This window comes from Salvelinus alpinus, chromosome 4, assembly GCF_045679555.1.
Source record: "Salvelinus alpinus chromosome 4, SLU_Salpinus.1, whole genome shotgun sequence".
NCBI classification, from domain to species: Eukaryota; Metazoa; Chordata; class Actinopteri; order Salmoniformes; family Salmonidae; genus Salvelinus; species Salvelinus alpinus.
This window is the reverse complement of record NC_092089.1, coordinates 16,821,624-16,965,802: the sequence shown is the minus strand read 5'-3', so window position 1 is coordinate 16,965,802 and position 144,179 is coordinate 16,821,624. Positions and strand designations below refer to the sequence as shown.

The 144,179-nt window shown below is 47.0% G+C and overlaps 2 protein-coding genes across 11 annotated transcripts in view; both read left to right on the top strand.

The window, feature by feature from the left end:
* LOC139572900 (protein MTSS 1-like) overlaps positions 1-42,608 on the top strand; it is a 146,032-nt gene extending 103,424 nt beyond the window's left edge. For 3 of the 10 annotated variants that reach the window (XM_071395746.1, XM_071395748.1, XM_071395755.1), the window contains 9 exons: positions 17,739-17,896; positions 18,886-18,993; positions 21,768-21,865; positions 23,386-23,611; positions 31,998-32,099; positions 34,528-34,812; positions 35,870-36,172; positions 36,373-36,538; positions 40,141-42,608. In XM_071395746.1, coding sequence (XP_071251847.1) covers positions 17,739-17,896; positions 18,886-18,993; positions 21,768-21,865; positions 23,386-23,611; positions 31,998-32,099; positions 34,528-34,812; positions 35,870-36,172; positions 36,373-36,538; positions 40,141-40,778 — 2,084 coding nt within the window. In that variant the 3' untranslated portion in view covers positions 40,779-42,608. Of the gene's footprint in view, positions 1-17,575; positions 17,587-17,738; positions 17,897-18,885; positions 18,994-21,767; positions 21,866-23,385; positions 23,612-31,997; positions 32,100-34,527; positions 34,813-35,869; positions 36,173-36,372; positions 36,539-40,140 lie in introns of all 10 variants that reach the window. The other 7 variants (XM_071395749.1, XM_071395756.1, XM_071395752.1 and 4 more) reach the window with 4 other exon arrangements.
* A 12,842-nt stretch (positions 42,609-55,450) lies between these two features.
* LOC139572899 (transmembrane protein 65-like) lies at positions 55,451-142,770 on the top strand. Its single transcript, XM_071395745.1, has 8 exons — positions 55,451-55,719; positions 55,947-56,264; positions 93,698-93,742; positions 94,655-94,722; positions 96,510-96,564; positions 127,051-127,093; positions 141,410-141,515; positions 142,342-142,770. The coding sequence occupies exons 2-8, from the start codon at positions 55,982-55,984 to the stop codon at positions 142,486-142,488; spliced, it is 747 nt and encodes a 248-aa protein (XP_071251846.1). The 5' UTR covers positions 55,451-55,719; positions 55,947-55,981; the 3' UTR covers positions 142,489-142,770.
* The last annotated feature ends 1,409 nt before the right edge of the window (positions 142,771-144,179 follow it).

Here is a 144,179-nt window from a genome sequence, read left to right as displayed (position 1 = left end):
TCCACTCCTCTGTCCCCTGCTCTGCTTCCTACTGTCCTGTCCACTCCTCTGTCCCCTGCTCTGCTTCCTACTGTCCTGTCCACTCCTCTGTCCCCTGCTCTGCTTCCTACTGTCCTGTCTCGTCCTCTGTCCCCTGCTCTGCTTCCTACTGTCCTGTCCACTCCTCTGTCCCCTGCTCTGCTTCCTACTGTCCTGTCTCCTCCTCTGTCCCCTGCTCTGCTTCCTACTGTCCTGTCCACTCCTCTGTCCCCTGCTCTGCTTCCTACTGTCCTGTCTCATCCTCTGTCCCCTGCTCTGCTTCCTACTGTCCTGTCCACTCCTCTGTCCCCTGCTCTGCTTCCTACTGTCCTGTCCACTCCTCTGTCCCCTGCTCTGCTTCCTACTGTCCTGTCCACTCCTCTGTCCCCTGCTCTGCTTCCTACTGTCCTGTCTCCTCCTCTGTCCCCTGCTCTGCTTCCTACTGTCCTGTCCACTCCTCTGTCCCCTGCTCTGCTTCCTACTGTCCTGTCCACTCCTCTGTCCCCTGCTCTGCTTCCTACTGTCCTGTCTCATCCTCTCTCTCCTCTCTCCTCTCTCTTCTCTCTCCTCCCTCTTCTCTCTCCTCCCTCTCTCTCTGTGTGGTTTAATTCTCCTGCCTTCACTGCTTCGTGGTTTGTTTTGGTTTCAATCATCTTTGTTAATCAGCTCAGCGCCACTGAAGCTCACACACACACTAATCATTATCTGTGGAGGTGGAGAACACTCACACACACACACTAATCATTATCTGTGAAGGTGGAGAAGACTCACACACTAATCATTATCTGTGGAGGTGGAGAACACTCACACCAGTCATTAAGACAGGAGCACAAAGTGCTGATTTTCCACTCTACCACTCTCACCCCCAGCCTTCCCTAATGATTGTCAGAGGTCACACACAGCCCTTCACAGCATCAGGACAGGGGTCTGCTCAGCATTTAGATGAAGCTGGGCTGTTTCCCCAGTCAGGACAAGGTGTTGTTTGTTAATATGTAAGAGGCCAGTGGAAACAGACGTGTACACAACCGTTCATCAGTTTGGGGGCACTTAGAAATGTTCTTGTTTTTGAAAGAAAAACCATTGACCATTAAAATAACATAAAATATATCAGAAATACAGTGTAGACATTGTTAATGTTGTAAATGACTATTGTAGCTAGAAACAGCTGATTTTTTTTATGGAATATCTACATAGGCGTACAGAGGCCCATTATCAGCAACCATCACTCCTGTGTTCCAATGGCACGTTGTGTTAGCTAATCCAAGTTTATCATTTTAAAAGGCTAATTGATCATTAGAAAACCCTTTTGCAATTATGTTAGCACAGCTGAAAACTGTTGTTCTGATTAAAGAAGCAATAAAACTGTCCTTCTTTAGACTACTGTAGTTGAGTATCTGGAGCACCAGCATTTGTGGGTTCGATTACAGGCTCAAAATGGCCAGAAACAAATGACTTACTTCTGAAACTCATCAGTCTATTCTTGTTCTGAGAAATTAAGGAAATTGCCAAGAAACTGAAGATCTTGTACAATGCTGTGTACTACTACCTTCACAGAACAGCGCAAACTGGCCCTAACCAGAATAGAACGAGTGGGAGGCCCCGGCGCACAACTGAGCAAGAGGACAAGTACATTAGAGTGTCTAGTTTGAGAAACAGATGGCTCACAAGTCCTCAACTGACAGCTTCATTAAATAGTACCCGCAAAACACCAGTCTCAACGTCAACAGCTGTAACGGTTGTTCTCCTCCTCTTCGTCTGAAGAACTGGTGGTACCGGGCTGGGGACACGCACCTGAAGGCTAGTGCGGGGAGAAGGAACAGGGCATACTGGACCCTGGAGACGCACATTAGGCCTAGTGCGTGGTGCCGGAACTGGTGGTACCGGGCTGGGGACACGCATCTCAGGGCTAGTGCGGGGAGCAGCAACAGGAAGCACAGGACTCTGGGGACACACAGGAGGCTTGGTGCGTGGTGTAGGCACTGGTGGTAATGGGCTGGAGACACGCACCATAGGGCTAGTGCGTGGAGGAGGAACAGGGCTCTGGAGACGCACAGGAAGCTTGGTGCGTGGTGTAGGCACTGGTGGTACTGGGTTGGGGCGGGAAGGTGGCGCCGGAAATACCGGACCGTGCAGGCGTACTGGCTCCCTTTACATTTACATTTACATTTAAGTCATTTAGCAGACGCTCTTATCCAGAGCGACTTACAAATTGGTGCATTCACCTTATGATATCCAGTGGAACAACCACTTTACAATAGTGCATCTAACTCTTTTAAGGGGGGGGGGTTAGAAGGATTACTTTATCCTATCCTAGGTATTCCTTAAAGAGGTGGGGTTTCAGGTGTCTCCGGAAGGTGGTGATTGACTCCGCTGACCTGGCGTCGTGAGGGAGTTTGTTCCACCATTGGAGTGCCAGAGCAGCGAACAGTTTTGACTGGGCTGAGCGGGAACTGTACTTCCTCAGAGGTAGGGAGGCGAGCAGGCCAGAGGTGGATGAACGCAGTGCCCTTGTTTGGGTGTAGGGCCTGATCAGAGCCTGAAGGTACGGAGGTGCCGTTCCCCTCACAGCTCCGTAGGCAAGCACCATGGTCTTGTAGCGGATGCGAGCTTCAACTGGAAGCCAGTGGAGAGAGCGGAGGAGCGGGGTGACGTGAGAGAACTTGGGAAAGTTGAACACCAGACGGGCTGCGGCGTTCTGGATGAGTTGTAGGGGTTTAATGGCACAGGCAGGGAGCCCAGCCAACAGCGAGTTGCAGTAATCCAGACGGGAGATGACAAGTGCCTGGATTAGGACCTGCGCCGCTTCCTGCGTGAGGCAGGGTCGTACTCTGCGAATGTTGTAGAGCATGAACCTTCAGGAACGGGTCACCGCCTTGATGTTAGTTGAGAACGACAGGGTGTTGTCCAGGATCACGCCAAGGTTCTTAGCACTCTGGGAGGAGGACACAATGGAGTTGTCAACCGTGATGGCGAGATCATGGAACGGGCAGTCCTTCCCCGGGAGGAAGAGCAGCTCCGTCTTGCCGAGGTTCAGCTTGAGGTGGTGATCCGTCATCCACACTGATATGTCTGCCAGACATGCAGAGATGCGATTCACCACCTGGTTATCAGAGGGGGGAAAGGAGAAGATTAATTGTGTGTCGTCTGCATAGCAATGATAGGAGAGACCATGTGAGGATATGACAGAGCCAAGTGACTTGGTGTATAGCGAGAATAGGAGAGGGCCTAGAACAGAGCCCTGGGGGACACCAGTGGTGAGAGCACGTGGTGCGGAGACAGATTCTCGCCACGCCACCTGGTAGGAGCGACCTGTCAGGTAGGACGCAATCCAAGCGTGGGCCGCGCCGGAGATGCCCAGCTCAGAGAGGGTGGAGAGGAGGATCTGATGGTTCACAGTATCAAAGGCAGCCGATAGGTCTAGAAGGATGAGAGCAGAGGAGAGAGAGTTAGCTTTAGCAGTGCGGAGCGCCTCCGTGACACAGAGAAGAGCAGTCTCAGTTGAATGACTAGTCTTGAAACCTGACTGATTTGGATCAAGAAGGTCATTCTGAGAGAGATAGCAGGAGAGCTGGCCAAGGACGGCACGTTCAAGAGTTTTGGAGAGAAAAGAAAGAAGGGATACTGGTCTGTAGTTGTTGACATCGGAGGGATCGAGTGTAGGTTTTTTCAGAAGGGGTGCAACTCTCGCTCTCTTGAAGACGGAAGGGACGTAGCCAGCGGTCAAGGATGAGTTGATGAGCGAGGTGAGGTAAGGGAGAAGGTCTCCGGAAATGGTCTGGAGAAGAGAGGAGGGGATAGGGTCAAGCGGGCAGGTTGTTGGGCGGCCGGCCGTCACAAGACGCGAGATTTCATCTGGAGAGAGAGGGGAGAAAGAGGTCAAAGCACAGGGTAGGGCAGTGTGAGCAGAACCAGCGGTGTCGTTTGACTTAGCAAACGAGGATCGGATGTCGTCGACCTTCTTTTCAAAATGGTTGACGAAGTCATCAGCAGAGAGGGAGGAGGGGGGAGGAGGGGGAGGAGGATTCAGGAGGGAGGAGAAGGTGGCAAAGAGCTTCCTAGGGTTAGAGGCAGATGCTTGGAATTTAGAGTGGTAGAAATTGGCTTTAGCAGCAGAGACAGAAGAGGAGAATGTAGAGAGGAGGGAGTGAAAGGATGCCAGGTCCGCAGGGAGGCGAGTTTTCCTCCATTTCCGCTCGGCTGCCCGGAGCCCTGTTCTGTGAGCTCGCAATGAGTCGTCGAGCCACGGAGCAGGAGGGGAGGGCCGAGCCGGCCTGGAGGATAGGGGACATAGAGAGTCAAAGGATGCAGAAAGGGAGGAGAGGAGGGTTGAGGAGGCAGAATCAGGAGATAGGTTGGAGAAGGTTTGAGCAGAGGGAAGAGATGATAGGATGGAAGAGGAGAGAGTAGCGGGGGAGAGAGAGCGAAGGTTTCCGAGTAGGGGCAGTGTGGGAAGTGTTGGATGAGAGCGAGAGGGAAAAGGATACAAGGTAGTGGTCGGAGACTTGGAGGGGAGTTGCAATGAGATTAGTGGAAGAACAGCATCTAGTAAAGATGAGGTCAAGCGTATTGCCTGCCTTGTGAGTAGGGGGGGAAGGTGAGAGGGTGAGGTCAAAAGAGGAGAGGAGTGGAAAGAAGGAGGCAGAGAGGAATGAGTCAAAGGTAGACGTGGGGAGGTTAAAGTCACCCAGAACTGTGAGAGGTGAGCCATCCTCAGGAAAGGAACTTATCAGGGCGTCAAGCTCATTGATGAACTCTCCAAGGGAACCTGGAGGGCGATAAATGATAAGGATGTTAAGCTTGAAAGGGCTGGTAACTGTGACAGCATGGAATTCAAAGGAGGCGATAGACAGATGGGTCAGGGGAGAAAGAGAGAATGTCCACTTGGGAGAGATGAGGATCCCAGTGCCACCACCCCGCTGACCAGAAGCTCTCGGGGTGTGCGAGAACACGTGGGCAGACGAGGAGAGAGCAGTAGGAGTAGCAGTGTTATCAGTGGTAATCCATGTTTCCGTCAGTGCCAAGAAGTCGAGGGACTGGAGGGAAGCATAGGCTGAGATGAACTCTGCCTTGTTGGCCGCAGATCGGCAGTTCCAGAGGCTGCCTGAGACCTGGAACTCCACGTGGGTCGTGCGCGCTGGGACCACCAGGTTAGAGTAGCAGCGGCCACGCGGTGTGAAGCGTTTGTATGGTCTGTGCAGAGAGGAGAGAACAGGGATAGACAGACACATAGTTGACAGGCTACAGAAGAGGCTACGCTAATGCAAAGGAGATTGGAATGACAAGTGGACTACACGTCTCGAATGTTCAGAAAGTTAAGCTTACGTTGCAAAAAATCTTATTGACTAAAATGATATAGTACTGCTGGCTGGTGAAATAGGCTAGCTAGCAGTGGCTGCGTTGTTGACTTTGTTTGAAAGTGTAGCTGGCTAGGTAACCTCTAACTGGCTAGGTAACCTCTACAATTACTCTAGACTACACAATTATCTTGGATACAAAGACGGCTATGTAGCCAGCTAAGATCAAACAAATCAAACTGTTGTACTGTAATGAAATGAAATGTAATACTACCTGTAATACTACCTGTGGAGCAAAGCGGAATGCAACTACTCGCTCCAAACCAAACCGGAAGTGCGTATCGTAAAGGGAGAGGCAATAGAAGTGTTGTTTCTTGTATTATTGTCTTTTGTGTCTTTAGAGGACTGCTTCACCTTAATGTCCCCTTTCCCTTTTTTTCTATCCTTATTTTGTCCCACTTTGTCCCTTCTTTGTCCCTTCTTCTCTTCTGCCAACTAGACACTCCTTGTTAGCTAGCTAGCTTCTTTCAGGAATGTCCCTAGCAACTGCCTAGCAACAGGTAAACAACTTAGCTGGCTAAGAAAACGGTATAATTTTATGAAAAATTGTTACTTTTTCAAAAGCCTTTCTTCTTTGTTTGCTGCTTGTTTGGTCTCCTATTCAGTTTGCAGTTTTCTTTTGATTTTTTTTCGATGTACTTTACTCTAAAAAAACATTTAAATTTCAATATTTGTAGGAGCTCATCTTTTCAGCTGCTGCTGCTTAATTTGGAACTTGAAATGGAATGGAATGGAATGGAATCCCTTGAGCACTGAGCCTGCCCAACCTTACCTGGTTGTATGCTCCCCGTAGCCCGACCAGTGCGGGGAGGTGGAATACCCGCACCGGGCTATGTAGGCGAACCGGGGACACCATGCGTAAGGCTGGTGCCATGTAAGCCGGCCCGAGGAGACGTACTGGAGGCCATATATGTAGAGCCGGCTTCATGGCACTTGGCTCAATGCTCAATCTAGCCCGGCAGATACGAGGAGCTGGTATGTACCGCACCGGGCTATGCACACGTACAGGAGACACCGTGCGCTCTACTGCGTAACAAGGTGTCTGCCCGTACTCTCGCTCTCCACGGTAAGTACAGGGAGTTGGCGCAGGTCTCCTACCTGACTTCGCCACATTCCCTTTTAGCCCCCCCCCAAGAAATTTTTGGGCTTGACTCACAGACTTCCAGCCTCGCTTACATGCTGCCTCCTCATACCACCGCTCATGGGCTTTAGCTGCCTCCTTCTCCTCACGAGAGCGGCGATATTTTCCAGTTTGCGCCCAGGGTCCCTTTCCGTCCAGTATTTCCTCCCATGTCCAGAAATCCTCCTTATTCCTGTAATCCTGCGTTTGTTGTTGCTGCTTTCTCCCTCGTTGCTTGATCCTTGGTTGGTGGGTGATTCTGTAACGGTTGTTCTCCTCCTCTTCGTCTGAAGAGGAGAAGCATGGGTCGGACCAATACGCATCGAGGTATGCAGTCATAATGAATTTATTTAAACGAAAAGACGAACACGAAAAACACTTGAGAATATACAAAACAACAAAACGACGTAGACAGACCTGTACTGGAAAACATACATAAACACGCAGAACAGGAATAGACTACACAAACCGAAACAGTCCCGTGTGGCGCGACAAACACAGACACGGAAGACAATCACCCACAAACAAACAGTGAGAACATCCTACCTTAATATGGTTCTCAATCAGAGGAGACGTAAAACACCTGCCTCTAATTGAGAACCATATCAGGCAACCCATTAACCAACATAGAAACACGTAACATAGAATGCCCATCCCAACTCACGCCCTGACCAACTAAACACATACAAAAATAAGAGAAAACAGGTCAGGAACGTGACAACAGCGAAGAGGCGACTCCGGGATGCTGGCCTTCTATGGCAGAGTTGCAAAGAAAAAGCCATATCTCAGAATGGCCAATAAAAAGAAAAGATTAAGATGAGCAAAAGAACACAGACACTGGACAGAGGAACAAGGACATTTATAAGTGACCCCAAACTTTTGAACGGTAGTGTGTGTGTTTTAGTTGTCTTCCTTGGAGAGAGGGATGCTCTACTCACCTGGAACCTATGTTGTTTGGTATGATGTTTTCAACAGGCCTCAGACGTAGAGGGACAACTGGGATTCTGGGACATTTATCAGTCATATGAAGATAAGGGACTGAGGATCATCTCAGACTTGGAGGGAGGGAGGGAGGGAGGGAGGTAATGTACAGAGCTATCAGTAAGGGAGGGATGCTCTACTCACCTGGAACCTATGTGGTTTGGTATGATGTTTTCAACAGGCCTCAGACTTAGAGGGACAACTGGGATTCTGGGACATTTATCAGTCATATGAAGATAAGGGACTGAGGATAATCTCAGACTTGGAGGGAGGGAGGGAGGGAAGGGAGGGAGGGAGATTGAGGTAATGTACAGAGCTAACAGTAACAGAGAGGGAATGGACTTATAACTGCAGCCTCTCACTGAATATTTATGATTCCATACTGTATAGTATGAAAGGAGTTCACTCTCTAGTTGAATATTTATGATTCTATACTGTTGTTCACTCTAGTTTAATATTTATGATTCTATGCCGTACCGTATGAGGGGAGTTCTCTCTAGTTGAATATTTATGATTCTATACTGTAGTTCACTCTCGTTGAATATTTATGATTCTATACTGTAGTTCACTCTAGTTTAATATTTATGATTCTATGCTGTACCGTATGAGGGGAGTTCTCTCTAGTTGAATATTTATGATTCTATACCGTAGTTCACTCTAGTTTAATATTTATGATTCTATACTGTAGTTCACTCTAGTTGAATATTTATGATTCTATACTGTAGTTCACTCTAGTTTAATATTTATGATTCTATACTGTAGTTCACTCTAGTTGAATATTTATGATTCTATACTGTAGTTCACTCGAGTTGAATATTTATGATTCCATAATGTAGTTCACTCTAATATTTATGGTTCTATACTGTAGTTCACTCTAGTTTAATATTTATGATTCTATACTGTAGTTCACTCTAGTTGAATATGTATGATTCCATACTGTAGTTCTCTCTAGTTTAATATTTATGATTCTATACTGTAGTTCACTCTAGTTGAATATTTATGATTCTATACTGTAGTTCACTCTAGTTGGATATTTATGATTCTATACTGTAGTTCACTCTAGTTGTGGCCTAGTTTCATCTGATGGAAGAGCAGGCGGTGCTTATTAATCAGTTATAGAGCCTGTAAGCTGCCTTCTGTAACTGACCTATATCTCTAAGGCATCCAGTATTGACACACATACTGTAACTAATGATCTAGTATGAGTTTCTCCTGTCTCTTAATCCTCAGTTAGCCCCTGGATGAACAACACAGTCTGACAGTGACACTGTAGTTTCTCCTGTCTCTTAGTCCTCAGTTAGCCCCTGGATGAACAACACAGTCTGACAGTGAGACTGTAGTTTCTCCTGTCTCTTAGTCCTCAGTTAGCCCCTGGATGAGCAACACAGTCTGACAGTGAGACTGTAGTTTCTCCTGTCTCTTAGTCCTCAGTTAGCCCCTGGATGAGCAACACAGTCTGACAGTGAGACTGTAGTTTCTCCTGTCTCTTAGTCCTCAGTTAGCCCCTGGATGAACAACACAGTCTGACAGTGAGACTGTAGTTTCTCCTGTCTCTTAGTCCTCAGTTAGCCCCTGGATGAACAACACAGTCTGACAGTGAGACTGTAGTTTCTCCTGTCTCTTAGTCCTCAGTTAGCCCCTGGATGAGCAACACAGTCTGACAGTGAGACTGTAGTTTCTCCTGTCTCTTAGTCCTCAGTTAGCCCCTGGATGAGCAACACAGTCTGACAGTGAGACTGTAGTTTCTCCTGTCTCTTAGTCCTCAGTTAGCCCCTGGATGAGCAACACAGTCTGACAGTGAGACTGTAGTTTCTCCTGTCTCTTAGTCCTCAGTTAGCCCCTGGATGAACAACACAGTCTGACAGTGAGACTGTAGTTTCTCCTGTCTCTTAGTCCTCAGTTAGCCCCTGGATGAACAACACAGTCTGACAGTGAGACTGTAGTTTCTCCTGTCTCTTAGTCCTCAGTTAGCCCCTGGATGAGCAACATAGTCTGACAGTGAGACTGCATGTGTGTGTTATCGATGACTCAGTATACAACATTCGATGATAGGAGGACTCAAATTGAGTGGGAGAGTTAACCTGTCATGTCTGTTCTGCTCTGTCTCCCTCCCTCCTCCTGTTCTGTCCTCCCCTGTCTAGCCCTCCCCTGTCTGTTCTGTCTCACTCCCTCCTCCTGTCCTGTCCTCCCCTGTCTAGCCCTGTCCTGTCTGTTCTGCTCTCTGTCTCACTCCCTCCTCCTGTCCTGTCCTCCCCTGTCTAGCCCTGTCCTGTCTGTTCTGTCTCACTCCCTCCTCCTGTCCTGTCCTCCCCTGTCTAGCCCTGTCCTGTCTGTTCTGCTCTCTGTCTCACCCCCTCCTCCTGTCCTGTCCTCCCCTGTCTAGCCCTGTCCTGTCTGTTCTGCTCTCTGTCTCACCCCCTCCTCCTGTTCTGTCCTCCCCTGTCTAGCCCTGTCCTGTCTGTTCTGCTCTCTGTCTCACTCCCTCCTCCTGTCCTGTCCTCCCCTGTCTAGCCCTGTCCTGTCTGTTCTGCTCTCTGTCTCACTCCCTCCTCCTGTCCTGTCCTCCCCTGTCTAGCCCTGTCCTGTCTGTTCTGTCTCACTCCCTCCTCCTGTTCTGTCCTCCCCTGTCTAGCCCTGTCCTGTCTGTTCTGCTCTCTGTCTCACTCCCTCCTCCTGTCCTGTCCTCCCCTGTCTAGCCCTGTCCTGTCTGTTCTGCTCTCTGTCTCACTCCCTCCTCCTGTCCTGTCCTCCCCTGTCTAGCCCTGTCCTATCTGTTCTGTCTCACTCCCTCCTGTCCTGTCCTCCCTTGTCTAGCCCTGTCCTGTCTGTTCTGTCTCACTCCCTCCTCCTGTCCTGTCCTCCCCTGTCTAGCCCTGTCCTGTCTGTTCTGTCTCACTCCCTCCTCCTGTCCTGTCCTCCCCTGTCTAGCCCTGTCCTGTCTGTTCTGTCTCACTCCCTCCTCCCTCCTGTCCTCCCCTGTCTAGCCCTGTCCTATCTGTTCTGCTCTCTGTCTCACTCCCTCCTCCTGTCCTCCCCTCTCTGTTATCAAACCAATGTGATAAACTCTCCAACCCTCTGCCCACATGTTGTCTGGCTAGTCTGAAAACTCTGCCAGAGGAGGGAATGGGTGTACAGGGTCACTGCCAGAGGAGGGAATGGGTGTACAGGGTCACTGCCAGAGGAGGGAATGGGTGTACAGGGTCACTGGGAGAGGAGGGAATGGGTGTACAGGGTCACTGCCAGAGGAGGGAATGGGTGTACAGGGTCACTGCCAGAGGAGGGAATGGGTGTACAGGGTCACTGGGAGAGGAGGGAATGGGTGTACAGGGTCACTGCCAGAGGAGGGAATGGGTGTACAGGGTCACTGGGAGAGGAGGGAATGGGTGTACAGGGTCACTGCCAGAGGAGGGAATGGGTGTACAGGGTCACTGCCAGAGGAGGGAATGGGTGTACAGGGTCACTGGGAGAGGAGGGAATGGGTGTACAGGGTCACTGGGAGAGGAGGGAATGGGTGTACAGGGTCACTGCCAGAGGAGGGAATGGGTGTACAGGGTCACTGGGAGAGGAGGGAATGGGTGTACAGGGTCACTGGGAGAGGAGGGAATAGGTGTACAGGGTCACTGCCAGAGGAGGGAATGGGTGTACAGGGTCACTGGGAGAGGAGGGAATGGGTGTACAGGGTCACTGCCAGAGGAGGGAATGGGTGTACAGGGTCACTGCCAGAGGAGGGAATGGGTGTACAGCGTCACTGGCTTCCTACCAACTGTTAGATACTGTGTTTGAGGCATTGCAGTAGCATGAACTTCTGATGCATGTTATCTAATGAATTATTGTCAGAGATTCATTCCTGTCCCAATGTTTGTCCCACGATGGGGTCTTGTGTGGGTATATTTTGGTATGGTTTGGTTTGGTTTGGTATGGTTTGGTATGGGTTGGTATGGTTTGGGTTGGTATGGTTTGGTATGGGTTGGTATGGGTTGGTATGGTTTGGTTTGGTATGGTATGGTTTGGGTTGGTATGGTATGGTTTGGGTTGGTATGGTTTGGTATGGATGGTTTGGGTTGGTATGGTTTGGGTTGGTTTGGTATGGGTTGGTATGGTTTGGTTTGGTATGGGTTGGTATGGTTTGGTATGGGTTGGTATGGTTTGGGTTGGTTTGGTTTGGTATGGGTTGGTATGGGTTGGTTTGGTATGGGTTGGTATGGTTTGGGTTGGTATGGTTTGGTATGGGTTGGTTTGGTATGGGTTGGTATGGTATGGTATGGTATGGTATGGTATGGTATGGTATGGTATGGTATGGGTTGGTATTTTGTCTGTGGCTTCAGGCAGAGGAAGCAGCAATCTGTCCCTTGTCATTGACACAGAGATACAGACATAACAAACACACACACACACACACACACACACACACACACACACACACACACTAACCTAACAGCAGCTAAAGCTCATTTTAACAACAAGCCTAAGCTGTCATTTCATGCTCGTAACTACCCAGCATTATGGATAACACGCTCACCAAGAACACACACACACACACACACCAACATCCGACTGCCTTGAACACTGTGTAAAAGCGGTGCATTCCATGGTCAGAGGGTAACACCAACAAGGGATGGACTTTTTTGACGAGAGCACTTTTCTGAGTCCAGGCAGCTCTCATAGAAATCACAGAGTAATTATATATCTTGTGAAAAGCTTTTCTTGGATCCTAGTTTTTTATGTAAAAGTATAGAGTCATTTTAACTGTAGGTGTCAATTAGAGTTTCCCGTTCCGGTCACGCTTCATCTCCTCTGATCGTTTCCCAAAATCCTAGAAAAGTTGAAATAGTTTTATAAACACAACATTTCTCCCATATTTCTCAGAGCGTTGGAACGGCAGCCAAACCAAAAGGGGAAATGTTTGGATTCCTGTATGGAAATATCATCCATCCATTTTGTTAAACGACTACTGAACAATCTTGAGTTTCCCCAAAAATGTCCCAAGTTACGTTCTCACTGCTCATTGAAGCACAACGATGCAGTCCTACGTTTGACTTACAGTAGCAGACTATTCTGTTGCTGTCATCCACAAAGACTCAGGGTTAAACCTCACTGTTGAGAAACATTTGACTTACATTTTCCAGCCTGGTTGTGACCTTGACGGGGTCTGGGAGAGGCTGGTGACAAAAGGTTAGATAATACTCCTGGGCGGGCTGGCTGCTTAGGCCGAGTCCAGGAGAGAGGAGAGAGAGAGAGAGGAGAGAGAGAGAGAAGGAGAGAGAGAGGAGAGAGAGAAGGAGAGAGAGAGAGAGAGAGAGAGAGAGAGAGAGAGAGGAGAGAGAGAGAGAGAGAGAGAGAGAGAGAGAGAGAGAGAGAGAGAGAGAGAGAGAGAGAGAGAGAGAGAGAGAGAGATGAGCACAAGAACTCCACCATTCTCACACTACATCCACCCAAGTGGCATGACACAAATTCTATCTTAAATGATAAACAAATCACATTTGCAAAATAAGAGTTTACTTTAATTGAAAAATCCTATTTTAATGGTTCTTCTTGGATTGTGAGTGTTTGTCTCATTTTGAAAGGTAAAGAAAAGAGAAAAAAAAAGTTATGAAGTCTTTTTACGTTGCATGTTGGAATATACAAGGATTGAAGTCCTCTGCTTTTGGGCTAAAGAGCAGAAACCCAGACTTCCTGAAAGAAATTGATGATGTTGATATTTTAGTACTACAGGAAACATGGTGCAGAGGTGATGTTTCCACTGGCTGTCCACTAGGTTATAGGGAGATAATCATACCATCCACTAAATTAAAAGGAATCAAACAGGGCAGAGACTCAGGGGGAATGCTAATATGGTATAAATCTGAACTAATTAATTCAATCGAATTGATCAAAACAGGAGAATTCTTTATCTGGTTAAAAATCAACAAGGAGGCTATCTTGACAGATAAAAACGTCTTCCTCTGTGCCACATACATTCCCCCCTCAGAGTCACCCTACTTCAACGAAGAGAGCTTCTCCATTCTAGAGGGAGAGATTAGTCACTTTCAGGCCCAAGGCAACGTACTGGTCTGTGGAGACCTGAATGCTAGAATAGCAGAAGAACAAGACACTATTAACAGTCATGGGGATAAACACCTACCAGGAAGCAATAACCTTTCCCTCCCCACATACCCCCACAGAAACAACTATGACAAAGTGAAAAACAAAAATGGATTACAGCTCCTGAGGCTCTGTCGAACACTGGGTCTGTACATAGTCAATGGCAGGCTGAGAGGAGACTCTTTTGGTAGGTACACCTACAGCTCATCCCTTGGCAGCAGCACTGTAGACTACTTCCTCACCGACCTAAACCCAGAGTCTCTCAGAGCCTTCACAGTCAGCCCACTAACACCTCTCTCAGACCACAGTAAAATCACAGTGTATCTGAGAAGAGCAGAACCCAACCATGAAGCATCATGGCCCAATAAATTACATGGTACTAAACAAGCCTATAGATGGAGTGCAAACAGTACAGACATCTACCAAAAAGCAATTAGTAGCCAAAAAATACAATCTCTCCTGGACAACTTTTTAGCCTTAACATTCTCCTTCAGCAATGAAGGTGTAAATTTGGCCGTTAGGAACATAAACTTTATATTTGACAAATTAGCCTCCTTGGCTAATCTAAAGAAGCATAAGAGCAAACCAAAAATAACAGATAATGAAAAATGGTTTGATAATGATTGCAAAAATCTAAGAAAGTCATTGAGAAATATATCTAATCAAAAACACAGAGAACCAGACAACAAAAATATACGCCTTCAATATGGGGAAACACTGAAGCAATACAAACGCACCCTAAGAACAAAAAAGGAACAGCACATTAGAAATCAGCTGGATGGAATTGAGGAATCCATAGAATCAAACCACTTCTGGGAGAATTGGAATAAATTAAACAAACCTCATCATGAGGAGTTGGCTATCCAAAATGGGGATATGTGGAGAAATCACTTTGCAAACCTCTACAGCAATATAACAAAGAGCCCAGAACAAAAAGATATACAAGAAAAATTACAAATCCTTGAATTAGCAGTCAAAGACTATCAGAATCCTGTGGATACCCCAATTACAGAAGAAGAATTATTGGAAAAAATATGCAATCTCCAACCCAAAAAGGCCTGTGGTGCTGATGGGATTTTAAATGAAATGATCAAATATACAGACCACAAATTCAAATTGGCTATACTCAAACTCTTCAACATTATCCTCACTGCAGGTATTTTCCCCGATATTTGGAACCAGGGACTGATCACACCAATCTATAAAAATGGAGACAAATTTGACCCAAATAATTACAGAGGAATATGCATTAACAGCAACTTGGGGAAAATTCTCTGCAGTATTATAAATAGCAGACTACATCATTTCCTTGACGAACACAACGTCCTGAGCAGAAGCCAGATTGGATTTCAAAAAAAATTATCGTACAACAGACCACATTTACACCCTCCACACTCTAATTGATAAACAAGTTAACCAAAACAAAGGCAAAATCTACTCGTGTTTTGTAGATTTCAAGAAAGCATTTGATTCAATTTGGCACGAAGGTCTTTTTTATAAACTAATAGAAAGTGGTATTGGAGGGAAAACATATGATTTTATTAAATCAATGTACACTAAAAACAAATGTGCGGTTAAAATTGGCAACAAGCAAACAGACTTCTTCTCTCAGGGGCGGGGAGTGAAACAGGGCTGCCCAATAAGTCCAACATTATTTAACATCTACATGAATGAATTGGCAAAAACATTAGAAGAATCGACAGCACCTGGTATCACCCTACACAACACTGAAATCAAGTGTCTGCTGTACGCAGATGACCTGGTGCTGCTGTCTCCCACTAAAGAGGGGTTACAGCAACACCTAGATCATCTTCACAGGTTCTGTCAGACTTGGGCTCTGACCGTTAACCTAAAAAAAACAAATATAATGATATTCCAAAAAAGGTCCGGAAATAAGGATGACAAATATAAATTCTATTTGGACACAGTTCTATTAGAACACACCAAAAACTACACATATCTAGGACTAAATATCAGCAACACAGGTAGCTTTCACATGGCTGTGAATGAGCTGAGAGACAAAGCAAGAAGAGCATTCTATGCCATTAAAAGGAACATCAAAATTGAAATTCCAATTAGAATCTGTCTCAAAATTTTTCAATCAGTTATAGAACCAATTGCTCTATATGGCAGTGAAGTATGGGGTCCACTCTCTAATAATGAATTTACTAAATGGGACAAACATCCAATTGAAGTATTGCATGCAGAGTTTTGCAAGACTGTATTGCAAGTACAAAGAAAAACTCCAAATAACGCATGTAGGGCAGAATTGGGCCAATATCCCCTCCTCATTCGAATAGAAAAAAGAGCCATCAAATTTTACAACCATCTAAAAACAAGTGACCCTAAAACATTCCATCACACAGCTCTACAATGTCAAGAGATGAAACCAGAGAAGAGTCCCCTCAGCCAGCTGGTTCTGAGGCTCAGTTCACCAACCCAAACCAACCCCATAGAGCCTCGGGACAGCCCTCAGAAAATCTGGCCCAACCAAATCATCACAAAACAAAAAGAAAAATATATAACCTATTGGAAAGACACCACAAAAAATCAAAGTAAACTTCAATGCTATTTGGCTCTAAACAGACAGTACATGGTGGCAGACTATCTGACCACTGTGACTGATAGAAAACTGAGGAAAACATTGACTAGGTACAGACTCAGTGAGCACAGTCTGGCTATAGAGACCGGTCGTCACAGACAAACCTGGCTGCCCAGGGAGGACAGGCTGTGCTCACTCTGCTCCAGGGGAGAGGTAGAGACAGAAGTGCATTTCCTACTACACTGTGACAAATACTCAGACCTAAGAGCATATTTCTTTCCCAAAATTATAATTCAATACAAAGAATTTGAAACTATAAAAGATGAAGAAAAATTCAAATATTTGTTGGGTGAAAAGCCAAAATGTGCAGTTTTGGCAGCCAAATATGTGTCCTCCTGCCACAGCCTGAGGGACAGCCAGTGAAAAATGCAAAGTAATGTTGATAATATTTCCCATTTAGCTTAGTTTTGTTTTGTCTTTCGTACCAGGTCATGTGTCTTCTCAGTCATGTTGACACTGGTCTACTACTGTTGCTTTAATGTATTGTTGTTCTGATTAATATTGTTGTTGTAGCTGTTATTAATGGTAATCCCATGTCCACTACTACTATTATTATTACTGTTAGTCCCACCATTTATTTATATATAAATATATATATATTTTGTGTATATATATACATATATATTTTATTTAAATTTTTCGATATGTATACTTTGACAATGTAAGTAATAATAACTTGCCATGTCAATTGAATTGAATTGAATTGAGAGAGAGAGAGAGAGAGAGAGAGAGAGAGAGAGAGAGAGAGAGAGAGAGAGAGAGAGAGAGAGAGAGAGAGAGAGAGAGAGAGAGAGAGAGAGAGAGAGAGAGAGAGAGAGAGAGAGAGAGAGAGAGAGAGAGAGAGAGAGAGAGAGAGAGAGAGAGAGAGAGAGAGAGAGAGAGAGAGAGAGAGAGAGAGAGAGAGGAGAGGAGAGAGAATGAGAGAGAGGGAGAGACGGAGAAGGAGAGAGAGAAGGAGAGAGAGAGAAGGAGAGAGGAGAGACAGAAGAAGGAGAGAGAGAGCTCAGGGAGGATAGTCTGCCAGTCTTCAAGGACAGGATAAACAACAGAAGCCCAGTAGTGATAAGTTACAATATGACACCTTTGTCCTCTAAGAGGTCATACATCATACCTACATTGCACATGGAAGAGTCACAAAAGAGCAGACTCCAAGCTAAAGCAAGGACCCTCAAATACATATTAGTCCCAGGTCTGTGGTGACGAGCCCCCCAGTGTAATGATAGTAGCAGTATATTAACAGTAACGGTGTGTTCCAGGCCGAGGAGACGTCCAGCCCCAGCTGAACAGTGTGATGTGTAATGTAGTAGCAGTATATTAACAGTAACGGTGTGTTCCAGGCCGAGGAGACGTCCAGCCCCAGCTGAACAGTGTGATGTGTAATGATAGTGGCAGTATATTAACAGTAACGGTGTGTTTCAGGCCGAGGAGACGTCCAGCCCCAGCTGAACAGTGTGATGTGTAATGATAGTAGCAGTATATTAACAGTAACGGTGTGTTTCAGGCCGAGGAGACGTCCAGCCCCAGCTGAACAGTGTGATGTGTAATGTAGTAGCAGTATATTAACAGTAACGGTGTGTTCCAGGCCGAGGAGAGGTCCAGCCCCAGCTGAACAGTGCCATGCAGGACGTCAGTGATACATACCTGCTGCTGGAGGAGATGGAGAAACAGGCTGTCAGGAAGGCCCTCGTCGAGGAGAGGAGCAGGTTATGCACCTTCGTCTCCATGCTACGACCTGTCGTGGTGAGTCATAACATAACTAACACACACTAACACACACAACACAGAGGTCAGGCTAAGGCCGTGGTGGTGAGTCCGTTGGCACTACACACAGCACCAACACAAACACAGAAACCGAAACAGAGCCGTAGGGCCTCACCATGGGAGATGCTGTTCCTCATTAACACCCAGAGGAAATGCTCCTCACTAACACCCAGAGGAAATGTTCCTCATTAACACCCAGAGGAAATGTTCCTCATTATCACCCAGAGGAAATGTTCCTCATTAACACCCAGAGGAAATGTTCCTCATTAACACCCAGAGGAAATGTTCCTCATTAACACCCAGAGGAAATGTTCCTCATTAACACCCAGAGGAAATGCTCCTCACTAACACCCAGAGGAAATGTTCCTCATTAACACCCAGAGGAAATGTTCCTCATTAACACCCAGAGGAAATGCTCCTCATTAACACCCAGAGGAAATGTTCCTCATTAACACCCAGAGGAAATGTTCCTCATTAACACCCAGAGGAAATGTTCCTCATTAACACCCAGAGGAAATGTTCCTCATTAACACCCAGAGGAAATGTTCCTCATTAACACCCAGAGGAAATGTTCCTCATTAACACCCAGAGGTAATGTTCCTCATTAACACCCAGAGGAACTGTTCCTCATTAACACCCAGAGGAACTGTTCCTCATTAACACCCAGAGGAAATGTTCCTCATTAACACCCAGAGGAACTGTTCCTCATTAACACCCAGAGGAACTGTTCCTCATTAACACCCAGAGGAAATGTTCCTCATTAACACCCAGAGGAAATGCTCCTCATTAACACCCAGAGGAAATGTTCCTCATTAACACCCAGAGGAAATGCTCCATAAGAAGCACATTGCTGACGTTCCAGTTTAAGATGTTGTTGTTGATGTGATCAGTATGAGCAGGATGAGGACATGATCAATGACATCACCTGGATAAATACAGGATCAATAAACACATTGTGATCCTTCCAGGATGAGGAGATCTCCATGCTAGGAGAGGTCACCCACCTCCAGACCATATCTGACGACCTCAAGATGCTGACCATGGACCCTCACAAGCTGCCCCCCGCCAGCGAACAGGTACCCTGACCCCTGACCCTGACCCTGACCGTATCCCTGACCCCTGACCCTGACCGTATCCCTGACCCTGACCTTGACCGTATCCCTGACCGTATCCCTGACCCTGACTGTATCCCTGACCCTGACCGTATCCCTGACCCTGACCCTGACCGTATCCCTGACCCTGACCGTATCCCTAACCCTGACCCTGACCGTATCCCTGACCCTGACCGTATCCCTAACCCTGACCCTGACCGTATCCCTGACCCTGACCGTATCCCTGACCCTGACCGTATCCCTGACCCTGACCCTGACCGTATCCCTGACCCTGACCCTGACCCTGACCGTGACCCTGACCCTGACCGTATCCCTGACCCTGACCGTATCCCTGACCCTGACCGTATCCCTGACCCTGACCCCCTGACCCTGACCCTATCCCTGACCCTGACCCTGACCCTGACCCTGACCGTATCCCTGACCCTGACCCTGACCGTATCCCTGACCCTGACCGTATCCCTAACCCTGACCCTGACCGTATCCCTGACCCTGACCGTATCCCTGACCCTGACTCATATCTGTCCCATGTGTTTCCTCCTGAGACTACAGGGTTCCATTTCACATCTGTCCCATGTGTTTCCTCCTGAGACTACAGGGTTCCATTTCATATCTGTCCCATGTGTTTCCTCCTGAGACTATAGGGTTCCATTTCATATCTGTCCCATGTGTTTCCTCCTGAGACTATAGGGTTCCATTTCATATCTGTCCCATGTGTTTCCACCTCAGCCTATAGGGTTCCATTTCATATCTGTCCCATGTGTTTCCTCCTCAGACTATAGGGTTCCATTTCATATCTGTCCCATGTGTTTCCTCCTGAGACTATAGGGTTCCATTTCATATCTGTCCCATGTGTTTCCTCCTGAGACTACAGGGTTCCATTTCATATCTGTCCCATGTGTTTCCTCCTGAGACTATAGGGTTCCATTTCATATCTGTCCCATGTGTTTCCACCTCAGACTATAGGGTTCCATTTCATATCTGTCCCATGTGTTTCCTCCTCAGACTATAGGGTTCCATTTCATATCTGTCCCATGTGTTTCCTCCTGAGACTACAGGGTTCCATTTCATATCTGTCCCATGTGTTTCCTCCTCAGACTACAGGGTTCCATTTCATATCTGTCCCATGTGTTTCCTCCTGAGACTATAGGGTTCCATTTCATATCTGTCCCATGTGTTTCCTCCTGAGACTGTAGGGTTCCATTTCATATCTGTCCCATGTGTTTCCTCCTCAGACTACAGGGTTCCATTTCATATCTGTCCCATGTGTTTCCTCCTGAGACTACAGGGTTCCATTTCATATCTGTCCCATGTGTTTCCTCCTGAGACTACAGGGTTCCATTTCATATCTGTCCCATGTGTTTCCTCCTGAGACTATAGGGTTCCATTTCATATCTGTCCCATGTGTTTCCTCCTGAGACTACAGGGTTCCATTTCATATCTGTCCCATGTGTTTCCACCTCAGACTATAGGGTTCCATTTCATATCTGTCCCATGTGTTTCCTCCTCAGACTATAGGGTTCCATTTCATATCTGTCCCATGTGTTTCCTCCTGAGACTACAGGGTTCCATTTCATATCTGTCCCATGTGTTTCCTCCTGAGACTATAGGGTTCCATTTCATATCTGTCCCATGTGTTTCCTCCTGAGACTGTAGGGTTCCATTTCATATCTGTCCCATGTGTTTCCTCCTGAGACTATAGGGTTCCATTTCATATCTGTCCCATGTGTTTCCTCCTGAGACTATAGGGTTCCATTTCATATCTGTCCCATGTGTTTCCTCCTCAGACTATAGGGTTCCATTTCATATCTGTCCCATGTGTTTCCTCCTGAGACTATAGGGTTCCATTTCATATCTGTCCCATGTGTTTCCTCCTCAGACTATAGGGTTCCATTTCATATCTGTCCCATGTGTTTCCTCCTGAGACTGTAGGGTTCCATTTCATATCTGTCCCATGTGTTTCCTCCTCAGACTATAGGGTTCCATTTCATATCTGTCCCATGTGTTTCCTCCTGAGACTACAGGGTTCCATTTCATATCTGTCCCATGTGTTTCCTCCTCAGACTATAGGGTTCCATTTCATATCTGTCCCATGTGTTTCCTCCTGAGACTATAGGGTTCCATTTCATATCTGTCCCATGTGTTTCCTCCTGAGACTATAGGGTTCCATTTCATATCTGTCCCATGTGTTTCCTCCTGAGACTACAGGGTTCCATTTCATATCTGTCCCATGTGTTTCCTCCTGAGACTATAGGGTTCCATTTCATATCTGTCCCATGTGTTTCCTCCTGAGACTACAGGGTTCCATTTCATATCTGTCCCATGTGTTTCCTCCTGAGACTATAGGGTTCCATTTCATATCTGTCCCATGTGTTTCCTCCTGAGACTATAGGGTTCCATTTCATATCTGTCCCATGTGTTTCCTCCTGAGACTACAGGGTTCCATTTCATATCTGTCCCATGTGTTTCCTCCTGAGACTATAGGGTTACATTTCATATCTGTCCCATGTGTTTCCTCCTGAGACTACAGGGTTCCATTTCATATCTGTCCCATGTGTTTCCTCCTCAGACTATAGGGTTCCATTTCATATCTGTCCCATGTGTTTCCTCCTGAGACTACAGGGTTCCATTTCATATCTGTCCCATGTGTTTCCTCCTGAGACTATAGGGTTCCATTTCATATCTGTCCCATGTGTTTCCTCCTGAGACACTGATCTGTCATTGTGGTTCTGTCCTGTCAGGTGATTCTGGATCTGAAGGGCTCTGACTATAACTGGTCCTATCAGACTCCTCCCTCCTCCCCCAGCACCACGAGGTCCAGGAAGTCCAGTATGTGCAGGTAGGTGTCCTGGGACCAGAACCGCCAGCTTGTCACCTTTATCTACGCTGGTGGGCCTGTTCAGAACCTTCAGATGGAAATGGGTTATCTCTAGTAGTCCCAGTATGTAGTGGTGTCTTGGACCAGAACCAGATCACATCCTGAATGTTTCACCTTTAACTGAACTGAAAAACAACCCTAGACCCATATTCACACAGAGATCTGATCTAGGATCAGTTTTGCCTACATTTTACATATTGAATGAGATTATATAGACAGTGGGGACCTGATCCTACTCTTAGACGGCCTGATGAAGACAGGCCCTGCCCCCCAGTGGTGGGTAGAGGAACTGCAGCCTGTTGGGATGCCCAATCTTTTCACCTACTTGTTTTCTGGGGGAATTGAAAATAGTTAATTAATTTCACCCAGACTTGTAAATATATCATTGCGTGTGTTATGAATGTATAGATTTCAATATTAAATGTCATTGTAATTTCACACGATCCTTCCAGCTGTTTCAATAGAATATGACTCATAATACCGCCTCCACCTCGTGTCCTCCCATACATGGGTGTTGTTGTCGTCACGCTGGTTTGGTTTGTAAAACACTGTGCTGTGATGCCTTGTTTTCATCTTGTGATGCGTTTCAGTTTGTTTACATGATTTAATTCAAGTTGAAGAATCCACAGATCCTCGTTAAAATGTCACTGTTGATGGTCGGTCAATGGACCCAACCATAAAGGCACATGTCTGTATCGCGACCACAGTCCAACTTGCTTGTAGTTGCACTGAGCATGATAGACGTTGATATGTGTATATTGTGGTAACGTTTATTATGATTTCATGCCTGGTTGTTTTAATTTGACTGGTTTGTTCACGGTCACTGCCTGCTGCATTGGTTTGGAGTGTTAACCCATTCACTGTCTGTCTGTCTCCCTGTGTCTGTCTCTCCACCTGTCTGTCTCTCTCTCCACCCGTCTGTCTCTCCACATGTCTGTCTGTCTGTCTGTCTGTCTGTCTGTCTGTCTGTCTGTCTCTCCACTCGTCTGTCTGTCTCTCCACCTGTCTGTCTCTCCACCTGTCTGTCTCTCCACCTGTCTGTCTCTCCACCTGTCTGTCTGTCTCCCTGTGTCTGTCTCTCACCCTCCTGCCTGTTCCCCTGTCTGTCTCTCCATCTGTCTCTCTCTCCACCCGTCTGTCTCTCCACCTGTCTGTCTGTCTGTCTGTCTGTCTGTCTGTCTGTCTCTCACTCGTTTGTCTGTCTCTCCACATGTCTGTCTGTCTCTCTACCTGTCTCTCTCTCCACCTGTCTGTCTGTCTCTCTGCCTGTCTGTCTGTCTGTCTGTGTCTGTCTGTCTGTCCACTCGTCTGTCTGTCTCTCCACCTGCCTGTCTGTCTCTCCACCTGTCTGTCTGTCTCTCCACCTGTCTGTCTGTCTCTCCACCTGTCTGTCTGTCTCTCCACCTGTCTGTCTGTCTCTCCACCTGTCTGTCTGTCTCTCCACCTGTCTGTCTGTCTCTCCACCTGTCTCACCCTAACAGCAGTCTGAACAGCGTAAACAGTAGTGACTCTCGCTCCAGCGGCACATCCCACTCTCACTCCCCCTCCTCCTCCTCCTGCTCCTCCCACTACGGCTACCGTAGCTCCACCCTGCCCCAGCAGGCCGCGGCACGACTGTCCTCCATGTCCTCCCACGACTCAGGATTCATCTCCCACCCAGACACCTCCAAGTCACCATCACCCATGCCCCAGGAGACACTACCGCAGGTAAGACTGCACTACACTACAGTACACTAGACTACACTACCAAGTGGTAAGACCCTACTATCTGTACACTGGACTCTATACCCTGAGATTAAACCTCCATACCTTCTGGAAGTGAATGGACAGTTTAGTTTAAGGCAGTGTCCTGTCCCAGGCTAACTGGATACGTCAACAATAAATATATTATGATCGATGGGTCCTCAAGTGACCTTTGACCTCCTTATACATCATATGTGAGAGATAGTAGCCATCCCAGGTTGCTAGGATACCCTGCTCCTGAGGAGAGGGGCTTGGGGGAGGTCAGTAACTGGGCTGGCTGTTCTACAGACCAGTCCTGTCAGTACCTCAGCTGAACTACCAGAGTCCTGGGGGGAGGTCAGTAACTGGGCTGGCTGTTCTACAGACCAGTCCTGTCAGTACCTCAGCTGAACTACCAGAGTCCTGGGGGAGGTCAGTAACTGGGCTGGCTGTTCTACAGACCAGTCCTGTCAGTACCTCAGCTGAACTACCAGAGTCCTGGGGGGAGGTCAGTAACTGGGCTGGCTGTTCTACAGACCAGTCCTGTCAGTACCTCAGCTGAACTACCAGAGTCCTGGGGGAGGTCAGTAACTGGGCTGGCTGTTCTACAGACCAGTCCTGGCAGTACCTCAGCTGAACTACCAGAGTCCTGGGGGAGGTCAGTAACTGGGCTAGCTGTTCTACAGACCAGTCCTGTCAGTACCTCAGCTGAACTACCAGAGTCCTGGGGGAGGTCAGTAACTGGGCTGGCTGTTCTACAGACCAGTCCTGTCAGTACCTCAGCTGAACTACCAGAGTCCTGGGGGAGGTCAGTAACTGGGCTAGCTGTTCTACAGACCAGTCCTGTCAGTACCTCAGCTGAACTACCAGAGTCCTGGGGGAGGTCAGTAACTGGGCTGGCTGTTCTACAGACCAGACCTGTCAGTACCTCAGCTGAACTATCAGAGTCCTGGGTAGACAGATGATTCATCCGTCTGATCAGCTGAACACACAATGAACACACATCCACTTCTATTTACTCAGTCAGCTACAGATACAGTTTCCATCCAAGCCTCTCTGACTTCCTCTCTGACTTCCTCTCTGACTTCCTCTCTGAGCTCCGCTCTGACTTCTTCTCTGACTTCCTCTCTGACTTCCTCTCTGACTTCCTCTCTGAGCTCCTCTCTGACTTCCTCTCTGACTTCCTCTCTGACTTCCTCTCTGAGCTCCTCTCTGACTTCCTCTCTGACTTCCTCTCTGAGCTCCGCTCTGACTTCCTCTCTGACTTCCTCTCTGAGCTCCTCTCTGACTTCCTCTCTGACTTCCTCTCTGAGCTCTGCTCTGACATCCTCTCTGACTTCCTCTCTGACTTCCTCTTTGGTAACAGTACATAAGCCTTGATCAAACTCTTCTCTTACTTCTTGAAAACTCATCTGTCTGGGTGTGGATACGCGTTCTAGATGATTGAGGATATTATACTGCTGGTATAGTAGTCATTAAACCTCCTGATATTATGGTCAGTGGAGAGGTTGGTCCAGAAGACTACAGGGTCAGATAGTAGTCATTAAACCTCCTGATATTATGGTCAGGGGAGAGGTTGGTCCAGAAGACGACAGGGTCAGATAGTAGTCATTAAACCTCCTGATATTATGGTCAGGGGAGAGGTTGGTCCAGAAGACGACAGGGTCAGATAGTAGTCATTAAACCTCCTGATATTATGGTCAGGGGAGAGGTTGGTCCAGAAGACTACAGGGTCAGATAGTAGTCATTAAACCTCCTGATATTATGGTCAGGGGAGAGGTTGGTCCAGAAGACTACAGGGTCAGATAGTAGTCATTAAACCTCCTGATATTATGGTCAGGGGAGAGGTTGGTCCAGAAGACGACAGGGTCAGATAGTAGTCATTAAACCTCCTGATATTATGGTCAGGGGAGAGGTTGGTCCAGAAGACTACAGGGTCAGATAGTAGTCATTAAACCTCCTGATATTATGGTCAGGGGAGAGGTTGGTCCAGAAGACTACAGGGTCAGATAGTAGTCATTAAACCTCCTGATATTATGGTCAGGGGAGAGGTTGGTCCAGAAGACTACAGGGTCAGATAGTAGTCATTAAACCTCCTGATATTATGGTCAGGGGAGAGGTTGGTCCAGAAGACGACAGGGTCAGACAAGGTTGACCACATGAGCAGGCCTTGGTGTTCACCCCTGGAGTCTATTGGTCATCATGGGGTCATAGAGAGCCATAACCCTGATCCCAAACCATCCTGGCTCAGTCCAAGGGGCGGCAGGTAGACTAGTGGTTAGAGTGGAGGGGCGGCAGGTAGCCTAGTGGTTAGAGTGGAGGGGCGGCAGGTAGCCTAGTGGTTAGAGTGGAGGGGCGGCAGGTAGCCTAGTGGTTAGAGCGTTGGGCCAGTAACCGAAAGGTTGCTAGATCGAATCCCCGACCTGACAAGGTAAAAATCTGTCGTTCTGCCCCTGAACAAGGCAGTTAACCCCCTCATTGTAAATAAGAACTTGTTCTTAACTGACTTATCTAGTTAAATAAAGGTTAAATAAAATAAAAAATTAACCCTTAACCCCTCAATTTAGCTCATCACCCACTCAAGGACAACCTTGAATAGAGGGATGGGCTTGGGACTCAGTTATAGTTGAGGTTCATTACAAGGCCAACTGTCAGTCTAGAGTAGAGTTCCTCCTTCCTCTGTTAGGTCACTGCCAGTCTAGAGTAGAGTTCCTCCTTCCTCTGTTAGGTCACTGTCAGTCTAGAGTAGAGTTCCTCCTTCCTCTGTTAGGTCACTGCCAGTCTAGAGTAGAGTTCCTCCTTCCTCTGTTAGGTCACTGTCAGTCTAGAGTAGAGTTCCTCCCTCCTCTGTTAGGTCACTGTCAGTCTAGAGTAGAGTTCCTCCCTCCTCTGTTAGGTCACTGCCAGTCTAGAGTAGAGTTCCCCCTTCCTCTGTTAGGTCACTGTCAGTCTAGAGTAGAGTTCCTCCCTCCTCTGTTAGGTCACTGTACTGAATAAGGTCTCAGAGTGACGACCACTAATGCTACCGCACCACAACTCCATAGAAAACCACCAGGAGAATACTGGACTTTCTGTGGCTGGCTTCAAACTCTTTACCCATGATGCTTAGTAGCAGACTGTCTATCTGCTTCTCCCTCTGCTGTCCACAAGGACAGTTCATGCTAAATGATTCTATCTTCTGACTCACCTCTCTGCTTTGTTTCACTTCAAGTATTTTCACCCTGAATCTCTAACTTCCCTGCTGGCAGCCTTTGAACTATTGTTTTTAAACGTGCTGCTGCAGCTCACTGACTGATTGATGCCTTCTAACGTCTTCCTGCTGTTCTCTCTTTGTGGTGGCTACAATACACGCCTTCCTCTCCTTTATGTGGTGGCTACAATACACGCCTTCCTCTCCTTTATGTGGTGGCTACAATACACGCCTTCCTCTCCTTTATGTGGTGGCTACAATACACGCCTTCCTCTCCTTTATGTGGTGGCTACAATACACGCCTTCCTCTCCTTTATGTGATGGCTACAATACACGCCTTCCTCTCCTTTATGTGATGGCTACAATACACGCCTTCCTCTCCTTTATGTGGTGGCTACAATACACGCCTTCCTCTCCTTTATGTGGTGGCTACAATACACGCCTTCCTCTCCTTTATGTGATGGCTACAATACACGCCTTCCTCTCCTTTATGTGGTGGCTACAATACACGCCTTCCTCTCCTTTATGTGGTGGCTACAATACACGCCTTCCTCTCCTTTATGTGGTGGCTACAATACACGCCTTCCTCTCCTTTATGTGGTGGCTACAATACACGCCTTCCTCTCCTTTATGTGGTGGCTACAATACACGCCTTCCTCTCCTTTATGTGGTGGCTACAATACACGCCTTCCTCTCCTTTATGTGATGGCTACAATACACGCCTTCCTCTCCTTTATGTGGTGGCTACAATACACGCCTTCCTCTCCTTTATGTGATGGCTACAATACACGCCTTCCTCTCCTTTATGTGGTGGCTACAATACACGCCTTCCTCTCCTTTATGTGGTGGCTACAATACACGCCTTCCTCTCCTTTATGTGGTGGCTACAATACACGCCTTCCTCTCCTTTATGTGGTGGCTACAATACACGCCTTCCTCTCCTTTATGTGATGGCTACAATACACGCCTTCCTCTCCTTTATGTGGTGGCTACAATACACGCCTTCCTCTCCTTTATGTGGTGGCTACAATACACGCCTTCCTCTCCTTTATGTGATGGCTACAATACACGCCTTCCTCTCCTTTATGTGGTGGCTACAATACACGCCTTCCTCTCCTTTATGTGGTGGCTACAATACACGCCTTCCTCTCCTTTATGTGGTGGCTACAATACACGCCTTCCTCTCCTTTATGTGGTGGCTACAATACACGCCTTCCTCTCCTTTATGTGGTGGCTACAATACACGCCTTCCTCTCCTTTATGTGATGGCTACAATACACGCCTTCCTCTCCTTTATGTGGTGGCTACAATACACGCCTTCCTCTCCTTTATGTGGTGGCTACAATACACGCCTTCCTCTCCTTTATGTGGTGGCTACAATACACGCCTTCCTCTCCTTTATGTGGTGGCTACAATACACGCCTTCCTCTCCTTTATGTGGTGGCTACAATACACGCCTTCCTCTCCTTTATGTGGTGGCTACAATACACGCCTTCCTCTCCTTTATGTGGTGGCTACATTACACGCCTTCCTCTCCTTTATGTGATGGCTACAATACACGCCTTCCTCTCCTTTATGTGATGGCTACAATACACGCCTTCCTCTCCTTTATGTGGTGGCTACAATACACGCCTTCCTCTCCTTTATGTGGTGGCTACAATACACGCCTTCCTCTCCTTTATGTGGTGGCTACAATACACGCCTTCCTCTCCTTTATGTGATGGCTACAATACACGCCTTCCTCTCCTTTATGTGATGGCTACAATACACGCCTTCCTCTCCTTTATGTGGTGGCTACAATACACGCCTTCCTCTCCTTTATGTGATGGCTACAATACACGCCTTCCTCTCCTTTATGTGGTGGCTACAATACACGCCTTCCTCTCCTTTATGTGGTGGCTACAATACACGCCTTCCTCTCCTTTATGTGATGGCTACAATACACGCCTTCCTCTCCTTTATGTGATGGCTACAATACACGCCTTCCTCTCCTTTATGTGGTGGCTACAATACACGCCTTCCTCTCCTTTATGTGGTGGCTACAATACACGCCTTCCTCTCCTTTATGTGGTGGCTACAATACACGCCTTCCTCTCCTTTATGTGGTGGCTACAATACACGCCTTCCTCTCCTTTATGTGGTGGCTACAATACACGCCTTCCTCTCCTTTATGTGGTGGCTACAATACACGCCTTCCTCTCCTTTATGTGATGGCTACAATACACGCCTTCCTCTCCTTTATGTGGTGGCTACAATACACGCCTTCCTCTCCTTTATGTGGTGGCTACAATACACGCCTTCCTCTCCTTTATGTGGTGGCTACAATACACGCCTTCCTCTCCTTTATGTGGTGGCTACAATACACGCCTTCCTCTCCTTTATGTGGTGGCTACAATACACGCCTTCCTCTCCTTTATGTGGTGGCTACAATACACGCCTTCCTCTCCTTTATGTGGTGGCTACATTACACGCCTTCCTCTCCTTTATGTGATGGCTACAATACACGCCTTCCTCTCCTTTATGTGATGGCTACAATACACGCCTTCCTCTCCTTTATGTGGTGGCTACAATACACGCCTTCCTCTCCTTTATGTGGTGGCTACAATACACGCCTTCCTCTCCTTTATGTGGTGGCTACAATACACGCCTTCCTCTCCTTTATGTGATGGCTACAATACACGCCTTCCTCTCCTTTATGTGATGGCTACAATACACGCCTTCCTCTCCTTTATGTGGTGGCTACAATACACGCCTTCCTCTCCTTTATGTGATGGCTACAATACACGCCTTCCTCTCCTTTATGTGGTGGCTACAATACACGCCTTCCTCTCCTTTATGTGGTGGCTACAATACACGCCTTCCTCTCCTTTATGTGATGGCTACAATACACGCCTTCCTCTCCTTTATGTGATGGCTACAATACACGCCTTCCTCTCCTTTATGTGGTGGCTACAATACACGCCTTCCTCTCCTTTATGTGGTGGCTACAATACACGCCTTCCTCTCCTTTATGTGGTGGCTACAATACACGCCTTCCTCTCCTTTATGTGATGGCTACAATACACGCCTTCCTCTCCTTTATGTGATGGCTACAATACACGCCTTCCTCTCCTTTATGTGATGGCTACAATACACGCCTTCCTCTCCTTTATGTGATGGCTACAATACACGCCTTCCTCTCCTTTATGTGATGGCTACAATACACGCCTTCCTCTCCTTTATGTGATGGCTACAATACACGCCTTCCTCTCCTTTATGTGGTGGCTACATTACACGCCTTCCTCTCCTTTATGTGATGGCTACAATACACGCCTTCCTCTCCTTTATGTGATGGCTACAATACACGCATTCCTCTCCTTTATGTGATGGCTACAATACACGCCTTCCTCTCCTTTATGTGATGGCTACAATACACGCCTTCCTCTCCTTTATGTGATGGCTACAATACACGCCTTCCTCTCCTTTATGTGATGGCTACAATACACGCCTTCCTCTCCTTTATGTGATGGCTACAATACACGCCTTCCTCTCCTTTATGTGATGGCTACAATACACGCCTTCCTCTCCTTTATGTGGTGGCTACAATACACGCCTTCCTCTCCTTTATGTGATGGCTACAATACACGCCTTCCTCTCCTTTATGTGATGGCTACAATACACGCCTTCCTCTCCTTTATGTGATGGCTACAATACACGCCTTCCTCTCCTTTATGTGATGGCTACAATACACGCCTTCCTCTCCTTTATGTGATGGCTACAATACACGCCTTCCTCTCCTTTATGTGATGGCTACAATACACGCCTTCCTCTCCTTTATGTGATGGCTACAATACACGCCTTCCTCTCCTTTATGTGATGGCTACAATACACGCCTTCCTCTCCTTTATGTGATGGCTACAATACACGCCTTCCTCTCCTTTATGTGATGGCTACAATACACGCCTTCCTCTCCTTTATGTGATGGCTACAATACACGCCTTCCTCTCCTTTATGTGGTGGCTACAATACACGCCTTCCTCTCCTTTATGTGATGGCTACAATACACGCCTTCCTCTCCTTTATGTGATGGCTACAATACACGCCTTCCTCTCCTTTATGTGATGGCTACAATACACGCCTTCCTCTCCTTTATGTGATGGCTACAATACACGCCTTCCTCTCCTTTATGTGATGGCTACAATACACGCCTTCCTCTCCTTTATGTGATGGCTACAATACACGCCTTCCTCTCCTTTATGTGATGGCTACAATACACGCCTTCCTCTCCTTTATGTGATGGCTACAATACACGCCTTCCTCTCCTTTATGTGATGGCTACAATACACGCCTTCCTCTCCTTTATGTGGTGGCTACAATACACGCCTTCCTCTCCTTTATGTGATGGCTACAATACACGCCTTCCTCTCCTTTATGTGATGGCTACAATACACGCCTTCCTCTCCTTTATGTGATGGCTACAATACACGCCTTCCTCTCCTTTATGTGATGGCTACAATACACGCCTTCCTCTCCTTTATGTGATGGCTACAATACACGCCTTCCTCTCCTTTATGTGATGGCTACAATACACGCCTTCCTCTCCTTTATGTGATGGCTACAATACACGCCTTCCTCTCCTTTATGTGGTGGCTACAATACACGCCTTCCTCTCCTTTATGTGATGGCTACAATACACGCCTTCCTCTCCTTTATGTGGTGGCTACAATACACGCCTTCCTCTCCTTTATGTGATGGCTACAATACACGCCTTCCTCTCCTTTATGTGATGGCTACAATACACGCCTTCCTCTCCTTTATGTGATGGCTACAATACACGCCTTCCTCTCCTTTATGTGATGGCTACAATACACGCCTTCCTCTCCTTTATGTGTTCTATTCCTCTGTGACTGTCTGTGACTGTCTGTGACTGTCTGTGACTGTCTGCGACTGTATGTGACTGTATGTGACTGCCTGTGACTGCCTGTGACTGCGTGTGACTGTCTGTGACTGTCTGTGACTGTCTGCGACTGTGTGTGACTGTCTGTGACTGTCTGTGACTGTGTGTATGTTCATATCCGGTCATCTTTTAACCCTACACTGAACTCAAACTCCTCTCTTTTTTACACCAAAACTCTCTGCTCCCGTCTTGTGCTCGTCTTCTGCCGCGTCTGTCTACCTCCACCCAACCTGCTGTTCCTCCAGCCTTGCTCCAGCTCTGGCTCGTCTGAGGCCTCTGACACCTGCCAGTCAGTCAGTGAGTGCAGCTCTCCCACCTCTGGAGGGCCTCTGGCTGCAGTTGACAAGGTGACATACTCCCTCCATCCCTCCTTTGAGAGGAAGCACCCCCCCCCCCCCCTGCCCTCCCATGATAGATACCCTACCCCTCGTCCCCTTGCTGTAGCCCTTAGTCTAGAGTCTCCTCACAGGAAACATAGTGTCCACCCTCGCCACAACCCTCGACCCCACCCACGTGATCCACCCACAGCTTCCTTTCACCTGTCTCTGATTCCTGCTGTTACGTATCTAGTCTCATGGGTCATCGTGGTCGTTCACATACATTTCAGAATTCAGAACAGGAGTCTTGGTTTGTCAATTTCATTTTCTTAGTTTACTCCTTTGTTTATTCGTTCTTCCGAAATGTTGTGTTATTTGTATTTCATTCATCAACTTTTATCTTGTGTTTCTGATTGTGTTGTTTTATTATCCTGACCCTGTTGTGTTGGTTTATTATCCTGACCCTATTGTGTTGGTTTATTATCCTGACCCTGTTGTGTTGGTTTATTATCCTGACCCTATTGTGTTGTTTTATTATCCTGACTCTGTTGTGTTGGTTTATTATCCTGACCCTATTGTGTTGGTTTATTATCCTGACCCTATTGTGTTTGTTTATTATCCTGACCCTATTATCCTGACCCTATTGTGTTGGTTTATAATCCTGACCCTATTGTGTTGGTTTATTATCCTGACCCTGTTGTGTTGGTTTATTATCCTAACCCTGTTGTGTTGGTTTATTATCCTGACCCCATTGTGTTGGTTTATTATCCTGACCCTGTTGTGTTGGTTTATTATCCTGACCCTATTGTGTTTGTTTATTATCCTGACCCTATTATCCTGACCCTATTGTGTTGGTTTATTATCCTGACCCTATTGTGTTGGTTTATTATCCTGACCCTGTTGTGTTGGTTTATTATCCTGACCCTATTGTGTTGGTTTATTATGCTGACCCTGTTGTGTTGGTTTATTATCCTGACCCTGTTGTGTTGGTTTATTATCCTGGCCCTGTTGTGTTGGTTTATTATCCTGACCCCATTGTGTTGGTTTATTATCCTGACCCTGTTGTGTTGGTTTATTATCCTGACCCTATTAGCCTGACCCTATTGTGTTGGTTTATTATTCTGACCCTATTGTGTTTGTTTTATTATCCTGACCCTATTGTGTTGGTTTATTATCCTGACCCCATTGTGTTGGTTTATTATCCTGACCCTGTTGTGTTGGTTTATTATCCTGACCCTATTGTGTTGGTTTATTATCCTGACCCTGTTGTGTTGGTTTATTATCCTGACCCTGTTGTGTTGGTTTATTATCCTGGCCCTGTTGTGTTGGTTTATTATCCTGACCCCATTGTGTTGGTTTATTATCCTGACCCTGTTGTGTTGGTTTATTATCCTGACCCTATTAGCCTGACCCTATTGTGTTGGTTTATTATCCTGACCCTATTGTGTTGGTTTATTATCCTGACCCTGTTGTGTTGGTTTATTATCCTGACCCTATTGTGTTGGTTTATTATCCTGACCCTGTTGTGTTGGTTTATTATCCTGACCCTGTTGTGTTGGTTTATTATCCTGGCCCTGTTGTGTTGGTTTATTATCCTGACCCCATTGTGTTGGTTTATTATCCTGACCCTGTTGTGTTGGTTTATTATCCTGACCCTATTAGCCTGACCCTATTGTGTTGGTTTATTATTCTGACCCTATTGTGTTTGTTTTATTATCCTGACCCTATTGTGTTGGTTTATTATCCTGACCCCATTGTGTTGGTTTATTATCCTGACCCCATTGTGTTGGTTTATTATCCTGACCCTGTTGTGTTGGTTTATTATCCTGACCCCATTGTGTTGGTTTATTATCCTGACCCCATTGTGTTGGTTTATTATCCTGACCCTATTGTGTTGGTTTATTATCCTGACCCCATTGTGTTGGTTTATTATCCTGACCCCATTGTGTTGGTTTATTATTCTGACCCTATTGTGTTGGTTTATTATCCTGACCCCATTGTGTTGGTTTATTATCCTGACACCATTGTGTTGGTTTATTATCCTGACCCCATTGTGTTGGTTTATTATCCTGACCCTATTGTGTTGGTTTATTATCCTGACCCTATTGTGTTGGTTTATTATCCTGACCCTGTTGTGTTGGTTTATTATCCTGACCCCATTGTGTTGGTTTATTATCCTGACCCTATTGTGTTGGTTTATTATCCTGACCCTATTGTGTTGGTTTATTATCCTGACCCTGTTGTGTTGGTTTATTATCCTGACCCTATTGTGTTGGTTTATTATCCTGACCCTATTGTGTTTGTTTTATTATCCTGACCCTATTGTGTTTGTTTTATTATCCTGACCCTATTGTGTTGGTTTTTATCATTTGACCAATTTCTCAAATTTTGTGTTTTTATGTTTGTTTGTTTGTTTGTTTGTTTGTTTGTGTCATTCCGTTCCCCTGCTCATGCTCAGTTGTCTAACGGGTATGACCACTACGGGGATCACCATCATTCAGACTCTTCATACCTGATGGGAGGGGGCTCAGGTCTGGGGGGGTCCTACCTGATGGGAGGGGGCTCAGGCCTGGTGGGTTCCTACCCCCTCTTCCCTCCCTCCTCCCATTCGTCCTCCATCACCTCCTCCTCCTGTCCGTCCCAGTCGTGGTCCAGGCCGTGCTCGGCCCTGCTACCTGACTACCCTCATTACTGCACCCTGGGGCCTAACATGGTCCCCACCTCTAAAGTCCCCAGCTGGAAGGTTGGTTGTTGGTTCAGTTCTCCTCCTCATCATGTCCTGACTCCTTGTGTTCCTAAAATATCTGTCATTACGTAGGGACCCTCTGAATTATTCTGACATTATTATTATGTTACAGTCAGATTGCAAAATGACCGTAGGACAATATACTACATCGTCTTCTACACGTTTCATTGGTAGATTTCAGATGTGTTCCTGGAGAAGATGTATTTGAATATCGTGATAATAGTTCAGAATCCCCAGCTGACAGGATCTTCAGAGGCCCATGATTAAAGAACACAGCTAGGGATACCAAGGAGGAGGTGAACTCAGCTATGTTTCTGTATCCTGTAGGACTGGGTAGAGGAGGTGAACTCAGCTATGTTTCTGTATCCTGTAGGACTGGGTAGAGGTGAACTCAGCTATGTTTCCGTATCCTGTAGGACTGGGTAGAGGAGGTGAACTCAGCTATGTTTCTGTATCCTGTAGGACTGGGTAGAGGTGAACTCAGCTATGTTTCTGTATCCTGTAGGACTGGGTAGAGGAGGTGAACTCAGCTATGTTTCTGTATCCTGTAGGACTGGGTAGAGGAGGTGAACTCAGCTATGTTTCTGTATCCTGTAGGACTGGGTAGAGGAGGTGAACTCAGCTATGTTTCTGTATCCTGTAGGACTGGGTAGAGGAGGTGAACTCAGCTATGTTTCTGTATCCTGTAGGACTGGGTAGAGGTGAACTCAGCTATGTTTCCGTATCCTGTAGGACTGGGTAGAGGAGGTGAACTCAGCTATGTTTCTGTATCCTGTAGGACTGGGTAGAGGAGGTGAACTCAGCTATGTTTCTGTATCCTGTAGGACTGGGTAGAGGAGGTGAACTCAGCTATGTTTCTGTATCCTGTAGGACTGGGTAGAGGAGGTGAACTCAGCTATGTTTCTGTATCCTGTAGGACTGGGTAGAGGTGAACTCAGCTATGTTTCTGTATCCTTTAGGACTGGGTAGAGGTGAACTCAGTTATGTTTCTGTATCCTGTAGGACTGGGTAGAGGAGGTGAACTCAGCTATGTTTCTGTATGTGTATCCTGTAGGACTGGGCTAAGCCAGGACCCTATGACCAGCCCATGGTGAACACCCTTAGAAGGAGGAAGGACAAGGATCTTGTACCAGCAGACACCAGCTATGCCCCACTACCACTACCTGCTGGAGTCATCCCAGCACCAGGGGGCAGGAGTCTACCACTACCTGCTGGAGTCATCCCAGCACCAGGGGGCAGGAGTCTACCACTACCTGCTGGATTCATCCCAGCACCAGGGGGCAGGCGTCTACCACTACCTGCTGGAGTCATCCCAGCACCAGGGGGCAGGAGTCAACCATTACCTCCACCACCCAAGGTCAGCTGGAAACATGATTTAATCTATATTTTATACAAATGTCTGAAGCAAGTCATATTTTTCTTGAAATATCTAGTTTGACGTGTGTGTGTGTGTGTGTGTGTGTGTGTGTGTGTGTGTGTGTGTGTGTGTGTGTGTGTGTGTGTGTGTGTGTGTGTGTGTGTGTGTGTGTGTGTGTGTGTGTGTGTGTGTGTGTTCAGGTGTGTGAGATGGAGGCCCATGAGGAGCTGGCCCTGGCCCTGTCCAGAGGTCTACAGCTGGACTCACAGACACAGCGTTCCAGTAGAGACTCTCTACACTGTTCTAGTGGCTACAGTACCCAGAGTACCACCCCATGCTGTTCAGAGGACACCATACCCTCACAAGGTTAACACACACACACACACACACACTGACAAAATATGCAAAGGCATGCATGACTTGTAGCGCCATATCCTTCTGTGTAAATGTGTCAGGTAAGTGTCTGGTAAAAATAGGATATAGGTACACTAAATGACCAAAAGTATGTGGACATCTGCTCATCAAACAATCTCATTCCAAAATCATGGGCCATAATATGGAGTCCCCCCCCCTTGCTGCTATAACAGCCTCCACTCTTCTGGGAAGGCTTTCCACTAGATGTTGGAACATTGCTGCGGGGACTTGCTTCCATTCAGCCACAAGAGCATTAGTGAGGTCGGGCACTGATGTTGGGCGATTAGGCCTGGCGTTCCAAAGGTGTTCGATGGGGTTGAGGTCAGGGCTCTGTGCAAGCCAGTCAAGTTCTTCCACACCGATCTCGACAAGCCATTTCTGTATGGACCTCGCTTTGTGCACGGGGGCATTGTCATGCTGAAACAGGAAAGGGCCTGCCCCAAACTGTTGCCACAATGTTTCAAGCACAGAATCGTCTAGAATGTCATTGTCTGCTGTAGTGTTAAGATTTCCCTTCACTGGAACTAAGGGGCCTAGCCTGAACCATGAAAAACAGCCCCAGAACATTATTCCTCCTCCACCAAACTTTACAGTTGGCATTATGCATTTGGGCAGGTAGCGTTCTCCTGGCATCTGCCAAACCCAGATTCGTCCGTCAGACTGCCAGAGAACGTGTTTCCACTGCTCCAAAGTCCAATGGCGGCGAGCTTTACACCACTCCAGCCGACGCTTGGCATTGCGCATGGTGATCTTAGGCTTGTGTGCGGCTGCTCGGCCATGAAAACCCATTTCATGAAGCTCCCGACGAACAGTTATTGTGCTGACGTTGCTTCCAGAGGCAGTTTGGAACTCGATAGGGAGTGTTGCAACTGAGGATAGACAATTTTTACCCGCTTCAGCACTCGGGGTGTCCCATTCTGTGAGGTTATGTGGCCTACCACTTCGCGACTGAGCCGTTGTTGCTCCTAGACGTTTCCACTTCACAATAACAGCACTTACAGTTGACCAGGGCAGCTCTATCAGGGCAGAAATTTGACGAACTGAATTGTTGGAAAGGTAGCATCCTACGACAGTGTCACGTTGAAAGTCACTGAGCTCTTCAGTAAGGCCATTCTACTGCCAATGGTTGTCTATGGACTGTGTGCTCGATTTTATACACCTATCAGCAAAGAATTTGTTCTTTATCTGACTTGCCTAGTTAAATAAAGGTTAAATAAAATTGTAATGTAGATATGTAATATAGATATGTAATATAGGGATGTAATGTAGATATGTAATATAGATATGTAATAATGGGATGTAATATAGATATGTAATATAGATATTTATACCATGGCATTGTTGAATACCTGTTTCTGATTGGCTTGAAGGGCATTCTAGAGCGTGCATTATTTCCCTATAAAGCACGGTAAAATTCCATGGCTATAGTTCATTCTTACATGTTCTATGTTTAAGCTGCTTTTAAAGCAAAAGTCGAATTGAAAAAAATATTGCCTTTTGTTGATATTCTATATTCATAATGGCAAGCTAGGACTGATGGTTTGGTTAGCTAAACTAGCAAGTCTGTTTGTTTGGTTACCACGGCAACTGTTGTCGCTATCTAGTAAACTTGCTAGCTACTTCAGTGGATGTTGAACATATTTCTAGCGGCAAATGTGTTAAAAGTGTCGCCATGGTATTAAAAGGATAATCAACTAGGGGCTCTATGCGTTCTATGGAAAATAATGCAACTCCGTCCCAGATAGCAAAAAAAGTCCTCCCCGCTTGCTATTTCCCGCAGTCACTACGGCCAGGGATATAAATACCAACCGCCAGCGGGAGAGCAGAGTTTACTGCTCAAGATGTGATTTGCATCTCTGGCGGGTAGCCTCCAATCAGAGGACAGCTATAAGCCCTAGGCAAGTTTCAAATTGGGTCTGCCACCTTCCAGCTAAACACAGCCAGCCAGAGGCTGCAAGCTGTTTTTGTTGTGGTCTATAAACCTTAACCTACATTTTTTTGTGATTTCAATTTGATTTATTTGCCAATTTCAAAACAAAACAACCACACATGAGGACACAATGCATTAAAAATAATTGAGGATGACACAGTTTATAGCCTACATTTTTTTCATTCGTTTTATACACTAGGCTATATTTTCAAGGCAATACCAACTGTTCCTACCAACAGTTCCAGTTGCTTTGTTATTTTTACAGTGGGTTAACTGCCTTGTTCAGGGGCAGAGCGACATAATTTTACCTTGTCAGCTCGGGGATTCAATCTAGTAACCTTTCGGTTACTGGCCCAACGCTATAACCACTAGGCTACCTGCCGCTCCTTGTTAAAGAGATGCCACTTCCTATACCGCTTCACACACTGTTGGTCACTGCCATTAAGGGTGAAATTGTCTGTGGTCATCAAGCCAATTCTAGTCTATTGTATTGAGGCCATTAATACACAGCCTACATTCCAATGTAAATGTAATTTAGTGGCCTGTTTATTTCTTTCAAATCGAAGCCACAGTCAATGTTGCAACTTGCAATGTAAATTTCAATGAATAGCCAGTAACCAATGGGGATCCATAATAAACCCCAGGAAGAGTAGCTTCTGTCTTGACAGGAACTAATGGGGATCCATAATAAACCCCAGGAAGAGTAGCTGCTGTCTTGACAGGAACTAATGGGGATCCATAATAAACCCCAGGAAGAGTAGCTTCTGTCTTGACAGGAACTAATGGGGATCCATAATAAACCCCAGGAAGAGTAGCTGCTGTCTTGACAGGAACTAATGGGGATCCATAATAAACCCCAGGAAGAGTAGCTGCTGTCTTGACAGGAACTAATGGGGATCCATAATAAACCACAGGAAAAGTAACTGCGGTCTTGACAGGAACTAATGGGGATCCATAATAAACCCCAGGAAGAGTAGCTGCTGTCTTGACAGGAACTAATGGGGATCCATAATAAACCCCAGGAAGAGTAGCTGCTGCCTTAACAGGAACTAATGGGGATCCATAATAAACCACAGGAAAAGTAACTGCGGTCTTGACAGGAACTAATGGGGATCCATAATAAACCCCAGGAAGAGTAGCTGCTGCCTTAACAGGAACTAATGGGGATCCATAATAAACCCCAGGAAGAGTAGCTTCTGTCTTGACAGGAACTAATGGGGATCCATAATAAACCCCAGGAAGAGTAGCTTCTGTCTTGACAGGAACTAATGGGGATCCATAATAAACCCCAGGAAGAGTAGCTGCTGTCTTGACAGGAACTAATGGGGATCCATAATAAACCCCAGGAAGAGTAGCTGCTGTCTTGACAGGAACTAATGGGGATCCATAATAAACCACAGGAAAAGTAACTGCTGTCTTGACAGGAACTAATGGGGATCCATAATAAACCACAGGAAAAGTAACTGCGGTCTTGACAGGAACTAATGGGGATCCATAATAAACCACAGGAAAAGTAACTGCGGTCTTGACAGGAACTAATGGGGATCCATAATAAATAAATACAAAATAATAATAATAAATGTCCTAACATGTCTCTCTCTCTCTCTCTCTCTGTTTATTCCAGTGTCAGACTATGACTATTTCTCCATGGGAGGGGACCAGGAGGTTGACCAGCAGGAGTTTGACAAGTCATCCACCATCCCCCGTAACAGTGACATCAGCCAGTCCTACCGTAGGATGTTCCAGTCCAAGAGACCAGCGTCCACCGCCGGCCTACCTTCTACGGCTGGGTCCGTCATCATGACCCCTGGGGTCGCCACCATCCGCCGCACGCCCTCCACCAAGCCCTCGGCCCGCCGCGGGACCACCGGCCCCATCCCCATCCGGACCCCCGTCATCCCAGTCAAGTGCCCCACCGTGCCTGGCCTAGTTGGGGGAGGATTCCCTGGGGGGCTGCGGCTTCCTGGAGGACCAGGAGTAGGGGCAGAGGAACCAGAGGAGGCCCAGAGCCCTGAGTCTCCAGCCCAGGGAGAGGAGGGGGAGCTGGGTGTACTTCCCCTGGCGTTCTGGAGTGGTCAAGCAACCACCAACCCTCCCCTGGCCCCTCACCAGCCTGGGGTCCAGTGTCAGGGCGAGGGGGGGTCCCTGGAGGATGGGGAGGTTATGGATGGTCAGGGGGGAAACATGCTGCTGGTTATCCAGAGAGGGGTCAAGCTGAAGAGGACCAATACCAACGATCGCTCAGCACCGCGCATCGTATAAGAGGAGAGCCACCATGGCACCATGCAGCATCAGAGGAGGGTATCCTGCCTAGCTGTACCTAGCTAGCCTACCGCCTGCCTCACTGACAGACAGGACAGGACAGAACTCATGTCCACTGCGTTAAGGGGGGTCTCCTGTATACTACTTACCGTCCGGCTGCCTCACTGACAGACAGGACAGGACTCATGTCCACTGCGTTAAGGGGGGTCTCCTGTATACTACTTACCGTCCAGCTGCCTCACTGACAGACAGGACAGAACAGAACTCATGTCCACTGCGTTAAGGGGGGTCTCCTGTATACTACTTACCGTTCGGCTGCCTCACTGACAGACAGGACAGAACAGGACTCATGTCCACTGCGCTAAGGGGGGTCTCCTGTATACTACTTACCGTCCAGCTGCCTCACTGACAGACAGGACAGAACAGGACTCATGTCCACTGCGCTAAGGGGGGTCTCCTGTATACTACTTACCGTCCAGCTGCCTCGCTGACAGACAGGACAGAACTCATGTCCATTCCAAGTGATGCTGTGTGTGGTGACAGACAGGACAGAGCTCATGTCCATTCCAAGTGATGCTGTGTGTGGTGACAGACAGGACGGAACTCATGTCCATTCCAAGTGATGCTGTGTGTGGTGACAGACAGAGCTCTGCTCGTCTTCTCAGACGGTGTAGAAGGTGGTCTCTTGTTGGACAGACAGTGGAGCAGCACAGAGTTGTGTTAATTATGTTATCTTTTAGTTCTGAATATGTAAATAATTATGCATGGTATTTTCTCTTTGTTGCTTCCTGGGGCCCTGTTCTGTTGACTCTAGTCCTCTCACCCCCATTCCTCCCCTCCTCAGTTCTGTTGACTCTAGTCCTCCCACCCCATTCCTCCCCTCCTCAGTTCTGTTGACTCTAGTCCTCCCACCCCATTCCTCCCCTCCTCAGTTCTGTTGACTCTAGTCCTCCCACCCTCATTCCTCCCCTCCTCAGTTCTGTTGACTCTAGTCCTCCCACCCCCATTCCTCCCCTCCTCAGTTCTGTTGACTCTAGTCCTCCCACCCCCATTCCTCCCCTCCTCAGTTCTGTTGACTCTAGTCCTCCCACCCCCATTCCTCCCCTCCTCAGTTCTGTTGACTCTAGTCCTCTCACCCCCATTCCTCCCCTCCTCAGTTCTGTTGACTCTAGTCCTCCCACCCCCATTCCTCCCCCCCTCAGTTCTGTTGACTCTAGTCCTCCCACCCCCATTCCTCCCCACCTCAGTTCTGTTGACTAGTCCTCCCACCCCCATTCCTCCCCTCCTCAGTTCTGTTGAATCTAGTCCTCCCACCCCCATTCCTCTCCACCTCAGTTCTGTTGACTCTAGTCCTCCCACCCCCATTCCTCCACCTCAGTTCTGTTGACTCTAGTCCTCCCACCCCCATTCCTCCCCACCTCAGTTCTGTTGACTCTAGTCCTCACACCCCCGTTCCTCTCCACCTCAGTTCTGTTGACTCTAGTCCTCCCACCTCCATTCCTCTCCACCTCAGTTCTGTTGACTCTAGTCCTCCCACCCCCATTCCTCCCCTCCTGTTCTGTTGACTCTAGTCCTCCCACCTCCATTCCTCCCCTCCTCAGTTCTGTTGACTCTAGTCCTCCCACCCTCATTCCTCTCCACCTCAGTTCTGTGGCTAGTCCTCCCACCCCCATTCCTCTCCACCTCAGTTCTGTTGACTCTAGTCCTCCCACCCCATTCCTCCCCACCTCAGTTCTGTTGACTCTAGTCCTCCCACCCCCATTCCTCCCCTCCTCAGTTCTGTTGACTCTAGTCCTCTCACCCCCGTTCCTCCCCTCAGTTCTGTTGACTCTAGTCCTCCCGCCCCCATTCCTCCCCTCCTCAGTTCTGTTGACTCTAGTCCTCCCACCCCCATTTCTCCCCTCCTCAGTTCTGTTGACTCTAGTCCTCACACCCCATTCCTCCCCAGCTCAGTTCTGTTGACTCTAGTCCTCCCACCCCCATTCCTCCCCTCCTCAGTTCTGTTGACTCTAGTCCTCCCACCCCCATTTCTCCCCTCCTCAGTTCTGTTGACTCTAGTCCTCCCACCCCCATTCCTCCCCTCCTCAGTTCTGTTGACTCTAGTCCTCCCACCCTCATTCCTCCCCTCCTCAGTTCTGTTGACTCTAGTCCTCCCACCCCCATTCCTCCCCTCCTCAGTTCTGTTGACTCTAGTCCTCCCACCCCCATTCCTCCCCTCCTCAGTTTTGTTGACTCTAGTCCTCCCACCCCCATTTCTCCCCTCCTCAGTTCTGTTGACTCTAGTCCTCCCACCCCCGTTCCTCTCCACCTCAGTTCTGTTGACTCTAGTCCTCCCACCCCCATTTCTCCCCTCCTCAGTTCTGTTGACTCTAGTCCTCCCACCCCCATTCCTCCCCTCCTCAGTTCTGTTGACTCTAGTCCTCTCACCCCCGTTCCTCCCCTCCTCAGTTCTGTTGACTCTAGTCCTCCCACCCCCATTCCTCCCCTCCTCAGTTCTGTTGACTCTAGTCCTCTCACCCCCGTTCCTCCCCTCAGTTCTGTTGACTCTAGTCCTCTCACCCCCGTTCCTCCCCTCCTCAGTTCTGTTGACTCTAGTCCTCCCACCCCCATTCCTCCCCTCCTCAGTTCTGTTGACTCTAGTCCTCCCACCCCCATTTCTCCCCTCCTCAGTTCTGTTGACTCTAGTCCTCCCACCCCCATTCCTCCCCTCCTCAGTTCTGTTGACTCTAGTCCTCTCACCCCCGTTCCTCCCCTCCTCAGTTCTGTTGACTCTAGTCCTCTCACCCCCGTTCCTCCCCTCCTCAGTTCTGTTGACTCTAGTCCTCCCACCCCCATTCCTCCCCTCCTCAGTTCTGTTGACTCTAGTCCTCTCACCCCCGTTCCTCCCCTCAGTTCTGTTGACTCTAGTCCTCTCACCCCCGTTCCTCCCCTCCTCAGTTCTGTTGACTCTAGTCCTCCCACCCCCATTTCTCCCCTCCTCAGTTCTGTTGACTCTAGTCCTCCCACCCCCATTCCTCCCCTCCTCAGTTCTGTTGACTCTAGTCCTCTCACCCCCGTTCCTCCCCTCCTCAGTTCTGTTGACTCTAGTCCTCACACCCCCATTCCTCCCCTCCTCAGTTCTGTTGACTCTAGTCCTCTCACCCCCGTTCCTCCCCTCAGTTCTGTTGACTCTAGTCCTCCCACCCCCATTTCTCCCCTCCTCAGTTCTGTTGACTCTAGTCCTCCCACCCCCATTCCTCCCCTCCTCAGTTCTGTTGACTCTAGTCCTCTCACCCCCGTTCCTCCCCTCCTCAGTTCTGTTGACTCTAGTCCTCTCACCCCCGTTCCTCCCCTCAGTTCTGTTGACTCTAGTCCTCACACCCCCGTTCCTCCCCTCCTCAGTTCTGTTGACTCTAGTCCTCTCACCCCCGTTCCTCCCCTCAGTTCTGTTGACTCTAGTCCTCCCACCTCCATTCCTCCCCTCCTCAGTTCTGTTGACTCTAGTCCTCTCACCCCCGTTCCTCCCCTCCTCAGTTCTGTTGACTCTAGTCCTCCCACCCCCATTCCTCCCCTCAGTTCTGTTGACTCTAGTCCTCCCACCTCCATTCCTCCCCTCCTCAGTTCTGTTGACTCTAGTCCTCTCACCCCCGTTCCTCCCCTCAGTTCTGTTGACTCTAGTCCTCCCACCTCCATTCCTCCCCTCCTCAGTTCTGTTGACTCTAGTCCTCTCACCCCCATTCCTCCCCTCCTCAGTTCTGTTGACTCTAGTCCTCCCACCCCCATTCCTCCCCTCCTCAGTTCTGTTGACTCTAGTCCTCTCACCTCCATTCCTCCCCTCCTCAGTTCTGTTGACTCTAGTCCTCCCACCTCCATTCCTCCCCTCCTCAGTTCTGTTGACTCTAGTCCTCTCACCCCCATTCCTCCCCTCCTCAGTTCTGTTGACTCTAGTCCTCCCACCCCCATTCCTCCCCTCCTCAGTTCTGTTGACTCTAGTCCTCTCACCTCCATTCCTCCCCTCCTCAGTTCTGTTGACTCTAGTCCTCCCACCTCCATTCCTCCCCTCCTCAGTTCTGTTGACTCTAGTCCTCCCACCCCCATTCCTCCCCTCCTCAGTTCTGTTGACTCTAGTCCTCCCACCCCCATTCCTCCCCTCCTCAGTTCTGTTGACTCTAGTCCTCTCACCTCCATTCCTCCCCTCCTCAGTTCTGTTGACTCTAGTCCTCCCACCCCCATTCCTCCCACCCCCATTCCTCCCCTCCTCAGTTCTGTTGACTCTAGTCCTCTCACCCCCATTCCTCCCCTCCTCAGTTCTGTTGACTCTAGTCCTCCCACCCCCATTCCTCCCCTCAGTTCTGTTGACTCTAGTCCTCCCACCTCCATTCCTCCCCTCCTCAGTTCTGTTGACTCTAGTCCTCTCACCCCCGTTCCTCCCCTCAGTTCTGTTGACTCTAGTCCTCCCACCCCCATTCCTCCCCTCCTCAGTTCCAAGGTGCCAACTGATTTGAAGCTATTGAAAGGGCTGTTTTAGATTTATTGTGAAGATTGTGTCATCTTAGTGACACAACTATCAGGGGCACCAAGCTGTTTGGTATGTAAACCGATTTCATGTTTCAATTGCATATTTTCAGATCTACAATCCACAGCAGCTGTTGTAGTCGGGTTTATGTTTCATATTTTCAGATCTACAATCCACAGCAGCTGTTGTAGTCGGGTTTATGTTATGCTCAGTATTTCAACTGTTTCTAATAGCATGTGTTTTGCCAGTTAATCAATAATCTCTTGGTAACAACTTACTTTTTACATTACGCTGTACATTTCACCGTTTCAAAATGTGTGTCATGATGGAACTGATAAAACTGTCATTATTCACCAATACAGACAATAACACTATGTATAAGAAAGGGACGGTCCCTTCATTATGGGGAGCGTGAAAGATGTACACGGTTTAAATAGTTTTGACTAGAAGAGAAATAAAGATTTGCGTTTGATTATGTCATGTTATTATTATAATTGTATTATTATTAGGTTTGTGATTTTGTGTTTTCTGTCCTTGACAGTACTGGTCAGAGACGCGTGATTAAAGCCTCTGTAAAAGTTACACTGCTTATTCCTCCGACCACGAAGAAGAAAGCATAGGTATCTTACAATAGGCTCGTAGTGTAAAGCATTTAATATCACGTATACATCCAGTGTACTCCCTCGTGATAATTCATTGTAAATCGACAACTTTTAAATCCCTGCTTGAATTGGATTTCAGTTGAAGCGCTGAGCCGTAGCAGCAGATGGAGACCTAGGGTGCATCCCGAATAGCATCCTCTTCCCCATATAGTGCACTAGAGAAATCAATATGTAATCAAGTGTAAATACTGTATTGACGAGACAGAGCAGACCAGGAACACATTTGTATTCATTTATTCCCTCTTCAGCTTTTTATTTCTCTATTTGTGTTCTCGCTGTACTCAGAACAGACCCGGTTCTGTCGCTGTACTCAGAACAGACCCGGTTCTGTCGCTGTACTCAGAACAGACCCGGTTCTGTCTCTGTACTCAGAACAGACCCGGTTCTGTCGCTGTACTCAGAACAGACCCGGTTCTGTCGCTGTACTCAGAACAGACCCGGTTCTGTCGCTGTACTCAGAACAGACCCGGTTCTGTCGCTGTACTCAGAACAGACCCGGTTCTGTCTCTGTACTCAGAACAGACCCGGTTCTGTCTCTGTACTCAGAACAGACCCGGTTCTGTCTCTGTACTCAGAACAGACCCGGTTCTGTCTCTGTACTCAGAACAGACCCGGTTCTGTCGCTGTACTCAGAACAGACCCGGTTCTGTCTGTACTCAGAACAGACCCGGTTCTGTCTCTGTACTCAGAACAGACCCGGTTCTGTCTCTGTACTCAGAACAGACCCGGTTCTGTCGCTGTACTCAGAACAGACCCGGTTCTGTCGCTTTACTCAGAACAGACCCGGTTCTGTCTCTGTACTCAGAACAGACCCGGTTCTGTCTCTGTACTCAGAACAGACCCGGTTCTGTCGCTGTACTCAGAACAGACCCGGTTCTGTCTCTGTACTCACAACAGACCCGGTTCTGTTTCTGTACTCACAACAGACCCGGTTCTGTCTCTGTACTCACAACAGACCCGGTTCTGTCTCTGTACTCACAACAGACCCGGTTCTGTTTCTGTACTCACAACAGACCCGGTTCTGTTTCTGTACTCACAACAGACCCGGTTCTGTCTCTGAACTCACAACAGACCCGGTTCTGTCGCTGTACTCAGAACAGATCTGGTTTCTCTGTTCCACTACTATACTGGTTTCTCTGTTCCACTACTATACTGGTTTCTCTGTTCCACTACTATACTGGTTTATCTGTTCCACTACTATACTGGTTTCTCTGTTCCACTACTATACTGGTTTCTCTGTTCCACTACTATACTGGTGTGTCTGTTCCACTACTATACTGGTTTCTCTGTTCCACTACTATACTGGTGTCTCTGTTCCACTACTATACTGGTTTCTCTGTTCCACTACTATACTGGTTTCTCTGTTCCGCTACTATACTGGTTTCTCTGTTCCACTACTATACTAGTTTCTCTGTTCCACTACTATACTGGTTTCTCTGTTCCACTACTATACTGGTTTCTCTGTTCCACTACTATACTGGTTTCTCTGTTCCACTACTATACTGGTTTCTCTGTTCCACTACTCTACTGGTTTCTCTGTTCCACTACTATACTGGTTTCTCTGTTCCACTACTCTACTGGTTTCTCTGTTCCACTACTATACTGGTTTCTCTGTTCCACTACTATACTGGTTTATCTGTTCCACTACTATACTGGTTTCTCTGTTCCACTACTATACTGGTGTCTCTGTTCCACTACTATACTGGTTTCTCTGTTCCACTACTCTACTGGTTTCTCTGTTCCACTACTATACTGGTTTCTCTGTTCCACTACTATACTGGTTTCTCTGTTCCACTACTCTACTGGTTTCTCTGTTCCACTACTCTACTGGCCTCACCTTCAAGACTTCTCTTCTCTATCTACATCTATAGATTTAAGCTCTTTGCTTGTTTTTCAAAGAACACAACAGCCTCATATGTAATTGAATACCTCCAGAACACGGACAAACTGTTCATCATTACTGTATAGATCAGACAATGTCAAGCTAGCAGACCAGTTGAGTTGTAGTGTAATGGCCGCTTCAGATTACTGGGACACAGATTACTGGGACACAGATTACTGGGACACAGATTACTGGAACACAGATTATTGGGACACAGATTACTGAAACACAGATTACTGGAACACAGATTATTGGGACACAGATTACTGGGACACAGATTACTGGGACACAGATTACTGGGACACAGATTACTGGGACACAGATTACTGGGACACAAATTACTGGGACACAAATTACTGGGACACAGATTATTGGGACACCGATTACTGGGACACAAATTACTGGGACACAGATTACTGGGACACAGATTACTGGGACACAGATTACTGGGACACAAATTACTGGGACACAGATTACTGGGACACAGATTACTGGGACACAGATTACTGGGACACAAATTACTGGGACACAAATTACTGGGACACAGATTACTGGGACACAGATTACTGGGACACAGATTACTGGGACACAAATTACTGGGACACATACAGTGGGGAGAACAAGTATTTGATACACTGCCGATTTTGCAAGTTTTCCTACTTACAAAGCATGTAGAGGTCTGTAATTTTTATCATAGGTACACTTCAACTGTGAGAGACGGAATCTAAAACAAAAATCCAGAAAATCACATTGTATGATTTTTAAGTAAATAATTTGCATTTTATTGCATGACATAAGTATTTGATACATCAGAAAAGCAGAACTTAATATTTGGTACAGAAACCTTTGTGTGCAATTACAGAGATCATACGTTTCCTGTAGTTCTTGACCAGGTTTGCACACACTGCAGCAGGGATTTTGGCCCACTCCTCCATACAGACCTTCTCCAGATCCTTCAGGTTTCGGGGCTGTCGCTGGGCAATACGGACTTTCAGCTCCCTCCAAAGATTTTCTATTGGGTTCAGGTCTGGAGACTGGCTAGGCCACTCCAGGACCTTGAGATGCTTCTTACGGAGCCACTCCTTAGTTGCCCTGGCTGTGTGTTTCGGGTCGTTGTCATGCTGGAAGAACCAGCCACGACCCATCTTCAATGCTCTTACTGAGGGAAGGAGGTTGTTGGCCAAGATCTCGCGATACATGGCCCCATCCATCCTCCCCTCAATACGGTGCAGTCGTCCTGTCCCCTTTGCAGAAAAGCATCCCCAAAGAATGATGTTTCCACCTCCATGCTTCACGGTTGGGATGGTGTTCTTGGGGTTGTACTCATCCTTCTTCTTCCTCCAAACACGGCGAGTGGAGTTTAGAACAAAAAGCTCTATTTTTGTCTCATCAGACCACATGACCTTCTCCCATTCCTCCTCTGGATCATCCAGATGGTCATTGGCAAACTTCAGACGGGCCTGGACATGCGCTGGCTTGAGCAGGGGGATCTTGCGTGCGCTGCAGGATTTTAATCCATGACGGCATGGTGTGTTACTAATGGTTTTCTTTGAGACTGTGGTCCCAGCTCTCTTCAGGTTATTGACCAGGTCCTGCCGTGTAGTTCTGGGCTGATCCCTCACCTTCCTCATGATCATTGATGCCCCACGAGGTGAGATCTTGCATGGAGCCCCAGACCGAGGGTGATTGACCGTCATCTTGAACTTCTTCCATTTTCTAATAATTGCGCCAACAGTTGTTGCCTTCTCACCAAGCTGCTTGCCTATTGTCCTGTAGCCCATCCCAGCCTTGTGCAGGTCTACAATTGTATCCCTGATGTCCTTACACAGCTCTCTGGTCTTGGCCATTGTGGAGGGGTTGGAGTCTGTTTGATTGAGTGTGTGGACAGGTGTCTTTTATACAGGTAACGAGTTCAAACAGGTGCAGTTAATACAGGTAATGAGTGAAGAACAGGAGGGCTTCTTAAAGAAAAACTAACAGGTCTGTGAGAGCCGGAATTCTTACTGGTTGGTAGGTGATCAAATACTTATGTCATGCAATAAATTGCAAATTAATTACTTAAAAATCATACAATGTGATTTTCTGGATTTTTGTTTTAGATTCCGTCTCTTACAGTTGAAGTGTACCTATGATAAAAATTACAGACCTCTACATGCTTTGTAAGTAGGAAAACCTGCAAAATCGGCAGTGTATCAAATACTTGTTCTCCCCACTGTATTACTGGGACACAAATTATTGGGACACAGATTACTGGAACACAGATTACTGGGACACCGATTACTGGGACACAGATTACTGGGACACAGATTACTGGGACACAGATTACTGGAACACAGATTACTGGGCCACAGATTACTGGAACACAGATTACTGGAACACAGATTACTGGGACACAGATTACTGGGACACAGATTATTGGGACACAGATTACTGGGACACAACCAACAACATAATCATTCTGTAAAGAGGCTTGAGGACTGGTGTTTATGTTGTATTGAACCTGATGGGAACAATCTGAACAGCAGGGTTGGGGGTCAATGCCATTTCAATTCAGTCAATTCGGGAAGTAAAGGAGTCGACCCTGACCAGCTGACCAGGGTCATCTTTTTGAGAAGTCGAGGTCCTCGTGCTACAAATGGGAAATTAAAAACCTTAAGCATTTTAAATATATTTAAATCAGGTTTTGTTGCATTCAAATGACTGTTAATTTAAACCTTTAGTTCTTTAGAAAGCATATTGAATTTCCGTTACGCTGATACAAGATGGAACATTGTTTGCAGAAAATCTAGTGAACAAGAATTTTCCCATTGGTGTCTGTTGACTGTCATTGTTTTGCTCGTGTTTGGTTTCTCCCCGTCTCTCCCTCATCTGAAGCCTGTATTCAAAGGGTGCATCCCAAATGGCGCCCTAGTCAATACAGTGCACTACTATGGGCCCTGGCCAAAAGTACTACACTATATTTAGGAATAGGGTGTCATTTGGGACATAGACAATGTCTCACTAAGAGATCTCCGTGCTTCTACAGCTGCGTTACTTGCTGTTTGGGCTTTTTAGGCTGGGTGTCTGTACAGCACTTTGAGATATCAGCTGATGTAAGAAGGGCTATATAAATAGATTTGATTTGATTCTAAAATGGTGAACTGTTCTCCCATCCCATCTAGCAGATGCTTTCTGCATATAATGTTATCATTCTGGGTGGCATCCCTATTAGGGTGCCTTTTGGGACATAAACATCATTTTGGGGATATTGTACGTTGTGTAGAAACCTTTAGTTGTAATGGTGCTGTACTTTATTTCAATGGACAGCCATATTGTTTGTCTTTTCTAGATATTTAAATTCAAAGCATATCTTGATATTTTTTAAAGTTGCCAAATGTTATGTGTAAGATGATGATTATTCTAATAGTTTACGTATAATTTAATGTTTTGCTATATGGTGAAAAGCAGATGGTCACATTATTACTAAAACCTTGTTTTCTAATGATTTAGTAGCGTAGAGTTGGGGTCAATTCCATTTCGATTCCAGTCATTTCAGAGAGTAAACCAAATTCCAAATTGAAATGGAAGAGAATTGGAATTGTCCCTTTACTTCCTGAATTGACTGGAATTGAAATGGAATTGACCCCCACCCTGTTTAGTAGTTAGTTAGTACTGAGAGTTGACCTCTATGTTTCCCTGTTATGTTCAGCAGTTCTACTGGCTATGATGACGTCTGTTTCTGGAACGTTTTTTAAATTCTGTGTAATTAATGAATGCTTCAGCACATATTAAATGTCAAATACTATTTGAATCTGTGTGGTGACTGACTGTGTGATTCACTTACACTGAGTGTACAAAACATTAGGAACACCTTCCTAATATTGAGTAGCACCCCCATTTGCCCTCAGAACGGCCAAAATTCTTCGGGGCATGGACTCTACAAGGTGTCAGAAGCGTTCCACAGGGATGCTGGCCCATCTTGACTGCAGTGCTTCCCACAGTTCTTGATTCACACAGGAAACTGTTGAGCGTGAAAAACCCAGCAGCATTGCAGTTCTTGACACAAACCGGTGCGCCTGTCACCTACTACCATACACCGTTCAAAGGCTCTTAAGTCTTTTGTCTTGCCCATTCACCCTCTGAATGACACACATACACAATCCATGTCTCAATTGTCTCAAGGCTTAAAAATACTTCTTTAACCTGTCTCCTCCCCTTCATCTACACTGATTGAAGTGGATTTAACAAGTGACATCAATAAGGGATCATAGCTTTCACCTGGTCAGTCTGTCATGGAAAGAGCAGGTGTTCCTAATTTTTTGTATACTCAGTGTATATCTTTCAGTGGAGGCTGCTGAGGAGAGGACGGCTCATAATAATACCTGGAACAGAGTGAATGGAATGGCAGCAAGCACATGGAAACTATGGAAACCATGTGTTTGATGTATTTGATACCGTTCCACTAACTCCGCTCCAGCCATTACCACGAGCCCCGTCCTCTCCAATTAAGGTTCCACCAACCTCCTGGGCCGTCTTTCCTTCCCTCAACCAGCCCTTGTCCGGGTGACATTGCTCTTGATATCCACTAGGGGTCAGTCTTGTCAAGGTTTTCATTCATGGTCGACAACACGAGTAGGACTATAATAGCAGATAGAGTGAATGAAGCATACTATTTACAGGGTGGACATGAGTCTGCCTTTTGTCAGGAGAATAAAGGAACACACAGCAGGCTCTTCTAGGCTCTGCATCGAGTTAGTGACGACATCAGTCTCACAGAACTTCTCCTGTAAGAGCAATGACTGCCCCTGTACTAGTGACTGACTGTCCCTGTACTAGTGACTGACTATCCCTGTACTAGTGACTGACTGTCCCTGTACTAGTGACTAACTGTCCCTGTACTAGTGACTGACTGTCCCTGTACTAGTGACTGACTGTCCCTGTACTAGTGACTGACTGTCCCTGTACTAGTGACTGACTGTCCCTGTACTAGTGACTGACTGTCCCTGTACTAGTGACTGACTGTCCCTGTACTAGTGACTGACTCCCTGTACTAGTGACTCACTGTCCCTGTACTAGTGACTAACTGTCCCTGTACTAGTGACTGACTGTCCCTGTACTAGTGACTGACTCCCTGTACTAGTGACTCACTGTCCCTGTACTAGTGACTGACTATCCCTGTACTAGTGACTGACTGTCCTTGTACTAGTGACTGACTGTCCCTGTACTAGTGACTGACTCCCTGTACTAGTGACTCACTGTCCCTGTACTAGTGACTAACTGTCCCTGTACTAGTGACTGACTGTCCCTGTACTAGTGACTGACTCCCTGTACTAGTGACTCACTGTCCCTGTACTAGTGACTGACTGTCCCTGTACTAGTGACTGACTGTCCCTGTACTAGTGACTAACTGTCCCTGTACTAGTGACTGACTGTCCCTGTACTAGTGACTGACTGTCCCTGTACTAGTGACTGACTGTCCCTGTACTAGTGACTGACTGTCCCTGTACTAGTGACTGACTGTCCCTGTACTAGTGACTGACTGTCCCTGTACTAGTGACTGACTCCCTGTACTAGTGACTCACTGTCCCTGTACTAGTGACTAACTGTCCCTGTACTAGTGACTGACTGTCCCTGTACTAGTGACTGACTCCCTGTACTAGTGACTCACTGTCCCTGTACTAGTGACTGACTGTCCTTGTACTAGTGACTGACTGTCCCTGTACTAGTGACTGACTCCCTGTACTAGTGACTGACTGTCCCTGTACTAGTGACTGACTGTCTCTGTATTAGTGACTGACTGTCCCTGTACTAGTGACTCACTGTCCCTGTACTAGTGACTGACTGTCCCTGTACTAGTGACTGACTGTCCCTGTACTAGTGACTGACTATCCCTGTACTAGTGACTGACTGTCCCTGTACTAGTGACTAACTGTCCCTGTACTAGTGACTGACTGTCCCTGTACTAGTGACTGACTGTCCCTGTACTAGTGACTGACTGTCCCTGTACTAGTGACTGACTGTCCCTGTACTAGTGACTGACTATCCCTGTACTAGTGACTGACTGTCCCTGTACTAGTGACTGACTATCCCTGTACTAGTGACTGACTGTCCCTGTACTAGTGACTAACTGTCCCTGTACTAGTGACTGACTGTCCCTGTACTAGTGACTGACTGTCCCTGTACTAGTGACTGACTGTCCCTGTACTAGTGACTGACTATCCCTGTACTAGTGACTGACTGTCCCTGTACTAGTGACTAACTGTCCCTGTACTAGTGACTGACTGTCCCTGTACTAGTGACTGACTGTCCCTGTACTAGTGACTGACTGTCCCTGTACTAGTGACTGACTGTCTCTGTATTAGTGACTGACTGTCCCTGTACTAGTGACTCACTGTCCCTGTACTAGTGACTGACTGTCCCTGTACTAGTGACTGACTCCCTGTACTAGTGACTGACTCCCTGTACTAGTGACTGACTGTCCCTGTACTAGTGACTGACTGTCTCTGTATTAGTGACTGACTGTCCCTGTACTAGTGGCTCACTGTCCCTGTACTAGTGACTCACTGTCCCTGTACTAGTGACTGACTGTCCCTGTACTAGTGACTGACTGTCCCTGTACTAGTGACTGACTGTCTCTGTATTAGTGACTGACTGTCCCTGTACTAGTGACTGACTGTCTCTGTATTAGTGACTGACTGTCCCTGTACTAGTGACTGACTGTCCCTGTACTAGTGACTGACTGTCTCTGTACTAGTGACTGACTGTCTCTGTACTAGTGACTGACTGTCCCTGTACTAGTGACTGACTGTCCCTGTACTAGTAGTCTACTTTCTGATGTCATGGTAACGTAGTAATTCCACACCAAGTCCAAGAAAGGGATGTTTAGTTTTTAGGGCTGTCTCTGTGATGAGGGGATTGTTAGCTTCAGTTGTGACTGTGGCCAGGATATAGAGATTGGATGGAGATATGGAGAGCTATATGATGACTCTGGTCACTGTCTGTGGAATGATGAGCCAGAATGCGCTTTGAAGACAACTGGGAACTCGGTAAAAAAAGCAGGTCAAATCATGACGTCAGTGATCTTCAGGTTGGAAAGTCGAAGCTCTTGAAAGATGCCCGAATTTCCGACTGAGTTGACCATTCAAAACGATTTTAGCCTGTCGGAGCTCGTTTTTTTCTCTCGAGTTTCCAGTTGTCTTGAACGCACTGAATTCGGGAGTCGGAGATTTCGGAGTTCCCAGTTGTTTTGAGGCAATAGATTGCGGAGAGGCCACCGGTCGGAATAAAATACGTTTCCCATAATCGGAATAAAATACGTTTCCCATAATGCGGCAGCAGAAATGTAGTTTTTCTATAGCCCTAGTGTTTGTCTGGGAAATGTAGTCACTAAAAATAGCATGTAGAACGTTCTGTAATAGCATTACATATGGAATGAAAAATACATTTCCCATGTTGTCATACATGTACTATGCTCAAATGTCCTATACAGTCGTCCTTAGGATGTCTATCGATACCTGCCGCAAATAGGCCTACAGTAGGCTATTGGTCTACTGGTACCTTCGCACTCACTGTATGAGCTATACAAAAACGTAACGCAAATGCCGTCATAGCTACGTATAGTCAAGCTATTCCATTGGAAAATATTTTTAGCCTCGAGAGAAGGGCGCACATCACGGGGAAGAGAGGCAGCCCATCCGACCGCAGACTGGAAAGGAGCCTAGGCGATGTTGTGGATACGAAGATGAGGTGGAATGTTTCTTTTTGACTCGCCGATTTTGCCACGAATGCGTTTTGTTGGCGAATTGTTTTCATGATCTATGAAATTGTAATCGAAGGACATATGGTTCGGAGCTGCGTTTTACACCCGAAAGAGATCAGATTTTTTTGACAGGACAGGCCGGCAGAGCATCCGCTGATCGACAGGTCGGTGTTGTGATAAGTTGCACTTTGACAGCCCGATCTGAGTCTGGGTCTACTTTGTTATTTATTGCCTATGAATAGGCTTAGCCATTCCACAGTAGCCTACTGCTGCCAAAATAATTCATTGCATTCATACGTGAAACAGTCGAGGATGTTGTATCGTAAGTAGCCTAGCCTGCTGTATTTTGCTTTACGCTTCAGTAAGCGTTAAAATTGTATTTATTTTCTAGGTTGTCGACGCCTCCACTTCCCTTTTATCTCCACCATGCTGCCCAGTTTGCAGCGAGTCCTGCGGCCCGCCCTCATGCTGAGGTCGGGGAACATGTTGGGAAGAGTCCGCGGGTCAAACCTAGCTCCGCTACGCCAGCCTGTACCGATGCTGCCCAGCCAGCAGCGCTGCGACTTGGGCACACATCCTCACAAGGACCCGATGGAGCCCTTGAACTCGCCGCAAGGAGCCAAGGATTTTATTTATAGTCTTCACCCCACCGAACGCACAACCCTGCTTAGAGAACTGCACCGGTTTGAGTCGATAGCAATAGCTCAAGGTAAGAATAAGAACAGTAGCCTACTGGAAAATGTGTGTCACTTCCCCGAGTTGCACGGAGAGTTCATTATAGTGTCACTCTGGTCCTTTACCGTTAGTCCCACCCTAGGCTAAGCTGCTTGGTCCAGAAACCAAATAATGACAAAATACGTATTGTTTCAAATGTGTAGGTGTAAAAAATAAATGTTTCTAGATCTATTACATTGTACTATAGGTCCATTACAGAACACTTACTCTCATAAGAGTAAAACAGTACGTCATTTCTCTATTGATATCAATACATTCTGCCCTCAAACTGTGAGATTTCTGGATCTGTAAAAGTAGGTGAGGATAGAATGCTTATGCCCGTGTTGTAAGCAGTATAGTAATGTGTGTGTGTGTGTGTGTGTGTGTGTGTGTGTGTGTGTGTGTGTGTGTGTGTGTGTGTGTGTGTGTGTGTGTGTGTGTGTGTGTGTGTGTGTGTGTGTGTGTGTGTGTGTGTGTGAGAGAGAGATGGAGAGAGGGGAGAGAAGAAGAGAGACAGGGAGAGAGGGGAGAGAAAGAGAAAAACACAGGGAGAGAGGAATAGAGAGAGAGCAAGGGGATTGAATGAGAGAGACACAGGGGGGAGAGAGAGCAAGAAAGAGAGAGGGGAGAGAAAGAGAGAGACAGGGAGCGAGGGAGAGAGAGAGAGAGGAGAGAGAGAGACAGGGAGCGAGGGAGAGAGGGGGGAAGAGAGATACAGAGAGCAAGGGAAAGAGAGAGACAGGGAGCGAGGGAGAGATACAGAGAGAGAGAGAGAGAGAGAGAGAGAGGGCGGGGGGGATAGAGAGAGCCAAAGTGCTAGAGAGCATCATGGTTGCAGATGATGTCTGTAATGATCCAGTGGTGTTGAGGCTGTTGAAGCACACTTCTCCTGCTCTCTCTGTTGTCAATAGGGAGCAGATGTCTCCTGGGTCACGTAGGGCTGAGTGGGATGCTTCAGACTGTTACCCATAGGGAGCAGATGTCTCCTGGGTCACGTAGGGCTGAGTGGGATGCTTCAGACTGTTACCTATAGGGAGCAGATGTCTCCTGGGTCACATAGGGCTGAGTGGGATGCTTCAGACTGTTACCCATAGGGAGCAGATGTCTCCTGGGTCACATAGGGCTGAGGAGGGGGATGCTTCAGACTGTTACCCATAGGGAGCAGATGTCTCCTGGGTCACATAGGGCTGAGTGGGATGCTTCAGACTGTTACCCATAGGGAGCAGATGTCTCCTGGGTCACGTAGGGCTGAGTGGGATGCTTCAGACTGTTACCCATAGGGAGCAGATGTCTCCTGGGTCACGTAGGGCTGAGTGGGATGCTTCAGACTGTTACCCATAGGGAGCAGATGTCTCCTGGGTCACGTAGGGCTGAGTGGGATGCTTCAGACTGTTACCCATTAGGGAGCAGATGTCTCCTGGGTCACATAGGGCTGAGTGGGATGCTTCAGACTGTTATCCATAGGGAGCAGATGTCTCCTGGGTCACATAGGGCTGAGGAGGGGGATGCTTCAGACTGTTACCCATAGGGAGCAGATGTCTCCTGGGTCACATAGGGCTGAGAAGGGGGATGCTTCAGACTGTTACCCATAGTGAGCAGATGTCTCCTGGGTCACATAGGGCTGAGTGGGATGCTTCAGACTGTTACCCATAGGGAGCAGATGTCTCCTGGGTCACATAGGGCTGAGTGGGATGCTTCAGACTGTTACCCATAGGGAGCAGATGTCTCCTGGGTCACATAGGGCTGAGTGGGATGCTTCAGACTGTTACCCATAGGGAGCAGATGTCTCCTGGGTCACATAGGGCTGAGTGGGATGCTTCAGACTGTTATCCATAGGGAGCAGATGTCTCCTGGGTCACATAGGGCTGAGTGGGATGCTTCAGACTGTTACCCATAGGGAGCAGATGTCTCCTGGGTCACATAGGGCTGAGGAGGGGGATGCTTCAGACTGTTACCCATAGGGAGCAGATGTCTCCTGGGTCACATAGGGCTGAGTGGGATGCTTCAGACTGTTACCCATAGGGAGCAGATGTCTCCTGGGTCACGTAGGGCTGAGAGGGATGCTTCAGAATGTTACCCATAGGGAGCAGATGTCTCCTGGGTCACATAGGGCTGAGGAGGGGGATGCTTCAGACTGTTACCCATAGGGAGCAGATGTCTCCTGGGTCACATAGGGCTGAGGAGGGGGATGCTTCAGACTGTTATCCATAGGGAGCAGATGTCTCCTGGGTCACATAGGGCTGAGTGGGATGCTTCAGACTGTTATCCATAGGGAGCAGATGTCTCCTGGGTTACATAGGGCTGAGCGGGATGCTTCAGACTGTTACCCATAGGGAGCAGATGTCTCCTGGGTCACATAGGGCTGAGGAGGGGGATGCTTCAGACTGTTATCCATAGGGAGCAGATGTCTCCTGGGTCACATAGGGCTGAGTGGGATGCTTCAGACTGTTATCCATAGGGAGCAGATGTCTCCTGGGTCACATAGGGCTGAGTGGGATGCTTCAGACTGTTATCCATAGGGAGCAGATGTCTCCTGGGTCACATAGGGCTGAGTGGGATGCTTCAGACTGTTACCAATAGGGAGCAGATGTCTCCTGGCCTTAATAATACATAATGTGCGCTGGACAGCTGTTTCTGGTATAACCTACTGAGAGACATTTGTCCACCTGGGTTTGGTGTTACGGTAAACACACAGTCCCATTTTAGGGTCCTAGCCCAGGGTCCAATCCCATGGTCCCAGCCCAGGGTCCCAGCCCAGGGTCCTATCCCTGGGTCCTATCCCAGGGTCCCAGCCCAGGGTCCTATCCCAGAGTCCTATCCCAGGGTCCTATCCCAGGGTCCCAGCCCAGGGTCCTATCCCAGGATCCTATCCCAGGGTCCTATCCCAGGGTCCCAGCCCAGGGGTCCTATCCCAGGGGTCCTATCCCAGGGGTCCTATCCCAGGGTCCTATCCCAGGGTCCCAGCCCAGGGTCCCAGCACAGGGGTCCTATCCCTGGGGTGCTATCCCAGGGTCCCAGCCCAGGGGTCCTATCCCAGGGTCCTATCCCAGGGTCCTATCCCATGGTCCTATCTCAGGGTCCCAGTCCAGGGTCCTAGCCCAGGGTTCCAGCCCAGGGGTCCTATCCCAGGGTCCCAGCCCAGGGTACCATCCCAGGGTCCCATCCCAGGGTCCCAGCCCAGGGTCCCAGCCCAGGGTCCTATCCCAGGGTTCCAGCCCAGGGTCCCAGCCCAGGGTCCTATCCCAGGGTCCTATTCCAGGGTCCCAGCCCAGGGTCCTATCCCAGGGTCCTATCCCAGGGTCCTATCCCAGGGTCCCATCCCAGGGTCCCAGCCCAGGGTCCTATCCCAGGGTCCCATCCCAGGGTCCCAGCCCAGGGTCTTTGCATCCTTTTGATCTGAGGTCCTCCTCACTGTTCACTGTATAAGTAGTTGCTGTCTATATCTGTGCTCTCTGAAACAGTAGAACAGTAGTGAATGTGATCAGTATTATTTCTGGTACTGCTGACTCTCCTGATCGTAGAGGGGAAAGAACAACAGCGATTGTCTCCTCTACATGACAGTACAGGAACAGGAAGGAAGGTGTGTAGTACTCACCCACTAACAGAGATTATACTGCACCCTCTATTCTCACCATTAGGTTTATAGAGGCGGACTGAATGGGTTTCTAGACGTTCCTCTGTTTTATTGCGCGTCTGTTGAGGTTATCATGTGGAGGGGACACATTCCCTTATGGGTCATTTAGACAACAGCTACTAAAGGACAATAGAATTGATGATGCCTCTTATGTGTGGTGTCAAGAGACTGTCAGTGTTAAACATTACATCTGTTCATAATATTACCTCGGCTAGTATGGGTCGTTCTCGTGATGTCATTACATCTGTTCATAATATTACCTCGGCTAGTATGGGTCGTTCTCGTGATGTCATTACATCTGTTCATAATATTACCTCGGCTAGTATGGGTCGTTCTCACGATGTCATTACATCTGTTCATAATATTACCTCGGCTAGTATGGGTCGTTCTCATGATGTCATTACATCTGTTCATAATATTACCTCGGCTAGTATGGGTCGTTCTCACGATGTCATTACATCTGTTCATAATATTACCTCAGCTAGTATGGGTCGTTCTTGTGATGTCATTACATCTGTTCATAATATTACCTCGGCTAGTATGGGTCGTTCTCGTGATGTCATTACATCTGTTCATAATATTACCTCGGCTAGTATGGGTCGTTCTCATGATGTCATTACATCTGTGCATAATATTACCTCTGCTAGTATGGGTCGTTCTCATGATGTCATTACATCTGTTCATAATATTACCTCAGCTAGGATGGGTCGTTCTCGTGATGTCATTACATCTGTTCATAATATTACCTCAGCTAGGATGGGTCGTTCTCGTGATGTCATTACATCTGTTCATAATATTACCTCAGCTAGGATGGGTCGTTCTCATGATGTCATTACATCTGTGCATAATATTACCTCTGCTAGTATGGGTCGTTCTCGTGATGTCATTACATCTGTTCATAATATTACCTCAGCTAGGATGGGTCGTTCTCATGATGTCATTACATCTGTTCATAATATTACCTCGGCTAGTATGGGTCGTTCTCACGATGTCATTACATCTGTTCATAATATTACCTCGGCTAGTATGGGTCGTTCTCACGATGTCATTACATCTGTTCATAATATTACCTCAGCTAGTATGGGTCGTTCTCGTGATGTCATTACATCTGTTCATAATATTACCTCGGCTAGTATGGGTCGTTCTCGTGATGTCATTACATCTGTTCATAATATTACCTCGGCTAGTATGGGTCGTTCTCATGATGTCATTACATCTGTGCATAATATTACCTCTGCTAGTATGGGTCGTTCTCATGATGTCATTACATCTGTTCATAATATTACCTCAGCTAGGATGGGTCGTTCTCGTGATGTCATTACATCTGTTCATAATATTACCTCAGCTAGGATGGGTCGTTCTCGTGATGTCATTACATCTGTTCATAATATTACCTCAGCTAGGATGGGTCGTTCTCATGATGTCATTACATCTGTGCATAATATTACCTCTGCTAGTATGGGTCGTTCTCGTGATGTCATTACATCTGTTCATAATATTACCTCAGCTAGGATGGGTCGTTCTCATGATGTCATTACATCTGTTCATAATATTACCTCTGCTAGTATGGGTCGTTCTCATGATGTCATTACATCTGTTCATAATATTACCTCGGCTAGTATGGGTCGTTCTCATGATGTCATTACATCTGTTCATAATATTACCTCTGCTAGTATGGGTCGTTCTCATGATGTCATTACATCTGTTCATAGTATTACCTCGGCTAGTATGGGTCGTTCTCATGATGTCATTTGAGGCATATTTCTTGGACTATTGGCTCTTTTGGATGGCAATTTCTGAGAACTCAGTGTGGAAAATTGACCCGTTTTCATTTCCCGCTGTAAAACAGTATATCGGCAAGTTTAGTCGGGAATCGGTATCGGACCCCCAAAAAACTATCGGTCGGACTCTACGAAGGATCGTTATTGAATCTCTATAACATTGAGAATTGGCTTCCCGAGTGGCGCAGCGGTCTAAGGCACTGCATCACAGCGCTTGAGGCATCACTACAGACCCTGGTTCGATCCCAGGCTGTGTCACAGCCGGCCGTGACCGGGAGACCCATGAGGCGGCGTACAATTGGCCCAGCGTCGTCCGAGTTAGGTCGGTGTTTGGCCCATCGCGCTTTAGTGACTCCTTGTGGCGGGCCGGGCACCTGCAAGCTGACCTCCGGTCACCAACTGGACGGTGTTTCCTCTGACACGTTGGTATGGCTGGCTTCCGGGTGAAGACGAGCAGTGTGTCAAGAAGCAGGGTCGTGTTTTAGAGGACGCATGGCTCTCGACCTTCGCCTCTCCCGAGTCCGTAGGGAAGTTGCAACGATGGGACAAGACTGTAACTACCAATTGGACATCATAAAAAATATGGGTAAAAGTATATAAAAAAAAAAAAGATTGAGAATTAATTGACAATGTCTGAATCAAGACCCAATGAAGAGATGTAAAACATTAGGCCTAACTGCTCTAAAAGTAGCTTCCCTAAGTAGCATAATCATGTGGTGACCTGTCAACTGACACATCATAAAGCATTTCAATCTGCCTGGGGATGCTCAATGATGCTGTCACAATGTAGTTATTGGGCTGATGCCATATCGAACCCAGATCTACTGCGGTGTGGAAGTACCTCTCAGATCATTCTCAGGAACAGCACTTCATTCCACAGGAGCAACAGGGGTAATGTTAAACACTGTCTATTGACAAGATTCAAGGCTCTGGGTTTTTTGGCCTTGAATGAGAGGTGAACAAGAGGTTACATGGGGAACAAGAGGTGGTAGTTATTTGTGCTATGTCCTACTGGATTAACCTACAGCAACTGGCAGATATAATCTATGTCCCAAATGGTACACTATTCCCTATATAGTGCACTACTTTTGACCAGGACCCATAGGGTGCCATTTGGGATGCAGGTAAAGGCCTATGACCAGATGAACACAAATGAAGACTAGAGGGGATAAAGAAGAAAAAAGCTCTTCAATCTTTCACCCTCCATTTGGTTTAATTACCGTCTGTTGCCATGGTGCTGGGGGAGTTCCTGCTCTGAAAATAGAGTTCAAGGATGCGTCCCAAATGGCACCTTATTCCCTATATAGTGCACTACTTTAGACCTGGGCCCTATGGGACCCTATTCCCTATATAGTGCACTACTTTAGACCTGGGCCCTATGGCACCCTATTCCCTATATATAGTGCACTACTTTAGACCTGGGCCCTATGGGCATTATATAGGGAGTCAAGGGCAGGGCAGCCATTAGGGGGGGGGGGGGTACCAATGATCCCCCAAGAGGAGTCAGTTTCCTGCAGTCTTGATCCCCAAGAGGAGTCAGTTTCCTGCAGTCTTGATCCCCAAGAGGAGTCAGTTTCCTGCAGTCTTGATCCCCAAGAGGAGTCAGTTTCATGCAGTCTTGATCCCCAAGATGAGTCAGTTTCCTACAGTCTTGATCCCCAAGAGGAGTCAGTTTCATGCAGTCTTGATCCTCAAGAGGAGTCAGTTTCATGCAGTCTTGATCCCCAAGAGGAGTCAGTTTCCTGCAGTCTTGATCCCCAAGAGGAGTCAGTTTCCTGCAGTCATGATCCCCAAGGGGAGTCAGTTTCCTACAGTCTTGATCCTCAAGGGGAGTCAGTTTCCTACAGTCTTGATCCCCAAGGGGAGTCAGTTTCCTACAGTCTTGATCCCCAAGGGGAGTCAGTTTCCTGCAGTCTTGATCCCCAAGGGGAGTCAGTTTCCTGCAGTCTTGATCCCCAAGAGGAGTCAGTTTCCTGCAGTCTTGATCCCCAAGAGGAGTCAGTTTCCTGCAGTCTTGACCCCCAAGGGGAGTCAGTTTCCTGCAGTCTTGATCCTCAAAGGGGAGTCAGTTTCCTACAGTCTTGATCCCCAAGAGGAGTCAGTTTCCTGCAGTCTTGATTCCCAAGAGGAGTCAGTTTCCTGCAGTCTTGATCCCCAAAGGGGAGTCAGTTTCCTTTAGTCTTGATCCCCAAGAGGAGTCAGTTTCCTGCAGTCTTGATCCCCAAGAGGAGTCAGTTTCCTGCAGTCTTGATCCCCAAAGGGGAGTCAGTTTCCTACAGTCTTGATCCCCAAAGGGGAGTCAGTTTCCTGCAGTCTTGATCCCCAAAGGGGAGTCAGTTTCCTGCAGTCTTGATCCCCAAAGGGGAGTCAGTTTCCTGCAGTCTTGATCCCCAAAGGGGAGTCAGTTTCCTGCAGTCTTGATCCTCAAGGGGAGTCAGTTTCCTACAGTCTTGATCCCCAAGGGGAGTCAGTTTCCTGCAGTCTTGATCCCCAAGGGGAGTCAGTTTCCTGCAGTCTTGATCCCCAAGAGGAGTCAGTTTCCTGCAGTCTTGATCCCCAAGAGGAGTCAGTTTCCTGCAGTCTTGACCCCCAAGGGGAGTCAGTTTCCTGCAGTCTTGATCCTCAAAGGGGAGTCAGTTTCCTACAGTCTTGATCCCCAAGAGGAGTCAGTTTCCTGCAGTCTTGATTCCCAAGAGGAGTCAGTTTCCTGCAGTCTTGATCCCCAAAGGGGAGTCAGTTTCCTTTAGTCTTGATCCCCAAGAGGAGTCAGTTTCCTGCAGTCTTGATCCCCAAGAGGAGTCAGTTTCCTGCAGTCTTGACCCCCAAGGGGAGTCAGTTTCCTGCAGTCTTGATCCCCAAAGGGGAGTCAGTTTCCTACAGTCTTGATCCCCAAAGGGGAGTCAGTTTCCTGCAGTCTTGATCCCCAAAGGGGAGTCAGTTTCCTGCAGTCTTGACCCCCAAGGGGAGTCAGTTTCCTGCAGTCTTGATCCTCAAAGGGGAGTCAGTTTCCTACAGTCTTGATCCCCAAGAGAAGTCAGTTTCCTGCAGTCTTGATTCCCAAGAGGAGTCAGTTTCCTGCAGTCTTGATCCCCAAAGGGGAGTCAGTTTCCTTTAGTCTTGATCCCCAAGAGGAGTCAGTTTCCTGCAGTCTTGATCCCCAAGAGGAGTCAGTTTCCTACAGTCTTGATCCTCAAGGGGAGTCAGTTTCCTACAGTCTTGATCCTCAAGGGGAGTCAGTTTCCTACAGTCTTGATCCCCAAGGGGAGTCAGTTTCCTGCAGTCTTAAACCCCAAAGGGGAGTCAGTTTCCTGCAGTCTTGATCCCCAAAGAGGAGTCAGTTTCCTGCAGTCTTGATCCTCAAGGGGAGTCAGTTTCCTGCAGTCTTGATCCTCAAGGGGAGTCAGTTTCCTGCAGTCTTGATCTCCAAGGGGAGTCAGTTGACTGCGACAGTGTCACCTTCATGGTGTAGGCTATAGTCCTCTGGGTCTCTAGGGCTTGTGTTACATGTACAGGCAGGGAGGGAGACAGGCAGGCAGACAGGCAGACAGGCAGGCAGACAGTTAGACAGAGAGGCATGCAGACTGGCAGGGTGGAAGGCAGGCAGGCAAACAGACAGACAGAGAGGTAGGCAGACAGGGAGACAGGCAGGCAGAGAGGAAGACGGGATAAGTAGGGAAGCAGGCAGACAGGCAGTTAGACAGAGAGACAGGCAATTAGACAGCCAGACAGGCCGATAGGGCGGGAGGGAGGGAGAGATGCAGGGAGGGAAGGAGAAAGGGAGAGATGCAGGGAGGGTAGGAGAAAGGGAGAGATGCAGGAGGGTAGGAGAAAGGGAGAGATGCAGGAGGGTAGGAGAAAGGGAGAGATGCAGGAGGGAGGGGGAAAGGGTGAGATGCAGGGAGGGTAGGAGAAAGAGAGAGATGCAGGAGGGAAGGAGAAAGGGAGAGATGCAGGGAGGGTAGGAGGAAGGGAGAGATGCAGGAGGGTAGGAGAAAGGGAGAGATGCAGGGAGGGTAGGAGAAAGGGAGAGATGCAGGGAGGGTAGGAGAAAGGGAGAGATGCAGGAGGGGGGGGGAAGGGTGAGATGCAGGGAGGGTAGGAGAAAGGGAGAGATGCAGGAGGGTAGGAGAAAGGGAGAGATGCAGGAGGGTAGGAGAAAGGGAGAGATGCAGGGAGGGTAGGAGAAAGGGAGAGATGCAGGAGGGTAGGAGAAAGGGAGAGATGCAGGAGGGTAGGAGAAAGGGAGAGATGCAGGGAGGGTAGGAGAAAGGGAGAGATGCAGGAGGGTAGGAGAAAGGGAGAGATGCAGGGAGGGTTGGAGAAAGGGAGAGATGCAGGAGGGTAGGAAAAAGGGAGAGATGCAGGAGGAAAGGGAGAGATGCAGGGAGGGTAGGAGGGAGGCAACATAGCACGTGGTGGAGGCACTCACAGGAGGACACTGTCCTCTAATCACCATGGTGCCTTGTGGGGGATGGGGAAGTGGCTCTTCTTTACGACCTTGATTTGCCTATCAACAGTATCACACACACATAAACACACACACACACACACACACACACACACACACACACACACACACACACACACACACACACATACACACACACACACCCTGCCTATCTATCTATCCTGCGGCTCGAACAGGCCTTCGAGGTTCCTAATGAACACAGGCACTCTGCCACCAGTGCTTTCAAGGAGCTGCAGTAGCGAGCCTAGGACCCCACTGTAACCCACTGTACCAATACCCACAGTAGGGAGCCTAGGACCCCACTGTAACCCACTGTACCGTTTCCCACAGTAGCGAGCCTAGGACCCCACTGTAACCCACTGTACCAATACCCACAGTAGGGAGCCTAGGACCCCACTGTAACCCACGGTACCGTTACCCACAGTAGGGAGCCTAGGACCCCACTGTAACCCACTGTACCGATACCCACAGTAGGGAGCCTAGGACCCCACTGTAACCCACTGTACCGATACCCACAGTAGCGAGCCTAGGACCCCACTGTAACCCACTGTACCGTTTCCCACAGTGGCGAGCCTAGGACCCCACTGTAACCCACTGTACCAATACCCACAGTAGCGAGCCTAGGACCCCACTGTAACCCACTGTACCGTTACCCACAGTAGCGAGCCTAGGACCCCACTGTAACCCACTGTACCGATACCCACAGTAGCGAGCCTAGGACCCCACTGTAACCCACTGTACCGTTACCCACAGTAGGGAGCCTAGGACCCCACTGTAACCCACTGTACCGATACCCACAGTAGCGAGCCTAGGACCCCACTGTAACCCACTGTACCGTTACCCACAGTGGCGAGCCTAGGACCCCACTGTAACCCACTGTACCAATACCCACAGTAGCGAGCCTAGGACCCCACTGTAACCCACTGTACCGATACCCACAGTAGCGAGCCTAGGACCCCACTGTAACCCACTGTACCGTTACCCACAGTAGCGAGCCTAGGATCCCACTGTAACCCACTGTACCGTTACCCACAGTAGCGAGCCTAGGACCCCACTGTAACCCACTGTACCGTTACCCACAGTAGCGAGCCTAGGATCCCACTGTAACCCACTGTACCGTTACCCACAGTAGCGAGCCTAGGACCCCACTGTAACCCACTGTACCAATACCCACAGTAGCGAGCCTAGGACCCCACTGTAACCCACTGTACCAATACCCACAGTAGCGAGCCTAGGACCCCACTGTAACCCACTGTACCAATACCCACAGTAGGGAGCCTAGGACCCCACTGTAACCCACGGTACCGTTACCCACAGTAGGGAGCCTAGGACCCCACTGTAACCCACTGTACCGTTACCCACAGTAGGGAGCCTAGGACCCCACTGTAACCCACTGTACCGTTTCCCACAGTAGCGAGCCTAGGACCCCACTGTAACCCACTGTACCAATACCCACAGTAGGGAGCCTAGGACCCCACTGTAACCCACGGTACCGTTACCCACAGTAGGGAGCCTAGGACCCCACTGTAACCCACTGTACCGATACCCACAGTAGGGAGCCTAGGACCCCACTGTAACCCACTGTACCGATACCCACAGTAGCGAGCCTAGGACCCCACTGTAACCCACTGTACCGTTTCCCACAGTGGCGAGCCTAGGACCCCACTGTAACCCACTGTACCAATACCCACAGTAGCGAGCCTAGGACCCCACTGTAACCCACTGTACCGTTACCCACAGTGGCGAGCCTAGGACCCCACTGTAACCCACTGTACCGATACCCACAGTAGCGAGCCTAGGACCCCACTGTAACCCACTGTACCGTTACCCACAGTGGCGAGCCTAGGACCCCACTGTAACCCACTGTACCGATACCCACAGTAGCGAGCCTAGGACCCCACTGTAACCCACTGTACCGTTACCCACAGTAGCGAGCCTAGGACCCCACTGTAACCCACTGTACCAATACCCACAGTAGCGAGCCTAGGACCCCACTGTAACCCACTGTACCGATACCCACAGTAGCGAGCCTAGGACCCCACTGTAACCCACGGTACCGTTACCCACAGTAGCGAGCCTAGGACCCCACTGTAACCCACTGTACCGTTACCCACAGTAGCGAGCCTAGGACCCCACTGTAACCCACTGTACCGTTACCCACAGTAGCGAGCCTAGGACCCCACTGTAACCCACTGTACCGTTACCCACAGTAGCGAGCCTAGGACCCCACTGTAACCCACTGTACCAATACCCACAGTAGCGAGCCTAGGACCCCACTGTAACCCACTGTACCAATACCCACAGTAGCGAGCCTAGGACCCCACTGTAACCCACTGTACCAATACCCACAGTAGCGAGCCTAGGACCCCACTGTAACCCACTGTACCGTTACCCACAGTAGCGAGCCTAGGACCCCACTGTAACCCACTGTACCGTTACCCACAGTAGCGAGCCTAGGACCCCACTGTAACCCACTGTACCGTTACCCACAGTAGCGAGCCTAGGACCCCACTGTAACCCACTGTACCGTTACCCACAGTAGCGAGCCTAGGACCCCACTGTAACCCACTGTACCGTTTCCCACAGTGGCGTTTACACTGCTTTGATGCTTTGATGCTTTCAAGCCACAGCAGGGTCATGACATCTTGTATTCTACTACTGCTGTGTCTGACGTATCTCACACGCGTCAGTTTGTTGTGATTTACTACTGTAGGTCTGTGCGCCTTAGTGCCTAGTAGCCACGGCAACACTTTGTGTGTTCAGTCTCACAAGTGTCAAGGTTGTTGATCGTTTAAAGGTTTCTTTATGAAACCTGCAGAGATATACAGTATTTCTGCTCTTTCCTTTCCCAGTTAACTTGATTTGTGTAAGAATAACAAAGTAGTGATGCATCTGTTGTTGAGGGCATCTTGATCGGCGAGGTGAAACTCTTCTCTGTAAGGGCCAATAACAGCCAGCCTTTCACTCTTCTCAACTTGAGAAATCATTTCTGCTCTGAATGTTGATTCATTAAAATGCAAGTCATACACAACTGTAGACACAAAGTAAAATGTTGTGTTGATGTTAATGTATGCGGGGACAACCTGAGGACAGCCATTACATGCTCAGGGTTACCAGATGGGGCTGCCAGATAGACTAATGTAATAACACTTCCCCAGGTCTGGATGGGGAAGTGACAAAGTCATGACAATGTAATATACACATCTCTGTGACACAACACCACAGATGAGGGAAATATTCAAAGCTCATGTCTGAAGAGTAAAGATGAGACATTGTACTGAAGGTATTAGACAACCTGAAGAAAACACTATTTGTCATATTGGCATTAGTATCTTATTACCGTCCTCTCTGTTTAATTTCTCATCCTTTTCTCCCTCTATCCTCTCTCTTTCCTCTGACTCTATCCTTCTCTCTTCCTGTTTCTCCCTCCATCCTCTCTCTTTCCTCTGTTCTCCTCTGACTCTATCCTTCTCTCTTCCTGTTTCTCCCTCCATCCTCTCTTCTCCTCTGACTCCATCTTTCTCTCTTCCTGTTTCTCCCTCCATCCTCTCTTCTCCTCTGACTCCATCCTTCTCTCTTCCTGTTTCTCCCTCCATCCTCTCTCTTTCCTCTCTTCTCCTCTGACTCTATCCTTCTCTCTTCCTGTTTCTCCCTCCATCCTCTCTCTTTCCTCTCTTCTCCTCTGACTCTATCCTTCTCTCTTCCTGTTTCTCCCTCCATCCTCTCTTCTCCTCTGACTCCATCCTTCTCTCTTCCTGTTTCTCCCTCCATCCTCTCTCTTTCCTCTCTTTTCCTCTGACTCTATCCTTCTCTTCCTGTTTCTCCCTCCATCCTCTCTCTTTCCTCTGACTATCCTTCTCTCTTCCTGTTTCTCCCTCCATCCTCTCTTTCCTCTCTTCTCCTCTGACTCTATCCTTCTCTCTTCCTGTTTCTCCCTCCATCTTCTCTCTTTCCTCTCTTCTCCTCTGACTCTATCCTTCTCTCTTCCTGTTTCTCCCTCCATCCTCCCTCTTTACTTGTATTCAGCCTCCAAGAACTTGATGAGCCACCTCTCTTTTATCTCCTCTGCTCTTCCTCTCGTTCTTCTCTCTTCCGTTTCTTCCTTCATCTTGCCAGCCTCCGAGAAGTCTTGCTCCAGCAGTGGTTAGTGGGTCTTGCTCCAGCAGTGGTTAGTGGGTCTTGCTCCAGCAGTGGTTAGTGGGTCTTGCTCCAGCAGTGGTTAGTGGGTCTTGCTCCAGCAGTGGTTAGTGGGTCTTGCTCCAGCAGAGCTGTGTCTGTGATGTTAGTGGGCCTTGGCCGCCTCAGGAGGGAGTGTCTTCAGAGGAGGTAGTGTGGAGATAGAGAGAGGAGGGAGTGTCCTCAGACAAGGCAGAGTCTCGCTCTCTCAATTTCAATTTCAATTTAAGGGACTTTATTAAGCAAGTGAAATAGTGAAATAATAAACAAAAGTGAAATAAACAATAAAAATGAACAGTAAACATTAGACTCACAGAAGTTTCAAAAGAATATAGACATTTCAAATGTCACATTATGTCTGTTTGATGTGCAAATAGTTAAAGTACAAAAGGGAAAATAATAAACATAAATATGGGTTGTATTTACAATGGTGTTTGTTCTTCACTGGTTGCCCTTTTCTGTGGCAAAAGGTCACAAATCTTGCTGCTGTGATGGAACACTGTGGTATTTCACCCAGTAGACATGGGAGTTCATCAAAATCGGTTTGTTTTTGAATTCTTTGTGGATCTGTGTAATCTGAGGGAAATATGTGTCTCTAATATGGTCATACATTTGGCAGGAGGTTATACTTTTAACCGTACACTTGTTGTTTGTGTTCATGAATTTTATAATGTCGTATGTTTTTCCCCCAACACCACTTTCCATCAATTTGTATAGCAGACCCTCCTGACAAATTGAGTCTAAATATTTTTTTTAAAACAACAAAGCATAAGAAGACTTTGCCTTTGTTTTGGTTTGTTTGTTAGTTCAATTAGGGTGTGCAGACGTGGTCTGTCGTACGGTATGCTGTTGACACATATCCCCTGGTAGTTATTGGGGTCAAATTTGTTTTCACTGTTGTAGATTGGGGTGATCAGTCCTTGGTTCCAAATATTGGGGAAGATGCCAGAGCTAAGGACGATGTTAAAGAGTTTAAGTATCACCAATTGGAATTTGTGGTCTGGATATTTTACGATTTAATTGAGGACACCATCAACCCCACAGGCCTTTTTGGGTTGGAGGGATTGTATTTTGTGCTGTAGCTCATTCAAGGTAATTGGAGAATCCAGTGGGTTCTGGTGGTTTTTAAATAGTTGATTCTAAGATTTATATTTGATCATGTATATGTTTTTGCTGTTTGTTCTTTGTTACAGAGACAAAACGATTGGAGAAGTGGTTGATCCACACATCTCCGTTTTAGATAAATAACTCTTTGTTGTTGTTTATTTAGAGTTTTCCACTTTCCCCAGAAGTGGTTCGAGTCTATGGATTCTTCCATTACATTGAGCTGATTTCTGACGTGCTGTTCCTTCTTTTTCCGTAGTGTATTTCTGTATTGTTTTAGTGATTCACCATAGTGAAGGTGTAGACTCAGGTTTTATTAGGTCTCTATGTTTTTGGTTGGATAGGTTTCTCAATACATTTTTTGTTCATCAAACCATTTGTTATTGTTGTTCATTTTCTTAAATGGTCTGCTTGAAATGTTTAGATTTGATAGGGAAACCGATAGGTCAAATATACTGTTTTCTAATGCCAAGTTTACACCTTTTGTCCAGGAAATTGTCTAGAAGGGATTGAATGTTGTTGCCTAATAGTTTTTGGTAACTTTCCACACTACTTTCCTTCCATCTATAGCATTACTTAATATTATTCAGTTCCTTTGGCTTTGATGCCTCATGATTGAGCATAGCTCTGTTCAAGTAGAGTGTGATTTTGCTGTGATCTGATAGGGGTGTCAGTTGGACAGACTGTGAACGCTCGAAGAGCGCTCTCTCACTCTCTTTCTCTCTCTCTCTATCTCTCTCTCTCTCTCTCTTTCTCTCTCTCTCTCTCTCTCTCTCTCTCTCTCTCTCTCTCTCTCTCTCTCTCTCTCTCTCTCTCTCTCTCTCTCGAATGACTGCCGGTGCTATCTAGTTCTCTCTCCTCCAAATGGAGGACTGCCTGCTGGCGTGAGATTGACGACTGATCTCTGTCTCCTCTCTTCCTGAGAGTCATTATTCTAGCTAGCTGCTGGTAATCAGGGGACTATCTTAGAGATTGGTTTAGATCTTTTTCCTTTGTTGTCAGTTTTATTTTGGTTTCCTGCATCACTAATTGGTGTCGGGGGGAATTGACTGTATCTCTATGCAGCACAGGACCTACTATTAGTTGACATCTTCAGTAGAAATAGACTTCTTCTTCTTCCTGTGTTTTCTTACTTCCTTTCTCTTCTTCTTTGGTGGTAGAGAAAGAGGCCATTTCTGCTGAAGCGTGAAGACAAGTCTGCGTCTGAAATGGCACCCTATTTCCTAGATTGTGCGAGAGTTTGGACGAGAACCTCCCAAAATTTGTAACGAACGAACAAGTACTGACTACAAACAAAACGAACGAACGAACGATACAGTCCCGTATGGTGCAACATCGACACAGACACAGGAGACAACCACCCACAACAAACCATGTGAAAACACCTACCTTAATATGATTCTCAATCAGAGGAGATGAAAACCACCTGCCTCTAATTGAGAACCATATTAGGTACCCATTAACCAACATAGAAACAGAAAACATAGACTGCCCACCCACACTCACGTCCTGACCAACTAACACATACAAAAACTAACAGAAAACAGGTCAGGAACGTGACATAACCCCCCCCCTTAAGGTGCGAACTCCGGGCGCACCAGCACAAAGTCTAGGGGAGGGTCTGGGTGGGCATCTGACCACGGTGGTGGCTCAGGCTCTGGGCGAGGTCCCCACCCCACCATAGTCAATCCCAGCTTACGTTTCCCCCTTAGAATGACCACCCTCCTATTACACCCACTTAATTTAACGAGTAACCTCAAGATAAGGGGCAGCACCGGGATAAGGTAGCTCATGACAGAGAGGTAGCTCAGGACAGAGAGGTAGGTCAGGATAAAGAGGTAGCTCAGGACAGAGGGGCAACTCCGGACTGAAGGGCAGCTCCGGACAGAGAGACAGCTCTGGACTGAGGGGCAGTTCTGGATAAATAGCAGCTCTGGGCTGAGGGGCAGCTCATGGCTGGCTGACGGCTCTGGACGCTCATGGCTGGCTGACGGCTCTGGACGCTCATGGCTGGCTGACGGCTCTGGACGCTCATGGCTGGCTGACGGCTCTGGACGCTCATGGCTGGCTGACGGCTCTGGACGCTCATGGCTCGCTGACGGCTCTAGATGCTCATGGCTCACTGGCGGCTCTGGCAGATCCTGTCTGGTTGGCGGCTCTGGCAGATCCTGTCTGGTTGGCGGCTCTGGCAGATCCTGACTGACGAATGGCTCTAGCGGCTCCTGACTGACGAACGGCTCTGACGGCTCGGGACAGACGGGCGGCTCTAATGGCTCGGGACAGACGGATGGCTCAGACGGCACTGGGCAGACGGATGGCTCAGACGGCACTGGGCAGACGGATGGCTCAGATGGCGCTGGGGAGACGAATGGCTCAGATGGCGCTGGGGAGACGGATGGCTCAGATGGCGCTGGGGAGACGGATGGCTCAGATGGCGCTGGGGAGACGGATGGCTCAGATGGCACTGGGGAGACGGGTGGCTCAGGCCGGATGAGGCGCACTGTAGGCCTGGTGCGTGGTGCCGGAACTGGAGGCACCGGGCTAAGGACACGCAACTTCAGGCTAGTGCGGGGAGCAGGGACAGGGCACACTGGATTCTCAAAACGTACTATGTGCCTGGTGCGTGGTACCGGCACTGGTGGCACCGGGCTAAGGGCACGCACCTCAGGACGAGTACGGGGAGAAGGAACAGTGTGTACAGGGCTCTGGAGACGCACAGGTGGCTTAGTGCGTGGTGCCGGAACTGGAGGCACTGGGCTGGAGACACGCACCATAGGAAGAGTGCGTGGAGGAGGAACAGGGCTCTGAAGACGCACTGGAAGCCTGGTGCGTGGTGTAGGCACTGGTGGTACTGGGCTGGGGCGGGAAGGTGGCACCGGATATACCGGACCGTGCAGGCGTACTGGCTCCCTTGAGCATTGAGCCTGCCCAACCTTACCTGGTTGAATGCTCCCCGTCGCCCGACCAGTGCGGGGAGGTGGAATAACCCGCACCGGGCTATGTAGGCGAACCGGGGACACCATGCGTAAGGCTGGTGCCATGTTAGCCGGCCCGAGGAGACGCATTGGTGGCCAGATATGTAGAGCCAGCTTCATGGCACTTGGCTCAATGCTCAATCTAGCCCTACCAGTGCGGGGAGGTGGAATAACCCGCACCGGACTTTGCACACGTACAGGAGACACCGTGCGCTCTACTGCGTAACACGGTGTCTGCCCGTACTCCCGCTCTCCACGGTTAGCCTGAGAAGTGGGCGCAGGTCTCCTACCTGCCCTTGGCCCACTACCTCTTAGCCCCCCCCCAAGACATTTTTGGGGTTTCTTCACGGGCTTCCGTGCTAGCCGAGTACCTTCATAACTCCGGTCTTGCGCTTGATTCTCCGGCTTCCAGCCACGTCTCCTTGCTGCCTCCTCATATCGCCGCCTCTCTGCTTTCGCTGCCTCCAGCTCAGCTTTGGGACGGCGATATTCTCCCGGCTGTGCCCATGGACCTTTTCCGTCCAATATTTCCTCCCAACTCCAATAATCCTGTGTAGCAGGCCACTGCTCGAATTCACGCTGCTTGGTTCTGGTTTGGTGGGTGGTTCTGTAACGGTGTTCCTCCTCCTCTTCATCCGAAGAGGAGGAGCAGGGATTGAACCAAAATGCAGCTTTGCGATTTGACATGATATTTATTAAACAAAACAGAAAATACGACGAACACTTGAATAATTACAAAACAACAAACGACGTAGACAGACCTGGACGTAAGAACTTACATGTAACGAAGAACGAACGAACAAGTACTGACTACAAACAAAACGAACGAACGAACGATACAGTCCCGTATGGTGCAACATCGACACAGACACAGGAGACAACCACCCACAACAAACCATGTGAAAACACCTACCTTAATATGATTCTCAATCAGAGGAGATGAAAACCACCTGCCTCTAATTGAGAACCATATTAGGTACCCATTAACCAACATAGAAACAGAAAACATAGACTGCCCACCCACACTCACGTCCTGACCAACTAACACATACAAAAACTAACAGAAAACAGGTCAGGAACGTGACAAAATTGTGCAAAATGGGGACTTAGGGTGCCGTTTGAGACACAGCCAGTTCTAATATGCACACTAGCTCACTATCCACACTAGCACACTAGCTCATCACTACCTTGAAGGCAATGTAGGCTATTGGTATGCATTCTATATGGTATGCTAGTATGTGAAAGTAATTGTGGGTATTGAGGGTAAGCTGCTGTGGAAATACACAGTGCTGTGAATTTGGAGTGTAATACTGTTTCACTATCGTTCACAAGCTGTACAGGAGACTTCTTTCACTTCAGGAATGTAACTTATGATTCATACAGTATATCCAACCAGGAAGTATGTTTATAGTGCTAAACCACAATAAACAAGTCATGTTTACAGTGCTAAACCACAATAAACAAGTCATGTTTACAGAGTTAAACCAAAATAAACAAGTCATGTTTACAGTGTTAAACCACAATCAACAAGTCATGTTTACAGTGCTAAACCACAATAAACAAGTCATGTTTACAGTGTTAAACCACAATAAACAAGTCATGTTTACAGTGTTAAACCAAAATCAACAAGTCATGTTTACAGTGCTAAACCACAATAAAAAGTCATGTTTACAGTGTTAAACCACAATAAACAAGTCATGTTTACAGTGTTAAACCACAATAAACAAGTCATTTTTACAGTGTTAAACCAAAATAAACAAGTCATTTTTACAGTGTTAAACCAAAATACACAAGTCATGTTTACAGTGTTAAACCAAAATACACAAGTCATGTTTACAGTGCTAAACCACAATAAATAAGTCATGTTTACAGTGTTAAACCACAATAAACAAGTCATGTTTACAGTGTTAAATCAACATAAACAAGTCATGTTTACAGTGTTAAACCACAATAAACAAGTCATGTTTACAGTGCTAAACCACAATAAACAAGTCATGTTTACAGTGTTAAACCACAATAAACAAGTCATGTTTACAGTGTTAAACCAAAATCAACAAGTCATGTTTACAGTGCTAAACCACAATAAACAAGTCATGTTTACAGTGTTAAACCACAATAAACAAGTCATGTTTACAGTGTTAAACCAAAATCAACAAGTCATGTTTACAGTGCTAAACCACAATAAAAAGTCATGTTTACAGTGTTAAACCACAATAAACAAGTCATGTTTACAGTGTTAAACCACAATAAACAAGTCATGTTTACAGTGTTAAACCACAATAAACAAGTCATTTTTACAGTGTTAAACCAAAATAAACAAGTCATTTTTACAGTGTTAAACCAAAATACACAAGTCATGTTTACAGTGCTAAACCACAATAAAAAGTCATGTTTACAGTGTTAAACCACAATAAACAAGTCATGTTTACAGTGTTAAACCACAATAAACAAGTCATGTTTACAGTGTTAAACCACAATAAACAAGTCATTTTTACAGTGTTAAACCAAAATAAACAAGTCATTTTTACAGTGTTAAACCAAAATACACAAGTCATGTTTACAGTGCTAAACCACAATAAACAAGTCATATTTACAGTGTTAAACCACAATAAACAAGTCATGTTTACAGTGTTAAACCAACATAAACAAGTCATGTTTACAGTGCTAAACCACAATAAACAAGTCATGTTTACAGTGTTAAACCACAATAAACAAGTCATGTTTACAGTGTTAAACCACAATAAACAAGTCATGTTTACAGTGTTAAACCACAATAAACAAGTCATTTTTACAGTGTTAAACCAAAATAAACAAGTCATTTTTACAGTGTTAAACCAAAATACACAAGTCATGTTTACAGTGTTAAACCAAAATACACAAGTCATGTTTACAGTGCTAAACCACAATAAACAAGTCATGTTTACAGTGTTAAACCACAATAAACAAGTCATGTTTACAGTGTTAAACCAACATAAACAAGTCATGTTTACAGTGTTAAACAAAAATAAACAAGTCATGTTTACAGTGCTAAACCACAATAAACAAGTCATGTTTACAGTGCTAAACCACAATAAACAAGTCATGTTTACAGTGTTAAACCACAATAAACAAGTCATGTTTACAGTGTTAAACCACAATAAACAAGTCATGTTTACAGTGTTAAACCACAATAAACAAGTCATGTTTACAGTGTTAAACCACAATAAAAAGTCATGTTTACAGTGCTAAACCACAATAAACAAGTTATGTTTACAGTGTTAAACCACAATAAACAAGTCATGTTTACAGTGTTAAACCACAATAAACAAGTCATGTTTACAGTGTTAAACCACAATAAACAAGTCATGTTTACAGTGTTAAACCACAATAAACAAGTCATGTTTACAGTGTTAAACCAACATAAACAAGTCATGTTTACAGTGTTAAACCAAAATAAACAAGTCATGTTTACAGTGCTAAACCACAATAAACAAGTCATGTTTACAGTGCTAAACCACAATAAACAAGTCATGTTTACAGTGTTAAACCACAATAAACAAGTCATGTTTACAGTGTTAAACCACAATAAACAAGTCATGTTTACAGTGTTAAACCACAATAAACAAGTCATGTTTACAGTGTTAAACCACAATAAACAAGTCATGTTTACAGTGTTAAACCACAATAAAAAGTCATGTTTACAGTGCTAAACCACAATAAACAAGTCATGTTTACAGTGTTAAACCACAATAAACAAGTCATGTTTACAGTGTTAAACCACAATAAACAAGTCATGTTTACAGTGTTAAACCACAATAAACAAGTCATGTTTACAGTGTTAAACCAAAATAAACAAGTCATGTTTACAGTGTTAAACCAAAATAAACAAGTCATGTTTACAGTGTTAAACCACAATAAACAAGTCATGTTTACAGTGTTAAACCAAAATAAACAAGTCATGTTTACAGTGTTAAACCAACATAAACAAGTCATGTTTACAGTGTTAAACCAAAAATAAACAAGTCATGTTTACAGTGTTAAACCACAATAAACAAGTCATGTTTACAGTGTTAAACCAAAATTAACAAGTCATGTTTACAGTGTTATAAACCAAAATAAGCAAGTCATGTTTACAGTGTTAAACCACAATAAACAAGTCATGTTTACAGTGTTAAACCACAATAAACAAGTCATGTTTACAGTGTTAAACCAAAATAAAGTCCACAAAACCACAATAAACATACTTTCTCTTGGTGCAAGATGTTGCTCTTCACTTAGCTATAACAAACAGCTGGTTATAGAGTGTTGATAAGCCAGAAGGATACCAGACAGCTGGTTATAGAGTGTTGATAAGCCAGAAGGATACCAGACAGCTGGTTATAGAGTGTTGATAAGCCAGAAGGATACCAGACAGCTGGTTATAGAGTGTTGATAAGCCAGAAGGATACCAGACAGCTGGTTATAGAGTGTTGATAAGCCAGAAGGATACCAGACAGCTGGTTATAGAGTGTTGATAAGCCAGAAGGATACCAGACAGCTGGTTATAGAGTGTTGATAAGCCAGAAGGATACCAGACAGCTGGTTATAGAGTGTTGATAAGCCAGAAGGATACTAGACAGCTGGTTATAGAGTGTTGATAAGCCAGAAGGATACCAGACAGCTGGTTATAGAGTGTTGATAAGCCAGAAGGATACCAGACAGCTGGTTATAGAGTGTTGATAAGCCAGAAGGATACCAGACAGCTGGTTATAGAGTGTTGATAAGCCAGAAGGATACCAGACAGCTGGTTATAGAGTGTTGATAAGCCAGAAGGATACCAGACAGCTGGTTATAGAGTTTTGATAAGCCAGAAGGATACCAGACAGCTGGTTATAGAGTGTTGATAAGCCAGAAGGATACCAGACAGCTGGTTATAGAGTGTTGATAAGCCAGAAGGATACCAGACAGCTGGTTATAGAGTGTTGATAAGCCAGAAGGAATACAAGGGAAAGGGGGGGATACCTAGTCAGTTGTACAACTGAATGCCTTCAACTGAAATGTGTCTTCCGCATTTAACCCTCTGAATCAGAGGGGGGGGGCTGCCTTAATCAACATCCACGTCTCCGGCGCCCGGGGAACAGTGGGTTACCTGCCTTGTTCAGGGGCAGAACGACAGATTCAACCTAAAACAAACACGTGTGGTATTAAAAGGGATATGGATTTGGACCCGGGCCAATTATCCATATCCATCATTATGTGCTTCTCCCACAAAGACTTCTTTAAGTAGCTGGTAATCAGATGAGTGCTTTTACAGCAGCACGTTATTGTCACGACTTCCGCCGAAGTTGGTGCCTCTCCTTGTTCGGGCGGCGTTCGGCGGTCGACGTCACCGGCTTTCTAACTGCCACCGATCTACGTTTCTTTTTCCATTTGTTTTGTCTTGATTGTACACACCTGGTTCCCATTACGTTATAATTTATTCCCTATTTAACCCTCTAGTTCCCACATGGTTTTGTGCGTGTGTCACGTTCTGACCATAGTTCTTGTGTGTTTTGCTTGTTTTAGTGTTGGTCAGGACGTGAGCTGGGTGGTCATTCTATGTTGTGTGTCTAGTTTGTCTGTTTCTATGTTTGGCCTAATATGGTTCTCAATCAGAGGCAGATGTTTTGTGTTGTCTCTGATTGGGAATCATATATAGGTGGCTTGTTTTGTGTTGGGATTTTGTGGGTGGTTGTTTCCTGTCTCTGTGTTTTCTCTGCACCAGATAGGGCTGTATCGGTAAGCCACATTTGTTATTTTGTAAGTGTTCACAGTTTCGTCTTGTTTATTAAAATCATGTTGAACACGGAATACGCTGCGTCTTGGTCCGATCCCTGCTACACCTCCTCTTCAGACGAAGAGGAGGAAGGCTGCCGTTACAGAGTGTTTGTTCTTTGTTTAGTGTTCAAGACTACTGTGAGCTGGTGTGTTTTCCCTGCGTGGAAATGTTGTTGTTTCTTTTCGAGTAAAGTACGTCTTTTACTCAGTTCTGTGTCCTGCGCCTGACTCCGTCCTAACCGCTGCACACTGACACTTGACAGTCATTCGTACAAGATGCTGCCACTTCCTAGTTTCTGCATCCTAAAAAACTTGAGTGCTATTTTCATTCTAATGAGTGTCTTTACCCTTTTAATCAATACTCCCGTGTAGTGTTTCCTTACATGTGATGTGATACATCATGTGGAAATAGGATCTAGTAAATGTGTCAGAGGTTGTATGTATGTGGCCAGTTGTCTCCCTGCACCTCCAACACACTATTTATTTGTCTAAACCCTTGTTTCTGTCCTTTCATGTTGTTGACTACTCTATGTGCATTTAATGCATGGTATAAACTGGGTGGTTCCAGCCCTGAATGCTGATTGGTTGACAGCCGTGGTATATCAGAACGTATACCACGGGTATGACAAAACATGTATTTTTACTGCTCTAATTACGTTGGTAACCAGTTTATAATAGCAATAAGGCACCTCTGGGGTTTGTGGTATATGGCCAATATACCACGGCTAAGGGCTGTGTCCAGGCACTCCGCCATGCATCCATAATGTATCTGCATTAATAGTGGAATGATGTTTCACAATATCACTTACCCCGCCAGTGTTGTGATTGGCTGGGATATTGATTTCTCCCGCCAGGCCCGGCTTCTGTTGTCAAAATGGGAGAAATGTTTTGACTTTATTTTATCTAGTGGAAACCGGGGCAAACAATCAACGTTGTCATTTCCTGGTTGCTAAAATTCTACACAGTTCACTCACTTTCAGTTTGTGAGAAAACACCAGCTGAGTAGTGTAGGGAATCATTGTACCATCTAAATCACTGGGAAATATAGTTTCAATAACAAACAATATAGTTTTTACAGATGTTTAAAACGGGTGGACGAAACCGAAAGTTAAAACTGAAGCGCGAGTCTCCACCATGTTACCAAAGACAGTACAGTATGAAGATAAGCAGAAACTGCTTGTCCAATAGAAATCCCCGATCACGCTTCTAGGCGATGTCATGGCGACGTTAGCTAGCTAAGCTCGTGCACAGCAACACGTCATCTGGTCTAACGGTCGTCTAGCGCTGAACTGCACATGGTGCAGGCCGTCAAATCGAATGCACTCCTTTGATATAAAGTCGTTTTTGACCAATTCAAACGTGTCCGTTTGTCACTGGTTGTAGTAAGAACATGTTCGACTACTTAAGACATTGGCTCAAATCTAGGTTGTGCCTTTAGATTTCGAGAAAATTAACAACTAAGAAATCATTTTTCACTTAATTGAATCCGTCTGTCTGCATATTTCAAGACGTAACATATTGGGGTGCAGTTAGATACCCGATCGGTTGGACGATATTATTCTCATCAATTATCTTGAAAAAATGGATACTTAAAAATTGGAAACCAACTAATCTTCCATCTTTAAGACAATGAAAAAAATAATATGCTTCAGTATCTAAATGGTGAAAGAGCGTGGGGGCGACGGAGGGGAACAAAATGATGCAATTTGAGGAAATGTGGCGGAAAGTAGTGCAGGTACTGGAGATATGGGTGAGAACAGGTGGGTCTGGGAAGGGTGATGTTGATGTTTGTGTCCCTGAGATAAGGTTGAGATCAGGTGGGTCTGGGCAGGGTGATGTTGATGTTTGTGTCTCTGAGATAGGGGTGAGAACAGGTGGGTCTGGGCAGGGTGATGTTGATGTTTGTGTCTCTGAGATAGGGGTGAGAACAGGTGGGTCTGGGCAGGGTGATGTTGATGTTTGTGTCTCTGAGATAAGGGTGAGAACAGGTGGGTCTGGGCAGGGTGATGTTGATGTTTGTGTCTCTGAGATAAGGGTGAGAACAGGTAGGTCTGGGAAGGGTGATGTTGATGTTTGTGTCTCTGAGATAAGGTTGAGATCAGGTGGGTCTGGGCAGGGTGATGTTGATGTTTGTGTCTCTGAGATAGGGGTGAGATCAGGTGGGTCTGGGCAGGGTGATGTTGATGTGTGTGTCTCTGAGATAGGGGTGAGAACAAGTAGGTCTGGGCAGGGTGATGTTGATGTTTGTGTCTCTGAGATAAGGGTGAGAACAGGTGGGTCTGGGCAGGGTGATGTTGATGTTTGTGTCTCTGAGATAAGGGTGAGAACAGGTAGGTCTGGGAAGGGTGATGTTGATGTTTGTGTCTCTGAGATAAGGGTGAGAACAGGTGGGTCTGGGCAGGGTGATGTTGATGTTTGTGTCTCTGAGATAAGGGTGAGAACAGGTGGGTCTGGGCAGGGTGATGTTGATGTTTGTGTCTCTGAGATAAGGGTGAGAACAGGTAGGTCTGGGAAGGGTGATGTTGATGTTTGTGTCTCTGAGATAAGGGTGAGAACAGGTGGGTCTGGGCAGGGTGATGTTGATGTTTGTGTCTCTGAGATAAGGGTGAGAACAGGTGGGTCTGGGCAGGGTGATGTTGATGTTTGTGTCTCTGAGATAGGGGTGAGAACAGGTAGGTCTGGGCAGGGTGATGTTGATGTTTGTGTCTCTGAGATAAGGGTGAGAACAGGTGGGTCTGGGCAGGGTGATGTTGATGTTTGTGTCTCTGAGATAAGGGTGAGAACAGGTAGGTCTGGGAAGGGTGATGTTGATGTTTGTGTCTCTGAGATAAGGGTGAGAACAGGTGGGTCTGGGCAGGGTGATGTTGATGTGTGTGTCTCTGAGATAGGGGTGAGAACAGGTGGGTCTGGGCAGGGTGATGTTGATGTTTGTGTCTCTGAGATAAGGGTGAGAACAGGTGGGTCTGGGCAGGGTGATGTTGATGTCTCTGAGATAGGGGTGAGAACAAGTGGGTCTGGGCAGGGTGATGTTGATGTGTGTGTCTCTGAGATAAGGGTGAGAACAGGTGGGTCTGGGCAGGGTGATGTTGATGTTTGTGTCTCTGAGATAAGGGTGAGAACAGGTGGGTCTGTGCAGGGTGATGTTGATGTGTGTGTCTCTGAGATAGGGGTGAGAACAGGTGGGTCTGGGCAGGGTGATGTTGATGTTTGTGTCTCTGAGATAGGGTTGAGAACAGGTGGGTCTGGGCAGGGTGATGTTGATGTTTGTGTCTCTGAGATAGGGTTGAGAACAGGTGGGTCTGGGCAGGGTGATGTTGATGTTTGTGTCTCTGAGATAGGGGGTGAGAACAGGTAGGTCTGGGCAGGGTGATGTTGATGTGTGTGTCTCTGAGATAGGGGGTGAGAACAGGTAGGTCTGGGCAGGGTGATGTTGATGTGTGTGTCTCTGAGATAGGGGTGAGAACAGGTGGGTCTGGGCAGGGTGATGTTGATGTGTGTGTCTCTGAGATAGGGTTGAGAACAGGTGGGTCTGGGCAGGGTGATGTTGATGTTTGTGTCTCTGAGATAGAGGTGAGAACAAGTGGGTCTGGGCAGGGTGATGTTGATGTTTGTGTCTCTGAGATAAGGGTGAGAACAAGTGGGTCTGGGCAGGGTGATGTTGATGTTTGTGTCTCTGAGATAAGGGTGAGAACAGGTGGGTCTGGGAAGGGTGATGTTGATGTGTGTGTCTCTGAGATAAGGGTGAGAACAAGTGGGTCTGGGCAGGGTGATGTTGATGTGTGTGTCTCTGAGATAAGGGTGAGAACAAGTGGGTCTGGGCAGGGTGATGTTGATGTTTGTGTCTCTGAGATAAGGGTGAGAACAAGTGGGTCTGGGCAGGGTGATGTTGATGTTTGTGTCTCTGAGATAAGGGTGAGAACAGGTGGGTCTGGGCAGGGTGATGTTGATGTTTGTGTCTCTGAGATAGAGGTGAGAACAAGTGGGTCTGGGCAGGGTGATGTTGATGTTTGTGTCTGTATGTTGTCTTTTGTATGTGGATGTTTCGTATTGTTTGAAAAAAACATACAAAAAATCTAAAATGATAAATGGAATGCAGGGGGGGGGGATTTGTTTTGAATGCAGCCTAGTATTCTTGTAATTCACCTAGCTTCCACATGGGGGAGAAATACTGTGTGTAGCGCCTTTAATCCTTAAGAGTCTATTGATGCACCCGTGTTTCTTGATAGTCTTAAACAAATCTACTTTGAAACAAAAGTATACACCTCACACACATGGTTATGGGCTTAAAATAAGAAGACACCTGTACCGTGTCAGATACAGAGTTGAAATGTATTACATTATTAGGATGCCTCTCAATATTACACTTTATATACATCACAGAAGACTGAAATATCACAGAACTGTTTGACATAGAAACACTGGATTTCCGCCTGCTTTTTTGAAATAATGTTTATTCATGATGAAATGATGAATAATCTGAATAACATTCCACCCATGAGGCCACTAGGTCATGTGACTGCAGGAAAGGGCTGTTAAATGAATGGATGTGTGGAGGTAGTTTTGTGCCAACAAAAATAAGGGGTTAAATATGTATCCAAAAAAACGTAAATATTTCCCGAGCTTTCTTATGTCTCCTGGATACGGGACAGACACTTATTCCTTCTTGTTTTGGGACTGTTTTTCCAGTTATGAATATGTTATTCAATATGTTTCTATGGGCTATAGTAGTAAAGGCTAAATTCAGTATTTTTTTATCAAATCGTTTTGTAATATTGTTTTTGGGTTACCTACAAGTCAAATAGTTAAAGGATCTATGGTATGACCATATTAAAACAATGACATATGTTAGATAATATAAGACTCTGGTAAAGGTAAAGTATAGAGGATGACAATGTTCAAACATCAAGATGTATCATGCATTACTAGGCTATTTGACTATCTTCAGTCGGCCTATTTCACTATCTTCAGTCGGCCTATTTCACTATCTTCAGCCTGCCTATTTGACTATCTCCAGCCTGCCTATTTGACTATCTCCAGCCTGCCTATTTGACTATCTCCAGCCTGCCTATTTGACTATCTCCAGCCTGCCTATTTGACTATCTCCAGCCTGCCTATTTGACTATCTCCAGCCTGCCTATTTGACTATCTCCAGCCTGCCTATTTGACTATCTTCAGTCGGCCTATTTCACTATCTTCAGCCTGCCTATTTGACTATCTGACTCTTGTATAAATATAATCTTCCTGATGTGGTTTTGGCTTCTGTTGTTCTTTGCATTCTGCTGCCAAAACAGTGGCCGGTTTACAGGACGTTCAGGAGGTTACAATGATGTTTCCAATTAAATCATAAAGGCAATTATACTAGGAGCTACATAATGACATTATAAAGGCCATTTATTATACTAGGAGCTACACGGAATAATGAAATCATAAAGGCCATTTATTATACTAGGAGCTACACGGAATAATGACATCATAAAGGCCATTTATTATACTAGGAGCTACACGGAATAATGACATCATAAAGGCCATTTATTATACTAGGGAGCTACACGGAATAATGACATCATAAAGGCTTATTTCTTTGCATGGTGAACTTTATGAACTTTAGTCTCTCTAAACTAGTGTCTCTGTAACATTGGCTGCATCTACAATGGCCCTCTATTCTGTTAAACAGTGCACTAGTATGTAAGGATTTTGGGGGCCATTTTGGCTTTGTTTTCTGTCCAGTGTGTAGCCTGATATAAATGAGCTCTGAGAGAGGTTGCTCTGCTGCGTATTCAAGAATTAAGGCTACAGATCGCGCCAGAGAAATGTAAAGGTTATTTCCAGATTTGAGCCGAAATGTGAAGCGTTTACTGTGAATACAGTGTCCTCTAACATGTAGGAACATTGCCTTTAAATTTCAATCACGTTGTCGCTGAACTTCCGCGATACGGATTGAAATAGAGCACTTATTCCTTGTAGGTCATTTGTTGTTTTAATCTAAAGGAAACAGACAATACTGTCCAAACAAAAAGGCAGTCATTGCTCATCGTGTGGAAATGAGAAAAAAATTGCTTTTATTTACCTTGGTTTCACAGTATGCAGTTACTGCTAACATGACCCACATTTTCTCCTGAACACAATACAATAGAGGCAGGATACTTGTCCACATGATTAAGCATGTATTTAATGTAGAAAAATATTACATTAACTCTTTTTCAACCAAATGAGCAGTTACTGCTTTTTTTGCTTGTTAGGGCAGAATACCCATCTGTCTTGCCTGTCTGGATCGGAGAGTACTGGGTGTTTTCTGCTTGGTAGGGCAGAATACCCATCTGTCTTGTCTGTCTGGATCGGAGAGTACTGGGTGTTTTTTGCCTGGTAGGGCAGAATACCCATCTGTCTTGCCTGTCTGGATCACAGAGTACTGGGTGTTTTCTGCTTGGTAGGGCAGAATACCCATCTGTCTTGCCTGTCTGGATCACAGAGTACTGGGTGCTTTCTGCTTGGTAGGGCAGAATACCCATCTGTCTTGCCTGTCTGGATCACAGAGTACTGGGTGCTTTCTGCTTGGTGGGGCAGAATACCCATCTGTCTTGCCTGTCTGGATCACAGAGTACTGGGTGTTTTCTGCTTGGTAGGGCAGAATACCCATCTGTCTTGCCTGTCTGGATCACAGAGTACTGGGTGTTTTCTGCTTGGTGGGGCAGAATACCCATCTGTCTTGCCTGTCTGGATCACAGAGTACTGGGTGTTTTCTGCTTGGTGGGGCAGAATACCCATCTGTCTTGCCTGTCTGGATCACAGAGTACTGGGTGTTTTCTGCTTGGTGGGGCAGAATACCCATCTGTCTTGCCTGTCTGGATCACAGAGTACTGGGTGTTTTTTTGCTTGGTAGGGCAGAATACCCATCTGTCTTGCCTGTCTGGATCACAGAGTACTGGGTGTTTTTCTGCTTGGTAGGGCAGAATACCCATCTGTCTTGCCTGTCTGGATCACAGAGTACTGGGTGTTTTTTTGCTTGGTAGGGCAGAATACCCATCTGTCTTGCCTGTCTGGATCGGAGAGTACTGGGTGTTTTCTGCTTGGTAGGGCAGAATACCCATCTGTCTTGCCTGTCTGGATCGGAGAGTACTGGGTGTTTTCTGCTTGTTAGGGCAGAATACCCATCTGTCTTGCCTGTCTGGATCACAGAGTACTGGGTGTTTTCTGCTTGGTAGGGCAGAATACCCATCTGTCTTGCCTGTCTGGATCGGAGAGTACTGGGTGTTTTTATCCTCTTTAAAGCTGAGATCTGTGATAGGAGCTATAGCACCACTGGCACCCTATTCCCTTTGTAGTACACTACTTTTTACCAGAGTGCTATTGGCCCTGGTCAAACGTAGTGCACTACATAGGGACTAGGGTGGTATTTGGGACACACACTAAGTCAAGTATTACTGAGAAGTGAAACTGTTATTTCTAACGAAGGCCAGAGCAGAGAGTGAGGAATGTGGTGGAGAATATCACAGGATCATTTAAAATGAGAACATTGAGTTTATGCTTTTAAATGCCATCTGGCCAACTGTTGATTGGTAGCCATGGATTCATTAGTTGCATGTGACAAACAAAACGTTTGTTTCGGATTACAATACAGAAGTGAAAATGATTTAATGTCTAATTGAAGACAAGTTGTAGCAGTTCCCCGATATGAGGTCGCTATCAACGCTGTGCAGCCATCATTCAGGCTACGGCCCAACTCACCACTCACTGTTTAAATAGAGATGGCTTCTAAATGTCCAAGTCTTATCCACGTGGGCACAAGCAGCAACTAGTTAGCCGCCTACCCACCGACTAACCCAACGGGCCCTGGTCAAAAGTAGCACACGTTATAGGGAATAGGGTGCCATTTGGGATGGGATCTAGCTTTGAGGGGGTGTTACAGTGAGGTAATCATTACTTAGCTGAGGATCAAAACCTGAGGTACTAGCACTATTCTGCCTGGTTCCACAACCTCATCAACCGGTCCTAGTAGACCCAGCTATTCTGCCTGGTTCCACAGCCTCATTAACCGGTCCTAGTAGACCCAGCTATTCTGCCTGGTTCCACAGCCTCATTAACCGGTCCTAGTAGACCCAGCTATTCTGCCTGGTTCTACAGCCTCATTAACCGGTCCTAGTAGACCCAGCTATTCTGCCTGGTTCCACAGCCTCATTAACCCGGTCCTAGTAGACCCAGCTGTTTTGCCTGGTTCCACAGCCTCATTAACCCGGTCCTAGTAGACCCAGCTATTCTGCCTGGTTCCAGAGCCTCATTAACCGGTCCTAGTAGACCCAGCTATTCTGCCTGGTTCCACAGCCTCATTAACCGGTCCTAGTAGACCCAGTGGGTTGTGAACACAGCCCCATTAACAGGTCCTAGGAGACCCAGTGGGTTGTGAACACAGCCTCATTAACAGGCCCTAGGAGACCCAGTGGGTTGTGAACACAGCCCCATTAACAGGCCCTAGGAGACCCAGTGGGTTGTGAACACAGCCCCATTAACAGGCCCTAGGAGACCCAGTGGGTTGTGAACACAGCCTCATTAACAGGCCCTAGGAGACCCAGTGGGTTGTGAACACAGCCCCATTAACAGGCCCTAGGAGACCCAGTGGGTTGTGAACACAGCCCCATTAACAGGCCCTAGGAGACCCAGTGGGTTGTGAACACAGCCCCATTAACAGGCCCTAGGAGACCCAGTGGGTTGTGAACACAGCCTCATTAACAGGCCCTAGGAGAACCAGTGGGTTGTGAACACAGCCTCATTAACCAGTCCTAGTAGACCCAGTGGGTTGTGAACACAGCCTCATTAACCAGTCCTAGTAGACCCAGTGGGTTGTGAACACAGCCTCATTAACAGGCCCTAGGAGACCCAGTGGGTTGTGAACACAGCCTCATTAACAGGCCCTAGGAGACCCAGTGGGTTGTGAACACAGCCTCATTAACAGGCCCTAGGAGACCCAGTGGGTTGTGAACACAGCCCCATTAACAGGCCCTAGGAGACCCAGTGGGTTGTGAACACAGCCCCATTAACAGGCCCTAGGAGACCCAGTGGGTTGTGAACACAGCCCCATTAACAGGCCCTAGGAGACCCAGTGGGTTGTGAACACAGCCTCATTAACAGGCCCTAGGAGACCCAGTGGGTTGTGAACACAGCCTCATTAACAGGCCCTAGGAGACCCAGTGGGTTGTGAACACAGCCTCATTAACAGGCCCTAGGAGACCCAGTGGGTTGTGAACACAGCCCCATTAACAGGCCCTAGGAGACCCCGTGGGTTGTGAACACAGTGTGAGAATCTCTCATCAAATGTAGGCCTGGCATTTATAAGGACAAGATTCCTCCCAGTAAACGTCAACCTGCCATGTTTTCCAGCCTCCACCGTAGTGTGCACTGAATAATACACTCATGGTTTGTATCTACTGTCAATGTCCTCCTCTCCCCTCCATTATGCAAGCATATTGATGTAGTTATCAACCTCATGATTTGCACAATAGCGTAGACCGAGGTAACTGACCCCATGACCCCACCACATAAACGATGCCTATATTTATGTGGTTATAGATCCACTACAGACCCATCCCTCAGGTAATGGTAATCTGCTGTGTTGTTGTTTGAATCCCAGATTGCCACTTTAAGCAGTAAAACGGGTATTAAAATGTGTTTATTTTGTTCTCCGTCACCACGATGCTTCAGGGATATGAGCCTTGTGTTGTATCGTCATGGTGGAAGTTAGTCAGTACCTCTGATGACTGTGGTCTTGAGGCTGAATGAACAGGTCTCCATTGTGTTAACATTGTGTCAGCATCATGAGGTCACCTCCAGGGTCGGAAACCGTAGTAGGAGTGAACCTTGTCAGTCCAGAAACTTCATAGGCTATTACACCCTGTGTGGCGGTTGTGTGTGTGTGTGTGTGTGTGTGTGTGTGTGTGTGTGTGTGTGTGTGTGTGTGTGTGTGTGTGTGTGTGTGTGTGTGTGTGTGTGTGTGTGTGTGTGTGTGTGTGTGTGTGTGTGTGTGTGTGCATAAAGCATACTGCCTGAATGAAATGAAAATATGTGGAGAATAAAATAGAAAAGACTCACTACTGTTTTACATTTCTGAGACGTTAATACACCATGAATAAACCCTACATAGACATTAATACACCCTACATAGACATTAATACACCCTACATAGACATGAATACACCCTTCACTAAACTAACACAGCCTCAGACGCATAGACATGAATAAATCCTACATAGACATGAATAAATCCTACATAGACATGAATAAACCCTACATAGACATGAATAAACCATACATAGACATTAATACACCCTACATAGACATGAATACACCCTTCACTAAACTAACACATAGCCTCAGACGCATAGACATGAATAAATCCTACATAGACATGAATTAATCCTACATAGACATGAATAAACCCTACATGGACATGAATAAATCCTACATAGACATGAATAAATCCTACATAGACATGAATAAATCCTACATAGACATGAATAAACCCTACATAGACATGAATACACCCTTCACTATAACACATAGCCTCACATGAATAAATCCTACATAGACATGAATAAACCCTACATAGACATGAATAAATCCTACATAGACATGAATTAATCCTACATAGACATGAATAAACCCTTCACTAAACTAACACATAGCCTTAGAGGCATAGACATGAATAAGCCCTACATAGACATGAATAAACACTACATAGACATGAATAAGCCCTACATAGACATGAATAAACACTACATAGACATGAATAAACCCTACATAGACATGAATAAACACTACATAGACATGAATAAGCCCTACATAGACATGAATAAACCCTACATAGACATGAATAAACCCTACATAAACATGAATAAACACTACATAGACATGAATAAACACTACATAGACATGAATAAGCCCTACATAGACATGAATAAACCCTACATAGACATGAATAAACCCTACATAAACATGAATAAACACTACATAGACATGAATAAACCCTACATAGACATGAATAAACCCTACATAAACATGAATAAACCCTACATAAACATGAATAAACACTACATAGACATGAATTTGAGATACAGATTACAGATGTAGGATCTTAATTTGAGCCAGTTATCTACAGCAGGAAAATAATACTGTGGAAACAGGAAATGTGAATTACAGTAATCCCTCGTTTATCGCGGGGGTTACGTTCCGAAAATGACCCGCGATAAGTGAAATCCGCGAAATAGAAAACTTCTTTTTTTTTTACAATTAGCAACTATTACATGTATACAAATACAGTGACTCACGTGTAGGCCGTTTCACTGCTCTTCAGACTGGGCCGCTGCATCCTGACTGCGCTCTGCAGTGTTCTCTTCTTCTGAAGCCCGCGGTGCAGGTGTGTTTGTTCGGGAGAAGAGCATAGTGATAGGCAGCTGTTGTCGCTCTTTTTTCTTCTTTGCAAAAAGATCCTTGTACACCGACATGCCACCATCGATTACGTTGGAGAACTGTAATGAACGGCTCATCAAAGGGTCCCATTCCTCAGCTACTCGCTTAAGTTCAGTGGCCATTCGCACCATGGTTGCTAAGCGACCAAGCGTTAGTCCTTCCTTCCTTCCTGGCCAACTTAATGTAAATTTGCCAAGCTGTTTTATGTACGTACACATAACTGCACGAGACGACAAAATGATAGCACAATTCGTAGCATGTTTTGATACAAGAAGCGGGAGTGAGTTTTTAGCGAATCAGAATGCAGAGCACAATGCACCAAAAAAAAATAAAAAATGCATTATGAAAATCCGCGAAATAGCGAATCCGCGATAAGTGAACCGCGAAGTGGCGAGGGATCACTGTATAATCAAATCACATTTTATTGGTCACATACACATATTTAGCAGATGTTATTGAGGGTGTAGTGAAATTATTATTATGTGGATTATAACAAATTGACATGTTTGTAAGGGTTGATACATTTTTCAAAAAGGGTCCAAAATACATTTTTCGTAAGGGTCAAGTCTGAAATTTCAAAGTGGAAATTACAAACTTTAGAAGCCTTTTTTAACCTCAAATTCACTACACATTGTAAATGTCCTGCATTTCAGGAAAGTTATCCTGCAACACTGTGATCAAATTAAGATCCTACTCTCAGACTCTAAGGGCATAGAGATAATTGAATGCTGAGTATTTGTGCTCATAGTGTCAGACACTATTTTGAAAGGCAGATATACTTAATCTGTAGGCTTGCAGACGTGGGCTCAGCTCAAATGGCACCCTACTCCCTACATAGTGCACTTTATAGGGATATGTTGCCATTTGGGACACAACGACAGTCCCCCTCTTATCCCTGTCCCGTCGGCCTGGGACACATCTGTCCCTCTATCTCTCTGCTCCTCTGTCCCTCTCTGTCCCTCTGTCTCTCTGCTCCTCTGTCTCTCTGCTCCTCTGTCCCTCTGTCTCTCTGTCCCTCTGTCTCTCTGCTCCTCTGTCCCTCTGTCTCTCTGTCCCTCTGTCTCTCTGCTCCTCTGTCTCTCTGTCCCTCTGTCTCTCTGCTCCTCTGTCCCTCTGTCTCTCTGCTCCTCTGTCTCTCTGCTCCTCTGTCCCTCTGTCTCTCTGTCCCTCTGTCTCTCTGTCCCTCTGTCTCTCTGCTCCTCTGTCCCTCTGTCTCTCTGCTCCTCTGTCTCTCTGTCCCTCTGTCTCTCTGCTCCTCTGTCTCTCTGCTCCTCTGTCTCTCTGCTCCTCTGTCCCTCTGTCTCTCTGTCCCTCTGTCTCTCTGTCCCTCTGTCTCTCTGTCCCTCTGTCTCTCTGCTCCTCTGTCTCTCTGCTCCTCTGCTCCTCTGTCCCTCTGTCTCTCTGTCTCTCTGTCCCTCTGATCCTCTGTCCCTCTGATCCTCTGATCCTCTGTCTCTCTGCTCCTCTGTCTCTCTGCTCCTCTGTCTCTCTGTCTCTCTGCTCCTCTGTCCCTCTGCTCCTCTGTCTCTCTGCTCCTCTGTCTCTCTGTCTCTCTGCTCCTCTGTCCCTCTGTCTCTCTGTCCCTCTGTCTCTCTGCTCCTCTGTCTCTCTGCTCCTCTGTCTCTCTGTCTCGCTGTCTCTCTGTCCCTCTGCTCCTCTGTCTCTCTGTCCCTCTGCTCCTCTGTCTCTCTGTCCCTCTGCTCCTCTGTCTCTCTGTACCTCTGCTCCTCTGTCTCTCTGTGTCGCTGTCCCTCTGCTCCTCTGTCTCGCTGTCTCTCTGTCCCTCTGCTCCTCTGTCTCTCTGTCCCTCTGCTCCTCTGTCTCTCTGTCCCTCTGCTCCTCTGTCTCTCTGTCCCTCTGCTCCTCTGTCTCTCTGTCTCGCTGTCCCTCTGCTCCTCTGTCTCTCTGTCTCGCTGTCTCCCTGTCCCTCTGCTCCTCTGTCTCTCTGTCCCTCTGCTCCTCTGTCTCTCTGCTCCTCCATAGTAATGACATGTCCTTCCAGACAGGACTGACTTCTTCTCCACAGTAATGCATGTTTTCTTTTTCCTCCTTCTTCAGGGGAAATGGTAATCGCCCCTCCCACATCGGCTCAGCTGAGATACGGTAAGAGAGGAAGAAAACCCAAGAGAGAGATGTCTTTAAAAAGAGTGAGATGTCTTTGAAAAGAGAGCGATGTCTTTGAAAAGAGAGAGATGTCTTTGAAAAGAGAGATACATACATGAAACAGTGGAGAACACAGGAGGATTCATATATGAAACAGTGGAGAACGCTGGAGGATTCATATATGAAACAGTGGAGAACGCTGGAGGATTCATATATGAAACAGTGGAGAACGCAGGAGGATTCATATATGAAACAGTGGAGAACGCTGGAGGATACGCATATGAAACAGTGGAGAACGCTGGAGGATTCATATATGAAACAGTGGAGAACGCTGGAGGATTCATATATGAAACAGTGGAGAACGCTGGAGGATTCATATATGAAACAGTGGAGAACGCTGGAGGATTCATATATGAAACAGTGGAGAACGCAGGAGGATTCATATATGAAACAGTGGTGTCTCATCACTTGTAAATGTTTTTCCCCCAGATTTGTTTCCTCCCTGTCACTGTGCTCACAGACACATTCCCAGCCCACATATTCTACCAGGGCTGAACTGATGACTATCATGCAGTATAGCCGGGTTGATGACTAGAGTGGAAAAGAATTCCACATTGATGGCCAATAGGGGTTAGAATGAGTTCATTCGGGTTCAAGACAGATTCCTTTGCTTTTGATTAGTTGAATCAGACGTGTTTTGCAACACCTCCCTATTTTGGTCTCGTACCAGAGAACATTTGTCCAGAAGTAGGACGGACTACCGCGGGCTGAGTTATGTAGAACTCACTCTTCTCCCCGTTTGTAACTGCCAACATGTTCATCCAGGTTCACTGTGTCTCATCACTTCTTCAGGTTTCCAGTACATGTGTGGGATGTTAAATGGGATGTTGTGTGTGTTCTTTCTTTTGGCAGTTCTTCTACACAACGCCATTCCTTTTGTAGGATTTGGTTTTCTGGACAATGCCATCATGATTGTAGCTGTAAGTTACACCACTTTATCAAATTATACAGTAATATGCTGTAGACCTCTATCCATACTAGTATTACAGTAATACTAGATAGAGTCTACAGTAATATGTGGTAGATCTCTATCCATACTAGTATTACAGTAATATTAGATATATTCTGCAGTAATATGCTGTAGCCCTCTATCCATACTAGTATTACAGTAATATTATATATATATTATACAGTAATATGCTGTAGCCCTCTATCCATACTAGTATTACAGTAATATTTGGATAGATTCTACAGTAATATGTGGTAGACCTCTATCCATACTAGTATTACAGTAATACTAGATAGAGTCTACAGTAATATGCTGTAGCCCTCTATCCATACTAGTATTACAGTAATATTTGGATAGATTCTACAGTAATATGTGGTAGATCTCTATCCATACTAGTATTACAGTAATATTATATATATATTATACAGTAATATGCTGTAGCCCTCTATCCATACTAGTATTACAGTAATATTTGGATAGATTCTACAGTAATATGTGGTAGACCTCTATCCATACTAGTATTACAGTAATACTAGATAGAGTCTACAGTAATATGCTGTAGCCCTCTATCCATACTAGTATTACAGTAATATTTGGATAGGTTCTACAGTAATATGTGGTAGATCTCTATCCATACTAGTATTACAGTAATGCTAGATATATTCTACAGTAATATGCTGTAGCCCTCTATCCATACTAGTATTACAGTAATATTTGGATAGGTTCTACAGTAATATGTGTTAGATCTCTATCCATACTAGTATTACAGTAATATTTGGATAGATTCTACAGTAATATGTGGTAGATCTCTATCCATACTAGTATTACAGTAATACTAGATAGATTCTACAGTAATATGTGGTAGATCTCTATCCATACTAGTATTACAGTAATACTAGATAGATTCTACAGTAATATGCTGTAGCCCTCTATCCATACTAGTATTACAGTAATACTAGATAGATTCTACAGTAATATGCTGTAGCCCTCTATCCATACTAGTATTACAGTAATACTAGATAGATTCTACAGTAATATGTGGTAGACCTCTATCCATACTAGTATTACAGTAATACTAGATAGAATCTACAGTATAATGTGGTAGATCTCTACCCATACTAGTATTACAGTAATACTAGATATATTATACAGTAATATGTAGTAGACCTCTATCCATACTAGTATTACAGTAATACTAGATAGATTCTACAGTAATATGTTGTAGATCTCTACCCATACTAGTATTACAGTAATATTTGGATAGATTCTACAGTAATATGTTGTAGATCTCTACCCATACTAGTATTACAGTAATACTAGATATATTATACAGTAATATGCTGTAGATCTCTACCCATACTAGTATTACAGTAATACTAGATAGATTCTACAGTAATATGTGGTAGAGATCTGTTTCATGAACATTGAAGTGAGAATCTGGAATCTGTCATTTACTGTAACTAGAGAGTTGGTCAATTCTATTTTAGCTTTTCAAAACATTTACATTATTTTTTTGTCACTTAGCAGACTCTTTTATCCATATCTAACTCACTTAACCTCATTCAAAGACTGTCATTCTGAGGGACACAAATGACTCATTGAAGTTGAATACAAAAGCTTAGCTTTCAGCGGTGCTTTTTCATTACAGCATGAAACACATACTATATCAACATATATCACGTGTTGGGTCTTCCCACATGGCCTTAACAAATAACAACAGAGAATCGATGATGGTGTTTGTGTGTTTTTGTTTTTCAGGGCACGCAGATTGAGTTGTCCATAGGTGTGATCCTTGGGATTTCAACCATGGCAGGTATGTCGAAACCAGAAATACTCTGTGAGTCCCTAATGGGATCATATTCCCTGTGTAGTTCACTATATGGGGAATAGGGTGCCATTTGGTCCCTATGTAGTTCACTATATGGGGAATAGGGTGCCATTTGGTCCCTGTGTAGTTCACTATATGGGGAATAGGGTGCCATTTGGTCCCTGTGTAGTTCACTATATGGGGAATAGGGTGCCATTTGGTCCCTGTGTAGTTCACTATATGGGGAATAGGGTGCCATTTGATCCCTGTGTAGTTCACTATATGGGGAATAGGGTGCCATTTGGTCCCTGTGTAGTTCACTATATGGGGAATAGGGTGCCATTTGGTCCCTGTGTAGTTCACTATATGAGGAATAGGGTGCCATTTGGTCCCTGTGTAGTTCACTATATGGGGAATAGGGTGCCATTTGGTCCCTGTGTAGTTCACTATATGGGGAATAGGGTGCCATTTGGTCCCTGTGTAGTTCACTATATGAGGAATAGGGTGCCATTTGGTCCCTGTGTAGTTCACTATATGGGGAATAGGGTGCCATTTGGTCCCTGTGTAGTTCACTATATGGGGAATAGGGTGCCATTTGGTCCCTGTGTAGTTCACTATATGAGGAATAGGGTGCCATTTGATCCCTGTGTAGTTCACTATATGAGGAATAGGGTGCCATTTGGTCCCTGTGTAGTTCACTATATGAGGAATAGGGTGCCATTTGGTCCCTGTGTAGTTCACTATATGGGGAATAGGGTGCCATTTGGTCCCTGTGTAGTTCACTATATGGGGAATAGGGTGCCATTTGGGATGCAGTCTATATGCTTTGAAATGTTTTTTTGTATATTTACAGTGCCTAGTGAAAGTCTACACGCCCCTTGCACAGTTTTAAGATAACATTTCAAAAGGGATTACATTTCAAAAGGGATTATATTAAAAAAGGGATTATATTTAAAAAGGGATTACATTTAAAAAGGGATTACATTTAAAAAGGGATTACACTTATAAGGGGATTACATTTAAAAGGGGATTACATTTGATTTTTTCCCCCTCCAGGTCTACACAACCTACTCCATATTTTCAAAGTTTAAAAAGTTACGGAAAATGTTCCAAATTAGTTAAATAAAAAAATTACACACATCTGATGTCCCAGGTATAAATCAGTCCCTGATTACAGGGGAACAATGACTGGTGTCCCAGGTCTAAATCAGTTCCTAATTAGAGGGGAACAATGACTGGTGTCCCAGGTCTAAATCAGTCCCTGATTACAGGGGAACAATGACTGGTGTCCCAGGACTAAATCAGTTCCTGATTACAGGGGAACAATGACTGGTGTCCCAGGTCTAAATCAGTCCCTGATTACAGGGGAACAATGACTGGTGTCCCAGGACTAAATCAGTTCCTAATTAGAGGGGAACAATGACTGGTGTCCCAGGTCTAAATCAGGCCCTGATTAGAGGGCAACAATGAAAACATGCAGTGGAACTGACTTGGAGGACCAGAGTTGAGTTTGAGGGATATAGGGAGTAGGGAGCCATTTGAGACATTCTCTCAGTTTGTCCCCTGGTCTGGCTTACTGTCAGACACTGAAGAGAGGGACAGATAGTGGATGATGAGTTGTCCCCTGGTCTGGCTAACTGTCAGACACTGAAGAGAGGGACAGATAGTGGATGATGAGTTGTCCCCTGGTCTGGCTAACTGTCAGACACTGAAGAGAGGGACAGATAGTGGATGATGAGTTGTCCCCTGGTCTGGCTAACTGTCAGACACTGAAGAGAGGGACAGATGGCTGATGATGAGTTGTCCCCTGGTCTGGCTAACTGTCAGAAACTGAAGAGAGGGACAGATAGTGGATGATGAGTTGTCCCCTGGTCTGGCTAACTGTCAGACACTGAAGAGAGGGACAGATGGCTGATGATGAGTTGTCCCCTGGTCTGGCTAACTGCCAGACACTGAAGAGAGGGACAGATAGCTGATGATGAGTTGTCCCCTGGTCTGGCTAACTGTCAGACACTGAAGAGAGGGACAGATGGCTGATGATGAGTTGTCCCCTGGTCTGGCTAACTGTCAGACACTGAAGAGAGGGACAGATAGTGGATGATGAGTTGTCCCCTGGTCTGGCTAACTGTCAGACACTGAAGAGAGGGACAGATAGTGGATGATGAGTTGTCCCCTGGTCTGGCTAACTGTCAGACACTGAAGAGAGGGACAGATAGTGGATGATGAGTTGTCCCCTGGTCTGGCTAACTGTCAGACACTGAAGAGAGGGACAGATAGTGGATGATGAGTTGTCCCCTGGTCTGGCTAACTGTCAGACACTGAAGAGAGGGACAGATAGTGGATGATGAGTTGTCCCCTGGTCTGGCTAACTGTCAGACACTGAAGAGAGGGACAGATAGTGGATGATGAGTTGTCCCCTGGTCTGGCTAACTGTCAGACACTGAAGAGAGGGACAGATAGTGGATGATGAGTTGTCCCCTGGTCTGGCTAACTGTCAGACACTGAAGAGAGGGACAGATAGTGGATGATGAGTTGTCCCCTGGTCTGGCTAACTGTCAGACACTGAAGAGAGGGACAGATAGCTGATGATGAGTTGTCCCCTGGTCTGGCTAACTGTCAGACACTGAAGAGAGGGACAGATGGCTGATGATGAGTTGTCCCCTGGTCTGGCTAACTGTCAGACACTGAAGAGAGGGACAGATAGTGGATGATGAGTTGTCCCCTGGTCTGGCTAACTGTCAGACACTGAAGAGAGGGACAGATAGTGGATGATGAGTTGTCCCCTGGTCTGGCTAACTGTCAGACACTGAAGAGAGTGACAGATAGTGGATGATGAGTTGTCCCCTGGTCTGGCTAACTGTCAGACACTGAAGAGAGGGACAGATAGTGGATGATGAGTTGTCCCCTGGTCTGGCTAACTGTCAGACACTGAAGAGAGGGACAGATAGTGGATGATGAGTTGTCCCCTGGTCTGGCTAACTGTCAGACACTGAAGAGAGGGACAGATGGCTGATGATGAGTTGTCCCCTGGTCTGGCTAACTGTCAGACACTGAAGAGAGGGACAGATGGCTGATGATGAGTTGTCCCCTGGTCTGGCTAACTGTCAGACACTGAAGAGAGGGACAGATAGTGGATGATGAGTTGTCCCCTGGTCTGGCTAACTGTCAGACACTGAAGAGAGGGACAGATAGCTGATGATGAGTTGTCCCCTGGTCTGGCTAACTGTCAGACACTGAAGAGAGGGACAGATGGCTGATGATGAGTTGTCCCCTGGTCTGGCTAACTGTCAGACACTGAAGAGAGGGACAGATAGTGGATGATGAGTTGTCCCCTGGTCTGGCTAACTGTCAGACACTGAAGAGAGGGACAGATAGCTGATGATGAGTTGTCCCCTGGTCTGGCTAACTGTCAGACACTGAAGAGAGGGACAGATAGTGGATGATGAGTTGTCCCCTGGTCTGGCTAACTGTCAGACACTGAAGAGAGGGACAGATAGTGGATGATGAGTTGTCCCCTGGTCTGGCTAACTGTCAGACACTGAAGAGAGGGACAGATAGTGGATGATGAGTTGTCCCCTGGTCTGGCTAACTGTCAGACACTGAAGAGAGGGACAGATGGCTGATGATGAGTTGTCCCCTGGTCTGGCTAACTGTCAGACACTGAAGAGAGGGACAGATGGCTGATGATGAGTTGTCCCCTGGTCTGGCTAACTGTCAGACACTGAAGAGAGGGACAGATAGTGGATGATGAGTTGTCCCCTGGTCTGGCTAACTGCCAGACACTGAAGAGAGGGACAGATAGCTGATGATGAGTTGTCCCCTGGTCTGGCTAACTGTCAGACACTGAAGAGAGGGACAGATAGTGGATGATGAGTTGTCCCCTGGTCTGGCTAACTGTCAGACACTGAAGAGAGGGACAGATAGTGGATGATGAGTTGTCCCCTGGTCTGGCTAACTGTCAGACACTGAAGAGAGGGACAGATAGTGGATGATGAGTTGTCCCCTGGTCTGGCTAACTGTCAGACACTGAAGAGAGGGACAGATAGTGGATGATGAGTTGTCCCCTGGTCTGGCTAACTGTCAGACACTGAAGAGAGGGACAGATAGCTGATGATGAGTTGTCCCCTGGTCTGGCTAACTGTCAGACACTGAAGAGAGGGACAGATAGTGGATGATGAGTTGTCCCCTGGTCTGGCTAACTGTCAGACACTGAAGAGAGGGACAGATGGCTGATGATGAGTTGTCCCCTGGTCTGGCTAACTGTCAGACACTGAAGAGAGGGACAGATAGTGGATGATGAGTTGTCCCCTGGTCTGGCTAACTGTCAGACACTGAAGAGAGGGACAGATAGTGGATGATGAGTTGTCCCCTGGTCTGGCTAACTGTCAGACACTGAAGAGAGGGACAGATAGTGGATGATGAGTTGTCCCCTGGTCTGGCTAACTGTCAGACACTGAAGAGAGGGACAGATAGTGGATGATGAGTTGTCCCCTGGTCTGGCTAACTGTCAGACACTGAAGAGAGGGACAGATAGTGGATGATGAGTTGTCCCCTGGTCTGGCTAACTGTCAGACACTGAAGAGAGGGACAGATAGTGGATGATGAGTTGTCCCCTGGTCTGGCTAACTGTCAGACACTGAAGAGAGGGACAGATAGCTGATGATGAGTTGTCCCCTGGTCTGGCTAACTGTCAGACACTGAAGAGAGGGACAGATGGCTGATGATGAGTTGTCCCCTGGTCTGGCTAACTGTCAGACACTGAAGAGAGGGACAGATAGTGGATGATGAGTTGTCCCCTGGTCTGGCTAACTGTCAGACACTGAAGAGAGGGACAGATAGTGGATGATGAGTTGTCCCCTGGTCTGGCTAACTGTCAGACACTGAAGAGAGGGACAGATAGTGGATGATGAGTTGTCCCCTGGTCTGGCTAACTGTCAGACACTGAAGAGAGGGACAGATAGTGGATGATGAGTTGTCCCCTGGTCTGGCTAACTGTCAGACACTGAAGAGAGGGACAGATAGCTGATGATGAGTTGTCCCCTGGTCTGGCTAACTGTCAGAAACTGAAGAGAGGGACAGATAGTGGATGATGAGTTGTCCCCTGGTCTGGCTAACTGTCAGACACTGAAGAGAGGGACAGATAGTGGATGATGAGTTGTCCCCTGGTCTGGCTAACTGTCAGACACTGAAGAGAGGGACAGATAGCTGATGATGAGTTGTCCCCTGGTCTGGCTAACTGTCAGACACTGAAGAGAGGGACAGATGGCTGATGATGAGTTGTCCCCTGGTCTGGCTAACTGTCAGACACTGAAGAGAGGGACAGATAGCTGATGATGAGTTGTCCCCTGGTCTGGCTAACTGTCAGACACTGAAGAGAGGGACAGATAGCTGATGATGAGTTGTCCCCTGGTCTGGCTAACTGTCAGACACTGAAGAGAGGGACAGATAGCTGATGATGAGTTGTCCCCTGGTCTGGCTAACTGTCAGACACTGAAGAGAGGGACAGATAGTGGATGATGAGTTGGTCTGGCTAACTGTCAGACACTGAAGAGAGGGACAGATAGTGGATGATGAGTTGTCCCCTGGTCTGGCTAACTGTCAGACACTGAAGAGAGGGACAGATAGCTGATGATGAGTTGTCCCCTGGTCTGGCTAACTGTCAGACACTGAAGAGAGGGACAGATAGTGGATGATGAGTTGTCCCCTGGTCTGGCTAACTGTCAGACACTGAAGAGAGGGACAGATGGCTGATGATGAGTTGTCCCCTGGTCTGGCTAACTGTCAGACACTGAAGAGAGGGACAGATAGTGGATGATGAGTTGTCCCCTGGTCTGGCTAACTGTCAGACACTGAAGAGAGGGACAGATGGCTGATGATGAGTTGTCCCCTGGTCTGGCTAACTGTCAGACACTGAAGAGAGGGACAGATAGTGGATGATGAGTTGTCCCCTGGTCTGGCTAACTGTCAGACACTGAAGAGAGGGACAGATGGCTGATGATGAGTTGTCCCCTGGTCTGGCTAACTGTCAGACACTGAAGAGAGGGACAGATAGCTGATGATGAGTTGTCCCCTGGTCTGGCTAACTGTCAGAAACTGAAGAGAGGGACAGATAGTGGATGATGAGTTGTCCCCTGGTCTGGCTAACTGTCAGACACTGAAGAGAGGGACAGATAGCTGATGATGAGTTGTCCCCTGGTCTGGCTAACTGTCAGACACTGAAGAGAGGGACAGATAGTGGATGATGAGTTGTCCCCTGGTCTGGCTAACTGTCAGACACTGAAGAGAGGGACAGATAGTGGATGATGAGTTGTCCCCTGGTCTGGCTAACTGTCAGACACTGAAGAGAGGGACAGATAGCTGATGATGAGTTGTCCCCTGGTCTGGCTAACTGTCAGACACTGAAGAGAGGGACAGATAGTGGATGATGAGTTGTCCCCTGGTCTGGCTAACTGTCAGACACTGAAGAGAGGGACAGATAGTGGATGATGAGTTGTCCCCTGGTCTGGCTAACTGTCAGACACTGAAGAGAGGGACAGATGGCTGATGATGAGTTGTCCCCTGGTCTGGCTAACTGTCAGACACTGAAGAGAGGGACAGATAGTGGATGATGAGTTGTCCCCTGGTCTGGCTAACTGCCAGACACTGAAGAGAGGGACAGATAGCTGATGATGAGTTGTCCCCTGGTCTGGCTAACTGTCAGACACTGAAGAGAGGGACAGATAGCTGATGATGAGTTGTCCCCTGGTCTGGCTAACTGTCAGACACTGAAGAGAGGGACAGATAGTGGATGATGAGTTGTCCCCTGGTCTGGCTAACTGTCAGACACTGAAGAGAGGGACAGATAGCTGATGATGAGTTGTCCCCTGGTCTGGCTAACTGCCAGACACTGAAGAGAGGGACAGATAGCTGATGATGAGTTGTCCCCTGGTCTGGCTAACTGTCAGACACTGAAGAGAGGGACAGATAGTGGATGATGAGTTGTCCCCTGGTCTGGCTAGCTGTCAGACACTGAAGAGAGGGACAGATAGCTGATGATGAGTTGTCCCCTGGTCTGGCTAACTGTCAGACACTGAAGAGAGGGACAGATGGCTGATGATGAGTTGTCCCCTGGTCTGGCTAACTGTCAGACACTGAAGAGAGGGACAGATGGCTGATGATGAGTTGTCCCCTGGTCTGGCTAACTGTCAGACACTGAAGAGAGGGACAGATAGTGGATGATGAGTTGTCCCCTGGTCTGGCTAACTGTCAGACACTGAAGAGAGGGACAGATAGCTGATGATGAGTTGTCCCCTGGTCTGGCTAACTGCCAGACACTGAAGAGAGGGACAGATAGTGGATGATGAGTTGTCCCCTGGTCTGGCTAGCTGCCAGACACTGAAGAGAGGGACAGATAGTGGATGATGAGTTGTCCCCTGGTCTGGCTAACTGCCAGACACTGAAGAGAGGGACAGATAGCTGATGATGAGTTGTCCCCTGGTCTGGCTAACTGTCAGACACTGAAGAGAGGGACAGATGGCTGATGATGAGTTGTCCCCTGGTCTGGCTAACTGCCAGACACTGAAGAGAGGGACAGATAGTGGATGATGAGTTGTCCCCTGGTCTGGCTAACTGCCAGACACTGAAGAGAGGGACAGATGGCTGATGATGAGTTGTCCCCTGGTCTGGCTAACTGCCAGACACTGAAGAGAGGGACAGATAGTGGATGATGAGTTGTCCCCTGGTCTGGCTAACTGTCAGACACTGAAGAGAGGGACAGATAGTGGATGATGAGTTGTCCCCTGGTCTGGCTAACTGTCAGAAACTGAAGAGAGGGACAGATGGCTGATGATGAGTTGTCCCCTGGTCTGGCTAACTGTCAGACACTGAAGAGAGGGACAGATGGCTGATGATGAGTTGTCCCCTGGTCTGGCTAACTGTCAGACACTGAAGAGAGGGACAGATGGCTGATGATGAGTTGTCCCCTGGTCTGGCTAACTGCCAGACACTGAAGAGAGGGACAGATAGCTGATGATGAGTTGTCCCCTGGTCTGGCTAACTGCCAGACACTGAAGAGAGGGACAGATAGCTGATGATGAGTTGTCCCCTGGTCTGGCTAACTGTCAGACACTGAAGAGAGGGACAGATAGTGGATGATGAGTTGTCCCCTGGTCTGGCTAACTGTCAGACACTGAAGAGAGGGACAGATAGTGGATGATGAGTTGTCCCCTGGTCTGGCTAACTGTCAGACACTGAAGAGAGGGACAGATAGTGGATGATGAGTTGTCCCCTGGTCTGGCTAACTGCCAGACACTGAAGAGAGGGACAGATGGCTGATGATGAGTTGTCCCCTGGTCTGGCTAACTGTCAGACACTGAAGAGAGGGACAGATAGCTGATGATGAGTTGTCCCCTGGTCTGGCTAACTGTCAGAAACTGAAGAGAGGGACAGATAGCTGATGATGAGTTGTCCCCTGGTCTGGCTAACTGTCAGACACTGAAGAGAGGGACAGATAGCTGATGATGAGTTGTCCCCTGGTCTGGCTAACTGCCAGACACTGAAGAGAGGGACAGATAGTGGATGATGAGTTGTCCCCTGGTCTGGCTAACTGTCAGACACTGAAGAGAGGGACAGATAGTGGATGATGAGTTGTCCCCTGGTCTGGCTAACTGTCAGACACTGAAGAGAGGGACAGATGGCTGATGATGAGTTGTCCCCTGGTCTGGCTAACTGTCAGACACTGAAGAGAGGGACAGATGGCTGATGATGAGTTGTCCCCTGGTCTGGCTAACTGTCAGACACTGAAGAGAGGGACAGATGGCTGATGATGAGTTGTCCCCTGGTCTGGCTAACTGTCAGACACTGAAGAGAGGGACAGATGGCTGATGATGAGTTGTCCCCTGGTCTGGCTAACTGTCAGACACTGAAGAGAGGGACAGATGGCTGATGATGAGTTGTCCCCTGGTCTGGCTAACTGCCAGACACTGAAGAGAGGGACAGATAGCTGATGATGAGTTGTCCCCTGGTCTGGCTAACTGTCAGACACTGAAGAGAGGGACAGATAGCTGATGATGAGTTGTCCCCTGGTCTGGCTAACTGTCAGACACTGAAGAGAGGGACAGATAGCTGATGATGAGTTGTCCCCTGGTCTGGCTAACTGTCAGACACTGAAGAGAGGGACAGATAGTGGATGATGAGTTGTCCCCTGGTCTGGCTAACTGTCAGACACTGAAGAGAGGGACAGATAGTGGATGATGAGTTGTCCCCTGGTCTGGCTAACTGTCAGACACTGAAGAGAGGGACAGATAGCTGATGATGAGTTGTCCCCTGGTCTGGCTAGCTGTCAGACACTGAAGAGAGGGACAGATAGTGGATGATGAGTTGTCCCCTGGTCTGGCTAACTGTCAGACACTGAAGAGAGGGACAGATAGCTGATGATGAGTTGTCCCCTGGTCTGGCTAACTGTCAGACACTGAAGAGAGGGACAGATAGTGGATGATGAGTTGTCCCCTGGTCTGGCTAACTGTCAGACACTGAAGAGAGGGACAGATAGCTGATGATGAGTTGTCCCCTGGTCTGGCTAACTGTCAGACACTGAAGAGAGGGACAGATGGCTGATGATGAGTTGTCCCCTGGTCTGGCTAACTGTCAGACACTGAAGAGAGGGACAGATAGTGGATGATGAGTTGTCCCCTGGTCTGGCTAACTGTCAGACACTGAAGAGAGTGACAGATAGTGGATGATGATTATTCATGTGTATAGTAATATTCCTCGTCAGTCGTCTGAAAGACTACAGCGATATCCCAGCCATTCACTTTAGGACAAGAGGGGATAATTTCCATTTTAACAGGATGATTCAGCCTTCTTGAAACCAAACGACAGAGAGGCCGTGCATCTCAAACAGCAGGGTAGTGCACTGCTTTTGGCCAGGGCCCATAGGGTAGTGCACTGCTTTTGACCAGGGCCCATAGGGCAGTGCACTGCTTTTGACCAGGGCCCATAGGGCAGTGCACTGCTTTTGACCAGGGCCCATAGGGCAGTGCACTGCTTTTGACCAGGGCCCGTAGGGTAGTGCACTGCTTTTGACCAGGGCCCATAGGGTAGTGCACTGCTTTTGACCAGGGCCCGTAGGGTAGTGCACTATATAGGGAATAGGGTACCATTTGGGACTCATCCATAGCCTAGCTAGCTACCATACCATCATATAACATATACAGTGGGGCAAAAAAGTATTTAGTCAGCCACCAATTGTGCAAGTTCTCCCACTTAAAAAGATGAGAGAGGCCTGTAATTTTCATCATAGGTACACTTCAACTATGACAGACAAAATGAGAAAAAAAATCCAGAAAATCACATTGTAGGATTTTTAATGAATTTATTTGCAAATTATGGTGGAAAATAAGTATTTGGTCAATAACAAAAGTTTATCTCAATACTTTGTTATATACCCTTTGTTGGCAATGACAGAGGTCAAACGTTTTCTGTAAGTCTTTCACACACTGTTGCTATGATGAATATTACAGGCCTCTCTCATCTTTTTAAGTGGGAGAACTTGCACAATTGGTGGCTGACTAAATACTTTTTTGCCCCACTGTAACATACCATAACTGTCATATTACATCAGAGATTAATGAGGTGTCAGCCTGTAACAGAGGAGAACAAATCAGAGATAAATGAAACTGTAACAGAGGAGAACATATCAGAGATAAATGAGACTGTAACAGAGGAGAACATATCAGAGATAACTGAGAGTTTAACAGAGGAGAACATATCAGAGATAAATGAGAGTTTAACAGAGGAGAACATATCAGAGATAAATGAGACTGTAACAGAGGAGAACATATCAGAGATAACTGAGACTGTAACAGAGGAGAACATATCAGAGATAACTGAGACTGTAACAGAGGAGCACATATCAGAGATACATGAGAGTTTAACAGAGGAGAACATATCAGAGATAAATGAGAGTTTAACAGAGGAGAACATATCAGAGATAAATGAGAGTTTAACAGAGGAGAACATATCAGAGATAAATGAGAGTTTAACAGAGGAGAACATATCAGAGATAAATGAGAGTTTAACAGAGGAGAACATATCAGAGGTAAATGAGACTTTAACAGAGGAGAACATATCAGAGATAAATGAGAGTTTAACAGAGGAGAACATATCAGAGATAAAATGAAACTGTAACAGAGGAGAACATCAGGTTGTCAGATAGAGGATGGGGATAATTCACTCTCCATAGAGATATACAGAATATAATGACAAAATTATCTATTTTATTCTGTCCCTCTCCCATCCCTTTCTCTGGACTTGGTGAGCGGAGGAGAGGGGAGGAGAGGAGAGGAGGAGGGTGGAGGTAAGGGGAGATGAGAGGAGGGGGGAGGTAAGAGGAGAGGAGAGGAGAGGAGAGGAGAGGAGAGGAGAGGAGAGGAGAGGAGAGGAGAGGAGAGGAGAGGAGAGGAGAGGAGAGGGGAGGGGAGGGGAGGGGAGGTGGAGGTAAGGGGAGATGGGAGGAGAGGAGAGGAGGGGGGAGGGTAGAACCACCAACTGTTATTGAACCAGATATCAGCACCATATAAACTGTTTGCTGCAGAACCTGTAATATGAAGACCATGAGACTAGCTGAGGAGACACACACACACACACACACACACACACACACACACACACACACACACACACACCACACCACACCACACCACACCACACCACACCACACCACACACCACACACCACACACACACACACACACACACACTGCTCTGTCAGCGGATTTCTTCAATCCCTTCCCATTTGTGAGCCCTGATGGAATTTGGGATGGGTACCAGCAGCAAACGAAGCTATTGGATCTGTGGAAACTGGAAACGTCTGTCAGACTGTCAGTCTATTGAATCCTGGGGTAGATGAGGTCTGCAGCATCACCTATGGCTGGTCTATACTATGGGACAACAACATATTGAATCCTGGGCTAGATGAGGTCTGCAGCATCACCTATGGCTGGTCTATACTATGGGACAACAACATATTGAATCCTCTATGGCTGGCCTATACTATGGGACAACAACATATTGAATCCTCTATGGCTGGTCTATACTATGGGACAACAACATATTGAATCCTCTATGGCTGGTCTATACTATGGGACAACAACATATTGAATCCTCTATGGCTGGTCTATACTATGGGACAACAACATATTGAATCCTCTATGACTGGTCTATACTATGGGACAACAACATATTGAATCCTCTATGGCTGGTCTATACTATGGGACAACAACATATTGAGTCCCATATGGCTGGTCTATACTATGGGACAACAACATATTGAATCCTCTATGGCTGGTCTATACTATGGGACAACAACATATTGAATCCTCTATGGCTGGTCTATACTATGGGACAACAACATACGTATTGTGATTGTTTTCTGTTAGGTATTCTCTCTCTTTTCCCCCGTAGATAAATTCATCTGAGCAGGAAACCTTTTGTTCTCCTGATTATGGTTAACAAATCAAAGTTTATTTGTCACGTGCGCCAAATACAACAGGTGTAGACCTTACAGTGAAATGCCGAATACAGCAGGTGTAGACCTTACAGTGAAATGCCGAATACAGCAGGTGTAGACCTTACAGTGAAATGCTTACTTACAGGCTCTAACCAATAGTGCAAAAAAGGTATTCGGTGAACAATAGGTAAGTAAAGAAATAAAACAACAGTAAAAAGACAGGCTTTATACAGTAGCGAGGCTATAAACGTAGCGAGGCTACATACAGACACCGGTTAGTCAATGCAGATAGCCCGGTTAGCCACTGTGAGGGAGCACCTGTTAGTCAGGCTGATTGAGGTAGTATGTACATGTAGGTATGGTTAAAGTGACTATGCATGTATGATGAACAGAGAGAGAGTAGTAGTAGTGGTTAGTGTCTGATTGAGGTAGTATGTACATGTAGGTATGGTTAAAGTGACTATACATGTAGGTATGGTTAAAGTGACAATGCAGATAGCCCGGTTAGCCACTGTGAGGGAGCACCTGTTAGTCAGGCTGATTGAGGTAGTATGTACATGTAGGTATGGTTAAAGTGACTATGTGTTGGGCCACAATGCAGATAGCCCGGTTAGCCACTGTGAGGGAGCACCGCTTAGTCAGGCTGATTGAGGTAGTATGCACATGTAGGTATGGTTAAAGTGACTATGCATGTAGGTATGGTAACAGTTACAGCACATTGGCATTTCACTGGGTCCTTTACTATTTTTGACCATGGTTAAAAGTAATTCAGATACAGTATAGTATTCCATGTGGAATAAATTAATTCAGACACAGTATAGTATTCCATGTGGAATAAATGAATTCAGATACAGTATAGTATTCCATGTGGAATAAAGGAATTCAGATACAGTATAGTATTCCATGTGGAGTAAATTAATTCAGATACAGTATAGTATTCCATGTGGAGGAAATGAATTCAGATACAGTATAGTGATCCATGTGGAATAAATGAATTCAGATACAGTATAGTGATCCATGTGGAGTAAATTAATTCAGACACAGTATAGTGTTGCAGGTGTGTCTGCTGGTCATATAGCTCTGCTGTATAATAGACTGTGAAGCCTCTCCCACTGAGATACTGCAGGGCTATTTCAGGGAACAGTAGAAAGACATGATGTTCTGGACCCAGAGCTCTACTGTAACTAACAGCAGGCTGGACCCAGAGCTCTACTATAACTAACAGCAGGCTGGACCCAGAGCTCTACTATAACTAACAGCAGGCTGGACCCAGAGCTCTACTATAACTAACAGCAGGCTGGACCCAGAGCTCTACTATAACTAACAGCAGGCTGGACCCAGAGCTCTACTGTAACTAACAGCAGGCTGGACCCAGAGCTCTACTATAACTAACAGCAGGCTGGACCCAGAGCTCTACTGTAACTAACAGCAGGCTGGACCCAGAGCTTTACTGTAACTAACAGCAGGCTGGACCCAGAGCTCTACTATAACTAACAGCAGGCTGGACCCAGAGCTCTACTGTAACTAACAGCAGGCTGGACCCAGAGCTCTACTGTAACTAACAGCAGGCTGGACCCAGAGCTCTACTGTAACTAACAGCAGGCTGGACCCAGAGCTCTACTGTAACTAACAGCAGGCTGGACCCAGAGCTCTACTGTAACTAACAGCAGGCTGGACCCAGAGCTCTACTATAACTAACAGCAGGCTGGACCCAGAGCTCTACTGTAACTAACAGCAGGCTGGACCCAGAGCTCTACTGTAACTAACAGCAGGCTGGACCCAGAGCTCTACTGTAACTAACAGCAGGCTGGACCCAGAGCTCTACTGTAACTAACAGCAGGCTGGACCCAGAGCTCTACTATAATTAACAGCAGGCTGGACCCAGAGCTCTACTATAACTAACAGCAGGCTGGACCCAGAGCTCTACTGTAACTAACAGCAGGCTGGACCCAGAGCTCTACTATAACTAACAGCAGGCTGGACCCAGAGCTCTACTATAACTAACAGCAGGCTGGACCCAGAGCTCTACTGTAACTAACAGCAGGCTGGACCCAGAGCTCTACTATAACTAACAGCAGGCTGGACCCAGAGCTCTACTATAACTAACAGCAGGCTGGACCCAGAGCTCTACTATAACTAACAGCAGGCTGGACCCAGAGCTCTACTGTAACTAACAGCAGGCTGGACCCAGAGCTCTACTATAACTAACAGCAGGCTGGACCCAGAGCTCTACTATAACTAACAGCAGGCTGGACCCAGAGCTCTACTGTAACTAACAGCAGGCTGGACCCAGAGCTCTACTGTAACTAACAGCAGGCTGGACCCAGAGCTCTACTATAACTAACAGCAGGCTGGACCCAGAGCTCTACTATAACTAACAGCAGGCTGGACCCAGAGCTCTACTGTAACTAACAGCAGGCTGGACCCAGAGCTCTACTGTAACTAACAGCAGGCTGGACCCAGAGCTCTACTATAACTAACAGCAGGCTGGACCCAGAGCTCTACTGTAACTAACAGCAGGCTGGACCCAGAGCTCTACTGTAACTAACAGCAGGCTGGACCCAGAGCTCTACTATAACTAACAGCAGGCTGGACCCAGAGCTCTACTATAACTAACAGCAGGCTGGACCCAGAGCTCTACTGTAACTAACAGCAGGCTGGACCCAGAGCTCTACTGTAACTAACAGCAGGCTGGACCCAGAGCTCTACTGTAACTAACAGCAGGCTGGACACAGAGCTCTACTATAACTAACAGCAGACTGGACCCAGAGCTCTACTGTAACTAACAGCAGGCTGGACCCAGAGCTCTACTATAACTAACAGCAGGCTGGACCCAGAGCTCTACTTTAACTAACAGCAGGCTGGACCCAGAGCTCTACTATAACTAACAGCAGGCTGGACCCAGAGCTCTACTGTCACTAACAGCAGACTGGACCCAGAGCTCTACTATAACTAACAGCAGGCTGGACCCAGAGCTCTACTGTAACTAACAGCAGGCTGGACCCAGAGCTCTACTATAACTAACAGCAGGCTGGACCCAGAGCTCTACTGTAACTAACAGCAGGCTGGACCCAGAGCTCTACTATAACTAACAGCAGGCTGGACCCAGAGCTCTACTATAACTAACAGCAGGCTGGACCCAAAGCTCTACTGTAACTAACAGCAGACTGGACCCAGAGCTCTACTATAACTAACAGCAGGCTGGACCCAGAACTCTACTATAACTAACAGCAGGCTGGACCCAGAGCTCTACTATAACTAACAGCAGGCTGGACCCAGAGCTCTACTGTAACTAACAGCAGACTGGACCCAGAGCTCTACTATAACTAACAGCAGGCTGGACCCAGAGCTCTACTATAACTAACAGCAGGCTGGACCCAGAGCTCTACTATAACTAACAGCAGGCTGGACCCAGAGCTCTACTGTAACTAACAGCAGGCTGGACCCAGAGCTCTACTGTAACTAACAGCAGGCTGGACCCAGAGCTCTACTGTAACTAACAGCAGGCTGGACCCAGAGCTCTACTATAACTAACAGCAGGCTGGACCCAGAGCTCTACTGTAACTAACAGCAGGCTGGACCCAGAGCTCTACTATAACTAACAGCAGGCTGGACCCAGAGCTCTACTGTAACTAACAGCAGACTGGACCCAGAGCTCTACTATAACTAACAGCAGGCTGGACCCAGAGCTCTACTATAACTAACAGCAGGCTGGACCCAGAGCTCTACTGTAACTAACAGCAGGCTGGACCCAGAGCTCTACTGTAACTAACAGCAGGCTGGACCCAGAGCTCTACTATAACCAACAGCAGGCTGGACCCAGAGCTCTACTGTAACTAACAGCAGGCTGGACCCAGAGCTCTACTATAACTAACAGCAGGCTGGACCCAGAGCTCTACTGTAACTAACAGCAGGCTGTACCCAGAGCTCTACTATAACTAACAGCAGGCTGGACCCAGAGCTCTACTATAACTAACAGCAGGCTGGACCCAGAGCTCTACTATAACTAACAGCAGGCTGGACCCAGAGCTCTACTATAACTAACAGCAGGCTGGACCCATAGCTCTACTGTAACTAACAGCAGGCTGGACCCAGAGCTCTACTATAACTAACAGCAGGCTGGACCCAGAGCTCTACTGTAACTAACAGCAGGCTGGACCCAGAGCTCTACTGTAACTAACAGCAGGCTGGACCCAGAGCTCTACTGTAACTAACAGCAGGCTGGACCCAGAGCTCTACTATAACTAACAGCAGGCTGGACCCAGAGCTCTACTGTAACTAACAGCAGGCTGGACCCAGAGCTCTACTATAACTATCAGCAGGCTGGACCCAGAGCTCTACTATAACTAACAACAGGCTGGACCCAGAGCTCTACTGTAACTATCAGCAGGCTGGACCCAGAGCTCTACTATAACTAACAGCAGGCTGGACCCAGAGCTCTACTGTAACTAACAGCAGGCTGGACCCAGAGCTCTACTGTAACTAACAGCAGGCTGGACCCAGAGCTCTACTATAACTAACAGCAGGCTGGACCCAGAGCTCTACTATAACTAACAGCAGGCTGGACCCAGAGCTCTACTATAACTAACAGCAGGCTGGACCCAGAGCTCTACTGTAACTAACAGCAGGCTGGACCCAGAGCTCTACTATAACTAACAGCAGGCTGGACCCAGAGCTCTACTGTAACTAACAGCAGGCTGGACCCAGAGCTCTACTGTAACTAACAGCAGGCTGGACCCAGAGCTCTACTGTAACTAACAGCAGGCTGGACCCAGAGCTCTACTATAACTAACAGCAGGCTGGACCCAGAGCTCTACTATAACTAACAGCAGGCTGGACCCAGAGCTCTACTGTAACTAACAGGAGGCTGGACCCAGAGCTCTACTATAACTAACAGCAGGCTGGACCCAGAGCTCTACTATAACTAACAGCAGGCTGGACCCAGAGCTCTACTGTAACTAACAGCAGGCTGGACCCAGAGCTCTACTATAACTAACAGCAGGCTGGACCCAAAGCTCTACTATAACTAACAGCAGGCTGGACCCAGAGCTCTACTGTAACTAACAGCAGGCTGGACCCAGAGCTCTACTATAACTAACAGCAGGCTGGACCCAGAGCTCTACTGTAACTAACAGCAGGCTGGACCCAGAGCTCTACTGTAACTAACAGCAGGCTGGACCCAGAGCTCTACTATAACTAACAGCAGGCTGGACCCAGAGCTCTACTGTAACTAACAGCAGGCTGGACCCAGAGCTCTACTATAACTAACAGCAGGCTGGACCCAGAGCTCTACTATAACTAACAGCAGGCTGGACCCAGAGCTCTACTATAACTAACAGCAGGCTGGACCCAGAGCTCTACTATAACTAACAGCAGGCTGGACCCAGAGCTCTACTATAACTAACAGCAGGCTGGACCCAGAGCTCTACTAGAACTAACAGCAGGCTGGACCAGGAGCTCTACTATAACTAACAGCAGGCTGGACCCAGAGCTCTACTATAACTAACAGCAGGCTGGACCCAGAGCTCTACTATAACTACCAGCAGGCTGGACCCAGAGCTCTACTATAACTAACAGCAGGCTGGACCCAGAGCTCTACTATAACTAACAGCAGGCTGGACCCAGAGCTCTACTGTAACTAACAGCAGGCTGGACCCAGAGCTCTACTATAACTAACAGCAGGCTGGACCCAGAGCTCTACTGTAACTAACAGCAGGCTGGACCCAGAGCTCTACTGTAACTAACAGCAGGCTGGACCCAGAGCTCTACTGTAACTAACAGCAGGCTGGACCCAGAGCTCTACTATAACTAACAGCAGGCTGGACCCAGAGCTCTACTATAACTAACAGCAGGCTGGACCCAGAGCTCTACTGTAACTAACAGGAGGCTGGACCCAGAGCTCTACTATAACTAACAGCAGGCTGGACCCAGAGCTCTACTATAACTAACAGCAGGCTGGACCCAGAGCTCTACTGTAACTAACAGCAGGCTGGACCCAGAGCTCTACTATAACTAACAGCAGGCTGGACCCAGAGCTATACTATAACTAACAGCAGGCTGGACCCAGAGCTCTACTGTAACTAACAGCAGGCTGGACCCAGAGCTCTACTATAACTAACAGCAGGCTGGACCCAGAGCTCTACTGTAACTAACAGCAGGCTGGACCCAGAGCTCTACTGTAACTAACAGCAGGCTGGACCCAGAGCTCTACTATAACTAACAGCAGGCTGGACCCAGAGCTCTACTGTAACTAACAGCAGGCTGGACCCAGAGCTCTACTATAACTAACAGCAGGCTGGACCCAGAGCTCTACTATAACTAACAGCAGGCTGGACCCAGAGCTCTACTATAACTAACAGCAGGCTGGACCCAGAGCTCTACTATAACTAACAGCAGGCTGGACCCAGAGCTCTACTGTAACTAACAGCAGGCTGGACCCAGAGCTCTACTATAACTAACAGCAGGCTGGACCCAGAGCTCTACTATAACTAACAGCAGGCTGGACCCAGAGCTCTACTGTAACTAACAGCAGGCTGGACCCAGAGCTCTACTGTAACTAACAGCAGGCTGGACCCAGAGCTCTACTGTAACCAACAGCAGGCTGGACCCAGAGCTCTACTGTAACTAACAGCAGGCTGGACCCAGAGCTCTACTATAACTAACAGCAGGCTGGACCCAGAGCTCTACTGTAACTAACAGCAGGCTGGACCCAGAGCTCTACTATAACTAACAGCAGGCTGGACCCAGAGCTCTACTGTAACTAACAGCAGGCTGGACCCAGAGCTCTACTATAACTAACAGCAGGCTGGACCCAGAGCTCTACTGTAACTAACAGCAGGCTGGACCCAGAGCTCTACTGTAACTAACAGCAGGCTGGACCCAGAGCTCTACTGTAACTAACAGCAGGCTGGACCCAGAGCTCTACTATAACTAACAGCAGGCTGGACCCAGAGCTCTACTGTAACTAACAGCAGGCTGGACCCAGAGCTCTACTATAACTATCAGCAGGCTGGACCCAGAGCTCTACTATAACTATCAGCAGGCTGGACCCAGAGCTCTACTGTAACTATCAGCAGGCTGGACCCAGAGCTCTACTATAACTAACAGCAGGCTGGACCCAGAGCTCTACTGTAACTAACAGCAGGCTGGACCCAGAGCTCTACTGTAACTAACAGCAGGCTGGACCCAGAGCTCTACTAGAACTAACAGCAGGCTGGACCCAGAGCTCTACTATAACTAACAGCAGGCTGGACCCAGAGCTCTACTATAACTAACAGCAGGCTGGACCCAGAGCTCTACTGTAACTAACAGCAGGCTGGACCCAGAGCTCTACTGTAACTAACAGCAGGCTGGACCCAGAGCTCTACTGTAACTAACAGCAGGCTGGACCCAGAGCTCTACTGTAACTAACAGCAGGCTGGACCCAGAGCTCTACTGTAACTAACAGCAGGCTGGACCCAGAGCTCTACTGTAACTAACAGCAGGCTGGACCCAGAGCTCTACTATAACTAACAGCAGGCTGGACCCAGAGCTCTACTGTAACTAACAGCAGGCTGGACCCAGAGCTCTACTGTAACTAACAGCAGGCTGGACCCAGAGCTCTACTATAACTAACAGCAGGCTGGACCCAGAGCTCTACTATAACTAACAGCAGGCTGGACCCAGAGCTCTACTGTAACTAACAGCAGGCTGGACCCAGAGCTCTACTGTAACTAACAGCAGGCTGGACCCAGAGCTCTACTGTAACTAACAGCAGGCTGGACCCAGAGCTCTACTGTAACTAACAGCAGGCTGGACCCAGAGCTCTACTATAACTAACAGCAGGCTGGACCCAGAGCTCTACTGTAACTAACAGCAGGCTGGACCCAGAGCTCTACTGTAACTAACAGCAGGCTGGACCCAGAGCTCTACTATAACTAACAGCAGGCTGGACCCAGAGCTCTACTATAACTAACAGCAGGCTGGACCCAGAGCTCTACTATAACTAACAGCAGGCTGGACCCAGAGCTCTACTGTAACTAACAGCAGGCTGGACCCAGAGCTCTACTATAACTAACAGCAGGCTGGACCCAGAGCTCTACTGTAACTAACAGCAGGCTGGACCCAGAGCTCTACTGTAACTAACAGCAGGCTGGACCCAGAGCTCTACTGTAACTAACAGCAGGCTGGACCCAGAGCTCTACTGTAACTAACAGCAGGCTGGACCCAGAGCTCTACTATAACTAACAGCAGGCTGGACCCAGAGCTCTACTATAACTAACAGCAGGCTGGACCCAGAGCTCTACTGTAACTAACAGCAGGCTGGACCCAGAGCTCTACTATAACTATCAGCAGGCTGGACCCAGAGCTCTACTATAACTAACAGCAGGCTGGACCCAGAGCTCTACTATAACTAACAGCAGGCTGGACCCAGAGCTCTACTGTAACTAACAGCAGGCTGGACCCAGAGCTCTACTGTAACTAACAGCAGGCTGGACCCAGAGCTCTACTGTAACTAACAGCAGGCTGGACCCAGAGCTCTACTATAACTAACAGCAGCCTGGACCCAGAGCTCTACTGTAACTAACAGCAGGCTGGACCCAGAGCTCTACTATAACTAACAGCAGGCTGGACCCAGAGCTCTACTGTAACTAACAGCAGGCTGGACCCAGAGCTCTACTGTAACTAACAGCAGGCTGGACCCAGAGCTCTACTGTAACTAACAGCAGGCTGGACCCAGAGCTCTACTGTAACTAACAGCAGGCTGGACCCAGAGCTCTACTGTAACTAACAGCAGGCTGGACCCAGAGCTCTACTATAACTAACAGCAGGCTGGACCCAGAGCTCTACTGTAACTAACAGCAGGCTGGACCCAGAGCTCTACTATAACTAACAGCAGGCTGGACCCAGAGCTCTACTATAACTAACAGCAGGCTGGACCCAGAGCTCTACTATAACTAACAGCAGACTGGACCCAGAGCTCTACTATAACTAACAGCAGGCTGGACCCAGAGCTCTACTATAACTAACAGCAGGCTGGACCCAGAGCTCTACTGTAACTAACAGCAGGCTGGACCCAGAGCTCTACTGTAACTAACAGCAGGCTGGACCCAGAGCTCTACTGTAACTAACAGCAGGCTGGACCCAGAGCTCTACTGTAACTAACAGCAGGCTGGACCCAGAGCTCTACTATAACTAACAGCAGGCTGGACCCAGAGCTCTACTGTAACTAACAGCAGGCTGGACCCAGAGCTCTACTGTAACTAACAGCAGGCTGGACCCAGAGCTCTACTATAACTAACAGCAGGCTGGACCCAGAGCTCTACTATAACTAACAGCAGGCTGGACCCAGAGCTCTACTGTAACTAACAGCAGGCTGGACCCAGAGCTCTACTATAACTAACAGCAGGCTGGACCCAGAGCTCTACTATAACTAACAGCAGGCTAGACCCAGAGCTCTACTGTAACTAACAGCAGGCTGGACCCAGAGCTCTACTATAACTAACAGCAGGCTGGACCCAGAGCTCTACTATAACTAACAGCAGGCTGGACCCAGAGCTCTACTATAACTAACAGCAGGCTGGACCCAGTCAGCTGATCTGAGGGGAGGGAAATGGACGTGTCAGCTGGTCTGAGGAGAGGGAAATGGACGTGTCAGCTGATCTGAGGAGAGGGAAATGGACGTGTTAGCTGGTCTGAGGAGAGGGAAATGGACGTGTCAGCTGGTCTGAGGGGAGGGAAATGGACGTGTCAGCTGATCTGAGGAGAGGGAAATGGACGTGTCAGCTGATCTGAGGAGAGGGAAATGGACGTGTCAGCTGGTCTGAGGGGAGGGAAATGGACGTGTCAGCTGGTCTGAGGGGAGGGAAATGGGCGTGTCAGCTGATCTGAGGGGAGGGAAATGGACGTGTCAGCTGGTCTGAGGGGAGGGAAATGGGCGTGTCAGCTGATCTGAGGGGAGGGAAATGGACGTGTCAGCTGGTCTGAGGAGAGGGAAATGGACGTGTCAGCTGATCTGAGGAGAGGGAAATGGACGTGTCAGCTGGTCTGAGGAGAGGGAAATGGACGTGTCAGCTGATCTGAGGAGAGGGAAATGGACGTGTCAGCTGATCTGAGGGGAGGGAAATGGGCGTGTCAGCTGATCTGAGGAGAGGGAAATGGACGTGTCAGCTGATCTGAGGGGAGGGAAATGGGCGTGTCAGCTGATCTGAGGGGAGGGAAATGGGCGTGTCAGCTGATCTGAGGAGAAGAGAAGAAAAGGAGAGACAACAACTTTTGATCGAATTTCACTTTGAACACAGTGTTTCTTCACCCACTGTTATGAAAGTACCAGAGGGGATAAAGGAGGAGAATATCACTGTCTGTAATCGTATTTCCTCACTGCTGTGTTTCTGAAATAAGCCTGCTGTGTTTCTAACAGTTAGACAAACATCTAAGAGAGTTTTAATGGCGCTGTACATACCGTACAAAAACTACACCAGGGAAACGAAATGATGAAGTAAGATTTTGGGGAGTTCTGAGTGTCCACAGGGGATTGTAAATTGGATTATAAATCATGTCTGCAGCTTTAATTGACAAATGAAGTGGAATTATCAGTCAAATCCAACCTGAAGTTGAAGGATTTATATTTAAACTCCAGCTGGTCATGTAACCTATTGTACTTCTCACTATCAAATTGTTCAATATGATGGATGTTGTTTTGGACTTTTATTAGACTCTGATCTTTTTAAATATGTCTAGTACACATTCTCTCCTTCTCTCTTTGGATGGCTGCCTAAAACCTGCAGAAGCCCTGCTACAGTACGGCTACAGCCCTGCATCCCAAATAGAACCCTATTCCTTATGTAGTGCACTACCCTATGGGCCCTGGTTATAAGTAGTGCACTATACAGGGAATAGGGTGCCATTTGGGACAGAACCCTGGGGCTGAAATAAGTTACAGTCAGCTGACCTTGAAACAGTTGTAATTAAATTGGTCCTGCTCTCTCTCTCCTCTAATAAAGATTCACTATCTTCACAATTGGTTTTTAGATTCAGACTACTGTAACTGCACTCTTAGAAAAAAGGGTTCCAAAATATGTTCTTCGGCTGTCCCCATAGGAGAACCATGTCGGGTTACCGGTAGAAACCTGGTTCCACATATAACTATTTTGGGTTCCATATAGAACCTTCTGTATAAAGGGTACTACATGGAACTCAAAACATTTCTACCTGGAACCAAAAGGGTTCTGCCTGGAACCAAAAGGGTTCTGCCTGGAACCAAAAAAGGTTCTTTAAAGGGTTCTCCTATGGGGACAGCCGAAGAAACCTTTTAGGTTCTAGATCCTTTATTGGTTCTTAATCTTCAACACAGTCATTTTGTTATGGGCCGTTCTAATGTGACAGGGATTATTTTGTGTTTGGTGTAGAAATACATAGAGCGATGTGTTAACATGGGAATATGTTAACGTTAAACAGACCCCTGTCCCTCACAGCCTACATGACTCCTGAACCACCCTGCGTTGCCATGACATTCAGATCAATGATTGTTTCAGACCGTCAGTCACAGTTTATAAAGCACATCAGTTCTGTGGGTCATGATCCTGTCTCTCTCAGTCTCTGGAGAGACAGAAGTGTGCATAAACTGTTTTCAGCATCGAACTAGCAGAAAGAGCAGATGAAACCATTAACTAACCAGCTGTATGGTAATTCACATTTATCTCTGTCGCATCTCATTTACCATGATTTTCTCTCTATTAGTTCAGGTGCATTCTGTCTAATGATGAGTCAGAGACACAGCCTGCTGTCTAATGATGAGTCAGAGACACATCCTGCTGTCTAATGATGAGTCAGAGACACAGCCTGCTGTCTAATGATGAGTCAGAGACACAGCCTGCTGTCTAATGATGAGTCAGAGACACAGCTTGCTGTCTAATGATGAGTCAGAGACACAGCCTGCTGTCTAATGATGAGTCAGAGACACAGCCTGCTGTCTAATGATGAGTCAGAGACACAGCCTGCTGTCTAATGATGAGTCAGAGACACAGCCTGCTGTCTAATGATGAGTCAGAGACACAGCCTGCTGTCTAATGATGAGTCAGAGACACAGCCTGCTGTCTAATGATGAGTCAGAGACACAGCCTGCTGTCTAATGATGAGTCAGAGACACAGCCTGCTGTCTAATGATGAGTCAGAGACACATCCTGCTGTCTAATGATGAGTCAGAGACACAGCCTGCTGTCTAATGATGAGTCAGAGACACAGCCTGCTGTCTAATGATGAGTCAGAGACACATCCTGCTGTCTAATGATGAGTCAGAGACACATCCTGCTGTCTAATGATGAGTCAGAGACACAGCCTGCTGTCTAATGATGAGTCAGAGACACAGCCTGCTGTCTAATGATGAGTCAGAGACACAGCCTGCTGTCTAATGATGAGTCAGAGACACATCCTGCTGTCTAATGATGAGTCAGAGACACATCCTGCTGTCTAATGATGAGTCAGAGACACATCCTGCTGTCTAATGATGAGTCAGAGACACATCCTGCTGTCTAATGATGAGTCGGAGACACATCCTGCTGTCTAATGATGAGTCGGAGACACAGCCTGCTGTCTAATGATGAGTCGGAGACACATCCTGCTGTCTAATGATGAGTCAGAGACACATCCTGCTGTCTAATGATGAGTCAGAGACACATCCTGCTGTCTAATGATGAGTCAGAGACACATCCTGCTGTCTAATGATGAGTCAGAGACACAGCCTGCTGTCTAATGATGAGTCAGAGACACAGCCTGCTGTCTAATGATGAGTCAGAGACACAGCCTGCTGTCTAATGATGAGTCAGAGACACAGCCTGCTGTCTAATGATGAGTCAGAGACACAGCCTGCTGTCTAATGATGAGTCAGAGACACATCCTGCTGTCTAATGATGAGTCAGTGACACATCCTGCTGTCTAATGATGAGTCAGAGACACAGCCTGCTGTCTAATGATGAGTCAGAGACACATCCTGCTGTCTAATGATGAGTCAGAGACACATCCTCCTGTCTAATGATGAGTCGGAGACACATCCTGCTGTCTAATGATGAGTCGGAGACACAGCCTGCTGTCTAATGATGAGTCGGAGACACATCCTGCTGTCTAATGATGAGTCAGAGACACATCCTGCTGTCTAATGATGAGTCAGAGACACATCCTGCTGTCTAATGATGAGTCAGAGACACAGCCTGCTGTCTAATGATGAGTCAGAGACACAGCCTGCTGTCTAATGATGAGTCAGAGACACAGCCTGCTGTCTAATGATGAGTCGGAGACACAGCCTGCTGTCTAATGATGAGTCGGAGACACAGCCTGCTGTCTAATGATGAGTCGGAGACACATCCTGCTGTCTAATGATGAGTCGGAGACACATCCTGCTGTCTAATGATGAGTCGGAGACACAGCCTGCTGTCTAATGATGAGTCAGAGACACATCCTGCTGTCTAATGATGAGTCAGAGACACAGCCTGCTGTCTAATGATGAGTCAGAGACACAGCCTGCTGTCTAATGATGAGTCAGAGACACAGCCTGCTGTCTAATGATGAGTCAGAGACACATCCTGCTGTCTAATGATGAGTCAGAGACACAGCCTGCTGTCTAATGATGAGTCAGAGACACAGCCTGCTGTCTAATGATGAGTCAGAGACACATCCTGCTGTCTAATGATGAGTCGGAGACACATCCTGCTGTCTAATGATGAGTCAGAGACACATCCTGCTGTCTAATGATGAGTCGGAGACACATCCTGCTGTCTAATGATGAGTCGGAGACACATCCTGCTGTCTAATGATGAGTCGGAGACACAGCCTGCTGTCTAATGATGAGTCGGAGACACAGCCTGCTGTCTAATGATGAGTCGGAGACACATCCTGCTGTCTAATGATGAGTCAGAGACACATCCTGCTGTCTAATGATGAGTCAGAGACACATCCTGCTGTCTAATGATGAGTCAGAGACACAGCCTGCTGTCTAATGATGAGTCAGAGACACAGCCTGCTGTCTAATGATGAGTCGGAGACACAGCCTGCTGTCTAATGATGAGTCGGAGACACAGCCTGCTGTCTAATGATGAGTCGGAGACACAGCCTGCTGTCTAATGATGAGTCGGAGACACATCCTGCTGTCTAATGATGAGTCGGAGACACAGCCTGCTGTCTAATGATGAGTCGGAGACACATCCTGCTGTCTAATGATGAGTCGGAGACACATCCTGCTGTCTAATGATGAGTCAGAGACACAGCCTGCTGTCTAATGATGAGTCAGAGACACAGCCTGCTGTCTAATGATGAGTCAGAGACACAGCCTGCTGTCTAATGATGAGTCAGAGACACATCCTGCTGTCTAATGATGAGTCAGAGACACAGCCTGCTGTCTAATGATGAGTCAGAGACACAGCCTGCTGTCTAATGATGAGTCGGAGACACATCCTGCTGTCTAATGATGAGTCGGAGACACATCCTGCTGTCTAATGATGAGTCGGAGACACAGCCTGCTGTCTAATGATGAGTCGGAGACACAGCCTGCTGTCTAATGATGAGTCGGAGACACATCCTGCTGTCTAATGATGAGTCGGAGACACATCCTGCTGTCTAATGATGAGTCAGAGACACATCCTGCTGTCTAATGATGAGTCAGAGACACAGCCTGCTGTCTAATGATGAGTCAGAGACACAGCCTGCTGTCTAATGATGAGTCAGAGACACAGCCTGCTGTCTAATGATGAGTCGGAGACACAGCCTGCTGTCTAATGATGAGTCGGAGACACAGCCTGCTGTCTAATGATGAGTCGGAGACACATCCTGCTGTCTAATGATGAGTCGGAGACACAGCCTGCTGTCTAATGATGAGTCGGAGACACATCCTGCTGTCTAATGATGAGTCGGAGACACAGCCTGCTGTCTAATGATGAGTCGGAGACACATCCTGCTGTCTAATGATGAGTCGGAGACACATCCTGCTGTCTAATGATGAGTCAGAGACACATCCTGCTGTCTAATGATGAGTCAGAGACACAGCCTGCTGTCTAATGATGAGTCAGAGACACAGCCTGCTGTCTAATGATGAGTCAGAGACACAGCCTGCTGTCTAATGATGAGTCAGAGACACAGCCTGCTGTCTAATGATGAGTCAGAGACACAGCCTGCTGTCTAATGATGAGTCAGAGACACATCCTGCTGTCTAATGATGAGTCAGAGACACAGCCTGCTGTCTAATGATGAGTCAGAGACACATCCTGCTGTCTAATGATGAGTCAGAGACACAGCCTGCTGTCTAATGATGAGTCAGAGACACAGCCTGCTGTCTGATGATGAGTCAGAGACACAGCCTGCTGTCTGATGATGAGTCAGAGACACAGCCTGCTGTCTGATGATGAGTCAGAGACACAGCCTGCTGTCTGATGATGAGTCAGAGACACAGCCTGCTGTCTAATGATGAGTCAGAGACACAGCCTGCTGTCTCATGATGAGTCAGAGACACAGCCTGCTGTCTGATGATGAGTCAGAGACACAGCCTGCTGTCTAATGATGAGTCAGAGACACATCCTGCTGTCTAATGATGAGTCAGAGACACAGCCTGCTGTCTAATGATGAGTCAGAGACACATCCTGCTGTCTAATGATGAGTCAGCGACACAGCTTGCTGTCTAATGATGAGTCAGAGACATCCTGCTGTCTAATGATGAGTCAGAGACACAGCCTGCTGTCTAATGATGAGTCAGAGACACAGCCTGCTGTCTAATGATGAGTCAGCGACACAGCTTGCTGTCTAATGATGAGTCAGAGACACATCCTGCTGTCTAATGATGAGTCAGAGACACAGCCTGCTGTCTAATGATGAGTCAGAGACACAGCCTGCTGTCTGATGATGAGTCAGATACACAGCCTGCTGTCTGATGATGAGTCAGAGACACAGCCTGCTGTCTAATGATGAGTCAGAGACACATCCTAATGTCTAACGATGAGTCAGAGACACAGCCTGCTGTCTAATGATGAGTCAGAGACACAGCCTAATGTCTAATGATGAGTCAGAGACACAGCCTAATGTCTAACGATGAGTCAGAGACACAGCCTGCTGTCTAATGATGAGTCAGAGACACAGCCTGCTGTCTCATGATGAGTCAGAGACACAGCCTGCTGTCTCATGATGAGTCAGAGACAGAGACACAGCCTGCTGTCTAATGATGAGTCAGAGACACAGCCTGCTGTCTAATGATGAGTCAGAGACACAGCCTGCTGTCTAATGATGAGGCAGAGACACAGCCTGCTGTCTAATGATGAGTCAGAGACACAGCCTGCTGTCTCATGATGAGTCAGAGACACAGCCTGCTGTCTAATGATGAGTCAGAGACACAGCCTGCTGTCTCATGATGAGTCAGAGACACAGCCTGCTGTCTCATGATGAGTCAGAGACACAGCCTGCTGTCTCATGATGAGTCAGAGACACAGCCTGCTGTCTCATGATGAGTCAGAGACACAGCCTGCTGTCTCATGATGAGTCAGAGACACAGCCTGCTGTCTCATGATGAGTCAGAGACACAGCCTGCTGTCTAATGATGAGTCAGAGACACAGCCTGCTGTCTGATGATGAGTCAGATACACAGCCTGCTGTCTGATGATGAGTCAGAGACACAGCCTGCTGTCTGATGATGAGTCAGAGACACAGCCTAATGTCTAATGATGAGTCAGAGACACATCCTGCTGTCTAATGATGAGTCAGAGACACAGCCTAATGTCTAACGATCAGTCAGAGACACAGCCTGCTGTCTAATGATGAGTCAGAGACACAGCCTAATGTCTCATGATGAGTCAGAGACACAGCCTGCTGTCTCATGATGAGTCAGAGACACAGCCTGCTGTCTAATGATGAGTCAGAGACACAGCCTGCTGTCTAATGATGAGTCAGAGACACAGCCTGCTGTCTAATGATGAGGCAGAGACACAGCCTGCTGTCTAATGATGAGTCAGAGACACAGCCTGCTGTCTAATGATGAGTCAGAGACACAGCCTGCTGTCTAATGATGAGTCAGAGACACAGCCTGTTGTCTAATGATGAGTCAGAGACACAGCCTGCTGTCTAATGATGAGTCAGAGACACAGCCTGCTGCCTAATGATGAGTCAGAGACACAGCCTGCTGTCTCATGATGAGTCAGAGACACAGCCTGCTGTCTAATGATGAGTCAGAGACACAGCCTGCTGTCTCATGATGAGTCAGAGACACAGCCTGCTGTCTCATTATGAGTCAGAGACACAGCCTGCTGTCTCATGATGAGTCAGAGACACAGCCTGCTGTCTCATGATGAGTCAGAGACACAGCCTGCTGTCTCATGATGAGTCAGAGACACAGCCTGCTGTCTCATGATGAGTCAGAGACACAGCCTGCTGTCTCATGATGAGTCAGAGACACAGCCTGCTGTCTCATGATGAGTCAGAGACACAGCCTGCTGTCTCATGATGAGTCAGAGACACAGCCTGCTGTCTCATGATGAGTCAGAGACACAGCCTGCTGTCTCATGATGAGTCAGAGACACAGCCTGCTGTCTCATGATGAGTCAGAGACACAGCCTGCTGTCTCATGATGAGTCAGAGACACAGCCTGCTGTCTCATGATGAGTCAGAGACACAGCCTGCTGTCTCATGATGAGTCAGAGACACAGCCTGCTGTCTCATGATGAGTCAGAGACACAGCCTGCTGTCTCATGATGAGTCAGAGACACAGCCTGCTGTCTCATGATGAGTCAGAGACACAGCCTGCTGTCTCATGATGAGTCATATGACTGACCTCTTACGAAGCACCCAGTTCTCTAACAATCAGTCAGGTGTGAATAGAGGATTGTTCCAGGAGCATAGGGAGAAATAACTCCATATACGACAATTAAACTCCCAACTTTACACCGCGTTTTGTGTTTTAATGGATCTCATTGGAGCATACAACGACCTTTAACCTCTGACGTCATCACCCAGTCCTTCACCCAGGCAGAACCGTGACCTCCCTCTCTTCTCTCTCTGCAGCTGCTGCCCTGGGGAACCTTGTGTCGGACCTGGCTGGACTCGGGTAAGAAAAGGCCGATCAAACCAATCGTCTGTTTGGGCTGATACAGTCCCTGGTGGAGTCCTATTGCAGTCACACTGTGTACAGTCCCTGGTGGAGTCCTATTGCAGTCACACTGTGTACAGTCCCTGGTGGAGTCCTATTGCAGTCACACTGTGTACAGTCCCTGGTGGAGTCCTATTGCAGTCACACTGTGTACAGTCCCTGGTGGAGTCCTATTGCAGTCACACTGTGTACAGTCCCTGGTGGAGTCCTATTGCAGTCACACTGTGTACAGTCCCTGGTGGAGTCCTATTGCAGTCACACTGTGTACAGTCCCTGGTGGAGTCCTATTGCAGTCACACTGTGTACAGTCCCTGGTGGAGTCCTATTGCAGTCACACTGTGTAGAGTCCCTGGTGGAGTCCTATTGCAGTCACACTGTGTAGAGTCCCTGGTGGAGTCCTATTGCAGTCACACTGTGTACAGTCCCTGGTGGAGTCCTATTGCAGTCACACTGTGTACAGTCCCTGGTGGAGTCCTATTGCAGTCACACTGTGTACAGTCCCTGGTGGAGTCCTATTGCAGTCACACTGTGTACAGTCCCTGGTAGAGTCATATTGTAGTCACACTGTGTACAGTCCCTGGTGGAGTCCTATTGCAGTCACACTGTGTACAGTCCCTGGTGGAGTCCTATTGCAGTCACACTGTGTACAGTCCCTGGTAGAGTCCTATTGCAGTCACACTGTGTACAGTCCCTGGTGGAGTCCTATTGCAGTCACACTGTGTACAGTCCCTGGTGGAGTCCTATTGCAGTCACACTGTGTACAGTCCCTGGTGGAGTCCTATTGCAGTCACACTGTGTACAGTCCCTGGTGGAGTCATATTGCAGTCACACTATGTACAGTCCCTGGTGGAGTCCTATTGCAGTCACACTGTGTACAGTCCCTGGTGGAGTCCTATTGCAGTCACATGGTGTACAGTCCCTAGTGGAGTCCTATTGCAGTCACACTGTGTAGAGTCCCTGGTGGAGTCCTATTGCAGTCACACTGTGTACAGTCCCTAGTGGAGTCCTATTGCAGTCACACTGTGTAGAGTCCCTGTTGGAGTCCTATTGCAGTAACACTGTGTACAGTCCCTAGTGGAGTCCTATTGCAGTCACACTGTGTACAGTCCCTGTTGGAGTCCTATTGCAGTCACACTGTGTACAGTCCCTGTTGGAGTCCTATTGCAGTCACACTGTGTACAGTCCCTAGTAAGGTCCTATTGCAGTCACACTGTGTACAGTCCCTGTTAGCATCATATTGCAGTCACACTGTGTACAGTCCCTGTTAGCATCATATTGCAGTCATACTGTGTACAGTCCCTGGTGGAGTCCTATTGTAGTCACACTGTGTACAGTCCCTGTTAGCATTCTATTGCAGTCACACTGTGTACAGTCCCTGTTAGCATTCTATTGCAGTCACACTGTGTACAGTCCCTGGTGGAGTCATATTGCAGTCACGCTGTGTACAGTCCCTGTTAGCATTCTATTGCAGTCACGCTGTGTACAGTCCCTGTTAGCATTCTATTACAGTCACACTGTGTACAGTCCCTGGTGGAGTCCTATTGCAGTCACACTGTGTACAGTCCCTAGTGGAGTCCTATTGCAGTCACACTGTGTACAGTCCCTGGTGGAGTCCTATTGCAGTCACGCTGTGTACAGTCCCTGGTGGAGTCCTATTGCAGTCACACTGTGTACAGTCCCTGTTAGCATCCTGTTGCAGTCACACTGTGTACAGTCCCTGGTGGAGGCCTATTGCAGTCACACTGTGTACAGTCCCTGGTGGAGTCCTATTGCAGTCACACTGTGTACAGTCCCTGGTGGAGTCCTATTGCAGTCACACTGTGTACAGTCCCTGGTGGAGGCCTATTGCAGTCACACTGTGTACAGTCCCTGGTGGAGTCCTATTGCAGTCACACTGTGTACAGTCCCTAGTGGAGTCCTATTGCAGTCACACTGTGTACAGTCCCTGGTGGAGTCCTATTGCAGTCACACTGTGTACAGTCCCTGGTGGAGTCCTATTGCAGTCACACTGTGTACAGTCCCTGGTGGAGTCCTATTGCAGTCACACTGTGTACAGTCCCTGGTGGAGTCCTATTGCAGTCACACTGTGTACAGTCCCTGGTGGAGTCCTATTGCAGTCACACTGTGTACAGTCCCTGGTGGAGTCCTATTGCAGTCACACTGTGTAGAGTCCCTGGTGGAGTCCTATTGCAGTCACACTGTGTAGAGTCCCTGGTGGAGTCCTATTGCAGTCACACTGTGTACAGTCCCTGTTGGAGTCCTATTGCAGTAACACTGTGTACAGTCCCTGGTGGAGTCCTATTGCAGTCACACTGTGTAGAGTCCCTGGTGGAGTCCTATTGCAGTCACACTGTGTAGAGTCCCTGGTGGAGTCCTATTGCAGTCACACTGTGTAGAGTCCCTGGTGGAGTCCTATTGCAGTCACACTGTGTAGAGTCCCTGGTGGAGTCCTATTGCAGTCACACTGTGTACAGTCCCTGGTGGAGTCCTATTGCAGTCACACTGTGTACAGTCCCTGGTGGAGTCATATTGCAGTCACACTGTGTACACACCTATTGCAGTCACACTGTGTACAGTCCCTGGTGGAGTCCTATTGCAGTCACACTGTGTACAGTCCCTAGTGGAGTCCTATTGCAGTCACACTGTGTACAGTCCCTAGTGGAGTCACAGTGGGAACAACATCTCCTATGTACTTCCTTATTGTCACTGTCTTTGTACAAGAGCCTCCAACATCATCACAGACTAATGTTAAAACGACTGTAACAGAATCTGTTAGACAGCGACAGCCAAGGGTAGTTCCTTTCACCAGTTGCTGCTGCTGAGTGCTTGGGCTAATGTCCTGTCATTGTCCCTGTTTTACCCATGTGGTTTTGTACAGGAAGTAATCATGACTTGTTGCCAGTTAGTCATTGGTGCGGCTGGCTTCCGGGTTAAGTGGGCATTGTGTCAAGAAGCAGTGCGGCTTGGTTGGGTCGTGTTTCGGAGGACACACGGCTCTCTGCCTTCGCCTCTCCCGAGTCCCTACGGGAGTTGCAGCGATGAGACAAGACTGTAACTACCAATTGGATACCACGAAATTGGGGAGAAAAGAGGTAAAAAACACAAAGAAAACATATCTGGGACCAGACTAGAGCAGATATGGGACCAGTCTACAGCAGATCTGGGACCAGGCTACAGCAGATCTGGGACCAGGCTACAGCAGATCTGGGACCAGGCTAGAGCAGATATGGGACCAGGCTAGAACAGATCTGGGACCAGTCTACAGCAGATCTGGGACCAGGCTACAGCAGATCTGGGACCAGGCTATAACAGATCTGGGACCAGGCTACAGCAGATCTGGGACCAGACTAGAGCAGATATGGGACCAGGCTAGAACAGATATGGGACCAGGCTAGAACAGATATGGGACCAGGCTAGAACAGATATGGGACCAGGCTATAACAGATATGGGACCAGTCTACAGCAGATCTGGGACCAGGCTACAGCAGATCTGGGACCAGGCTATAACAGATCTGGGACCAGACTAGAGCAGATATGGGACCAGGCTAGAACAGATATGGGACCAGGCTAGAACAGATATGGGACCAGGCTAGAACAGATATGGGACCAGGCTATAACAGATCTGGGACCAGGCTAGAACAGATCTGGGACCAGGCTACAGCAGATCTGGGACCAGGCTAGAACAGATCTGGGACCAGGCTATAACAGATCTGGGACCAGTCTACAGCAGATCTGGGACCGGGCTAGAACAGATCTGGGACCAGGCTAGAACAGATCTGGGACCAGTCTACAGCAGATCTGGGACCAGGCTAGAACAGATCTGGGACCAGTCTACAGCAGATCTGGGACCAGGCTACAACAGATCTGGGACCAGGCTATAACAGATCTGGGACCAGGCTACAACAGACCTGGGACCAGGCTAGAACAGATCTGGGACCAGGCTAGAACAGATCTGGGACCAGGCTAGAACAGATCTGGGACCAGGCTAGAACAGATCTGGGACCAGGCTAGAGCAGATCTGGGACCAGTCTACAACAGATCTGGGACCAGACTAGAGCAGATCTGGGTCCTGGCTACAACATATCTGGGACCAGGCTACAACAGATCTGGGACCAGACTAGAACAGAAATGGGACAAGACTACAACAGACCTGGGACCAGTCTACAACAGATCTGGGACCAGACTACAACAGACCTGGGACCAGGCTAGAACAGATCTGGGACCAGACTAGAGCAGATCTGGGTCCTGGCTACAACATATCTGGGACCAGGCTACAACAGACCTGGGACCAGACTAGAACAGACCTGGGACCAGGCTACAACAGACCTGGGACCAGGCTAGAGCAGATCTGGGACCAGACTAGAGCAGATCTGAGTCCTGGCTACAACAGATCTGGGACCAGACTACAACAGATCTGGGACCAGGCTAGAACAGATCTGGGACCAGACTACAGCAGATCTGGGTCCAGGCTACAGCAGATCTGGGTCCAGGCTAGAGCAGATCTGGGTCCAGGCTAGAGCAGATCTGGGTCCAGGCTAGAGCAGATCTGGGTCCAGGCTAGAGCAGATCTGGGTCCAGGCTAGAGCTAAGCGAACTGTAACTAAATGTTTCCTATTGGCCCTGTTGTCAGCATTATGGTGAATTATAGAATAAAGTATATGTTTTGTATTCTCTATGACTGGTGACAGAGAGGATTGTAGATGTCTGCTTGTAGATGTCTGATTTCCCAGATGTCGTGTAATCTGCTGCTGTCTCTTTCTGACATCTGTAATTTGATGTATGAGTCATTTATTTTAACAGCAGTCAGCTGCTGTGGTTGTGGCTTCAGCCTCTCTGTTAGCTTGGTTTGACCTGTGGCTTCAGCCTCTCTGTTAGCTTGGTTTGACCTGGGGCTCCAGCCTCTCCTCTGTTAGCTTGGTTTGACCTGGGGCTCCAGCCTCTCCTCTGTTAGCTTGGTTTGACCTGGGGCTCCAGCCTCTCCTCTGTTAGCTTGGTTTGACCTGGGGCTTCAGCCTCTCTGTTAGCTTGGTTTGACCTGGGGCTTCAGCCTCTCTGTTAGCTTGGTTTGACCTGGGGCTTCAGCCTCTCTGTTAGCTTGGTTTGACCTGTGGCTTCAGCCTCTCTGTTAGCTTGGTTTGACCTGGGGCTCCAGCCTCTCCTCTGTTAGCTTGGTTTGACCTGGGGCTCCAGCCTCTCCTCTGTTAGCTTGGTTTGACCTGGGCCTCCAGCCTCTCCTCTGTTAGCTTGGTTTGACCTGGGGCTTCAGCCTCTCTGTTAGCTTGGTTTGACCTGGGCCTCCAGCCTCTCCTCTGTTAGCTTGGTTTGACCTGGGCCTCCAGCCTCTCCTCTGTTAGCTTGGTTTGACCTGGGCCTCCAGCCTCTCCTCTGTTAGCTTGGTTTGACCTGGGCTTCCAGCCTCTCCTCTGTTAGCTTGGTTTGACCTGGGCCTCCAGCCTCTCCTCTGTTAGCTTGGTTTGACGTGGGGCTCCAGCCTCTCCTCTGTTAGCTTGGTTTGACCTGGGCCTCCAGTCTCTCCTCTGTTAGCTTGGTTTGACCTGGGCCTCCAGTCTCTCCTCTGTTAGGTTGGTTTGACCTGGGCCTCCAGCCTCTCCTCTGTTAGCTTGGTTTGACCTGGGCCTCCAGCCTCTCCTCTGTTAGCTTGGTTTGACCTGGGCCTCCAGCCTCTCCTCTGTTAGCTTGGTTTGACCTGGGCCTCCAGCCTCTCCTCTGTTAGCTTGATTTTCACACTATGAACACATCTCATCATTCAGTGAAATGTTTAAAGTTACCCTCAGGTACATTTCAGTACATCTCATCATTGAGTTACCCTCAGGTACATTTCAGTACATCTCATCATTGAGTTACCCTCAGGTACATTTCAGTACATCTCATCATTGAGTTACCCTCAGGTACATTTCAGTACATCTCATCATTGAGTTACCCTCAGGTACATTTCAGTACATCTCATCATTGAGTTACCCTCAGGTACATTTCAGTACATCTCATCATTGAGTTACCCTCAGGTACATTTCAGTACATCTCATCATTGAGTTACCCTCAGGTACATTTCAGTACATTTCATCATTTAGGTGGCAGATCTAGGTTTACTGTTTCTACTGTTCTGGATGTTGACACGTTTGAAGACGTTGACCAGTAGAACATGAAGAGGTCACTCTGACTTACAGCTTGGCCTCATTGTCCCCAGGGTTTATCCAGGTAACACCTACTCAACTCTGCCCTCTACTGGCACGGAGGTTAACACACGCAGGCCTGGGAAACTCCAGTCCTGATTGGTGTCACACTTTGTCCCAGCTAACACGCCTGACTCCGATAATCAACTAATCCTGATCTTCAGTTTAGAATGTAATTCGTTTAAATCAGTTGTGTTTGCTAGGAATATGGGAAAAGTGTTACACCAATCATGTCCCCGGGGACTGGAGTTGCCCATGCCTGTTAAAGCAGTATCTGTCCCAACACACTAGAGCATCATTCCCTGTTATAGCAGTACCTGTCCCAACACACTAGAGCATCATTCCCTGTTATAGCAGTACCTGTCCCAACATACTAGAGTCCATTCCCTGTTATAGCAGTATCTGTCCCAACACACTAGAGCATCATTCCCTGTTATAGCAGTACCTGTCCCAACACACTAGAGCATCATTCCCTGTTATAGCAGTACCTGTCCCAACACACTAGAGCATCATTCCCTGTTATAGCAGTATCTGTCCCAACACACTAGAGCATCATTCCCTGTTATAGCAGTACCTGTCCCAACACACTAGAGCATCATTCCCTGTTATAGCAGTACCTGTCCCAACACACTAGAGCATCATTCCCTGTTATAGCAGTACCTGTCCCAACACACTAGAGCATCATTCCCTGTTATAGCAGTATCTGTCCCAACACACTAGAGCATCATTCCCTGTTATAGCAGTATCTGTCCCAACACACTAGAGCATCATTCCCTGTTATAGCAGTACCTGTCCCAACACACTAGAGCATCATTCCCTGTTATAGCAGTATCTGTCCCAACACACTAGATCATCATTCCCTGTTATAGCAGTACCTGTCCCAACACACTAGAGCATCATTCCCTGTTACAGCAGTATCTGTCCCAACATACTAGAGTGCCATGCCCTGTTATAGCAGTACCTGTCCCAACACACTAGAGCATCATTCCCCATTATAGCAGTACCTGTCCCAACACACTAGAGTGCCATGCCCTGTTATAGCAGTACCTGTCCCAACACACTAGAGCATCATTCCCCATTATAGCAGTACCTGTCCCAACACACTAGAGCATCATTCCCTGTTATAGCAGTACCTGTCCCAACACAGTAGAGCATCATTCCCTGTTATAGCAGTACCTGTCCCAACACACTAGAGCATCATTCCCTGTTATAGCTGTATCTGTCCCAACACACTAGAGCATCATTCCCTGTTATAGCAGTATCTGTCCCAACATACTAGAGCATCATTCCCTGTTATAGCAGTACCTGTCCCAACACACTAGAGCATCATTCCCTGTTATAGCAGTACCTGTCCCAACATACTAGAGCATCATTCCCTGTTATAGCAGTACCTGTCCCAACACACTAGAGCATCATTCCCTGTTATAGCAGTATCTGTCCCAACACACTAGAGCATCATTCCCCATTATAGCAGTACCTGTCCCAACACACTAGAGCATCATTCCCTGTTATAGCAGTACCTGTCCCAACACACTAGAGCATCATTCCCTGTTATAGCAGTACCTGTCCCAACACACTAGAGCATCATTCCCTGTTATAGCAGTACCTGTCCCAACACACTAGAGCATCATTCCCTGTTATAGCAGTATCTGTCCCAACACACTAGATCATCATTCCCTGTTATAGCAGTACCTGTCCCAACACACTAGAGCATCATTCCCTGTTACAGCAGTATCTGTCCCAACACACTAGAGCATCATTCCCTGTTATTGCAGTATCTGTCCCAACACACTAGAGCATCATTCCCTGTTACAGCAGTACCTGTCCCAACACACTAGAGCATCATTCCCTGTTATAGCAGTACCTGTCCCAACACACTAGAGCATCATTCCCTGTTATAGCAGTACCTGTCCCAACACACTAGAGTGTCATGCCCTGTTATAGCAGTACCTGTCCCAACACACTAGAGCATCATTCCCCATTATAGCAGTACCTGTCCCAACACACTAGAGCATCATTCCCTGTTATAGCAGTACCTGTCCCAACACAGTAGAGCATCATTCCCTGTTATAGCAGTACCTGTCCCAACACACTAGAGCATCATTCCCTGTTATAGCAGTATCTGTCCCAACACACTAGAGCATCATTCCCCATTATAGCAGTACCTGTCCCAACACACTAGAGCATCATTCCCTGTTATAGCAGTACCTGTCCCAACACACTAGAGCATCATTCCCTGTTATAGCAGTACCTGTCCCAACACACTAGAGCATCATTCCCTGTTATAGCAGTATCTGTCCCAACACACTAGAGCATCATTCCCCATTATAGCAGTACCTGTCCCAACACACTAGAGCATCATTCCCTGTTATAGCAGTACCTGTCCCAACACACTAGAGCATCATTCCCTGTTATAGCAGTATCTGTCCCAACACACTAGATCATCATTCCCTGTTATAGCAGTACCTGTCCCAACACACTAGAGCATCATTCCCTGTTACAGCAGTATCTGTCCCAACACACTAGAGCATCATTCCCTGTTATTGCAGTATCTGTCCCAACACACTAGAGCATCATTCCCTGTTACAGCAGTACCTGTCCCAACACACTAGAGCATCATTCCCTGTTATAGCAGTACCTGTCCCAACACACTAGAGCATCATTCCCTGTTATAGCAGTATCTGTCCCAACATACTGTATGTTGTTTTACAGTGTGTCCATAATGGTCTATGTAGTCAAGTAATCTTCCACCTAACAAATGGTCCTTTTTGTCAGATTATCCCTGTATGTCTGTCATGTACATACCGTAGATGTCGAGCTATGTGATAATCACCCAGCTGACATCTGGTGCATTAACCCATTCTGTCAGATTATACAGGATGTATTGTCTGGCCTGAGAAAGGTCTTTACAAGTCCCTGTCTTCCTCCACTACAATCAGTTATCATTATCCCATTCTGTCAGATTATACAGGATATATTGTCTGGCCTGAGAAAGGGTGGTCTTTACAAGTCCCTGTCTTCCTCCAATACAATCAGTTATTTTTAACCCATTCTGTCAGATTATACAGGATGTATTGTCTGCCCTGAGAAAGGTCTTTACAAGTCCCTGTCTTCCTCCACTACAATCAGTTATCATTATCCCATTCTGTCAGATTATACAGGATATATTGTCTGGCCTGAGAAAGGTCTTTACAAGTCCCTGTCTTCCTCCACTACAATCAGTTATCATTATCCCATTCTGTCAGATTATACAGGATATATTGTCTGGCCTGAGAAAGGTCTTTACAAGTCCCTGTCTTCCTCCACTACAATCAGTTTATACAGTAACGAGCAGCATATGTCTCCCACTGTGTGTGTAACTGTCTAACGATCAACGCATCTCATTAAGCCTGTGTACGTGTTCTACTCACTGTATCCACAACCATTATGACATCTTCATCATCATCATCATCATCTGTTGTCAGGGAAGCTGTTTGCTCTGCAGAGCACAGTGATGCCTGTTAGTTTATCCCAGGTGATATTATCCCGGGTGATATCTGCAGTGACCTGTTGGGTTATTGGTTTTTATTGGTTCTGCTGGAGTGAAGACATTCCCCTGACTGAATTTAAACAGATCGTTTGGTCCCCTCTCCCCTGACTGAATTTAAACAGATCATTTGGTCCCCTCTTCCCTGACTGAATTTAAACAGATCATTTGGTCCCCTCTCCCCTGACTGAATTTAAACAGATCATTTGGTCCCTCTCCCCATGACTGAATTTAAACAGATCATTTGGTCCCCTCTCCCCTGACTGAATTTAAACAGATCATTTGGTCCCCTCTCCCCTGACTGAATTTAAACAGATCATTTGGTCCCTCTCCCCTGACTGAATTTAAACAGATCATTTGGTTCCTCTCCCCTGACTGAATTTAAACAGATCATTTGGTCCCTCTCCCCTGACTGAATTTAAACAGATAATTTGGTCCCTCTCCCCTGACTGAATTTAAACAGATCATTTGGTCCCTCTCCCCTGACTGAATTTAAACATATAATTTGGTCCCTCTCCCCTGACTGAATTTAAACAGATCATTTGGTCCCTCTCCCCTGACTGAATTTAAACATATCATTTGGTCCCTCTCCCCTGACTGAATTTAAACAGATCATTTGGTCCCCTCTCCCTGACTGAATTTAAACAGATCATTTGGTCCCTCTCCCCTGACTGAATTTAAACATATAATTTGGTCCCTCTCCCCTGACTGAATTTAAACAGATCATTTGGTCCCTCTCCCCTGGCTGAATTTAAACAGATCATTTCGTCCCTCTCCCCTGACTGAATTTAAACAGATCATTTGATCCCCTCTCCCCTGACTGAATTTAAACAGATCATTTGGTCCCTCTCCCCTGACTGAATTTAAACAGATCATTTGGTCCCCTCTCCCTGACTGAATTTAAACAGATCATTTGGTCCCTCTCCCCTGACTGAATTTAAACATATAATTTGGTCCCTCTCCCCTGACTGAATTTAAACAGATCATTTGGTCCCTCTCCCCTGGCTGAATTTAAACAGATCATTTCGTCCCTCTCCCCTGACTGAATTTAAACAGATCATTTGATCCCCTCTCCCCTGACTGAATTCAAACAGATCATTTGGTTCCTCTCCCCTGACTGAATTTAAACAGATCATTTGGTCCCTCTCCCCTGACTGAATTTAAACAGATCATTTGGTCCCCTCTCCCCTGACTGAATTTAAACAGATCATTTGGTCCCCTCTCCCCTGACTGAATTTAAACAGATCAGTTGGTCCCTCTCCCCATGACTGTGCATCCAGCCTGTGAATTATTGAGTTGATCTAGGTCAGGGGTAGGCCAACTATATTCAGATGTTTGGGGGGGGGGAGGGGGGGGTGCTGAACATAGTTCTAATAATTTGTACACTGCAAATTGACCACAACTCAAAAAGAGTTATTATTTGAAAATAACAATAATTTCTTACCTTGATTACACAGAGACAAGATGACGCTTCTATTGGTTATTTCTGAGAATACTTAGGAACAGATTTCCTCAAACTCATATTTAACTTAATTCCTATAGATTTTACAGTCTTTTTTTTTTTTACCCAAAACTAACTGAATTGGCCAATGTGGGAGTACATTCCCATGGCTTCGTCCCAAGTGGTACAGACAGCCGGCTGAGTCTGGAATGTCGTCTCTATTGGCCGTTCTGGATCAGACAAGACTCACTTACTGGTGCCCACTTTATAGGGAATAGTGTCATTTCAGGATTCTGCTCATGTTCCTGGGCCATCTGGCACTCTGTTGGCATCATAATGGAGATGGCTGCTCTGTCTGGCACTCTGTTAGCATCATAATGGAGATGGCTGCTCTGTCTGGCACTCTGTTAGCATCATAATGGAGATGGCTGCTCTGTCTGGCACTCTGTTAGCATCATAATGGAGATGGCTGCTCTGTCTGGCACTCTGTTAGCATCATAATGGAGATGGCTGCTCTGTCTGGCACTCTGTTAGCATCATAATGGAGATGGCTGCTCTGTCTGGCACTCTGTTAGCATCATAATGGAGATAGCTGCTCTGTCTGGCACTCTGTTAGCATCATAATGGAGATGGCTGCTCTGTCTGGCACTCTGTTAGCATCATAATGGAGATGGCTGCTCTGTCTGGCACTCTGTTGGCATCATAATGGAGATAGCTGCTCTGTCTGGCACTCTGTTAGCATCATAATGGAGATGGCTGCTCTGTCTGGCACTCTGTTAGCATCATAATGGTGATGGCTGCTCTGTCTGGCACTCTGTTAGCATCATAATGGTGATGGCTGCTCTGTCTGGCACTCTGTTAGCATCATAATGGAGATGGCTGCTCTGTCTGGCACTCTGTTAGCATCATAATGGAAATGGCTGCTCTGTCTGGCACTCTGTTAGCATCATAATGGAAATGGCTGCTCTGTCTGGCACTCTGTTAGCATCATAATGGAAATGGCTGCTCTGTCTGGCACTCTGTTAGCATCATAATGGAGATGGCTGCTCTGTCTGGCACTCTGTTAGCATCATAATGGAAATGGCTGCTCTGTCTGGCACTCTGTTAGCATCATAATGGAAATGGCTGCTCTGTCTGGCACTCTGTTAGCATCATAATGGAGATGGCTGCTCTGTCTGGCACTCTGTTAGCATCATAATGGAGATGGCTGCTCTGTCTGGCACTCTGTTGGCATCATAATGGAGATGGCTGCTCTGTCTGGCACTCTGTTAGCATCATAATGGAGATAGCTGCTCTGTCTGGCACTCTGTTAGCATCATAATGGAGATAGCTGCTCTGTCTGGTACTCTGTTAGCATCATAATGGAGATAGCTGCTCTCTCTGGCACTCTGTTGGCATCGTAATGGAGATAGCTTCTCTGTCTGGCACTCTGTTAGCATCATTAAACTGAGATGTTTTATTGAAGATAGTCTTTGAAGAGGTAGGGTTTCCAGAAGATGGACAGGGACTCTGCTGTCCTAGCTTCAGGGGGAAGATGGACAGGGACTCTGCTGTCCTAGCTTCAGGGGGAAGATGGACAGGGACTCTACTGTCCTAGCTTCAGGGGGAAGATGGACAGGGACCCTGCTGTCCTAGCTTCAGGGGGAAGATGGACAGGGACTCTGCTGTCCTAGCTTCAGGGGGAAGATGGACAGGGACTCTACTGTCCTAGCTTCAGGGGGAAGATGGACAGGGACTCTGCTGTCCTAGCTTCAGGGGGAAGATGGACAGGGACTCTGCTGTCCTAGCTTCAGGGGGAAGATGGACAGGGACTCTGCTGTCCTAGCTTCAGGGGGAAGATGGACAGGGACTCTACTGTCCTAGCTTCAGGGGGAAGATGGACAGGGACTCTGCTGTCCTAGCTTCAGGGGGAAGATGGACAGGGACTCTGCTGTCCTAGCTTCAGGGGGAAGATGGACAGGGACTCTGCTGTCCTAGCTTCAGGGGGAAGATGGACAGGGACTCTGCTGTCCTAGCTTCAGGGGGAAGATGGACAGGGACTCTGCTGTCCTAGCTTCAGGGGGAAGATGGACAGGGACTCTGCTGTCCTAGCTTCAGGGGGAAGATGGACAGGGACTCTGCTGTCCTAGCTTCAGGGGGAAGCTCATTCCACCATCGGAGTGCCAGGACCGAGAAGGGCTGGTGTTGAATAACAGCATGTATTTTGATTAATGATGATTTAAAACATTTTTTTCCCCCCATATTTTTATGATTCTATGCACAGATGTCTGTGCCAGAAGATTTTCTGCTGTGCATATTTACTGGTTGAATTTAATATTTCCATGATTCGTATTATGGTAATTTCATATTACCATATATCACTCCAGCAATGAATGGGAGCTTTCATCTGGTGATCCCTTGAAGCTCAGGACCTGTATTCATAAATCTCAGAGTGCTGATCTAGGATCAGTTTTTTAGCTCATAAAGAAGCCTGAACCTGAACCAGAACTCCTATTCTGAGATACTTTTAAAATCAAATCCAGTTTATTCGTCACACGCCCAGGTTTCTACAGCAGGTGTAACAGAGACAGTGTAATGTAGACCTGCCACTCTTCCTTCAACAGTACAGAATAATGTAAAGTAGCAAAGCTAATCAATGGAGAATAAGTAGATGAATTAAAAATGTAAAGAGCACAACAATTGGACCAACAATTGGACCCAACTACGGGCCCAGGCCCGTAGTTTGAGAGCTGTCTATAACGTGGTTCTCCCGCGGGCAGATTCTGCGTGTGACAGAATCTTCCAGGACTGAATGTGATGCGTGAGAGCCAAGCAGCGCTAGTTCTGGTTTTGGGGGATTTCATCACTGGTTATTTGTACGTATCAGATTTGGGAGAAGACGGTGCTTAAACTTCTTCGCCTCGTGCTTGCTGCGTGTCCCCACGCGGATCGGAAGTGGCCGGAAGTGGGGGGGTGGGGGGGTTGGCTTCTGGTTTTAACACAGAAGTGAATCATGCAGCTGATCAATTTATGTCTGGTTTTACTTCTGGGTTAACAGAGATAATACATTAATGTATGTAACCAAACCTTTTTTCGAGTGCATTAAGGTATGTAACCATGGTATTTTCCTGTGTTAGCCTTGCAGGTTACGTGGAAGCCCTGGCCTGTCGTTGTGGGTTGGTGGGCCCAGACCTGAACCCCAAACAGGCTGACATGTGGCAGACCAGAGTTAGCACCCACAGTGTGAGTCTCTGTCGTATCTCTGAGAGGACGTACACTCCTGTCTGTCTGTCTGTCTGTCTGTCTGTCTGTCTGTCTGTCTGTCTGTCTGTCTGTCTGTCTGTCTGTCTGTCTGTCTGTCTGTCTGTCTGTCTGTCTGTCTGTCTGTCTGTCTGTCTCTCTCCTCTCTCTCTGTCTCCCTCTTCCTCTCTCTCCCTCTTTCTCTCCCACTCTCTCCCTCTTTCTCTCTCTCCTCTCTCTCTCGCTCTCTCTCTCTCTGTCTCCCTCTTCCTCTCTCTCCCTCTTTCTCTCCCACTCTCTCCCTCTGTCTCTCTCTCTCTGTCAGTCCTCTCTGTGTTGCTTACTTAGTGGATCTGATTGAATAGAGCCCTAAATCAGTCAGAAGTGTCCTACAGAATATGCTTTTGGTTGTGCAGCCATTTCACTGAAGACAGTATTTTTTTTGTGAATCCAGCAGTCAGGCTAATAAAAAATAAAAAATAAACGTTCCTTCACAGAGTCTCTCCTATTTTTATTGGCCAAGAGTTGTGGGTAGGTTACGTACTTGTAGCACTGCATATTAGTATTAATATTAGTATTAGTATTAGTATTGATATTAGTGGTAGTATTGGTATCGATATTAGTGTTAGTATTAGTATTAGTATTAGTATTGATATTAGTGTTAATGCTAGTATTAGTATTGGTGTTAGTATTAATATTAGTAGTAGTGTTAATATTCGTATTAGTATTAATATTGGTATTGGTATTGGTGTAGTATTAGTGTCGTGATAGTAATAGTATTAGGCATCAGAGTAGTAATGGAACGCTTCTTGTTTTGTTTTGTCTTCAGGGTAAAGCCATCGGAGTTGCCATCGGCTGCATCTTAGGGATGTTCCCGCTACTCTTCTTCAAAGATGAGACGAAGAAGAAAGAGGCGGAAAGGGAGGGTAAAGATGGACCACTAACCTCCGTCTCCACTGGCGGCAGCAGCAATTGAGACAACTTGACAGAAAGACTTACCTTCTCGGGAAGAGAGAGAACTTATCATTGGACTACCGCTACTTCACATCCTAACTACTGCATAATGAATAACCTCTGTTTCACCAGACAGACAGACCTTCCTAGGTAAACTAGATTACTAACACTACAGTGTAGGAAGCATGACTACTGATGTCAATTGTTGATGTCAATGTCTTAAATAGTTCCTGCTGCAACATTCAAAAGCAGTATGAAGAAAAACAACAATGATAAATACAAGTGGACCACTCTTCAAACCATGTTTTCTGCTGCTTCTTTGTTTGGTTTTTTGAGTTGGTGCAACTTTTATTTTTTGAGTTTGGTGTAACTTAGTCCTAATCAGTTAGAGGTGGCCAGGATGGATTCCTGGTGGACTACACTCAGATCAGTTCAATTGAACTTCAATATCTCTCAAGGGGGATATTCCTGCAACATCTGGTGTAAGTAATCAACATGCTGTGGGCTATTGTCTCGTTAGATTAAATGACCGTGTGAGGAGAGGACAAGGCCAGCTGCTATAGCGAGATAACACATTTACAGAAACTATTCCGTCTTCAGTTAGTATACTGAGGCTGGAACTTTCCAACTGGATTTCATTGGGGCGGCAGGTAGTCTAGTGGTTAGAGCGTTGGACTAATAACCGAAAGGTTGCAAGATCGAATCCCCCGAGCTGACAAGGTAAAAATCTGTCGTTCTGCCCCTGAACAAGGCAGTTAACCCACTGTTCCTAGGCCGTCATTTAAAATAAGAATTTGTTCTTAACTGCCTTTCCGAGTAAAATTTCAAATAAATTATATTCCACCTTACTTTCCGCTAGTGCTGAAATATGACACGGTTCTTATAGCGGCTTCCTCTAACGCTGACTACAAGTCACCCACAAATCATTCTGTGGTATTTTGCATTTGAAAGTATCCATCCTTTTGTTTTGGAGGATTTGGTCTTTGAGTTTGAGATGAGGAATTTGAGTAACTCTAAGGAGCCTGTGTAACTTGGGAGAGATTTATATTAGTTGTCACTTTTAGATGTTTGGGACAGTGTACTCCCCAGAGACCCAGGCTTCACTCAGTCAATGAGACCAGATTTGTAAGGGTGGTCCCATGAGACTAGGGTTGTATGGATACCAGGGGTCAGGGGTGTCACTCATTCCATGGCCCAGTGTCAGCTGGTTTTTAAGACCAATTAAGACCTAGACAACCAGGTGAGGGGAGTTCCTAACTAACCAATTAAGACAGAGACAACCAGGTGAGGGGAGTTCCTAACTAACCAATTAAGACAGAGACAACCAGGTGAGGGGAGTTCCTAACTAACCAATGAAGACCTAGACAACCAGGTGAGGGGAGTTCCTAACTAACCAATTAAGACCTAGACAACCAGGTGAGGGGAGTTCCTAACTAACCAATTAAGACAGAGACAACCAGGTGAGGGGAGTTCCTAACTAACCAATTAAGACAGAGACAACCAGGTGAGGGGAGTTCCTAACTAACCAATTAAGACCTAGACAACCAGGTGAGGGGAGTTCCTAACTAACCAATTAAGACAGAGACAACCAGGTGAGGGGAGTTCCTAACTAACCAATTAAGACAGAGACAACCAGGTGAGGGGAGTTCCTAACTAACCAATTAAGACCGAGACAACCAGGTGAGGGGAGTTCCTAACTAACCAATGAAGACC

Excerpts from the sequence above, each read along its gene's own strand:
- LOC139572899 (XM_071395745.1), top strand. The coding sequence starts at position 55,982 with ATGCTGCCCAGTTTGCAGCGAGTCCTGCGGCCCGCCCTCATGCTGAGG. Across the intron at positions 127,094-141,409 it reads TCGGACCTGGCTGGACTCGG|CCTTGCAGGTTACGTGGAAG; the intron begins GTAAGAAAAGGC and ends TTCCTGTGTTAG. Across the intron at positions 141,516-142,341 it reads CCAGAGTTAGCACCCACAGT|GGTAAAGCCATCGGAGTTGC; the intron begins GTGAGTCTCTGT and ends TTTTGTCTTCAG.